The sequence below is a fragment of the Euprymna scolopes genome, chromosome 41 (genome assembly GCF_053919585.1).
Source record: "Euprymna scolopes isolate OS-2025 chromosome 41, ASM5391958v1, whole genome shotgun sequence".
In the NCBI taxonomy this organism is placed as follows: Eukaryota; Metazoa; Mollusca; class Cephalopoda; order Sepiida; family Sepiolidae; genus Euprymna; species Euprymna scolopes.
In genome coordinates, this window is record NC_136522.1 from 7,521,201 (window position 1) to 7,665,379 (window position 144,179).

Sequence of the window (144,179 nt, forward strand, 5' to 3'; positions counted from 1 at the left end):
TTCCCCAATTTAATTGTTTATTCTTCTAATCATAACTGATCCAGCAACCATCCATCGCTGAAATTAATTAATAATAATACAATAACAATAATGTTTTGACCCTTGACTCCGCTTGCCACAGTTAACAGATACTACGCTATGATCACAGCCAAAAGGGTCATAACATTACATTTATTCTAGTGATGGGACGATTCCAGTATTTTTCCTGATTCTGATACAATTACCGATTCTTTATAAATCTTTAATTATTTAACTATAAGATAGTCATTTCCCTGAGTTTCGTAAAAACACGTTTATTTAACTTGCAGAATACACTTGTGGAGGATGATCTATCGATTTTAGCTTCACTGGTTGATTAAATAAATATTTATTACTTTATCACTATTACCAGCAATGGTAGATTTTGCTTTGAACAAAATCAAATAAGAAAAGACAAAAGAATCGTTTTGGCATCGCAAGATAGGCATCAATTTTTCCAATTCCGATACAGATTTCAACATCACTAAATCTTGGTTGTTTTACAGAGAGAAAAAAAAAACAAAAAAAACTGTCTTTGCAAAACATGATTGAATTTTGCGCCACAAAAAATAGCATCCATGTTTGGTGCATGTTAGGTCACAAAGCCAATATCTTCAGACGGCCTAATTTGGCAGCACCCATATTATAAAGATAAGAACAAACATTAGCGACAGGAAGATGACGGTGGTCAAGTGATTAACCACATGAACTGACAATCTGGGTTAGGGTTAGGGTTAGGGTTAAGTCTGACAATCTGGGTTAGGGTTAAGTTTGAGTCTACTCTTGTTACTTAAGCGAAGAGGGATGGTTGATCACAATCATGCTTCACATAACCAGCTGGTGTAATCAGGCTGTCTCCAATCTATAAATCCAGGGGCTAACCCCTGTCTGTATGGCTACACATTTAACTTCATCTAGTGAGGGACTCTTCAAAATATAACCATGCATGACCCTAAGTCTGTGTAGCAATACTTTTAACTTGTGAGTTGGCCGTTTATCGTCAGGTGCTGTGATTTGAGTTCTTGTAAGTGCTCTGGTGAATGGCTGGTATATCGCTTCTCTCAGCTAGTTTTGTGTCGGGTAAATTTGCAATCAACTGCATTTCAATTTGACAGGCAATCAACAATTCTGAGATTGTTTTCTTGTAAATGAGAATATTTCATGAGATATTTCAAGACACACTTCGTATAAAGAAAAGTAAAACCATTCGGGTTCTTAACAGTTTCAAGATGCAGGAGTTTTTCAACTTGGATTTCTTAACATGGTTTCTCAGTCAGAGGAGGAGGAGGAGCTTTCCACCTTTTGTGCTAAAGCCCAAAAGCCGCTATGTACTCTTCAATGGTTTTTATGGAATCTTAATTCCGACCACCATTTCTTTGAGATTAGCATTTCCTCCTCTATCGTTTAGAGATCATTCTTTCTCTCTCTTTAATTATCCTTCCATTCTTCTCTCTCTCCCTCTTGGAGCCTTTCTATTTCTTTCTTTCTCTCAACAAGCAATTCAACTGTCCACCTCCATGGGTAGGCCCTTGCTTGATACAAGCCACATTGTTTACTGCAATCTTTCCATATATATCAAGCTAGAGCCCATGGTGCCAAATGTCTACTTTACCTCGTTGAAAAATTACTTTTTTCTACAATAAAAACATATTCTATCATTTCCCCTGAATCTGGGCCCTCTTAAACCTTGTGTCAAACACGTCGCTCTTAGCCCATAAGCAAGGTAATTCTAGGGTTTAGGGTTTATGGATATATACAAACGTGATAGAGAACACAGTAAAAATTTTCCTTGGACTAAAACAGGATAATAATTTGTGAAAAAAAAACAGAAATCCTTAAAAGTTTATATGTATATATATAGTAATTTATAAAATATATATGGCGATTAAGCTACACTGAATATTCGGCGTTTCATCCACTATAGGATTCGTCAGGCTTATGCGCAAATTCTGTGGTTGTTTCTCGTTTTTATATATGTTGAGGATTTTAGTTAGCCAATCAGCTTTCTAGTATCCACTGGTTTAAAAAAAAAAACAAAAAAAACAAAACTAACAAAAACAAACAAATAAATTAAATAAACATGAATATACATAAACGACCACACACGCATATATATATATATGTATGTATGTGTGCATGTATGTGTGTACACATGTATACTTATATAAAAAAAAAAAAAAAGCAGAAATGAGGAAAATCGTCTGCCTTAAACCACTAACCTAGTTCTAAAACAGATCCTTTGTTCGATAAAATGCATGCCCATTGGCTGATAGGAAGGGGCGCGGTGGATACTAGGAAGCTGATTGGCTAACTAAAATCCTCAACATATATAAAAACGAGAAACAACCACAGAATTCGCGCATAAGCCTGACGAATCCTATAGTGGATGAAACGCCGAATATTCAATGTAGCTTAATCGCCATATATATTTTATAAATTACTAACTAGCTCTACCTACGTATTGAGCACTTTTGAAGTAAATACTTCAAGTTTACGCATAAATCTATACTTTTGTATATTAATTTTATGTGAGTAAATGTAGTTATATATATATATATATATATATATATATATATATATGAGAGAGATAAACATGCATGTGTATAGTAGTTTTTTGTTTTTTTTTAATTTATTTTTTTTTTATTACATTTTCACCCCAAACAAGGCAAATTGCCACTTTGGTGTAGGGGGCTACTACCAGGGGCAACAACTACTGGGGTACTATGTAGGGATTAGGGCAGCAAGGTGTCGGTTCACGTTACACTTGAACTTCTGCACGTCAGTACTGTTGGGGAAGCAGGGACCTGGAATAGAATTCCAGAGTCTTGCGGTTCTGGGGAAGAAACTATTGGAGTAAAAAGATCTTTTACATCTAGGGATCTCTACAGTGTGGGGGTGGGATTTAGTAGCCTGTCGGGTTTGTCGAGGGTGCTCACGTCGTGGGGGCACAAGTGATTGCAGTTCGTCAGAGCATTCACCACTAAAATACTTGTAGAAAAGGCAGAGGGATGCAACATTTCGTCGATGGGACAGAGGCTGAAGCTTAGATGCCAGTTCAGGGCCTATCAGGTTTGCGACTCTCTTTTGAACCTTGTCAAGGAGCGAGAGACTAGTAGCAGATGCACCAGCCCAGATGTGGCAGCAATACTCCATACATGGGCGAATGGTGGCCTTATAGAGGTACAGGATACTTTCGGGTGTTAGTAGTTTTCTAGCACGGTAGAGAGAGCCCACCTTTCTTGCAGCGGCCCTGGCAATGCCTTCAATGTAATTGTTCCAACTCATGTTTCCTGTGAACGTTAAGCCAAGGAGTTTGAAAGATGGACTCTCAGATAAAGTCGTTGGCCATTGCTATGGGTGGTAGAGAGGGTTTCTTGTAATTATTGAATGAAACTAGTTTAGTCTTGGCAGCATTGAACGCGACCAACCACTTTTGTCCCCATTCCATTACAGATTGGAGGTCTTCCTCTAGTGTTTCTGCCATTTCTTTAGAAATGTGTTCATTCGTCTTCCTGTCGTGTCTGCCATAGAGTGTAGTGTCATCAGCATATATACCCATCTCAGAGGCAATTTTGTCGGGGAGGTCATTTATGAATATCAGGAACAATAGAGGTCCAAGGATAGAACCCTGGGGCACTCCCGCATTTATATCATATTGTTTAGATGTGCGACCGTCGAGGACTACCTGGATTTTTCTCTTATCTAAGAAGGATTTAATTATGTTAAGTATTCTACCAGTGATACCGTATGATCTGATTTTACTGAGGAGACCCTCATGCCATACCCTGTCAAAAGCCTTAGATATATCTAGAGCTACCGCTCTGCCTTCCCCCGCTTTGTCCAGTGAATGGTATATACGTTCAGAGATCACAGTGAGGATGTCTGCTGTGGAACGGGCTTGTCTAAATCCATATTGTTTGTCAGTCAGTAGTTTAGCATCTGTAAGATGATGGACTAGAGCATGGTTAATTATGGTCTCAAATATTTTGGCAAAAAGTGGGAGGAGGCTAATGGGGCGATAATTTGATGGGTCTGTCCTTTCGCCAGAATTCTTGAATACTGGTACAACAGAAGCAGTTTTCCAACAGCCCGGAAAGCAAGCTTCATTAAGGCATTTGTTGTAGAGTTTGGAGAGAACTGGAGCTACTTCGGCTGAGCACTTTTTTAATAGCACAGCTGGGATAAGATCGGGTCCACATGCTTTTGAGGTGTCAAGGTTTTTTATGATAGCATGCACCTGAGCAGGGGTGGTTTTCAGATCGTCTAGTGTGGCGTCTGTCCGCATAGGAAAGTCAGGTAGGGGGGTGGTTGGAAGGGTCCAGTGTGGAGTTTGAGGCAAACCGACTGGCAAGCATGTTAGCCTTGTCGGTTGCTGAGGAGACAACCTAGTAACAGGTTTAGTTGACTTACACCTACCAAGTTCCATTTTTTCAATTTTGATCCCTTAAGTTATTTTTACTGGCTATACACCAAATCAAATTTGTTCCACGGGTCCTAATCTCCTATATATCAAGTTTGCAGTCTGTAGAACAAAAATTGACATTTAATAGAGACCATTCATTCCACAAATAAACAAGGTCATTTATATAGCTAATATGTTTATATGTAATTTAACTACTTGGGGCAGTGATTTCATAAGAATGAATAACTAAGTGTTTAGTTATATAGCTCAATAGTGCAATAGGTATAATTATTTTTTTTTTTAACTATATTAATTGGAAACATCCTAAAATAACTTTTGAAATACTGATTTTTTTTTTTTTAGCACGCTGATGAAGCCTAATGTTGTGCAAATTATGATTTGATGAACAGTTATAATCACACATGTCAACAATGGAGGCTGAGAGAATTGTACGCTATGTTGCGGCCAAGAAAAGAGAAACTTTCCAAAAATGAGTAAATACTTGCGGTATCTATCTCTATTAAGGTGGTATCTTGAAAGAAGAAATGTATACATATATTAGAGATGACACGATCCCAATATTTTTCACACCCTCGATTCAATACAATTAAAGATTTCGATGTTTTAGAAATTTCTAAATATTTAACTATAAAGTTGTTATCCCGCCGCCTCGATTACCATAAAAACGTGCGTTAAATATGCCAATATTTTCCTAAACATAAAAATTCATGTGTGGGGAGGGGGGGGGTCTGTTTTATTTTTGCTAGTAGTTCAAAATCAGTAAATATTGATTATTTCATTACCACCACCAGCAATGGAAAATTTTGTTAAAAAAAAAAAAAAAAAGGAAAGACAAATTGTTTTAGCATCGGAAAATAAGCACACATTTTTTCTGAATCTGATAACCCCCCCCCCCCATGCTTTTTCTAATCACTGGTTTCAATTAATCGTCCCAAAACTTACGTGTGTACACACACACACACACACACACATATATAACATATATTTTGGCGTATAAGACGACCCTTAAAGTAAAAAAAAAAAAAAAAAAAAAAAAATGTATTTCTAAGATACCGGGTATTGCAATTTCTCTAAGGCCTCGGCTAAACAAACATAGTTTTGTGATTTAGAAATCGTCTTATACAACCGATATATGATAAACTTATTAAAATTTGCTCCAATTCTGTACCTCATCTTATCTGATGGTCGCCTTATACGCCGAAATATACAGTGTAAGAGAGATGTATATGTATGCATACACACACACACACACACACGTGTGTGTGTATATATATATATATATATACATAAACATGTTATAAACATAAAAAAATTGAAAACAAAATTCTTCCCCTCAAAATGACAAAACCAATTTATTAGTTCTTTGTATCACAGTTTTAATTTTTTTTGTTTTTGTTTTTCACTCATCAAAATATAAAACCTTTTTTTTTTTTTTTATTTATAATTTTTAAACATTTTCTGTTTTTTATTTTTTCTTATGCTAACCACAAATCAGCTTTGTCTTTATTTACACACGACCATTAAAAGCAACAATATTCAATAAAAACAGCAACGTAGAAAATTTTCCCTTGTGAAAAAAAAAAAAAAAAATTTTTTTTTGTTTGTTTTAAATGTTTGTATAACCTGCGATCAGCCCAAGATGGAGATAAAAAAAATTAAAAAAAAAAAAAAAAAAAAAAAAAAAAAAAAAAAAAAAAAAAAAAAAAAAGAAAGAAAGTCTGTTCAGAATTCCACCCCTATTGGTGACAAAAACGAAAATATATTCCAAACAAATTTTTAGTGAAACTTTATTTTTCTTTAAAGAAGAAAATCAAATTTTATGAGTAACCAAGAGGTGACTGTCTCGTGACACTGTTTTGAAAGCAATCTTCAGAAACAAAGGGAAATAACTCAACAATAATTAAAACTTGTGAGATCTTTTGTTGTAATGTCTATGAGTTCCCATTAATTGCTAAAGAATGATTTTCTTTATAAAAAAAAAAAAAAAAAAAAAAAAATTGATCAATTTACGTAATTTTTGGAATATGATATTTTTTTTTTTCGTCACAATTACAGATTTTTTTTCTTTAGTTTGTATTTTTAATATGGGAGGAATTCCGGATGTAAAAAAAACTTTTAAACTGAATTTATGTTTGGTGAGGGAAAAACGGCATAATTCCATCCACACACCGGTTCTCGTTAGATTACTCAAGTTAAGCAACATAGAGCCTGGCCACTCTTGGATGGGTGGCCATTTGTATGTATGGTGACCTGAAGAAGGACGGGTGCTGCCAGGTTTCGGTAGCAAAAGACATGTTACATAATGAATGTCTACTAAGCAACGCCTTATGACTCCTCACGCCAGGGAAAGGGTGTTATGGGACTGTTGTCTTTGTCGAATGAAAAGTAACAACCAAAGATTTATTTACACATGTAGTATAGAAATTTTTGACAATCGTGCAGTATACTTAACAGAAGAAAAAAAAATTGGATGAAAATAAATAACTGTTACCAAACGCAAGAAAATTAGGCTACAACATTTTCATCCACGTTTACTATTTGGATTTATCATTTTGTGCATTTGTTAGCGTTACTTTTACTTAGCCAACAATTTTGTCGAGACTTGATTTGGTATAGTGCAAAGTATTTTGAAACAACAAGCTTAAAAACAGTTCCTGTAAGTGTTAAGAAAATTGTAAATAAGAACAGCTTAAACTTTAGCACTTTTTTTGAACACCTTTGTAAGAAAAAGGAACTCTTAGCCAAGTCAAATTATTACACACACACACACACACACAATTGTTTCCACAGCCCAAAGAAACGCCGCAGCCCACAAGAGCCACGCCAGCCAATGAACCAGAAGTCTAAGACTCAAGTTTTGCTTTCATTTGGGCTCATCAGTCAGACATATCTGCACCCGGGATTTGAAACCCGAACACCCTGCATGCGAGGCAAGCACTCTACCAACTGAGCAAACGCCCCACACACAAGAAATTCTATTAGCCAACACAGATCAAGCAGACCGCAGCGAAATCAAGCTGTGGAATAGATCTACTTCATCATCTCGACAAGGACGTGGTCATCCAACCAGCTGCCCCGAAGCCGATGTCTCACAAGTAGGGATTTTGAACTACGAAAGGATGATGCCATCCAGCAAAGCTAACAAGCCATTTTTGTTATAGAATTTTCAAAATGTGAGATAGATATAATCTCTATTTCAGAATATATGCAAATTCAAAGGAGAAACGAAAGAAAAATGTTTACATGGGAATGTTACCTGGTGCCTCGGAAATATTGTTTGATCTTTTTTGCTTCCCCACTACCAAGAACTTCCATCTAGCATGCGTTTTGGATTTGAAGTTCAATATATCCTTTTTTTCTGCCTTGTTATCAAACTTCCTTTATTCTATGTAGCTAAAAATGATTTAAAAACTTAACTTTTCTATGTTTATTGGCTTTAGCAAATAAGGAGCAAACCTTTTATAACATTTGCTAATATTTTTCCTCTGAGGAGATAAGCATCAAAAACTATTGGCTAAAGGAAATAGATTTATTCAATTGTATTTTTTGTTTTCAAACAATAAAAAATTCTGTATTTGAAGATTAACTTTTTAAAATCATAAAATTTGAATACCTAAATTTGATTCATTTGCTCTATCTTGTATATTGAGCAATTTTATGAAATAGATTTTTAAACTGTATTCTTTGTTTGCAAACAATAAAAGTTCTACATTTAAAAATTAACCTTTTCAAATCATAAAATTTTTTATATATATATATATATATATATATATATATATATAAACACACAGATACTGAAATAAACAGCAATTGAATAAACACTTAGTTTTAGTTTTCTCTGATGTTTTCTTTCGAAAGATTTTTTTTTTCAAAGTTAATTCTTCATTTTTCAAAACGTTGATAATAATGCACTTTTTTTAAAGTACTATCTTTCCTTTAGAAAAAACTTGTTGAAATAGTTTTTTAGGCTAAAAGAACTTCTGCAAAAGCGCAAATGACAGCTTTTAATTTTAACCAATAAAAAAACATCATTTGAATTATTCATAAAATTTAACATAAGCAACAAATTATTTTATTTATATTTTATTATACTTTGCAAGTTCTATTGAAGGGATATATATATATATATATATATATATATATATATATATTAAAAATCGTATATTTTACCAAGTAATGACAGTTATTAGTTGTGTTTCTGAATTTAAAATTTTTCAGTTTTTGTCCAGAATTTACCCCATAAATAATTTTTTTTGTACCTACCCATGACAGATCGAAAATATCATATTCCAAAAATTATGTAAATTGATCAAGTATTAGGTTGGTGTAAACATAATGTCGTTTTTATCAGATATATATATATATATATATATATATATGTGTCAAAAAACATTTTTGCACCAACCTAAGTTTTATTTTCAATTAAGAAAATCAAATTTTATGAGTAAGCAGAAAAAAAGGAGACTGCCTTGTCTTTCTTTAAGAAACAAGGGTAGATAACTCCAAAATAATTGTAATGCCTTCGATTTCCCATTGATCTATTAAACACGTTTAAAAATGATTTTCCTTTGGAAAAAAAAAAACAAAAAAAAAATAAATAAACATTCTTGATCAATTTATGTGACTTTTGGAATATATTTTTTGTTCCATTGCAGGTAGATACATAATAAAGAGTGTTTTTTTTTTTTTTTTTTTTTTTTTTTTAATATTGGGTGAATTTTGGATACGCATAAATTTTTCAGTTAAAGAAAAATCTTCAATCTCCATTTATTTATTTTTACAAACTTTCTAGGAAGTGATAAAAACTGCTAAAACAAAACGGTTCCAAAACTGAAAACCAATGCAAGTAGAAGATAAAGTTGTTTTTTTTTTTAATTTATTATTTACTTGGCAATCACCATTTATCAAGACTCGAAGGCCACTCGAGGATAAGGGTTAATGAATGTAAGGTGGTAGTGTAGTAATCATTACTTCGGATTATTTAAGGGGACAACTCAACAAAAGCTTGTTTACATTGGACTTGAAGGCTACCATATTATAATTGGCCGGGAAGCAGGCTAGTAGAAGCGTGGTCTATGGGCAGGCAGTTCTAGGAAAGAAGCTTTGTTCATGGAATCTACATTTAGATTTAGGCACAGATAGGGAGTACGGGAATTTGTTGATAGTGGTTGTAGTTAATCGAGCGTTTTTGCACTTGGTAAAAGTTATAAATTTGTTTTGTTTTTTTCTTTTCCACATATTTATTTCTGGTTAGCTACACTGCACGATTGATAATTTTTTTTTACTTTTTTTTTTTATTTGAAAACTTTGTTAAAGCAAAATAAATTTTAAATGAAAATAACCACATGAAGTTTGATTGTAGTCAAAGGCGACCCAAAAGCTCCCTTTTCATTGGCCACGGCACAGAGATATAGGAGGGAGGGCACGACTTTTTTCGTTGAAAAAAAAAAAAAAAAACTGACATGTTAATATATTTAATATGAAAGGTTTGAAGAAAAATCTTTAAAAGGAACATGAACGTCATGATGGAAGTTTTTTTTTAGCTTTGCGTAGATGTTAAAGATACAATATTTTAAATTGACTTAAATTTTCTAATGGAGACTTCATTCAGCCCAGCTTGGTTGCAGAAGTTATGGTTTGATCGACATAATTGTGAGAGTGAGAAATGTCTTACGAATTGGAATTTGAACATTTGATGAAAATTTTGAAGGTAGGGGTTATTTGGGATTTTATATTTTTTCAAAATTTGATATCAAATATATATTAATAACTCTAGTTATTCAAAATTTATTTTAGATTTTAAACAATTTCTACATATATACAAGGCTTCAGGCAAACTATATATTAGAATTTTCAGACAGTGAGAGATAATATAATTACTTCTACAGTCAAGCAACGTCGCAGGTCACACAAGCCATGAAAACCAACAAACCGGAAGTCCAAGACTAGAGATTCCCTCTCGGCTTAGATTCTCAGTAATTGGATGACCCTTGACCCTTGACACCCTTTGTTAGAGACGAAGAAGGTTCATTCCATGATTTTGCTGCGGTTTGCTTGATCTGTTTTAGTTAACAGACTTTCTTGCGTGTGGCATGGTAAATCAAATGGAAGAGTACTCACGTCAGATGAAAGGGATTTAGGTTTCGAATCCGAAGTTCAAATGTGTTCAACTCAGGAGCCCAAATGAGGGCAAAACAAGAGATTTGGACTTCTGGTTTGTCGGTTTTCATGGCTCGTGTAAGCTGTGAGGTTGCTTGACTGTAGAAATAATTATATTATCTGTCATTGTCTGAAAATTTTAATATATATTCCTATGGAAATAATATATATATATATATATATATATACACACACAAATGTAGAATTCATACCAAATTTAATTATCATTGAAATTAACGAAGATCGATGTAAATAAATATATTTCCACAGTAAAGCAATGTCGCAGCTCACACAAACCATGAAAGCCAACAAACCAGAAGTCCAAGACTCAAGTTTCACCCTTATTTGGAATCATTAGTTGAACACATTTAAACTGGAGATCCCAAATTATCTCCTCATATGTATTTCCATAACTGCATTATGATAACCCTCAAACACAATCCTTTATTTATATATATATATATATATATATACACACACACACACACTGAAAATAATTACATATATAAATAGATACCTTCCGAAAACTAAAAACAGTGCATTTTTTTTTTAATTATTTTTCTTAAACTCTTAAGCTTCCACCCACAAGAACATCTTACAGGGCTGCTAGAGCCTTTTTCAATATAGTCTTCGAATCAGCCGTAAATGATTTCGATTCCTGTGGCCCCAGTTGGAGGGGGCATGTTAAGTCTGGGCTTGTTGACGTTGGGAACCGAATGTAGACCCCTATAAGGCAGCTGTCCCGTCCATCCTCCGACCACCCAAGTGCACCTCATGATTTCAGGCGGCCGTGACCCACTCTCACCACAAGGAGGTGGTGCAGGCGAAAGGGGGCTGCCCTTAAGAGAGTAAATGTGTTATTTTTAGCCTTCAAAATGTATTCATTTATATTTGTAATTATTTTCAATTAACACACAACGCTTCAAGTGCAGGTAAAGAAAAAAAAGATTTTCCTTCATTAATATATATATATATATACACACATCTTTTGTTTTTGTTTTTTTACATGGAGATCACCACTTATCAAGGCCCGGAGGCCACTCGGGGATAAGGGTTATTGCATGTACAGTAATCAATGAGATAGTATCGTAGTAATCATTAGTAATATATATGTGTATATAGGGGGAGATAATTTATAATGAATTTAATTATCGTTGAAATTAAAATCAATGTAACTTTAAAGTGATAAAAATACCACATAACTTCAACTGAGGCTCTGTTGTTTAATGAGTTAGCTCGTGTCGAATGAATGCGCTTATGTTGAATTTCAAACAAAAGTCCATACGTTATATTTTCTTCACACATTCATTAATTGTATCAATTATATTTCAAAATAAATTCTATGTATTTCAAAATAGGGAGTTACTTTTCAATCACCCCGTATGTTTTTTTTTGTTTATTTTTTTTTACTGATGATGGGACAGCATTCATTTTAATATAAGTTTATCTTATTGTTTAAATTTTAAAATGCTTTTGTTTGATTTTATAAAGTAAGGTGGGCCACCTACAACAGAACAATACATCACAGTCAGACTGATTGTCAAAGACATATCTGTGACCGGTATGAACACCAACCCAGTGCAACAGAGTGCGGATGCACATATGCAACTGCATATGTCACTATAACAAACCGAGCATGCGGGGTTCCCTTCCACAAGTGAAAAACGTACTCACACTATGGCTAATGTTTGTGCAAAATTTTTAAAAAATTTAAAAAAAAAGAAAAAAAAAAAAATCAAGGCGTGGTTATTGTGAAAAATGCAAACAAATGACTGGATGATAGATTTGAGGGCAATTTTACCTATATAATGCCCCCTATCGGGTAATCAGAGTTATCCTGGAAAAATCCGTTCTAGCAACAAAAAAAAAACAAAAAAAAAAAAAAAATTAAAAATATAAATTAAAAAAAATAAAAAATAATTAAAAATATCAAAAAGTTAAAAAAAAAAATAAAGAGTGGTTATTGAGGAAAGTGCAAACGGACGAACCGGAGTGAATTACTAGGTCCAGTCCCTCCTCCGTCGGGGGGGGGGGGGCTGAAAAGGAGAGAGAGTACGTCAGAAAAGAGGATCACATGAGCGACATTATAGTTGTAATAAGAAAATAGATGATGATACAAAAAAAAAAGAAAAAAAGCTGAGTTATTACTTGCGACGTACTCTACTACAATGTGTGCACCCTAGGTGTGTAAGTATTACAATAGTGGGGCAGGTTATCTCAATATTCCATAAGAATCTTTCACTTCGTGATACAAGCACCAAAATTGGCACAAATGATGTTCAGAACACACATTTTAAGAAAGGAACGCTAGCCATCAGAAAATTTAAGATGGCTGCCTGACAAATTTCAATTTTGGTGCTTGTATCACAAAGTGAAAGTGTTTCAGCAATCTGTCTCAATACAACAGTTGTATCATAGTTTGTATGTGAAGAGTATCCTAAGATAATTGATTTTTTTTTTTTTTTTTTTTTTTTTTTTGTTGATTTACCTCAAACAAGGCACATTGCCACTGACACGCAAGGGGCTACTGTGAATTAAGGGGTCATATCTACATGGGCATTCTAAGTAGGTAGTTGAGTAGCAAGATTCTTGTTCTCACTACATTTAAATTTCTGTATAGTGATACAGTCAGGGAAACAGGCAGCAGGAAGAGAATTACAAAGGCCAGCAGCTCAAAGAAATAAGCTATTAGAATAGAAAACTTTCCAGCATACAGGGCCATCGACAGTGAAGGGGTGTGATTTTGCTAATTGTTGATAGGTCAGGGGTATTCATGTTAAAGAGCACAAGTGAAGAAGGTTCCTGGATTCCCTGGAGGTATTTGAAAAACAAGCACAGGGATGCTACATTGCGATGATGGGACAGGGGCTGGAATGTGGTAGACAATGTGGAGAGGACTTATTAGGTTAGTGGTTCTTTATTGAACCCTGTCTTAGAGAGAGGTTAGTGGTAGGTGTACTAGCCCAGATAAGGCAACAATACTCCTTGCATCAGCGAATGATAGCTTTGTAAAGACATAGAATGCTGCCAGGTGCAAGATATTTTCTAGCACGATAGAGGAAGCTCATTTTCCTTGCAGCAGCCTTGGCAAGGTCTTCTATGTATTTGTTTCAATTCATGTTTCTTATAGGAAGGAGGAGGGGGAGGTATGTGTCAGTGTATTATTGTTACCACATACGTCAACAAAACTATGAAAAACACAAGATCCCACAAATATACAAACCATGGGGCTCAGAAGAAAGATACGAGCGTCATGATCAGCGTAAATTCCTTCGAGAGCCAACATGGAGGATCCAGTTGCTATACTGCGAATGATAGCTCTTATTATTTCAGGTAAGACAACAGTGAATGTTAGAGCAAGGAGTCAATTGGCATTGCTGTAGCATTTGCCCTCCTCATTTATTTTCGGTGGGGAGAAACATGTTAACACTAAATATCTTGCAGGTCTATTTCTTATATATTGGAATGCGCATTTCATGTCAGACATATTACACAGAATTTTTCAAACATATTTTATTTATACCACCACCTGGGCAACATCAGGTAGCCCTACTTGTAGTTGAATAAAATTGGAAATGAAAAATAGTACTAAATTATTTTATTAATCCATGCTTGAATGAGTTGTTCAAGAAGTAAAACTTGCTTTACTCAATAGCAAAATTTTTCGTGTTATGCACATTTTCAAAACGTTTCGGTTGATGTAACCGAAAACCTTCTTCAGGTGTATCTTATCAAACTCGAGAATCTTTCCGTCAAACTCTTGAATTTGTACATAATTTCAAAGGGAACACTTATTTAATCCACGGGGTAATATACTCGTTCTAACCGAGCGGGAGTTCTCAATAATTCACAAATTCAGAGTATCGTCATGACAAAATGAGAGCATGGATTAAATAAAGAGTTTTTCAGAGTTTTAGGAGAAAGATTCCAGAGTTCGAAAAGATAACCTCTGATGTTTTTCAGGTGTCTTTTGTCAAACTTGGGGGGGGGGGGGAAATCTTTTCGTCGAATTCAAGGAATCTGCACATAATTTCAAATGGAATACTTTTATTTAATCCACGGAGGGGGGGAAGCATACTCTTATTTCATCAACTGTAACTAAGCAGGAATTCAAAGTAATTCACAAATTCATAGTATCACACCTGGACATGGCTGACAAAATGAGAGCATAATAACACCGTGGATTAAATAAAGTGTTCCATTCAAAAAACCATGTAGATCCTGCGAGTTCGATAAAATACACTTGAAGAATGTCAACGGTTATGTCGAAACGTTGTGCAAATAACACTCAAGATGTGAACGGTAATCCGAAAAATACAAAGTATTATGCCTCATCTAAAAATTTCAGAAACAAAAATTTAAAAAAAATTTTCATTCCCCCCCCTCCCCCATTCCTCCTCCACTTGATGGAAACATTGAAGGCTTTTGTTACAGTACGACTAAACTTGGGCCAAGTTAAGTGACTAGGCTTGACTTAACTGCCATTATCTGAAGTGTTCGTCAGTGAACATCAGAAATGAAACATGCAAGAAGTTTTTTTTTTTTTTTTTTTAAATCAATCAACAGAAAATTATTTAAATTCTTCAAATTACTGTTCTCACCTTTAGTATTATTTCCACAAGATTTTGGTTGATGTAACCTCTAACCTTAGAGAACCCATGACGTAGTGGTTTAAGTAATTGAAAAATTTCAATTGTAAAAGTGATATTCTCATGAGGGTTTAAGGTTCAATTCTCGGTGTAGGCAACTGAAAAATGCAATTGTGAATCACTTAGGACCTTTATCCAGTCATGGCTGATAGGAGAAGAGCATGTTACCCCCCTCCACCCCCGTGAAGTAAATAAAGGGTTGCATTTGAAATTCCGTCCAAATTCCCAACATTTTCGAGTTTGACAGAAACACCCAAAGAAGGTCAGAGGTTACATCAACCGAAACGTTGTGAAAATAACACTCAAGATGAAAACAGTTGTCCAGAAGATCCAAATAATACGAACGATCAAGCCTCATTTCAAATATTTCAAAAAAACATACCATTTCCATATAAGGAAATTAGCTTTCACGCAGAAAACCAGTAAAGTGACAAATAACAAATAATAATTCTATAAGAGTTAGTCGTGAGGAAATCAGGGGATGAAGAAGACGTTGTCAATAGTTATGATACTATTTCTTCTAATTCTCTGTTGATTATTATATTGTACCCAATATATAGTAGTGCTTTCCAAAGTTTGAAAAAAAAAAAAAAACAACTTTAACATAAATGTATATTTGAGCATGCATAGAAATAACAGGTTTACTCGGCTTATGCCTGTTAAGTTCAATTTTTTTTTTTTTTTTTTTTCAATTTTCACTCCTTAGCAACTATTTTTATTGGATAAAAACCAAATCAAATTTTTTCCACAGGTTCAAATCTCCTATGTATCAAGTTTCAAGTCTGTAGACCAAACATTAACAGAATAGTTTGGTAAAGGCTATTCTACACACACACAGAAAGACAAGGTTGCTTTTATATAATGTGTATATAAGATGTATGATAAAGATTGATATGTATAGTTGTACAACCGTCTTTGGGTTTAATGACTCACGATAACGTATGGCCACAAAAGAAGCTACTGTTGTTATTGAGAGATACGCACACTAAATATGGCATTTCAGAATTTTTGAAGTGAAGATTCCTTAATTGTATCATTTGGATTCACTAAACAACTGTTCTCATCTTGAGTGTATTTTCACAACGTTTCGGTTTATGTAATTTCCGACCTTCTTCAGGTGTATCTTGTCAAACTCAGGAACTTGGACAGAATTTTAAACAGAACCCTTTATTTATTGTGGGTGGCATGCTCTTGTTCTGTCAGCAATGATAGGATTTGAGGTGTGGTGGTTAGAGTACTTGGAGAAAAAAAAAAAAAAATTGTAAAAGTGATATTTTGCTGAAGGTTCAATTCTCAGTGTCAGCAACTGAAAAATACAATTGTGAATTACTTAGAACCTCTATCCAGTCATGGCTGATGGAACGAGACCATGCTACCCTCGTGAAGTAAATAAAGGGTTCCCTTCAAAATTCCATCCAAATTTCCAAATTTTACAAACACTTCAGAGTTCAGCAAGATACACCTGAAGAAGGTCGGAGGTTACATCCATTGAAACGTGACGAGAACAGTAGTCTGATGAATCCAAATAATAAAATTAAATATGACAGTTCAAAATAAATTTACAGTGAAAGTCTTCTTTTCTTTTTTTTGTTCATTGCCATCGGTCAGGGGTACAATGATATTGAGGTTCGAGCCAACAGTGCTCGGCCTGCTTTTAATTGCCTATAACTCCATCTGCAGTTCCGACCCAAGATCACAATTGGCACGATAGTCTAGATCTATCGTGCACTTGCTCAGATGATCATTCTCTATGACTGCAAAAACCAGCCGATGAGAGTCACGGATCTCAAAAGGCTAGAAGTGTTCAACCTATACTGCCTCCGCAGAATTCTACAAGTCCGCTGGCACCATTGCATCTCCAATATTGAAATCAAAACACAACTGAACATCATCTCTTTCAACCAATCTTGTTTAAAAGAGAAGACTTTGCTGGTTAAGCAACGCTGTGCTTCATAATCCAGGAGCGAGATGGTTGGTGAAGGCACCCAGCTGAAGACGTGGTTACACAGCATCAAACCTGATGTTGACTCTAACTGATCCACAGTGTTCATCACTAATGCCAGAATTAGCTACCCATCCCCTTTGACTGCCGCAAACCGTGATGCATAGTTTGTTCTACAGGAAGAACTGGTTCAACCCATCCTGGTTGAAAGTTGCCTCAAGTCGAGCAAAAATATCAGAACCAAAAATTACAGAAAATTATCAAATTAAATTTTAATTAAAATTTTTTTTTGTATATTTTATGGATTATCAAAACTATTCTACGTCTTTAATTTTTAAGAGTTATGTAAAAGAGAAACTGGTCACCCATCTGTTACTAGCCAGGCTCAACATTGCTTAACTTCGGTGATCTGGCGGTGTGTCAATGTGATTGTGTGAGGCCCTGTATGTACCTCGAGGTAAAATACCAGGTTGAGAAACTGGCGCAGTCCATTCTTCTCACAAGGGTAGCTGGAACTCTCTTAAGCCGTGGTAGGCATACCATCTAGTTATGGTGTCATGAGAAAAGATACCCTTCATAACCCTGGCGGAAGCATCAAGTATTCAGCTACTGACAAGATATAAATTACACTACAAACTTGTGTAGTGAGTTCGATCTCTGCTACGGCCGCGCTGGATGAATAGAAAAGAGAAAAGAGAGATAAGTCTGTCTCTCGGTTCAGTCCAAGCTAGAATCGGAAATATTTGGGGGGGGGGGAGAAAAAAAAATGTTAATTCTTTTTGCATCATTTTTTTTTGTAGACATAATTTTTGTCTGATACGTATATGAAAGAGTTTTCCTGTTACATTTATTTTTATGGTCATATTTCACTTGTCTATTTCTAGAGCCTACCCATGTCGAGAAAGTTCCAACAAATAGAAACAGTAAGTCGTCCCTCAAAGAAGCAATATTTGTCATAATCATATATTTTGGAGGAGAAAAGTTAACAGAAGGTCAAAGCAAATGAATACGGTATGTTTTTCAATGGATCCCATTCTTTTTCGGAACGGACAAAAAGGCACTAAGTTTGTATCCAGCAGTTCGGATCGATTTTGAATAAAACCATGTTAAAAGTGTTCATCTATAATATAAAGGGCAGTTGTCTGTGTGTGTGTGTGTGTGTGTGTGTGTGTGTGTGTGTGTGTGTGTGAGTGCATGCTTGTATGTTTTTGGTGCATGTGTGATAAAAAAAACAACAACAAAACAAATATCCACAAAGTTGATATTTTCTGGATTGGCATTAAAATAACCGATTGTTTTTTTTTTTACTCAAAGATTTACTTCCCTTATGCCGATTCATTTCTCAACGAATCTCTCTAAAGAGGAGTTGTCTGTGTTTATACCTAGAGAGAGGAATGGGTTGGACAAGGAAAAAAAGAGTGGGTGGGGAGAGGAAAACCGGGGGAAGGGAAAAGAGATAGAAGTTTTGATAAAAATATGGGCGTTTCTGTATTACACAGACAAAAAAATTATTAAATTTCAAATCGAACAAATGGTGCATACATAATTGTTACGTCTTAAATAGTAACATATCCAAAAATTACAAAAAACAATTAGGTAGAAAAAATAGTTATTCATGTAAAAAGACATTTATAAAATCTAGTGATTTGAATTAGAGAGTTAACAAGGGGAGATAATTAAGTTTCAATTGCGCAAAAAATCTTGTGCCAATTTTGGAAAAGTAATTTCCAAAAGTTTTGAAATGTACTTCAAGAAATTGAATCAACGCAATACCTTTCTTTTTTTTAAGTGCTAAATGCAGACTTATCGACTTCCTTCCTGTCTGTATTTTGACAGAGTGACTTCCCTCTTTTGCTTACGTCACATGACCCAATATGTCCAACCCAGCACGTAACCTTATCGGAACTGTTTTTCATGAATAATTATTTTTCTACTTCATCGTTTTTCGCAATTTTTGGATATGTTACTATTTGAGACCGGACAATTATGTAGGTACCATTTATTTTTACTTGAAATCTTTTTTTTTTTTTTTTTCGTTTGCATAATATAGAAGCCTGAAATAGGTTACACTTTTGCCCCGGGCAATGCCGGGTAGCCCTGCTAATCTTCTTTGTAACCAGAATGGTGTCACTCTTCCAGCGTGGAAAACGACACGATTACTAGCACACTAGCAAACTCCTTTGCAAACGCCACAGTTGTTTTTCATCATTGAAATTACATTTTTTTTTCAAGGAAAAGTCAAAAAATGGTGGTCACACAATTTTTATGACTACACAAATCCGAATGTTTGAATTATAAACTCCCATGATCTTAAGCTGATAGATTATTATGTATAGGGCTCTGTCGAGAAAGATACCGATTGCCGTGCCAGTATTACAAGAGACAAGTTCAACGACAGATCAAAAGCACAATCCACAGAATAACAAACGCCTTGCATACAATCGTAAAGACACTTCGCGAGTCATGCAGACTAAATTTCCCAAAACTATCTTTTTTTTTAACACGTTTTTTTTTGTGATGCCTCTGCAGTTTTTTCAAACAGGGTCTCAGGTTGAATTCAGATCCCATACATGGAGTTGCTAACCATTGCACTTAAGCTGTGAATAATAAGGGTAGCTAATAGGCCGTATGTATGGCAGCAGGACTCCGTCCCTTCCCCCCCCCCCTCATTTTTGGATATGTTCATTACTGTGGCATAACAATTCAGTAGATACAATGTTTTTTTTTGTTTTTTTAAATTTTTTTAATTTTGATCTAATAACAATGAAGCACTAAAAATTGACGGACGTAGTTAAAAGATAGCTGATCAGTTGAACCACGAGACGTGAAGAGTGGGCTTGCGTAATATCAGAAAATGCCCAAACTCTGAACAAGAGGCGAAAAGTGGCGTCAATCGAATCGAAAGAAGGAATTTTTTTTTTTTTTTCCAATGACTAAGATTTCCATCCATAATTGGTGAAGAGTAAAAGGGGAAAGATATTCAGAAAGAGTGGTTTTAACGGTGCTTGGAAAGGGTGGGATTGGGGGGGGGGTGAAACTAGGAAATGACCAGGGCCATTTATTTTATTCGGTGTTGTGTCTGGGAAGAAAATATGAGACAAAATGTCGACAATAATTTCAAGGAATACAAAACCCCCTCACCTTCTTATAATCCCCCCTTCCATAACTATTTCATCCATATACAGGGTGCCATAAAAAAAAAAAAAAGTGCGATGACCTGTTTTGTGACATTTGTGAGCCACTTGGTGCGTGCAATCAGTGTTGTCATCAATTTGAACATTTAACTCTCCTCATATATATATATATATATATATATATATATATATATATATATATATATAAATAAAGGAATCTAAAATGTACTCACACTTCAACTATTATCAGCATTGTCTGGACAATAACTCATCATTTTGAACATGATTCTTCAATTACATTTGTTTTCTGTCCTCAAAGCTATTCCGTTTCACTATGTTCATAGATAAAAAAATTTATGGTCATTCGAAGTGCGAGTATATTTTTGAGACACCCTGTAGTTTTGGTCAGTAAAGTCTCAACTATTAATCTAAAACTAAGTCGATCAATTTTTTTAACCTCCCACCCCACAAAGTCCTTTTCCTATATACTTCAATCACACAAAATAACTGCTAATATTTAATAATCTAATAACGCTTAGTCCTGGGATTGGGTTATGTGTTTTGTTTTTAAAAACGTCTATTTTAATAGTTCTAATTGGTAGTGGTTCGTAATTAATTGGACAAACTGCTCTTCTCTCTCTTAGCTATCCACATATTTCCCTTGCCTACTCCCCCCTTTACATGGATTCAACCACTTGACAATGTCCCCGTTAGCATTTTCAGAAAGATTCTTTCAGTGTTGCCATCTAATTTACATATGTGTGTCTGCACACGCACGGCAAACGCGCATATCAGACAGCAAAATGAGCCTCTTTACTTTTGATAACAGCAACAAGAATTTTGAATAAAATCAACGTCGGAAAAATAGTAGCGCTTGCAATGAGCAACAGGTCACTGGTGTGGCTAGTTACAGAAAATTGCTGGAGTCATTTTCTAAAACCACAAGACTTTCAGGGTAAAATATACTTACAGTGGTTTTTCTGAATAATTAGCAGGGATCAAGATGGTTGAATATTTACCAAAGTTCAAGTGCATGTATGGCGGCAAATCAAAGTAAAAAAAAAAAAAAAAAAAAAAAAAAAAATACACAAAGCCTGTGTAACCAGTCACAAAACGAAGATGCAATATTAAAAAAAAATAAATAAATAAAATCACATAATTTGATTTTCATTCAATTAAGTTTTACTACTGAGCAAGTCGTAGTGTTTTTGTCAGCAATGATGAAATAAATAAGGGGGAGACAACTCAATTTGAAGTGTTAAGGTGAAAATCAGCCTTATGTTCAATACAGTTTAATAGTAAAAGTCTTAAATTTAGATTTTCTTAGTTTTTGAATAAAAAACAACAAAAAAAATCTACTATTTGATCAAATTATGTGACTTTTGGAATATGACATTTTTGTTCTGTGTCAAGTATGTGTATCATATAAACATTTGTATATTTTTTTAATTTTTTTTTTTTTTTTTTTTTTTAAATAAGTGTAATTCTGAATAAGCACCAAAGTTTTCTTAAAGATGCGTTAGGGTTTTTTTTTTTTCTTTTAGAATAGAACCAATACCAAGAATCGATGCTGTCGTGAGTTGCAAGGTGGGTCAAAATAAACGTTTTTTTTTTTCTTCTTTAAGGCATAAAATGAAATTTCCCTAGTACTGATGTGCTTGAGCAATCAAAAAATGTATCTCTTGGGATAATTTCGTAGACGATGTAATTTCAAGATAAAAAAATAAAACGTAACCTCGTCTGAAATTTCCAAACATTTGGTAATTTCAGACAAGGTTACATTTTTTTTTTACATCTACAAAAATATCACACGAGCTACATTTTTGAAGTCAGGAATTTGTGACTGCTCGAATACCATTTCCATATTGAAACATTTTCCTACCATTACAAAAAATTCCTCGGAAAAAAAAGGGGGGGGTATATTTTACAATGCACAGAAATTCGAAAAGTGGTCAAAACTTCAAATGTATAACAAATAAATGTTATGAAAGGCAAGGTGAGTTATTCTTCTACCTGCCTGGGAAAAGATTTTAGTGATTTTACTATCTCTAAAACCACTAATTGGTTCAAAAAACATATAGCATCAAGCATTATGTGCGAACAAGAAAAATGGCAGCGAACTGACATCTAAATATTTGAATTCTTGAAAATGACTTAAAAATAAAACATACAAAATACAGTTAAAAACTCACCTAGTAAAAGTCATATAAACATATTGAGTAGGTTTCTAACAGTATTTTGTATAATTTTTTTATTTTTAAGTCATTTTTAAAACTTTATATATATGTAAGCGTCAATTTGTGGTAATTTTTCTTGTTCTGTTCCGTCCAAATTCCTTAGTTGAACAGAAACATTCCCGAGTTCGACAAGATACACCTGAAGAAGATCGGAGGTTATATCGACTGAAACGTTGCGAAAATAACACTCAAGATTAGAACAGTAGTCTGATGAATAATAATACAAGTTTTTCTTGTTTTTCAAACCAAACAAACGTTTAGAGTGAATATAACCACTAAAATCTTTTCCAGGTAGGTAGAAGAGTAACTTATCTTACCTTTAATAACATTTGTTATATATTTGAAGTTTTGACCACTTTTTCATACCTCTGTGGATTGTAAAACATATCCCCTTCCAAAAAAAAAAGAAAAAATACAAAAATTTTGTTCCATGAGAGAAATATTTGAATGAAAGCAAAATTCTCCGTGTCAGTAAATGTAGTTTTGTGAAGATGTCGATTTATCGAGCGAATGCATAACGTCGTCAACCTGGGTTTGTAGCTTTCGATACTCTCCGGAATTTGGACGACGACCTCGTTTCCGGTGGCGCCCTTCAATGATGAATGCAATGATCTGAAAAAAAAAAAAAAAAAAAAAAAAAAAAATTTCATTAGCATCAATATCATGCTCAAATTTAAAAAAAAAAAAAAAAAATAAAATAAAAAAAACAATTTAATAAAACATTCATTTCAATGACTTTGAAGGACGTTCAAAAAGTAATGGGTCCTATTTTTTTAGCCCGAAAAGGGTTGATATACCGTAAAACAAAACAACCTAATGAAACTCCATAAATAAACATTCAAAAAGTACTGCATCCCATTTTTTTTTTCTTCCTCCCAAATGGATCAGACGGGATTTTTTTTTCTTTTTTGGTCCCCGACAAAAGGGTGGACCTGTAAATTCATTTTTGTCTGTTCGTCTGCCCACACTTTTCTCGATAACTACGCCTTGGAATTTTCTGAAATTTGCACAAACATTAAACATGATATGAGTAAAAAAAATAACAGAATGGATTTTCCGGGAAAACTCTAGTTGCCTCTCTAGAAGTGCCTTTTGGGTTAAAACGGCTAAAATTAACATTTTTGTGCTTATTAAGAAAAAATTGATGCCTTGGATTTTTATAAAACTTTCTGAAAAGTTGTAACTAACTGATTTCTATATAATTTTGTTTGTCTATACTTCACGATAACTCTTGCGTGTGCCCCAGGGGCTCTTTTAGGGCTAAGAAAAACACTCCATTCTTGGGACTATTTTACCATATTTGTCCAAAATTTTCTGTGATGTAGCAGTTTTGCATGGTGCTGAACTCAAATTTACACATGTTAAGGCCTTGGAGACTTTTGGGGTTAAATGGGGGAGGGGGGTGTCAAATGATGGACTCAGTCATTTTTTTTTTTGTGCATGGTGCAGAAATCAAATTTACATATATCAAGGCCTAAAATTGCACCATTTTTTTCATTTCCACCAGAATTTGACGTCCCCTAGGGACTTTGGGGGCTAAATGCGGGGGGGGGGGGAATGCTAAACTTAGTCTTTTTTTAAGTCTCGTTCACTGTGCACTCACGGGGAGGACCACGCATGTTTCACTTTTTTAACTTGTGGTCAGCGCCAACAAGGTACATCGCCATTTGGACGTAAACGGGCTACTATTTAGGGCCATGCCTAGGAAAGATTAACAAGATATTTGTTTACGTTACATTTAAACTTCTGTATATTAGTACAGTCAGGGAAGTAGGTAGCAGGAAGGGAATTCCAAATTTAGCTGTTTGAGGTAAGATGCTATTAGAGTAGAAAGCTTTCTGGCATTTGGGGACCTTGACAGTGAAGAGGTGTGATTACAAATTGCATTGTTATGAAGACTGAACTTATGCATTCATGATCTGAAAGTTTCATCTCTCTGTTGCAGATATTGACGGTATGAGACGAAGAAATCTACACATGTCAGCGACATACATCACAAGCAGAGATACACCATTGTATCACTGGTAATAGTGCATTGAGAATAATGGTGAATGTAAAAAAATAAATTATTTTGCCCGAATAAATCAGGAGATTGCAAATTACATTGTTATGATGACTGAACTTATGCATTCATGATCTGAAATTTTCACCCCTCTCTTGCAGATACTAACGGTGTGAGACTAAGAAAGCAACCCCCCTGTGATGGATGTGCGTCAGGAGATGTGACATTGAATTCCTCCATGCAGAAAAAAAATTGAACCAATCAACATTCACCGGCGCCTGTTGAATGTTTACAAAGCCAATATAGTTAAGGTCAACATAGTTAGGAGATGGGTTTGTCAATTTCATTGTGGTGGCAGAGAGACGAGTGACAAAGTGCCCTCCAGACTTTCACGACCGAGGCATCAAATGAAGCTGGTAAAAAGTGCACTGAGAATGCTGGCGACTATGTAGAAAAAGAAATTTTGGAGCACAAAAAGACGCTTGTTTTAATGATACAACTATCATGTTCGTAGCTCTTCAATGGTTTAGTTTTGGAATGACCTTCATATTAAGCATTTAATGATAGCCATGTACTGACATATATTTATCGAAACATGTCGGGAATATGGAGAGACTAGCAGCATAAAAAAATTCATATTTGGATCATTGAGACTACTAGTATGATTAAAAGATTTTGCCTATCAAACTCCTGTCAGTTTTTGGTCTACAGACATGAAACTTAATATATAGGGTATTCGAACACATGCAAAACTTTATATTTGGGTTTTAGCCAGGGAAAATCTGTGCAAAAGTGTGAAAATTAAAAAAAAATGGAATTTGCCAAATGAAGGTCGAACAACAGCATTACCAATATGTATGCATAACACAATAGCTTTTGGTTCAGGTTTTAATTTTTAGCTTTGCAGTAAACTTGTCTTCATAGTACAGTCATTAACATCAATGGAAAAAGTATATCTAAGCTAACCGTTTTGGTTTCGATTCTTGGTGGTAGCGCCAGAGTTTTTTTTTTTTTTTTTTTTTTTTTTTTTACTTTTTAAATCATTACTTCAATCGCTTTTGCAGTCTTTTTTTTTCATTACGTTTCTCCTGTACACATCAATGCGTTCCTTTCTGCCTCTTTGATTAAGTTCTCTCTTCATTACATAATATTTTGCTTCCAGTCCCCTGATATATCTCCCGTCTCCTTTAATTCCCTTCACTCCAACTTTCTTTCCTTTCATCCTTCCTTTTATTTCCTTCTTTCTTTTTTTCCTTCTCTTCCTCTAATTATTGTCTTTTCTTCTTTTGTTTTTTCCTTCTTTTCTCCGTTATGTAATGGATGGCTGGGACCATCCGATACATAACTGAAAAGAAAAACTTCTTTAAAAAAAGATAAAAGATTTGAAAGGTGGCCATCGAATATCGATTGTCCACCAGTCGAAGCGGCAAAAATAATTACGTAGTAAACAGAGAAATCGGGCGACAATGTTTTTGTTTACAAAAGTGAAGGTTGTGGGGAGACGCATTTTTGGCTAAAACGTGACATTCCTTGTAAGAACGGAATGTCATATGAAGCTAGCACGAGTTTGGCAACGCACGTGTATAAATAAATTCAATAGTCGGTCAGCTGAAGAGAAGTGGGTTACGATGTCTCTGGGTCAGATGCAGAAATGCATGTGTACAACGAAAACCAAGAAACGTGACCAGGAAATGCGTGATCCATTATCGATAACAGAGTGATCGACCGGTGGCGTGAAAAATTACCGAGCAAAAACACATGCTAATATAAAGAGGTGATTTTTGGAGTCTAGGAAGAAGAAAAAAAGGAGAGAGAGAGACGCCGATAGATGAGACGTGCGTTGTCGAGAGCATAATGTTCCCCCCCTCTCCATCACTGAAACAGAACAGTAAGCCACACCGTTAAATTGTGAACTGTTAAAAATCTATGTACAGAACGAGAAAAATAATTCTAACACAAAATATATTTTTATATAAAAAGCCAGCGTGTCTTACGTCTTGATTGGTATGCTGAGTTACGTCTGATCTTTGTGTGCATGTTAATTTTCTTTCAGCCGGCAACATTGTTATGACAAGCGATTGACAGCTGACGGCAAGTAAGAGAGAAAAATGCACGGTCAAGGGGGAAATAACTCTGCGGTCTTGGCCGTTACCATAACAACCAGAAAACTAAACAAAACAGAGGATCAATAAAAGACGGCTGCTTGGTTTTGTTGCAGCGGGGAACTTACTAACTACGACCGTTCCCAACCTGGGGTCCTTGCGCAACGTAACATCTCCACCCCCCTCCCACCATCTCATATTGTTTATTTTTTAAAATTATATCTTTTTTTTACATCGAACTAAAACAACCCGACAGATATAAATAAAACCCATTTTTCTCTCAAAACCACACCTGCAATACCATCAGAACCACTGCATACTCTATGCATCTATCCAAAGCCCCACCTGTTTAAATCAAGCAGATGTTGCAACCCCACACATCACTGAAAAAGCAGCAATACACACAAAAGCAGACTACAATAAACTTTACTCGTAGAATTCCGCTAGAAGCAGCAGCAGTTCAATCCACATCGCTTCAACATTAAACAGAGACTTCTTCAGATAAAGACAGATCAACATAATAATTCCATTGTAAACACCTAGGTAGCAATAATAATATCACATGTTCAAATGGAGCTAATTTATAACAATACTAGCCGAAGCACCCATCTGCTATGGGTATCGGAAATTATCCTATTTTACACGTTAAACGTTAATTTTAATTATTTTGAACGTCTTCCCGACTTGAATTATTTGGATTCTTCGGACTACTGTTCTCATCTTGAGTCTTATTTTCACAATATTTCAGCCGATGTAACCTCACATCTTCAGGAATCTTGTAAAACTCAAAGTAAATTAGAACCTTTAAGAAATTCAGCTTACGTCTTGTCTTTTCAGCAATGAAAAAAAGTGCATCTGCTACAAGTCTCTCACTCCTGAACAGGGTTCAAAAGAGAGTCGCCAACTTAATAGGTCCTGAACTGTCAGTTGGGCTTCAACCTCTGTTGCATCCTTCTGCCTAATGGTAGATGCTCTGATGAACTACAAGCCCTTGTATCGCCTCGACGTAAATATCCTGACAAACCCAACACAACAAAATCTCACCCCTTCACAGTAGAGATCCCTAAATATAAGAAAGCCTTCTACTCTAATAGTTTTTTCCCCCCAGAACTGTTACACTTTGGAATTCCCTCCCAGGTCCCTGCTTCCCTAACTGTACTGACATGCAGAAGTTCAAGTGTAATTTAAACAGACATCTTGCTGCTCAACTCCCTATATAGAATCCCTACAATTTATGTCCCAGATAGTAGCTCCCTACATCATAGTGGCACTGTGCCTTGTTTGGGATGAAAATGCAATTAAAAATAAAAGTGAACATTAACATAATAAAAAAAAAAAAAACAGTAAAAGAAATGAGAAGAAAAGAAACCCGCATATAAATACTGTGTAAAAACATTACATTTCAGAATTTTTGAGATGATGGTTGAGAAGTGAGAGAGTGACCCTTTTTTCTTTTTTAAACTCAGTCAGCATATTCAGTATTCGACATTGTACTTCAAACTGCGCTTAGCAAATTTATGTATGGCATGTTCAAGTTCAGCATAGTGCAATGGGGTTGGCCGTTTCAATCTAGGGTGACTGGTGAGATTTGGGCATTGAGGGATTCATAGGCATCATCCTTGTTGTCTGTGGAATCCCTACTGGACAGCAGAAATGCACTTTTTTTTTTGGGGGGGGGATATATATATATATATATATACACACACACACACAATTATTTCCACAGCCAGACAACGTCGCAGCTCACAAGAGCCATGAAAGCCAATACACTGGAAGTTCAAGACTCGAGTTTCGCCCTCATCAGTTAGACATCAGAATTTAGAACCTAAGCCTCTACCAACTAAGCAAATGCGCCGCATACAAGATAGTTAATAAGACTATCACAGATCAAGTAAACGCAATGAAATCCAACAGTTGGAATGAACCTACTTTCGTTTCAAACAAGGGATGTGGTCATCGTGACCAGCTATAACCCAAGCCAATGTCTCACTAGTAAGAATTTTTATATTCGTTAAGGATGTCATCACGACAAGCTTACCTAACGAGCAATAAGCAATAGAAATTTCAGAATGTGAGAGAATATATATAATTATTTCCACAGCCAGATATATATGTATCATATATATATATATATATATATAACTACTTCATTTAATCAATAATATACGAAAGTATAAATTTGTGCGTGAACTTTAAGTATTTACTTCAACAGTGCTTAATACGTAGGTAGAGCCAAGTAGTAAGTTATAAAATAAGCTACAAAGAATATTCCGTGTTTCATCCACGCTAGGATTCATCAGGCTTATTTATATATATATATATATATATATTGGACGCTTAATTTTAACACATGTGATCCTTACAACTTTGTCAATTTAACCCTGTATGTGCGTTGCAGATGGCATTTCAGCCAATGATCTACGAAGTTCACAAATAGTGCAAGAATTTGGATTGTTTGAATTTGTTTTGATGGCATTTGGGAAAGTGGTTATCGTGCAGCAAGTACAAATGTAGACTTGTATAGATATGAGTGTGCTCGTTAAGAATCAAAATATATAAACGAATATATATATATATATATATATATATATATATTATAGAAATAAAAGATTCCTACCTTCTGTTTGTTGTGGAAGAGAACATATCCTGTGATACAAAGGATAATAGCTGTGAGGAAATAACCCATGAAGTGTGCTGATGAAGGAGCCTCGGTAAATTCCCTTTGTTTAGAATTCAAATTTTTTGTATCTGAAATGTAAGAAAAAAAAAACAAACAAACTAATAAATATAAATATTCACATTCCTTAAAATATGATGTTTCTTCCCTTCCGGCTGAGATAAACCACGTCACACACACACACACACACACACACACACAGTAAATCAAATTTACTAAAGGAGATAATAACTTTCGGTGAATACCAGAAAAATAAAATGTTATTTAGTAAATTGTTATTTTATTTGCATTTCCATACACCAAACATGGATATAAATATCACTAAAACATCCGCTGAGTCATAAACTTCATTTCGATACCTTACTTGCCTGGGTGGGTTGCCTGTAGGCTGAGATAAACCGCGTCACACACACAGACAGACAGACATTAGGAAAATTTATAAGATAAATGTATAATAGTTGAGTGTCAAACAATGCAAACGTCTGATTTTCTAAGTTCGTTATCATGGTTGGTTGGTTGTTTTTGTTTTACAGCATATCAAACCTTTTCAGGTTATTTAATGCCAAATCCAGTGATTTTGAAGAAAAATTTTTTTAAATAGAATATGTTTTTTTTTTTTAAGTTGGTTTCTATTTAACCCATAGTTGGGACCCTAACAGGTACTACCACTCCGGGTCAGAGTGGACCTGGGAGCAATGGCAATTAAGGGGTGGCTCCACACTCCCCAAAGCTCACAAGCTGGGGCCCTCACCACTGGATATAGTTTAAGGTCATATCCAGGACCAGTTGTGGTAGGTTGGTTGTTTTTGTTTTACGGCATATCAATCCTTTTCAGGTTATTTAATGCCGAATTCAAAGATTTTGAAGAAAATTTTTTTTAATAGAATATATTTGTTGTTTTCAAGTCGGTTTCTATTTAACCCATAGTTGGGACCCTAACAGGTACTACCACTCTAGATCAGAGTGGACCTGGGAGCAATGGTAATTAAAGGGTGGCTCCACACTCTCCAAAGCCCACAAGCTGAGGCCTCACCACTGGATATAGTTTAAGGTCATATCCAGGACCCCCATTGAGGGACTTTTACCCTCTGCAGGGGAGGCAGTCGGCGTATTCTAATGCCCCACTGACAGGGACAGTTGTGGTAGGAGCTGAGCGCAGATATGAGACTCGACACGTTCGACCTCCAGAAACTTATCTACTGCTTTACGTGACATCAGTCATCTTGCAACTGGCAGTCTGTCAGCTTGACGTTTTTACCTCAGCCAACAGAAAGGGAACATCACACGACTTCGCAACTTGCCGTGTTTATATACCAATTTGCCAGCGCCGGTTAGAGATCGATTTTCGATTCATACGTATCAAATGTTTGAACTGATCAATTATCGGTGTCGCTCATTCAACTTTTTTTAAAATTTTTGTTTCCTCCATCCTATTTTTAGCGATGAGTTTCTATTTAAAACATTTTTTTTTTTTACAAAGGCATCACCACATTATCAAGGCCCAGAGGCCACTCAAGGATAAGGGTTAAAGAGTGTACAGTAGAAATTGGTCAATATAGTAATCATTAGTAATGAAAATTTGGTAAATTTGATAACTTATATGGAACGGCTCATCAAGAACTTATTTACTTTAGACTTGAACACAACCATATTGTAGTCAGCCGGAAAGCAGGAAAACGGAAGACAATTCCAAAGGCGTGCAGTTCTAAGAAAGAAGCTTTGTTCATGGAATCTACGTTTAGGTTTAGGCACAGATAAAGAGTGGGGGAAATTATTGATAGTGTTTACAGCTAGACGAGTGTTTCTTGTGAAAGTTTGGTGAGGGGGGACCATAGATTGAAGCTCAGTTGAACACTTTCCATGAAAATAACGATACATCAGAGACAAACTCGCAACATCTCTTCTGTGAGATAGAGGTTGCAAGGAGGAGAAAAGGACATCTCCTAGGAGGCTACGAAGTCTATTTTGAACTCTATCAAGGCAGAACAATGACCTTTTCTTTTTCTGCGTATACCTTACTTTAAAAAAAAAAAATGTAATGTAAAGCTCTCTTATTTATTTTATGAATTAAGTATCAGTAATTCTAAAACCCACCGGCTAGGTTTGATTACTCACGCTGAACTCCCCAAATATTCAACATCAGACGCTTCAGTGTTACAAAAAAAAAAAAAAAGAAAGCCAAACAATAAAATTTTTTTTTTCTTTAAAAGAAATGTTTACCTTTCGCTAAGACGTTCTTTGTTTTTTTTTATTACAAAGGAGTCACCACTTATAAAGGCCCATAAGCCACTCGAGGATAAAGGTTAAGTATACAGCAGTTAGATAATATAGTAGCATCGTTAATAGTAGAAATCTGGTAAATTGGATGAAAGGGACGGCTCATCAAGAACTCGTTCATGTCGGACTTAAACGATTATATCATAGTCAGTTGGAAAGCGAGGAAACGGAAGAGAATTTCATATGTATGCAGTTCTAGGAAAGAAACTGTTCATGGAATCTACGTTTAGGTTTAGGCAAAAAGTGGGAGAAATTACTGATAGTAGTTTCAGCTAGACAAATGTTTTTCGTGAAAGTTTGGTGAGGGGGGGGGGGTCATAGATTGGAGCTCAGATGAGCACTTGCTATGAAAACAACGATAAAACAATGACAGGCTCTCAACGTTTCTTCTGTGGGAAAGAATTTGCAAAGAGAAGAGAAAAGAGAATCCCCTACTAGGCTACAAAGTCTATTTTGAACTGTCAAGTCAGGGCAACTTAATTCGAGTAGCTCCTGCCCAAATGGGGCAACGGAGTACTGTTGCCACATTTGGGCATAGTGGACTCTTATACAGGTACAAAATTGCATCAGCAGCGAGATATCTACTGGAGCAGTAAAATGATTCCATCTTATTTCCAGCAATCTTGGATACAGATTTGATGCATGTATTCCATTTCAGAATTTCAGATCAGGAGTAAAGGTCAGACCTAGAACCTTGTCAAAACATGGAGCTTCCTAAAGATGAGAGCCATTCATTTCAATTTTTTTATTACATTTTCACCCCAAACAAGGCACATTGCCACTTTGATGTAGGGGGCTACTATCAGGGACATAAGAATCAGGGGTACTATGTAGGGAGTTGGGCAGCAAGATGTCAGTTCACATTACACTTGAACTTCTGCATGTCAGTACAGTATGGGAAGCAGGGACCCAGAAGGTAATTCCAAAGTCTAGTGGTTCTGGGGAAGAAACTACTGGAGTAGAAGGCTCTTACATCTAGGGATCTCTACGTCGGGTTTGTCGGGGGTATTTACATCAAGGGAGTACAAGTGCTTGCAGTTCATCAGAGCATTCACCATTAAAGTACTTGTAGAACAGGCAGAGAGATGTAACATTTCGTTCGTGGGACAGAGGCTGAAGTTTAGATGACAGTTCAGGACCTATCAGATTGGCAACTCTCTTTTGAACCTTGTCTAGGAGCGAGAGACTAGTGGCAGATGCACCAGCCCAAATATGACAATACTCCATACATAAGCGAATGGTGACCTTATAGAGGTACAGGATACTTTCGGGCGTTAGTAGATTTCTAGCACGGTAGAGAGAACCTACCTTTTTCGCAGTGGTCCTAGGCAATGCTCTCAATATAATTGTTCCAACTCATGTTTCCTGTGAACATTAGGCCAAGTAGTTTAAAAGAAGTACTTTCAGATAAAGAGTCATTGGCCATTTCTATTTGATGGTAGAGAAGGTTTCTTGTAATTATTGAAGGAAACACGTTTAGTCTTGGCAGCATTGAATGTGACCATCCATTTTTGTCCCCATTCCACTACAGATCGGAGGTCATCTTCTAGTATTTCTGCCATTTCTTTACATATGTGTTCATTTGTTTTCCTGTCGTGTCTGTTATAGAGTGTGGTGTCATCAGCATATATACCCATCTCACAGACAATTTTGTCAGGGAGGTAATTTATGAATATTTGGAATAATAGAGGTCCAAGGATAGACCCTGGAGGCACTCCTGCATTTATATCATTGTTTAGATGTACGACCGTCAAGGACAACCTTGAGTTTTCTCTTATCTACGAAGGATTTAATTATGTTATGTATTCTTCCAGTGATACCGTATGATCTGATTTTCCTGAGAAGACCTTAATGCTATACCTTGTCAAAAGCCTTAGATATATCTAGAGCTACTGCTCTACCCTCCCCCACTTTGTCCAGTGAATGGTAAATACATTCTGAGATTACAGTTAGGATGTCTGCTGTAGAACGGACTTGCCTAAATCTATATTGTTGGTCAGTCAGAAGTTTAACATCTGTAAGGTGATGGACTAGAGCTTGGTTAATTATGGTCTCAAATATTTTGGCGAAAAGTGAGAGGAGGCTAATGGGGCGATAATTTACTGGGTCAGTTCTTTCGCCAGAATTTTTGAAAACTCATACTACAGAAGCTGTTTTCCAGTAGGCAGGAAAGCAAGATTCATTAAGGCATTTGTTGTAAAGTTTGGAGAGAACTGGAGCTACTTCAGTGGAGCATTTTTTTAATAACATAATTGATGCTAGACAGGGATCAGATGTTGATGTAAAGATAACAGCTTGGTTTTAAATGCATTAAAATTAATCAGCCACCTCTTTCCCCATTACACCACATGCTCAAAATCAAAAGAGAGAGAACTTGCTATAAATCATTTTTTTCTCTTTTTTTAGAGATATAAAAATCTGGATAGTTCTAAACTTTTTTCAAAACTGTCCATTTAACACCTAGGCAACTTATAACAGAGAAATTTCTACATCTTCAAGAAAAGTTTATTTTTAAAGCTTTCTGGTTCATCCGTCAATAGTGATGACTACATTTTAAAAAGAAATATAACTTAGGTGCTATCAGCTAGAATCAAAATCAAAACAGTTAGCTATCAGATAAGTACTATATTTACATACATATATTTGTCAATTTTCAGTGTACAGACTTGAAATTTGATTTACCGGGTACTGAGATTTGGGAAAATCTTTGTAATCCATTTTCGGCCAGAAATTTGGCTGTTAAGGGGTCAAAGTTCAATGATTTGACCTTTGAGAACTCTACCAAACTCCGACAATTTTCGATATAGGTTCCTTGGACATGGATCTAACTTAATAACTTTATTTGAACCCAAAACAATAAATGTTAAGGGGTCATAATAGGGGTAAAAGTTTTTTTAAAAATTGATCTCTGCGGTCTCTACCAAATTACTCATACAATTTCTGGTCTAAACATTTGAAATTTTACATAAAACGTATTCAGAGATAGAGCAAGCTTTTTAATCAGTTTGGGTTGGAAATTTTTAGTTAGCAATATGTAAATCTATGTATATATGTATGTTTGCATGTCTGCTTAAAACTTTTGACAGAGGCGATGGATTTTACCAAGATCAGTATCGTTTCGAAGCTCGACCTTTCAGACAACAAATATCGAAAAATTGGCTAGACACATTAATATCTTCACTTTCAACTGGGCACTTTTTTTTTACAGGGGAGGGGGGAGGCGCTTTTTCACTGATATTTTTGAAAGTCATCCTCTCCTTTCGATTGTCTAGCCTTAATTTAAACATAAGCCACTTCCGGTTTGGCGGTGGTCATAACAGCAAAAACGTCAGGGTTTTTTCCCTCCCCCTGTTTTCCTCCTTCACGGTAAGGGTTCAAGCCTGCCTTCCTACTACCACTTTTTTTTTTTTTTCTTTTTTTCTCAACATTCACATCCAAACACCCAGGCAACAACGGACTGAAATACTAGTATAATCATAAAACTTAAATGACCTGGTAACGGGTGTTGTAACCACACATCCAGTTTACGACTGCAGGTTGCGCATGCATACATAAACACAAGCCCATAACAGCATAAACAAAAAAACATTTTGCGTTTAAAATAAACAATTGTTAATACTTTCTGCTTTTTTTTTTTTACATCATTCATTTCCGTATTACGTTTAAGTTATTTTTACACAATTTTCTTACAAATAAATCCACTTTAACCCTTGACAACTACAGACCCCCCCCCTAAAAAAAAAAAAAAAAATGGGCCCAACTCTAATTAGGCCCCGTTTCTTAGTGTTTTGTCCGAATGAAATGAAACTTTAGTCATAACTTGTTTATTATATTCAAAACATCACATCAAAACACAAGGGTCTTTGGCCTTTTTTTCTCCATTCTACAGTTCTATGTTCTAGTTGGTTGGTTGTTTTTGTTTTACGGCATATCAACCCTTTTCAGGTTATTTAAGGCCGAATCCAAAGATTTTGAAGAAATCTTTTTTTAATAGAATATATTTGTTGTTTTCAAGTCGGTTTCTATTCAACCCATAATTGGGACCCTAACAGGTACTACCACTCCGGGTCAGAGTGGACTTGAGAGCAATGGCAATTAAAGGGTGGCTCCACATTCCCCAAAGCCCACAAGCTGGGGGCCTCACCACTGGATATAGTTTAAGGTCATATCCAGGACCATATGTTCTAGATGGCCTCCATTTAGCTTTTGCTTTTTTGGAGTCACCCGCGCGACAACGGCAATTTACCCGCCTTTTTATCTACACTCTTTACATAAATAAACCCGAAAACTTTTTTTTTTTTTTTTTAAGTCACATTTTATTTTCATTTTCTATTTAAAAAGCCATTCTTAACATGGAGAGAGTGTTTTTACTATTCTGTACAGTCAACTAGCAATTTCATTTGAAAAAGATATCAAAATTTGAATTTAACATTAAGTATTATGGTATCTGTTCAGTGCACATTTACCTATAAGTATGGCAAACCACTTATAATTCAATGGCTGTAAGTTTTTTGTTTTTTTTTTAAAATAAACAATTATAAACAGAAATCTATATTCTTTTTTCATTTTAATATACTTTCATAGAAATGTTTCTTTTATGTCACAAAACTATTTTCTTTACGTCACAAGTGTCACGTTCATGCATTAATTCCATAGCTACTATAACATACTGACCCAATGAGTCACGGGTAGTCTAGTATAATCTATATATATAAAAGTGAAAATGTGTGTATGTATGTATGTTCCCTTTTTGTGTATATCTTCAAAAGGCTTTTTTCTGGCGGATTCTTGAGGCCATCGCTCATTTTTCAAACTTTTTATATCACGTCTAAATGATAATATCTACGACTTAACAAGGGGGGGGGGTCGGCTCTCTATTTAATTTGCCCGACTTTGAAACGTTAAATATTCAACATTTTTCGGATCGGCATATGTTGCTTTCATTTTTCAGTATAAAAAAAGCGAAACTCGATTCGAATCACTGGCCTACGGCCAGTGGTCTATAGAAAGCGATGTAACGTTTGGTCAATGGCAGCTACATCATATCAGACGGTTGCTTTCATTTCGAGACGAGACACTCCCCCTAATAAACAGGGAGCTGGTTTTCCCAAAATTAGGTAAAAACAAACAAACCGGGCTACTGACCTCATTAAAAACTGTCCCGCAGAAAATCTTAACTGCTGAATAGCTATTGCTTACGATCGCCGCATGTGCATTAAGCTTTTTCATATATAAAAAAAAAAAAAAAAGAAACCAACAGACTCGCGGTAAATAAAACACTGTTCCTCACTCAAAGTTTACGTCATTAACACGTCAAAAATGGGCACCTGCCAGGTCGCAAGGTTTTTTTTTCACATTTTACTATTTTTCAACTGCACCTCAAGGCTTCATATTTTTTTTTAAAACGACCAACGATTTTTCTTTTCATTTACCCAAAAACACACACACCTACAAACACCTGGGCAACGCCGGTTACCCCCCCCCCACTAGTATAATAATAAATACGAAATCTGATTTAATCAAAATATCATATTTAAGCATATTTTACAACTAGGCAATGTCGGGCGGCCTGCTAGGAAAAAAAAAAAAAATTGTGATTTTATAGTGATGATTCATTTAAGATTAGGATAGACATTTTCTAGACATAGTGATAAATGATGCCAGACACCCATTTTTACACTTTTGAATGACCTTGTACCTAATTTGTCGTAAATATAAATTTTTCTATCATTTTCTACAAATAAAAATTTCAAAGTGCAGTATCTGGTCTCCACAACATCAACATTTATGTCCCTTGAAAAAAAAAAAAAAAAAAAAAAAAAAAATACAAGCAAACGGAAAAAGTGTTGTTTATGAGTGGATTCCCAATTTTTCTTTCGACCTTCAAACAGAAAATATGAGGACAGTTCCAAAAGTAAAACCTATTTTTAACTCTCAAAGTTGAAGAGCTACAAAGACAGGAGTGGTATTATTAAAACGAGCAACCGTTTGTGTTCCAGAATTTAATTTTTTTTATACGGACACCAGCATTCTCGATGCACTTTTGCCAGCAATGAATGATGGTCATTATAGGAATCTAGATCACGCTTTGTCATATAAAAAGTTTAAGAGCAACAAAGACAGGAGTTGTACCATTAAAACAACATTTTGTGGTCTGGAATTTATTTATCTACATAGTCACCACCACCATTCTTAATGCACTTTTGCACGGAATTCAATGATGCACCTCTGCTTTTGACACATACATGACAGAGGTTGCTTTCATCTTTTACACACTATTAATATCCGCAACAAACAGATGAAACATCCATGTCATGAATGCATAAGTTCAGCCATCAGAACAATGTAATTTGCAATCTCTGATCCATTCAGGTGTAATAAAAAATAGGAGGCATTACTTATGGAACACCCTTTGTAACTTGTGATGTGACTAATAACTACTATTATCTACAAAAAAAATTTCCTGTATTCATACCTAAAAAAAAAAAAAAAAAAAAAAAAAAAAAAAATCACCAATGACCATTCTTGTTACATAAATAATCTATAAATATAAAAGCAAAAATGTATGTATGTGTGTTCGCTTTTTCTGTGTGTCTACAAAAAACTTCTTTCAGAGAAGCGGTCGGTCGGTTCACAACTTTTTAAGACTTTTTATATCACATATAAATCGTAATATCTCACAGTTAACAACGAAGCTCGCCTGTCTATTTAATTTGCTCGATTTCGGGAAGATAAATATTCAACATTTGTCGCTCGCCGCGTGTGGGTTAGTCTTTTTCCTATAACATCTTGGGAAAATAAAAAATTTAAGAAAAAGCGTTCCACAGTAAATGAATACTATCCCGTAGTCAAACTTGACCTCATTAACTCATTAAAACGGGCACCTGCCAAATCCAAGTAATTAAATAAATTCAAACGTGTTTCCGTTAGCATCTCGCGGTGGGGCAATGGTTAACGTCGCACGTTTTTTAAATTTTTTTCACACTTTAATTTACAACTTTGCCTCAACGGTTCGGGTTCGATCCTCATACTTTTTTTTTTTTTAACCCCTCACCCCCACCCCCGGAGTTTCCACACACACCTCCAAACACCTGGGCAACGCCGGGTACCCCTCGCTAGTGATTCAATAAAAGATAAGCTATCTTCTATTGAATCTTTCATGATTTAGTTGATGAAAGAATGTCGTTCGTCAACCACAACGTTAATCACACAATCTATATTAGTAATCAAAAATTTGATCGTTAAGTTAAACAAATGAAAATAGAATACTTTGTTTTATCAAATCGTTATCGTAGGCCATAAATCAAGTAGTTTTCACATCAGGTGATTTTTTTTTTATCTTTCACATTTGTAAACAAACTATTGTCATCAACAATTGTGCTGATGCAAGACCATGTGGGTGTCCTGCTCATCGACATTGTCAACTCCAATGTTGCATAGCTGAAGTCTGTATATGTGTCTTTATGTGATTGTCTAGTTCCTTGAACGTGCGTATAACATTGATTGATAGTATCTAGTGTTTCTATTTACTTGCCTCTGCACGAGGGCAGAGTTAGACACAAGGTCGGTTTTTCACGTGGGGGAAAATCCAGTTCCCAAAAAGGAGCACTCTGGATAGAAACAAAAATAAAAATTGTCTCAATCTAAAAGGATTTCTCCACTGATCGAGGTCAGAAAAGGTAAGTGTAGTATCAAAACAGATACTACACTTTGCTCTTAGAGTCTCTAGTGTTCATGTGTGTAGAACAACTATTGATATTGACAACTTACAGAGTCTTTCGCAAACGAACAGATAACATGGTCAGTGGTATCACGAGCAAAAGACACATGCTGTCACAAAGTTTCTTTTGTGCTTCCTGAAATTAAGGATGCTTTTAATTTGAAAAGGTAAACACCACGATTTGAATTATACAGGGTGATTCACAGAAAAAGGATGTTTTTAGAACGCTCCTTGCTTTCTTTGAGTAAGGGATAGGGAGTGAGACAGGTACGCTTTAAACCTGCTTAAGATGTCGTTTAGTTTGTTGTTAATTACAATGATAACAAAAAACTAAACGGCATCTTAAGCAGGTTTAAAGAGTACCTTTCTCACTCCCTATCCCTTACTTAAAGAAAGCAAGGAGCGTTCTAAAAACATCCTTTTTCCGTGAATTTTTTTTTTTTTTACTCAACACACCTCCAAACACCCGGGCAACGCCAGGCACCCAGGCTAGTCTTTTATATAAAGGGTAAGAGGAGTGCAAGCATTTGCGAAACGCTTTTCAGATTGAGTCAAATTCCAGGAGAAGTTTTCCTATACTTCTGAGATCATAATATTTGAGATTTGCAAACAAATTTTTGATGGTTAAAAAAGAATTCCTACCGTGCCATCGTCTCAAGTGTTTGTTTGTCTTTTTCGTATAATAAAGTGAAACTATTTGAACGCAAACAGAAAGCGGGAAGCTTTAAAAGCAACATTCATTTTTGTGCATGCGTGGCGACTCCAATGATTCTTAAGTTAATTACGAACTCATTGAATTCACAATCCTTTTTGGCCTAATGGTTAGCAAGGAAGACTAATTACCCTACGTTTTCGAGTTAGATCCCACCTCTATCTTTTTTTATTTTTATTTTATTTTGTCCTTGTGCCAATATCCTCCACCCAGCCAAAAGTTAATTACCAACTCATTGAATTCACTATCCTCTTCGGCCTAATGGTTAGCGTGGAAAACTAATTACCCACCTTTCTATCCTTTTTTTTTTTTTTTTTTTTTAACCAGGTGCAAGCCATTCTTAAGATCGCTTCGTCCTTGCGCCAATATCCTCTACCCGGGCAATGCTGGGCACTCCTCGCTAGTCTATTATATAAAGGGCAAATGTCTGTTTGTGCGTGTTTGTATGTTTACTAAAAACTTGCTGTCCGCATCATACAGGCAGCATCATTAGAAAGAGGGATCTCTCGGACAAAAAATATTGAAAATTGGAAAAAAATAGTTGATTATTTTATGTAGAAATGGTGGGAAAGGGAGGGGGCAAGATAAAAAAAAACCCTTTATTCTAACAGTTATGTTCTTCCGTTTTAAATATTTGTGACATAACGTGTCCTTGTGAGCCCATTGATAAAAGCATTTGTTTACTAACTTTTCTCTTTTTTTTTTTTTCTTTTTGCTTACAAAATTTTGCATTCGGTTTTGCTTCTGGCTAATGCCACCCAAGCCCCCCCACCTTTTTTTTTTTTAATTTTTTAAAGACCAGACAATGCCAGGCGCTCTTAGTCTATTATATTTTCTTCCCTCTGGTTTAGTACTGTCAACAAAAACCTAAGAGCCGAGACAACTAACTAAAAAAAATTTTACATAAAAGCCTTTCGTGGACATACACAAACGCTCGCACTCATCTTACCTTTTATATAAAAGACTAGCCTGGGTGCCTGGCGTTGCCCGGGTGTTTGGAGGTGTGTGTTGAGAAAAAAAAAAAAAAAAAAAACATTTTTTTTTATAGTGCTAGTATGCAAGTAGGCTCAAACCCGTACCACAAAGGAGGAAAAGTACAGAGGGGGGGGGGAACCATGATGTCTTTGCTGTTGCATCCATCGTCAAACCATAAGTGACGTAGGTTTGAATTAAGGCTAGTCAATCGAAAAGAGGGGATGACTTTCAAAAATATTAGCGAAAAAAAGCGACCCCTCCCTGTAGAAAAGTTAAGGGTGAAGGAAATAATGTTTTTAGCCAATTTTTCGATATTATTCATCCGAAGGGTCGAGCTTCAAAACGATACCAATCTCGTGAAAATCCGTCACCTCTGTCGAAAGTTTTAGGCAAACATACATAAATACGTTTAAACAGACAGGTGAGATTTATATAATAGAAGGCTCTTACAGTAAAGGTGTAGGATTGTCTCACCTCAGCAAGTATGAGCTAATCCTTAAACGATAAAGGAATTCTGGATACACTTTAAGATAATGCTTTCTTCCAATATCGCAAATTCCAGCGATTCTGGAAGCATGATACCATCAACGTTAATCCCCACCCTACCCCCACCAAGTGTTGGGAAGTAAGAAAGAGGAAATGTGTTTATCAGTAGTTTATCTTGCCTTGATAACGTTCAAAACTGGTTTCGAAATCCAGCAGGTGATGCCTTTTTCTCTTCTCTGCAACCTCTTTTTCATAAAAAATGTTTCGAGCCCGTCTCTGCTCTATTCTTATTTTCATGGCAAGTGCTCATCTGAGCTCCAATCTCTGCCCCCAACCCTGTCAAACTTTCACAAAAACTCGACTAGCTGCAACTACTATCAATTTACTCCTATGCTTTATCTGTGCCTAAATCTAAACAGTTTCCATGAACAAAGCGTCTTTCCTAGAACTGCCTGCCTGTGGAACACAGATCCACTGGCTGGCTCCTTGCTCAGCTTATCATATGTAAACAAGTTCTTGTTGAGCCGTCCCCTTAAACAATCAAATTGTACTCAACTTTTTGATTTTTCCCTCCATGTACAAAGTCGAACGTTTCAAAGTGTACGACTGTACATAGGGGGGAAAAAAATGGTCAGCATCTTAAAGGTATATGGCATTCCAAACAAGACAATTCTTTGACAGTCGCGCTAGGAGTCCTTCAAGCGGAAAATGTGTAAAAGACAAACGTATAAATAAATTTTCATGAATGAAAATGTTTAATCTTTTTTTTTTTTTTTTTTTACTATATAGGCATCACCACTTATCAAGGCCCAGAGGCCACTCGATAAGGGTTAGTGTACAGTAGTCAATTGGACAATATAGTAATCGTTAGTAATGGAAATTCGATACATTTGTTAACTTATATGGAACGACTCATCAAGAACTTGTTTATGTTAGACTTGAAGATAACCATATTGTATGCAGCTGGAAAGCAGGCAAACAGAAGACAGTTCCACAGGTGTGCAGTTCTAAGAAAGAAACTTTGTTCATGGAATCTACGTTTAGGTTTAGGCACAGATAAAACGTGGGGGAAATTATTGATAGTGTTTTCAGCTAGACAAATTTTTCTCGCAAAAGTTTGGCAAGGGGGACCATAGAATGGAGCTCAGATGAGCAGTTGGCATAAAATAATGAGAAATCAGAGAGACTTGCAACATCTCTTCTGTGAGAAAGAGGTTGCAAGAAGAGAGAAAGGTATACCCTACTAGGCTACGAAGTCTATTTTGAACTATCAAGACAAGATAAATCCCTTCTAGCAGCTCCTGTCCAGATGTTGCAAAAGTACTCCATCCTTGGATGTACCTGGCTCTTATGTGTAAGAAGTTTTGCCCGTCTATTTTGTAATTTAAAAAAGTATAGTTCTCAACGATTGTACTGCTTTTTATGATCCAACCTACTCAGTTCGGTTTCAAGAACTCGATTCCAGTTGTTTCTTACCTTTTGGGGTACGAAGCGTTATTGATATGCAAATCAATGCATATCAAATAACATCCAAGATATTCAAAGATCAAGGAGTAACCCCTGTGCCAAAATCGGCACTACATCAACTTCAAACACCGCTAGCGTATCTGAAGAATGTTAGACGTGTAGGAGCTTCTGTCCGTTCATTCCATTGTCTTGACAGTGTACTTTGCGCCTTTGTTGATATACACACCACGCTGGGTTTTACCTTAAATGAATCCAGAAGCAGACGCTATCCATCAGTGGAACATGGAGACCAACACACCGTGGGATATGCAAGTCAACACCAACACCTCGTAAATTAAAAGACGACGTTCTTATGAGAACTCAGGTTTTATATCGCTTCAATCTGCTGAGCCCACATTTTCGATACGAGAATTACCTGGTTTGCATCATTCATCAACCCAGCTCTGTTCATGTAAAATGACAGTAAAATTATTGGAAATGTTGCGTTATAAAATGGACTTTTCTTTTACTTCTAACAGATTTAAAACCTAGCAGAACACGGAAACTAACATCTCACAAATTAATTTTGATATGAAAAGTGTAAGAGACGAAGATGTTCTTACCTTGAGATGAATCCCCAGTTTTTGAATTTGACGCACCGGAGTTTGGCACGGCAGAGTTTGGCGCAACCGTACTTGATGCGCCCGTACTTGACGCAAAAGTACTTGACGTGCCCGTACTTGACGCACCAGTACTTGACGTGCCCATACTTGACGCACCAGTACTTGACGCACCAGTACTTGACGTGCCCGTACTTGACGCACCAGTACTTGACGTGCCCGTACTTGACGCACCAGTACTTGACGTGCCCGTACTTGACGCACCAGTACTTGACGTGCCCGTACTTGACGCACCAGTACTTGACGCACTTGAATTACTTGGTTTGGACTTCATCACATTGACTCTATTCGATGCTGTGTAAAACAAAAGTAAAATGTAAATGTATTGACTCTTCTTTGGCATTAATTACAGTTACTTTCCAAGAAACCACCACCCAATGGGGCACCATTTTCACTCACACACACACACACACATATATATATATATATAGATAAAAACAAAGAAAAGGGAAAACAAGTTAAACAAAGGAAAAAAATTGTTGAAACAGATTTACTAGTTTTAGTCTTTATTGGTCCCCCAAACAAAAATAGGGTGCACCTGTAAATTCACCCTTGTCCGTTTGTCTGTCTGCACTTTTCTCAATAACTTGGAATTTTTTTAAATCTTGCACAAACATTAAACATGATACGAATAAAAAAAAAAACAAAAAAAAAAAAAACAGAACGGATTTTCCGAGAAAACTCCGGCTGCCTCTCTAGTGTTGCTTTTCGAGTTAAAATGGCTAAAATTGACACTTTTGTGCTTATAAAAAAAAAAAAAAAAAAAAAAAAATTGATGCCTTTGATTTTTATAAAACTTTCTGAAAAGTTGTGACTAACTGATTTCTATACAATTTTCTTTATCTATACTTTGTCTATTAAGGATGAATTACTGCACCGTTTGTTCATTTTCATCAGGATTTGATGTTCCCTGGGAACTTTGGGGGCTAAATAGGGGCGGGAGGGGGATGCTGAACTTAGTCATTTTTGTTTTTATGCCGCGTTCACTGTGCACTCACAGGGGACCATGCATGCTTCACTGGTTTCAAAATAAAACTGAATCATATATTAAATGTTCCCCTAAATTTAAATCTACCAACATGCATATTTGTTTTTCCTTAATATAATTGCCGATAATAATTATTATAATTGCACATTTGGGATAATTTTAATCAAAATATCGTAAGTGAATTTGTGTTTGAACTTTTATTTTTATCGGAAAAAGTCCAATATTTCATTTTATTTTTTTTTTACTGCAAAACAAACAATTTTTATATAATATTTTTCAGTCCGTTCTTTTAATAATAAATAAAATTTTCACTGAGTATTTCCAAATATTTTAAAGTTAGCATTTTTTAAGGAAGTTTTTTTTTTTTTTTTTACGATCAGTGAATTTTCAGTATTTTAGCACCGGGCATAATTTATTTCTTTGAAATATAGTCAAAACTTAAATTTTTTGTTTTTTTTTACAACATTTTAATTGTAAATAATTTACATGACGATTCGAAAAAGTTGTTAAAAAACAAATATATAAGAAATAAATGTATTCAAAGGCAAGATAAGTGACTTTTCTACCAAACATGCCGACATTTTTCTTTTTAAAATATATCGATAAACATTGTACGATTTTTTAAGCGATTACACGTTTTAAAGTGAGTAAAACCACTAAAAACCTTTCCAGATAGGTAGAAGAGTAACTTATTTTGCCTTTGATAACATTTATTTGTTATATATATATATATATATATATATATATACTTTTTCGAATCTATGTGTACGGTAATACAAACCCAAAATTTAACTTTAAAATATTTAAAATACACGCGCGTACACTGCACAAGCACCATTATTAGTAATAATTATTATAGTAATAATAATAAAAAACTGGTGTAGATGACGTCAACTGGCGCCACACCACACCAACTAGTTGTGAAGGGTCAGGGAAGATGGAAAGATCGAGGTGAGAGAGTACTGCTCAAATCTCCACTGGAAGTGTGCAGTTCAAATCTGGTACCTTGGAGAGGCATTTTATCACCCAAACCCCAGGAAACACCAATGGCCGATGCCAACGAGAAATCAGTGACAATGGCTGTTGCGATAACATGTAATCATCTGCACAAGTGGTCAAGAAGTGGAGAACACTGGAAATCTGGGGAGACTTGTTGTCACTTGGTCTCCAGGGAACACCACAGGTTACTGCCAGTGAGCAATTACTGATGATGGCCTATGAAACAACTAATATGCTACACATTTTGATGAAAAACATGGGGAAAAAATGGACATAAAAGGACAGAAAACCAAAACTTTAAATATAATTTCTGTATTTAAAGTAATAGTTATTTAAATATTTCAACATATAATCTTGTGGGGAAAATCCATTTTCCCAATATGGGGCACTCTGGATAGGAACAAAAATAATCTCAGTCATGAAAGATTTCTCCACCAACCGAGGACAGAAAAGGTAAAGTGTAGCAGCAAAACAGATACTACACTGATCTTGTTCCGAAGGCCAAAAAATATTTGTTTAATTGTTCCTTAAATTCATAATTCAGTTTTATCAGTATTAAATTGTATATTGGTTTAAAATTACTTAATTTTACATAGATAATATTTATATTTTATATTGAATAAAGTTCAGTTTAAGTAGTAATCGAACTGTGTTCCTTTTTCTTTTTAAAAATGTTTTATTGTTCTTTTTCAAATGGCCCTCATATAGTACTGACAGTCTGACAAATCTTACCTACATTGCCTGCAGACATTTTTCGGTTAACAGGCCTTCTTACTCTCGGTGGCCGTGGCTTGACATGACTAGCTGATTGATCGGATCACGCCTCTCTGACCTCCCATCTAATAGAGGTAAGGGCCCAAGTGGTGCATTCTACAGCTGCAACCATTTTGCATCCAGGTCATGGACTGCTCAACCACCAGGATCCCATCCCAAGGCATTACGGGTTGCTACCTATGGCCAATAGGTAACCCCATTAAGGGACTTTTACTCTCTGCAGGGAGGCAGTCACCATATTCTGATGCCCCACCGACAGGGTCTAGTAAAATCTGGTCAATTGGAAAAACTTGAAGTATAAAGTTGTTTATTTCTTTAAATGTTTATTCATGGGTTTTAGTTTAGTCATTTTTATAACTTTCTTCATTAATCATGGTTTTGTGTTCTTGAGGTGGATTTTGTTATTTTCATTCTTGGCCCTGCAGAACATGATTGAGTTTTGAAGAGGTAAAGGGTTATAGTATTATTGGTTGGTGTGTTTTAAATTAGGAGGCCAATAGGGAAGTGGGGGGGGGAAGGGGACTCGTTTTTTGTTTCGGCCTTTGCAAAATATGATTTAGTTGTGCAAATAATCAAAAAAAAAAACAAAAACAGAAAGGTGTTAATGTAGGTGCATTTGTGTCGATGCATTTAAGATGTTTATTGCTTTTAAGCATTTTTGTTTTTAGTTGTTAATGTGCTGCTTGAAGTTCAGTTTATTATCAAAAATAAATCCTAAAAACTTGGTATGTTGTACTACTGGTATTAATTGTCCATCCAGTTTGAGCTGTAGGTCAAGGTGGCATTTCGTTTCCTACAAATGGTTTTGCTTTTGGATATTTTAAATCCATCGGTCTATTTTGTTGAGACAATGTTGCATTTGTCTTTCAATAGTTGGCACGTTTGGTGATGAACAAGTTATAGGGAAGTCATCAACAAATAGTGTTTTCTTCAAATCCCATGTTAACGGTTTTAGTTATATCATTGATTTTAATTAGAAATAGGATAACAGATAATACAATACCCTGTAGTATCTCTGTTTCTTGTATGTATTGGTCCAATGTTGTGTTTCCCAAGCATACTTTATATGATATGTAAGATAGGAATTCTTGGATCAACATTGCTAGGTTTCCTCTGATTCCCATATTATGAATATCTTTGAGGATGCTGTACCTCCATGTGATGTCATATGCTTTTTCAAGATCAAAAAAGATTGACACCACATGATGGTTTCTTAATAGACCATTACAGATGAATGTTTCTAGCCAAATAAGTTGGTTATTAATACCTTGATTTTATCGAAATCCACTTTGGTGTCTGGAGATGTTATATTTTTCTAAATGCCACATTCTTTCCATTGTTTTACAGATACAACTTGTTAGAGACAATAATTGGTCAGGTTGGAGTGGTCCTTTCCTGGTTTAGGGATTGGGATGATGTTGGATTCGAGCCAGTGTTTTGGAAGGTTGTTAGACCACCATATATCATTAATTATCTGCAGGACAATGTTGAGGGAGGTATCTGGCAGGCGTTTTAAAAATTGATAATGTATCTCGTCTGATCCAGTGGCTGTATCTTTACTTGTATGTATCGAGTTCTATTATTGTGAATAAAGTGTTATAGTATTCCTTGTTATTGGATGTAAAGTTGAGTTTTTCCTTTTCTGGATTATTTTTATATTTAGGGGAGTAGTGATTGGATGACGAGTTTTGCCTGAATTTATTTGCAATTTGCTATTTCTCCTTTGTCTATATTTCCTCCTCCATCTGGTGTGCATATATGTTCTATAGGTGTTCCAATTTCCCCCCCCCCCAGTTATTTTGTTGCATAAGGGTGTTATTTTATTATTAGAAAGTCTAGAGTGATAGTCTTAGGAGAGATTAGAGTCTTAGGAGTGTTCATGTTGTAAGAGATGGAGACATTAACAAATATATATAAAGAGAGAGACAGTTGTACATTTTTATAAACACAAAGTTCATATTAATACACTTTGAGAGGCGATTTAATATATAGATAGATAGACCGAGCATTTATGCTTTTGACAGTTCTGTATGAAACGGGAGTGTTTATATAACATTTATAGTTCGACACACATACTTTCTAACACATTTTTTTTAGATGAGGATTTTATCAAAGGTTCTTATAACATAAATGGACAATACCTTTTCTGTTGAATTACAACACGAAGACGCATGCTATGAAAACATGATCATTTATTTCTTCCATATGACCGGTCAATAGCTTTGCATCCAAGAATTCAAAGTTTCTTTACATCTTCTTTTAAAACCCTCTCGCTTCCAGACGGTGCCAAGATTCGGTCTGAACCTCTCTGCTTCCCTGGTCGGACTGATCTAACTCCCCTGATTCCTCGACTCCCTCTCTCTAACTTCAAACTCTTTCCTACATTGAGAAATCACATGTATGTCTGGTAAACGTGACTATAATTCACGTTTTATCAACATGTGCGATTTGCACGTTTTTGAAACCATTTCTGATGACCAGGAAATTTCCCATTTTCCTTGTTGTTTTACAAAGGAATTTAACCTACTTATCTAATTCATATAACCCATATTTTATTATTCATTCTACTTAACAATGTGCATAGTTTCCACCCAAATTTGTATTTATTAAACATTTTAACAGAATCAACAATTTAAGTAGACATTCCATTTAAAACCTATTGTTCTTTAAAACTTCTCTACAGGGTTCGATTCCTGTTTTATCTGATATTATTTTCATTTAACTAATTCTCTTTTCTTTTTTTTTTTCATGTAACAATTTTTCTTATTTCCCAGGATTTTTTTTTGATGGCGTATTGTTTAGTTTGAAAATATAATTTTGCCAGGTTTAGCACGCTTTTGCTTGTTGGTATTTTTGGAGGTTGGTTTTTGTAGGATGTTGTTTGAAGGACGTTAGCATTTTTGGTAATCTCCAAAAATACCGTTAGGGCTTACAACATGGCCGCCAGAAGAGTCACGTGATCCGGTTGATCCAAAACATGAATCGTGCAAATGGAAAACGCAGCCTTGAAGGCAAACTTTGACAAACAATCACAATTTGTTTGTATTTAATTTTTTGTTGATATAATGTTGTTATAAAAATAGGCAAACTTTGAGAAACAATCTTAGGTTGTTTTTAGTTAAAACAGTGTTTATAAAAAGTATTTTATTCAGAACAAACAAGTGGTCGACTAGGTGTATCAGAATTTTAGGCGGAATTTTTGACACCCCCAACAAAAAACTGCGAATAAAATATATAAAACTCGTAATTTCTGTTTTTAAACTGTGATTGTTTCTCAACAAAAAATTAAATGACCGTTCTAAATAAATTATTTATTATTATGATATTGAAAAACTGTTTTTGTACTTAATTATTATGCTTGTTTGTCAAAGTTTGCTTTAAATTTGCGTTTTCCGGTTTCGTAATACGGCGATTCATGTTTTGGATCAACCGGATCACGTGACTCTTCTGGCGGCCATGTTGTAAGCCCTAACAGTATTTTTGGAGATTACCGCATTTTTTACCTGTTGGTTATTGCCTCTTTGCAATCTGTTGTGAACCATCTTGATGACACCTTTGCTTGAATTTAGTGTCTTGTGTGGGTAAAGTTTAATGGTTTTGTTATCAAAAAGTTTCCATTTTAGCAGTTTCTGTCTGCTTTTTATTTTCTATTTGTATTAATATTGTGCCATTGTTAAGTGTTTATAGGTTTTATATTTTTGATTTTAAATGGGGAAGTTATAGTTATTGGTTGTTTGCTAGTGGATTCCATTACTAAGTATGTTGGAAAGTTTGTGTTGGTTGACATTGGATCAGTGTCAGAGTTTGAGCTAGAAAGGTTAGAGACTTTGGAGTGATTTATTTTTTTGACACTTGCATGGATACATATTAGGTATATTTATTTCATCTCTCCTGCTCCCCATATGTGGAGCCCTTTGCGGGAGGTGTTGAGGGGAAACCCCTTTCACCTCAACACTACAGGAGGGGGTATACTCCGCTTGTTGGTGAACCCAAGCACCCGTGGTACTTCTATTTTTACTAACAATTCATTTAATAGCCTCCTTTCTAGTAGCAATACACATGAAAAAATTGAAATAGCTTAAAATATTTCAATATTGGTATCTATAGAAAGTGCCTGATGAGCTTAGAAAGAATCTTTTTTAATTTTTTAAATCCAATTAAAATTAAGGAAGTTATGACTATTTTTGTGCCTCACACGTTTGGATATTTTTCCCCTCTTTAAGACCATATGCGTTTTGTCACATTTTTTACACTACTTTTTCAATGAAATTGTTATATCTTTGTTAAAACAGAAGATTAAGCAATGAAATTTACCATGTAAGTGTATTTTTGTGCTAGGAATTAGAATATGCGACTGAAATTCTCCAAAAATTAATAGTTTCCAAATAATCTGCAGTAAATGCATATAAATATGCTGCAATTCCTTAAAAATGCCATCTATCCATTAAAAGAAAAGAAGTTAAAGAACTCAAAGCTGAATTTTAATGCATTATATGTACAAATAACTGAAATCGAAATCTAGGACTGTTTAAAAATGAATATATTGCAATATTTCTTTGGTATTATTGTAGATTAATACCTTTCGTTAACCCCCCCCCCCATCTGACCACCTCTCCAAAATATGTGATTTTTTTACCTTTGTAGGTAATTACATGTGAATACCTTAAAAAACTTTAATGAAAGATAAACAAGTATTATTTTAGAATTTAATGTAAAATGATTCCTTATTTTGAGCCATTCTAGCGTTTTAGGGCAGTTAACCCTAAAATCTTACCGAAAATGGCATTTTATGATGTTAACATTTTTATCACTTTATTTGCTTAAAACTCTTAAAATATATAATGTACATTATTATTTATTAATTTATTTGAAAGTATATTCAATTTCGAACAAAACGATGGTATTATGAGGACATAAGATGCTTTGGTTTTTAAAATATGACGCTTTTAGCAGAACCCCCCTAAAATCCGTAATTATCCAAAGCATTTTTATCGTCTGTGTGTATTGCTATTTTTAGAAGAAATGTTGGTCTCTCAGCCATGTTAAGTCCATTGTCCAACAAGAAGATTGACCCTTGAGCCACCGCTTGCTAAATCCCTCTGTTGAGGGTGTATTTATGGTTGTGTTTGTTAGATTTAGAGTTTGGCGTGACCTGTCGATTGATCGGCGTGGGCCTCTCTGACCGCCAATCTGACCGAGGTAAGGACTAAAGTGATGTGTTAGGAAGAAGAGGAGCTCATTTCCGTCCTCCGCGTCCCTCAACCACCAGGATTCTGTTCCAAGGTGTTACAGGTCGCCACCCACGGCTTACAGGTGGCCCCATTGAGGGACTTTTACTATCTGCAGGGGGGATGGGGGAGAGAAAGGAGAAAAGTTACTAGCTCCGTAGACATTTTTTGTATTCTTTCAAACAACCAACATGCCTGAGGACGGTCGAAAGACAATAAGACCGAAACGTTGCATAAATGAAACTCAAGATGAGAACAATAGTCTAATTAATATAAACAATCAGTCCTCATCTAAAACATTCAGAACTTTAACATACACGTCTGTTTTTTCTTTTGTTATAAGACAAATATACTCTCAGAGATATATATGTACATGCACATATACCCGTAATTTTTTTTTTTTTGTTTTTTTACAGTGATCACCACTTATCAAGGCCCGGAAGCCACTCAGGGATAATGGTTATTACAAGTAGATTACGTTAGTGTGGAGATTTGATGAAGTATTTACTTAAGGGGGCGGTTCATTAGGAATTTGTTAATGTTGGACTTGAAGACATCCAGGTTGTAGTCCGGTGGGAAGCAGACAGACGGAACAGAGTTCCACAGGCGTGCAGTTCTAAGAAAGAAACTTTGTTCATGGAATCCACGTTTTGATTTAGGCACAGATATAGAGTGGGGGAAATTTTTCACAGTGGATTCAGCTAGACGGGTGTTTTTCGTGAAAGATTGGCAAGGGGGGACCAAAGATTGGAGTTCAGACGAGCACCTGCCATGGAAATAACGATAAAACAAGGATAGGCTCGCAAAACGCCCAATAATACACTGGAACAGACGCCTAACGAAAACTAACACCCAATGGGACACGGAAACTAACATCTCACAAATTAATTTGGATATGAAAAGTCTAAGAGATGAAGATGTTCTTACGTGGAAGCGAATCCTCAGGTTTTGAATTTGATGTATTAACATTTGTCACATTCGAATCCTTTAGTTTGCGCTTATCATTCCCATCAGCTTCATTCGGTACTGTGTAAAACAAAAGTAAAAGAATTATAAATGCGTTGCGTGGTATTGTAACATATTTATTCAGCTTAAACACTGTCTATATATTTTAACACTAACATACACATTGTATTAAATACAGTCACAATGGAACAAAAAAAAAAAAAAAAAAAGTAAACTTAACGTAAAGCTTGAACAGTTATATTTTAAAACTAAGGCACATATTGTATCTAAGACAGTTGTAATAGAAAAAAAAAAAAAAAAACTAATTTGAATCATTTTTTTGTTTAGTTTTTACAAATGGCATTTTTTTTTTTTTTTTTTTTTTTACTCAATTTTCACCCCAAACAAGGCACAGTTCCACTTTGAAGCAGGGGGCTACTATTAGGGACTTAATTAGTAGGGGCATTATGAAGGGAGATGAGTAGAAAGATGTTTGTTCACATTACACTTGAACTTCTGCATATCAGTACAGTTGGGAAAGCAGAATCCTGGAAGGGAGTTCCAAAGACCTGCAGTTCTGGGGAAGAAACTATTGGAGTAAAAGTCTTTCTTGCACCTAGGGATCTCTATTGTAAAGGGATGAGACTTACTAGCTTGTCGGGTTTGTCGGGGGTAGTTACATCGAGGAGGTACAAGTGTTTGCAGTTCGTCATAGCATTCCCCATTAAAGTATTTATAGAACAGGCAGAGGGATGCAACATCTCGTCGATGGGACAGAGGCTGAAGCCTAGATGACAGTTCAGGACCTATCATCTGTAGTGATATGCAAATTAAGTATAATTTACATATGAGCAGATAGCTTATATTCATAAACTGATACCAACTAGAACAGTTTGGTTGTTGAACCGTTACTTAGCGTTATACATGACATATCAATGGAGTCGCCGATAGGATACTCCAGTCCTTTAAGACGCAGAATACATAGATATGTGGAGTTGTTGCTTCGCTGCTAATGCGAGATGCAAAAAGTTGAAAGACAACAAAAACAGAAGGGGAAAATGAAACCACCGATTTGTTCATGGCTAACCCGACTGGTGATTGCAGAAAGGACCAAGTTTATGGCAATGAAGCAGGAAGCCGATGAACCGATAGTAAAATATTTACACCGGCAAAGAAGTGAATACTGTGACTTTGAAAAACTAGAAACAGAAGAAGACCTAACACAACTAAGATTAATTGAAGGTATGTATAATTTGGCACATAGATATAAACTAATGGAACAGTTACAACTTACAAACATGCCCTTGAATAGGTGTCCAGAATTTATACAACAGCAGGAATTAATGCATACCTACAACCAAAATAAAAATAATTCCTACGAAAAAAAAAAAAAAAAAAAAAAAAAAAAAAAAATGGATGGAACATATACTGTGGAAAAATTTATGAAATTAAAGAAAAACGCCCAGCGTTTGGAAAAACATGTTCAAAGTGTTTAAAAAGGAATGACTTCAAAGAAGTATGTAAAACGAAAAATGGAAAGAATAGAGGATGAAAATAGACAAATTAAATAAATAGACAAATTTCTAATGTAAAGGATAACATACAAAATACTGGATCTAAGAATGGAGATACAAAAATAAAAATGAAAATCAACAATTGTGTTGTTGAGATGCAAATAGTGAAGTGACTATAATATACAGAAATTTGTGGGAAAAAATGGGAAAAGCATTAAAAAAAAAAAAAAAAAAAAAGCAACGCACAATTACATCAGTTTGATGGCTTCATTATAGCAATTATGGGTTACTTTGAAGGTTCACTAAAACTAAAGGAAAAATATGAAGTAGTACCCATTATAGTTACAAATTGCCGAAAAACGCATGGATGATATATTAAAAATAAATTCAACTAAGTTGATTAAGGAGATAGAAATGAAAAAAAAAATTAGGAAAATTAAAAAAAAAATTATGAAGCTAGCCTGAAATTAAAAGAAAATGTTCCCCCCCTCCTACTACGAAGCGAGAAAAGTACCAGTGCATTTATTACCGTTAGTAGTAACTAAGTTGCGAAAGTTAATAAAAGCAGACTTATTAGAAACTGCCACACCAGGAGGAAGTAAATAAGCATCACCCACTGTGGTATTAAAAAAAGACGGTGACTTGAGAATTTATGGAGATTATAAAATGGGGGTGAACAATGAAGTTTGCGTTGACTCGTACCTTATTCCGAATGTGGAAGTAGCTCTACATAAACTTGCCGGAATGAAAGTATTTCCGGAGATGGACCTAAAATCAGCTTACCAAATTCCCATAGATGAAAATTTTAAAGTGACAACCATAAACACACCTATAGGCCTGTTAAGGTGGAAAAGGATGCCGTTATGGCATAAAAACGGCAAGTGCAATTTTTCAAAAAGCTATTGAAAAAGTAATAAGAAATGTTGAAAATATCATCATTATATTATTATCAAGATGATACATGTGTTGGAGATTTAAATGAAGATGATTTAAAGAAAAAAACTAAAAATATACTGAACCGGCTAAGAGACGCTGGCATGACGGTAAATACAAAAAAGTGTGTAACCAACAGTAATGAAATATCATTTTTGAGTTACTTAATATCAAAGGAAGGGATTTCTCCAGATAAACTACAAATAGAAAAAATTCTAAAAGTGGCTACACCAAAAACTGAGTTGGAGTCCTTAAGTTTGGTAAATTTTTATAGAAAATATGTACCAAAATATAACGAGTTGACAGAACCATTTACGAAGTTAAGGAAAAAAACATGCGGAATTCATTTGGTTAGAACACCAACAGAAAGCCTTTGAAAACTTAAAGATTCCAGCGAAAAAGCCAATAGTACAAATTTTTGACCCTAAGGACATAACTAACTACTGATGAACATTCTGTATCCGGTATTTTGTCAGAAAAGTGTCATTAGTAATGTACTTATCGAGGAGATTAACAACGACTGAACACAATTATTCTAATATAAAAAAGGAGGCACTAGCCATAGTGCGGACAACGGACAAAGCAAAACAGTTTTTGATGGGAAAAAATTGTTGAAAAGTGATCACAGATCACTGAAATTTATTTTCAACCCAAGAAAAGAACTACCGAAAGTTACGTCCAGAATATTACGTTGAGCGATTAGACTGATGGCGTTTGACATTGAGTATGTTAAAGGGAATATGATACCGCACGTTAATACCATATCTAGTTTGAGTGTTTATAGAGAAGATAAGGACAAAAATGATAAGGAATTTGAAGACACATTCCTTCACCTTGTAGAAACCGATGTAATATCTGTAGATAAAATGGCTACTGAAACTACAAATGACTCGGTGTTAAACAGAATAGCGTTGAGGAGAAAAGAATCGCTCAGGAAATTGTTCAATGGCTGAAAGACCATTCAAAGAAAGACATAAAATGACTATAGAAAATTCCACATCTGGGCTGGAGCTTCAAAAAACAGTCTATCCTGCCTTGACAAAGTACAAAATAGACTTCGTGGCTTAGTGGGGGATGCTCTCTTCTCTTCCCTACAACCTCTCTCCCACAGAAGAGACGTTGCGAGCCTGTCTTTGTTTTATCGTTATTTCCATGGCAAGTGCTCGTCCGAACTCCAATCTCTGGTCACCCCCCCCCTCGCCAATCCTTCATGATAAATACCCGTCTAGCTAAAACCACTGTCAGTAATTTTCCCCGCTCTTTATCTGTGCCTAAATCAAAACGTAGATTCCATGAACATAGCTTTTTTTTTCTGAGAAGTGCACGCCTGCGGAATTCTCTTCCGTTTGCCTGTTTCCCACCCGACTACAACTTGGATGTCTTCAAGTCCAACATAAACAAATTCCTGATTAATCGCCCCCTTAAGTAAGACACTTTATCAAATCTCCAATACCAACTATTATGATATTATCCCATTAATTATTGTACACAAAATTAACCTTATCCCTGAATGGCTTTCGGACTCTGATAAGTAATATGTAATGGAGAATTGGTAGTTACCCCAGAAACACAGAGGAGACAGGTCATAAAAAATGTACACAATGACGTACATTGTGGAGTGGCAGCTATAAAAGAAGATAAAACTTGGAAGCATGGTGGCCAGGGTACTCATGAGACGTAGAAGATTATGTAAAAAGATGCAAAAAATGCACAGAACTCAGGAATTTCAAGCAAAAGAAAATACATATGTGGCCCCGAGAAGTAGAACCATGGAGCAGAGTACACATGAATCATGCCTATGTCAATGGGATAGGACTATAATTAATTTTAGTAGACACATATTCAGGGTGGCATGAAGTGGTGAGAGTACCTGATAAAAAAAAAGTACCACCGTAAAACAAATATTAAGAGTAATATTTTCGAGAAATGGATACCGAGAACATTTGTGATTAAACGCACCAGAATTTGCAGATGCTGATTTGCATGAATGGCTAAGAAAATAGGATGCAGATCTTACAAGACCCCTCCCTACCACCCTCAAAGTAACGGGATAGCAGAAAGGGTGGTCCACATGGTAAAGAAGGGCATAAAAGCATGCGTGCAACAGAAGGAGAAAATCAATGCTTTCCTACCAAGATTATTACTAAGTTATAGACCAATTCCGCATGCAGGCAGGCCAGAAAGTCTATCTGCCTTAATGGGCAGACAATAAAGGTCCCCTTTGACTATGTCATATGCCACAAATCAAAAGATGTGGTACAAAAGAAATAGGAATACGCAAGTCGAGACAGCAGAATTTATTATGCAGAAAAGACATAATACTGCAATATTAAATAAAGAAAATGGGAACAGTGTTCTAGCTAATGCTGACCACATAAGATCCCAAGGAGAACAATCGGATGAGGAAATGCCTTCAGAGCTGCCCATTATTGACGTAACAGAAGAGTTAATGCAAAATGAGACTGCAGAGGAAGAAGTAGAGAGGGATGAGTTAGAAGAGAAAGAAATAAAATTGAGACGAGTCAGAAGAAGATCCAAATATGCAGGAGGAACAGTTTGATTATAGGGTCATTCCATGTCAATTCACCAGGCGATTAAACCCACTGACACAGAATTACTTGAAATTTGGCACAAATATTCCCCTTCATAAGTTAGGAAAGTTTGCCAAATTATTTGGTCCAAAACCTTACCGTTCAGATTTTAGGGGGGGGGGTAAAATTTGCATATTTTGCTTCTAAATTTCTAGGACCATGCCAATCCAAACGTTACTATCATACCTGCAACAAAAATATTCTGAAACAACAAATTTCATTAGTTTTTCTTCAACCCCAATAGAGAAGTCATATCAATTCATAGTTTTCATGTCTATTTTATCTGTCGAGTGGAATAAATTGATGAAAACTTCTTGTCCCTGGAACTGTGGATGCATTTTCAAATCTAATAGTGAGACTTCTCCTTGCTTCCTCAACTTCCCCCCTTTTCAATCAAAATGAATTTGATTCCTTCAATTACAGATTTACAGTATTCAAACATGGTTTCTGTTGAAAGGATTGGAATTTGGTCTTCGTAGACTTTCTTTTGCTACCTTTTCACTGTCCCACCTATGCCATCACATGGTTGTTTCCCACGACGAGTTGCAAAGAAGTTCCATTTTGCATCAAGTCCAAAATCTTTTTGATGGTTGCGCAAATTGGCAAAGTTCTTATAATTCTTGTTGGTTGGTTTTGTTTTACGGCATATCAAACCTTTTCGGGTTATTTAATGCCGAATCCAAAGATTTTGAAGAAAAATTTTTTTAATAGAATATATTTGTTGTTTTCACGTTGGTTTCTATTTAACCCATAGTTGGGACCCTAACAGGTACTACCACTCCGGGTCAGAGTGGACCTGGGAGCAATGGTAATTAAAGGGTGACTCCACACTCCCCAAAGCCCACAAGCTGGGGCCTCACCACTGGATATAGTTTAAGGTCATATCCAGGACCCTTGTAATTCTTGTATTATGCTGCACAACCATCTGTAGAATATTCAATACTTTTCTGATTTGGCAAATTAGCCTTGATCACCTCAATGTTTTTCTGTACCATGTAAACAAATGCCACAATCTAGATATTTAAAGCAAAAAAAAAAAAAAAAAAAGATATCAGTGATATCAAAGTTTTATTTCTTGGGTATATTGTCACTCCATATAATACAAAAACATTGACTTTGCATTGTGTTTTCAAGCTTAAAATAGAGTACCACTGGTTGTCAAGTACATTGAGGTACTCCATTGAAAACTCTGGATCTCATCTTGAACAACAAATTTGTAATTTTCAGCAATATACCCAAGAAATAAAACTTCGCTATCATTGATATCTTTTTTTTTTTTTTTGCGTTAAATATGTAGATTGTAATTTAGCCAAGTAAGACTGAGGTGCTAATTCATTTAATTGCAAAATAACTAAATCCACATAAGCTTGACAGGATTCCTTGTGAGTTATTAAAGTTGATCTGTCACTTGTTGTCCATTGGGTTGGTTGGTTAGTTGTTTTACGGCATATCAAACCTTTTCGGGTTATTTAATGCCGAATCCAAAGATTTTGAAGAAAAAATTTTTAATAGAATATTTTTTTTTTCAAGTCGGTTTCTATTTAACCCATAGTTGGAACTCTAACAGGTACTACCACTACGGGTCAGAGTGGGCCTGGGAGCAATGGTAATTAAAGGGTGGCTCCACACTCCCCAAAGCCCACAAGCTGGGGCCTCACCACTGGATATAGTTTAAGGTCATATCCAGGACCTGTCCATTAGGAGAACTCAATAGAGTTTTCATTACCAATACATTCTTCAAGGGTGTCATAAAGAAATTTTTCCAGCTTCTGTAATGATTTAGAACAATTTTGGCACCTATGAATCATACGCTGTCTATTACTTGTATTGCAGACAATATATTTCAAGAGATCTTGATACGGTACATCTAGTGGTTCCAGTAATAGTTTGATGTTTTGGTGGATAGTGCATACACATACAGCATGTGTACCTGCATTACCAGCAAGGACACCTCATTTTGGTCCAAGACTACAAAATTTTGAAAACCCTAAAGATACTGTCGGATTCTGTTCCTTGAATACTCTGAAGAGCTCATTTAGGTTGCACAATATGAGTCTCTTCTGTTGATGTAAATTACGTTTAATACTAACAGTCTTTCCTTCCTGGCATCAATCGAGTGTACTCCTCATGTTGATAAAATGCTTGCAGTAACTGTGCACTATCAACAGGCAAAGACTTGCCTCTTTTTGTTCTAGCACAGCTAAAATACCACTTTTCAAACACAATTTGCAAGCATTGCGTACAATGTGTTCTGAAACACGAAATACATTTTTGTGTGATCAATCGGTAGGGGCAAGTGTCAAGATCTGTATTTTCGTTTTAGTGAATTCCACAGTCTTTACTTTTTCTGCAAGAACCTCTATCATTTTATCAAAGCACTTAGCTTTATCTAAAATCTTATTTTTTAATTTTAAAGGTTCATCACATAACTCAGTCAATGTTTAATGACCTACTGATTGCAGAACAAAGTTTTCTCTTACCTAAACGAGCCTTTCCAGAGTCATGAAGCACTTTTGTTTTCATTGGAGAAATTCTAATAGCAGAGAAACATTCACTGATATTTGTCTTCTGTTTCTGTTGAAGTACTTGCATCCAGCTCTTGCATTTCCTCATACACACTTGTGTTTTTCATCAAGAAGTTTGCTGATTCGTATTCGGCAATTACGACAGAGTTTCTTGCCTGGGATAAGTAACAATTTAGCCTTTGCTTTATCTGCCAACTTCAAAGAAATTGCTTCTAATTGCCTTTAATTTGCTTATGATTTTTAAATGGATTTCAACAACTCTTTTCAAGCCACTCATACTTAGTTAACAAGGTCTGCTTGTGATGGTCAGAGATAGTCTGTATTTTATCCTCATCAAGTCCTGTCCTAAGCTATAGATCCATTGCATCCGAATGATCCACTGAAATTAATCCAACCTGTTTATCATGGAATAAATTAGTAATTGTTTCAACTGTTAGCTCAGTACAAATAAACAATTCATCTTTATCTGAAAAAAAAAAAAAAAAAAAAAAATTACTTCAATTATTCTGTGAGCTAGTAAAAAATCATAGTAGGAAAATGCCACCTTTTTCTTTGAATTCTGAGTGCCACAGACAAGTTCAAGTCTGGGTCAAAAGGAGGGTCATTAAGAGTTCACGGTTGGCCTAATTTAAAATTTATGACAATTATTACCTACCAGAGTTCTAATGTTTAAACAATAGTTTAGAAAAAATTTAGTGTAGCTTCATACTTAATGTTTTAAACTATTGGAAAATACATTTTATTATAATTTTCTTCTAAACAAACAAAAAAAAAGGTTTTAGTTTAATGGAAATAACTTTTTGAAAAGTTGTAAAAAAAAAAAAAAAAAAAAAAAAAAAAAAAAAAATGTTTAATGCTAACTACAAAAACTCTAAAGTGCTGATCCTAATGCAGGAGTCAATGTTTATCACTTGTCAAAGACAATCTATCTGTACCATACAAAATGCAATATCTGCAAAATATATGTAAATTATTTTCTTTTTAAATTAACAAAGACTATCTTATTAAATAGTTTAAGAAATTACTTAGCACAATATGAACATTTGAGGAGTTTAGGAGCATTAGGATGATTATCAATCTTTCACTGAATTACCGTGCGTAGGAAAAAAGATAAACTTCGCAGGGCCATATCTTCTAAAGTAGGCTAGAAACCATCACAAATCTTTTTTTGAGAACTTAAGCAGTTATAGTAGATGCTATAAGAAAAATATGATGAAAATTGAAGAGGACATATTTTCTCTAGACTGACCGTAACCTACATAGGTAAAAGATTGATGGTTTAAGGGACATGCTTTTGGGTGAGCAAAATTTTATTTTCTACCAGATATGGGGTTAAAATAAATATTCGGATTCTACAGTCCTTAAATGCCCATCCTACCAAATTTCAAAAATATTGAATGTGTGGAAGTATTTTTTTTTAAATTTTATAAAACACTGAAACTCTGTGACGTTTTGCGGCATAAATTTATAAGCAAAATATGCAAATTTTACACACACCCTAAAATCCGAACGGTAAGGTGTGGACCAAATAATTTGGCAAATTTTCCTAAGTCATGAAGGGGAATATTTGTGCCAAATTTCAAGTAATTCAGTGTCAGTGGGTGCAGATTTCAGCTTTTTGCTGGTGTTTTGACATGGAATGACCCTATAGAGAAAGACGTGATAGATCCAGATCTCCACAGTAAAGGAGATAAAGGAAGATGTTCAGGACACACGAAAAGAAGTAAAACAAGTACTACCGGCATAAAGCCCTTCTGTTATAGGGAGATGCAGTGATGTTCAAATTAAGTATAATTTACATATGAGCAGATAGCTCATATTTATAAACTGACACCAACTAGAACAGGTTGGTTGTTGAACGTTTATACACGATATATCAGCATCTATTACCGTTACTTTCCGCGCTACTAAAACGCAGCAGGACATCGAAACAAACACCCAGCGATACACCAAAGCTAACACTCAGCGATACACCAAAACTAACACCTCACAAATTAATTTTGAAATTAATAGGTGTAAGAGATGAAGATATTCTTACGTTTAGACGAATTCCCACTAGTATCATTTGATTTGGACTTGTTCCCATCAGTGCCAATCGTATCTGTAAAACATAAGTAAAATGATTGTTAATGCGTCATATAATTTTGTAACATAGTTGTTAAGTGTTATACTGTAACATAGTTGTTAAGTGTTATATACAGTATAACACTTATATTAACACTTGTTATACTGTAACATAAGTGTTAAGCTTCAACAGTGTTACATTTTAACACAATGTTTGGAGGTGTGTGTTGAGCAAAAAAAAAAAAAGAAATGGTAGTAGGCAGACAGGTTCCAACCCGTATCGCGAAGGAGGAAAAGAAAATGTAAAAAAAAAATGATGTCTTTGCCGTTGCGCCCATTGACCGGAAGTGGCATAGGTTTAAATTAAGATTCCGACATCACAACTTCCTCGGAGAGCATGTCGGAAAGTCTGATATTTGATGATGAAACAGACTCAGAAGATGGTCATGTGGCTGGAGTAGAAGACACCTGTGCTCTTGAAGTGCATACTTCTGAAGAGGCTCCACAATTGCGAAGAAGCACCCGACAAAGACAACCACCGCCGTGATGTAGCCTATGTAATCATCAGATATCACAAGGACGGGGGTTAACTGAACAACACTGAGGTCACAAAATAATATGCATAAGAACCACCATCATTTGAACCTGGAATCCACCCAGTACATAGAAAATGAGGGAAGAAGAAAAAAAGGAAAAAAAAAAAAAAGAAAAAGTGACACCTTTGTTTAAGACTAAACAATCAAAAAGAGATTACTTTCGATGACTTTTTTGGCGAAAAAAAAGCAACCCCTCCCTGTAGAAAAGTGCCCAGTGGAGGGTGAAGGAATTAATGTTTTTGGCCAATTTTTTTAAATTTGTCATCCGAAGAGTTGAGCTTAAAAACAATACTGATCTCGTGAAAATCCGTCGCTTCTGTCAAAAGTTTTAGACATGCATACGTACATTTAAAACCTGTAAAACCTGGTCCTAGAAATTAATATGGAAAATAAGGACTTGCTGATTAAGTTCATGCATCCAGCTGTTCCATCACATTCATTTTATTGGAAAGAGGATTTTAAGGATAGATGCTTTGTGCTATTAGCAAATATTCTGTACACTATTGATGTCCCTACAACACCAAATGGTAGAGTTTATCATTTGTCCAAAGTGGATAAATTATCTGTGCAAAGAATTGTATACAAAACAAATTTAATCCGATATACACAACAAAATTTGGTGCATAGCATAGGTTAACATTTGTATATTTTCATCATTTTCTTCTAAATAAAAAAAAAAAAGTTTTAGATTAATGAAAATAACTTTTTGAAAACTTGTAAAAAAAATATAAATAAAGAATTTTTAAATTGATGAAATTGAAAATATTTGTTATGGATAAAAAAATGTTTAGCGCCAATTACAAATATTCTAAGTTTTAAAAATTCACATGCATTTAAAGCAAAAATATCAAAGTTTTTTGTTTCATGAAATTAATGAAAACAATTTTTTTTTTTTTTTTTTTAAATTCAATCAGAAATAATTTCTTTTAAATTAATGTTTAATGCTATCTACAAAAACTATAAAGTGCTGATCCTAATGCATGAGTCAATGTTTATCACTTGTTAAAGACAATCTATCTGTACCATACAAAATGCAATATCTGCAAAATATATGTAAATTATTTTCTTTTTAAATTAACAAAGACTATCTTATTAAATAGTTTAAGAAATTACTTAGCACAATATGAACATTTGAGGAGTTTAGGAGCATTAGGATGATTATCAATCTTTCACTGAATTACCGTGCGTAGGAAAAAAGATAAACTTCGCAGGGCCATATCTTCTAAAGAAGGCTAGAAACCATCACAATTTTTTTTTTGAGAACTTAAGCAGTTATAGTAGATGCTATAAGAAAAATATGATGAAAATTGAAGAGGACATATTTTCTCTAGACTGACCGTAACCTACATAGGTAAAAGATTGATGGTTTAAGGGACATGCTTTTGGGTGAGCAAAATTTTATTTTCTACCAGATATGGGGTTAAAATAAATATTCGGATTCTACAGTTCCTAAATGCCCATCCTACCAAATTTCAGAAATATTGAATGTATGGAAGTATTTTTTTTTTTTAATTTTATAAAACACTGAAATTCCGTGACGTTTTGCGGCATAAATTTATAAACAAAATATGCAAATTTTACACACATACTCCTAAAATCCGAATGGTAAGGTGTGGACCAAATAATTTGGCAAATTTTCCTAAGTCATGAAGGGGAATATTTGTGCCAAATTTCAAATAATTCAGTGTCGGTGGGTGCAGATTTCAGCTTTTTGCTGGTGTTTTGACATGGAATGACCCTATAGAGAAAGACGTGATAGATCCAGATCTCCACAGTAAAGGAGATAAAGGAAGATGTTCAGGACACACGAAAAGAAGTAAAACAAGTACTACCGGCATAAAGCCCCTCTGTTATAGGGAGATGCAGTGATGTTCAAATTAAGTATAATTTACATATGAGCAGATAGCTCATATTTATAAACTGACACCAACTAGAACAGGTTGGTTGTTGAACGTTTATACACGATATATCAGCATCTATTACCGTTACTTTCTGAGCTACTAAAACGCAGCAGGGCATCGAAACAAACACCCAGCGATACACCAAAGCTAACACTCAGCGATACACCAAAACTAACACCTCACAAATTAATTTTGAAATTAATAGGTGTAAGAGATGAAGATATTCTTACGTTTAGACGAATTCCCACTAGTATCATTTGATTTGGACTTGTTCCCATCAGTGCCAATCGTATCTGTAAAACATAAGTAAAATGATTGTTAATGCGTCATATAATTTTGTAACATAGTTGTTAAGTGTTATACTGTAACATAGTTAAGTGTTATATACAGTATAACACTTATATTAACACTTGTTATCCTGTAACATAAGTGTTAAGCTTCAACAGTGTTACATTTTAACACAATGTTTGGAGGTGTGTGTTGAGCAAAAAAAAAAAAAGAAATGGTAGTAGGCAGACAGGTTCCAACCCGTACCGCGAAGGAGGAAAAGAAAATGTAAAAAAAAAAAATGACGTCTTTGCCGTTGCGCCGATTGACCGGAAGTGACATAGGTTTAAATTAAGATTCCGACATCACAACTTCCTCGGAGAGCATGTCGGAAAGTCTGATATTTGATGATGAAATAGACTCAGAAGATGGTCATGTGGCAGGAGTAGAAGACACCTGTGCTCTTGAAGTGCATACTTCTGAAGAGGCTCCACAATTGCGAAGAAGCACCCGACAAAGACAACCACCGCCGTGATGTAGCCTATGTAATCATCAGATATCACAAGGACGGGGGTTAACTGAACAACACTGAGGTCACAAAATAATATGCATAAGAACCACCATCATTTGAACCTGGAATCCACCCAGTACATAGAAAATGAGGGAAGAAGAAAAAAAGGAAAAAAAAAAAAAAGAAAAAGTGACACCTTTGTTTAAGACTAAACAATCAAAAAGAGATTACTTTCGATGACTTTTTTGGCGAAAAAAAAGCAACCCCTCCCTGTAGAAAAGTGCCCAGTGGAGGGTGAAGGAATTAATGTTTTTGGCCAATTTTTTTAAATTTGTCATCCGAAGAGTTGAGCTTAAAAACAATACTGATCTCGTGAAAATCCGTCGCTTCTGTCAAAAGTTTTAGACATGCATACGTACATTTAAAACCTGTAAAACCTGGTCCTAGAAATTAATATGGAAAATAAGGACTTGCTGATTAAGTTCATGCATCCAGCTGTTCCATCACATTCATTTTATTGGAAAGAGGATTTTAAGGATAGATGCTTTGTGCTATTAGCAAATATTCTGTGCACTATTGATGTCCCTACAACACCAAATGGTAGAGTTTATCATTTGTCCAAAGTGGATAAATTATCTGTGCAAAGAATTGTATACAAAACAAATTTAATCCGATATACACAACAAAATTTGGTGCATAGCATAGGTTAACATTTGTATATTTTCATCATTTTCTTCTAAATAAAAAAAAAAAAAGTTTTAGATTAATGAAAATAACTTTTTGAAAACTTGTAAAAAAAATATAAATAAAGAATTTTTAAATTGATGAAATTGAAAATATTTGTTATGGATAAAAAAATGTTTAGCGCCAATTACAAATATTCTAAGTTTTAAAAATTCACATGCATTTAAAGCAAAAATATCAAAGTTTTTTGTTTCATGAAATTAATGAAAACAATTTTTTTTTTTTTTAAATTCAATCAGAAATAATTTCTTTTAAATTAATGTTTAATGCTATCTACAAAAACTCTATAAAGTGCTGATCCTAATGCATGAGTCAATGTTTATCACTTGTTAAAGACAATCTATCTGTACCATACAAAATGCAATATCTGCAAAATATATGTAAATTATTTTCTTTTTAAATTAACAAAGACTATCTTATTAAATAGTTTAAGAAATTACTTAACACAATATGAACATTTGAGGAGTTTGGGAGCATTAGGATGATTATCAATCTTTCACTGAATTACTGTGCGTAGGAAAAAAGATAAACTTCGCAGGGCCATATCTTCTAAAGTAGGCGAGAAACCATCACAATTTTTTTTTTGAGAACTTAAGCAGTTATAGTAGATGCTATAAGAAAAATATGATGAAAATTGAAGAGGACATATTTTCTCTAGACTGACCGTAACCTACATAGGTAAAAAATTGATGGTTTAAGGGACATGCTTTTGGGTGAGCAAAATTTTATTTTCTACCAGATATGGGGTTAAAATAAATATTCGGATTCTACAGTCCTTAAATGCCCATCCTACCAAATTTCAAAAATATTGAATGTGTGGAAGTATTTTTTTTTAAATTTTATAAAACACTGAAACTCTGTGACGTTTTGCGGCATAAATTTATAAGCAAAATATGCAAATTTTACACACACCCTAAAATCCGAACGGTAAGGTGTGGACCAAATAATTTGGCAAATTTTCCTAAGTCATGAAGGGGAATATTTGTGCCAAATTTCAAGTAATTCAGTGTCGGTGGGTGCAGATTTCAGCTTTTTGCTGGTGTTTTGACATGGAATGACCCTATAGAGAAAGACGTGATAGATCCAGATCTCCACAGTAAAGGAGATAAAGGAAGATGTTCAGGACACACGAAAAGAAGTAAAACAAGTACTACCGGCATAAAGCCCCTCTGTTATAGGGAGATGCAGTGATGTTCAAATTAAGTATAATTTACATATGAGCAGATAGCTCATATTTATAAACTGACACCAATTAGAACAGGTTGGTTGTTGAACGTTTATACACAATATATCAGCATCTATTACCGTTACTTTCCGAGCTACTAAAACGCAGCAGGGCATCGAAACAAACACCCAGCGATACACCAAAGCTAACACTCAGCGATACACCAAAACTAACACCTCACAAATTAATTTTGAAATTAATAGGTGTAAGAGATGAAGATATTCTTACGTTTAGACGAATTCCCACTAGTATCATTTGATTCGGACTTGTTCCCATCAGTGCCAATCGTATCTGTAAAACATAAGTAAAATGATTGTTAATGCGTCGTATAATTTTGTAACATAGTTGTTAAGTGTTATACTGTAACATAAGTGTTAAGCTTCAACAGTTACATTTTAACACAATGTTTGGAGGTGTGTGTTGAGCAAAAAAAAAAAAAAAAAAAAAAAAAAAAAAAAAAAAAAAAAAATGGTAGTAGGCAGACAGGTTCCAACCCGTACCGCGAAGGAGGAAAAGAAAATGTAAAAAAAAAAAATGACGTCTTTGCCGTTGCGTCCATTGACTGGAAGTGACATAGGTTTAAATTAAGATTCCGACATCACAACTTCCTCGGAGAGCATGTCGGAAAGTCTGATATTTGATGATGAAACAGACTCAGAAGATGGTCATGTGGCAGGAGTAGAAGACACCTGTGCTCTTGAAGTGCATACTTCTGAAGAGGCTCCACAATTGCGAAGAAGCACCCGACAAAGACAACCACCGCCGTGATGTAGCCTATGTAATCATCAGATATCACAAGGACGGGGGTTAACTGAACAACACTGAGGTCACAAAATAATATGCATAAGAACCACCATCATTTGAACCTGGAATCCACCCAGTACATAGAAAATGAGGGAAGAAGAAAAAAAAGGAAAAAAAAAAAAGAAAAAGTGACACCTTTGTTTAAGACTAAACAATCAAAAAGAGATTACTTTCGATGACTTTTTTGGCGAAAAAAAGCAACCCCTCTCTGTAGAAAAGTGCCCAGTGGAGGGTGAAGGAATTAATGTTTTTGGCCAATTTTTTTAAATTTGTCATCCGAAGAGTTGAGCTTCAAAACAATACTGATCTCGTGAAAATCCGTCGCTTCTGTCAAAAGTTTTAGACAGACATACATGCATACATACATTTAAAAAAAAGCAGCGCAATGTTGGCAGCTGTTTTGGCTGCCCCATACCCAGCGTTACAATCTTCAATGGAAGTAAATAAAAAAATTTTGAAAAGGTTAAACGGACAGGTAATATTTCCATGATAGATTACAAAATAAAAGTACAATCTCCAATTCTTAAAAGAATATAATTAAACAATTAGATAAGAAAAACAAAAAACAAATTACAAACCAACTACAAAGTACAAATTGTAATTCTTTAAGTGAATAACTATAAGCTGAAGTTCTGCACCTGCCGCTGCCCTACTTCCTCCTCTATTCTTGCTGCCTGCCTTTTCTGCTCTTATAGTCTCTTCAGTATTTAAAGTTGAATACTTTGAAGTTGTAATGTAGAAACATTAGTGTTTCTCCATTCTCAGGACACAGCCTGTTCTTCATAGGTTCATACACCTTATCACCTATACTAAAAAGCCTCTCACTCTTCAGAGTGGTGGTGCACTTAAATATTTTGAAACCAGCTTACTCAGCAGTGGTAAGGTCTCCTGTGTCTTCTTCCACCACTGAAATGGATTATCACTTCTTGCAAGTAGTTGTAAAGCTACAAAATGGTCAAGTTCTTTTAGGCATTAAACCATAGGGCCACTCCACGTCACGTGTTACAGTTCTGAAGGGTTTTCAGCGATAACATTTAAAAATGGCCCTTATAATATTTTACTTTTTTCTTTTTGGCTTGTTTAGTCTTAATGCATTACTCTTTCATTTAGTACATAAAAAATCAATAACTGACCATTTTTTTTTTTTTTTTAATAGTCTTGTTTCTAGTGTCACGTGTATTACATTCAGAAAGGATACTTTAAACATTGTTAAACAATGTATAAACTTTGTGAATTGTGCCTTTATCTATATAATTATAAAACTCAAATGACCTGGTAACGATGTATGTAACCCACTTTCCGGTTTACGACATCCGGTTGCGCATGAAATATTAATGTTATTTCAAAATTATTATTTAACATGGGAAGAGTGGGGTTTAAAATAACTTAAACGTAGTACAGAAATGAACGATGTAAAAAAAAAAAAAAAGCAGACAGTATTAACAATTGCTTATTTGGATAATTTAAACGTGAAAAAAAAAACCAAAAGAACAATTGGGACACTGAAATATTAACGTTATTATTTCGAATTTATTATTTAACATGGGAAGAGTGGGGTTTAAAATAACTTAAACTTAATACAGAAATGAACAATGTAAAAAAAAAAATTAAAAAAAAAAAAAAAAAAAAAAAAGCAGATATCAAAATTTGAATTTAACTATAATAAGTATTATGGTATCTGTTCAGTGCACATTTACCTATAAGTATGGCCAATCACTTATAATTCAGTAACAAATTTTTTTTTTTTTTAAATAATCAATTATAATAAACAGAACGACTCAGAAATCTATCTAGATTCTTTTTTCATTTTAATATACTTTCATAGAAATGTTTATGTCAAAATAAAAAAAATACCCTATTTTCTTTACGTCACAAGTGTCATGCTCATACAGGAATTCCATAGCTAATATAACATACTGACCCAACGGATCACGGGTAGTCTAGTTTTTTATAAAAATGTGTTTTCCTAAATTTTTATGGCGTCTAATTATTACAATAGTCTTTTAGTAAATTTTTATTGATTTCCGAAGTTCTGTGAAGTGGGAAAGTACTCAAATTTGGCAACCAATCAGAATAAAGTATTTTCTTAATCTTAGTTTTTGTCCTAAGTGAATTGGTCATTTGGTTTGGACCATACCGTCCCATAAGTTCAGATTTTATAGCATAAACAATTTCCATTGAAAAGATTCCGAACATGCACAGGTTAGTGTAAAAACCTTTATTTTTTTATGTATGTATCATAAAAGTATATCATGTAGTTTTGTTTTTTAAACTCTTTGAACGCACACATAAGAATTTCGGAGTAGAAATGTTTCAGACAGCGTTGGTGACTAAAAAAAAAAAAAAAATATCGATAAGGCCAGTTTAGTTTTCCATACGGTTGATAAAGAAATTTATTTTCTCAACCTTTGAATATTTTAACTTGTCATGAAAAGAAAAATTAAATATTTTAATAATTTATTTTCCTTCGATAATTTATTTTTTAACATTTATACAAGGACTTATTTAAAATAAAAATATTTCATATCAACAAAGCTACAAAGTACTGGTTATCGAATGCTGCTGTTTGAAATTATCGGCAAATAAACCAATTCATTTCTTGGGTTTGTATTACTGTACACACAGATTTGAAAAAGTTGTCAAAAAACAAATATATAACAAATAAATATTATCAAAGGCAAGATAAGTTACTTTTCTACCAAACTGGATACATTTTTTGTGTTTTTATTCAATGTAACATATTTATTCAGCTCGAAAAACATGCAGTGTTTACCGATGTACTGGAAAATTCAAAATGGCGCCCGACTCTCTCTTTAACACGGTACGTTCGGGAAAAGGTGTTATAAATAATAAACTAGACAAAATACTATTTAAAAAACACCGAATATATGTCAACTTATGTCACGGTAACATATATTGAGCGAATTTCTAACGGTATTTTGTCTAGTTTATTATTTATAACATCTTTTCCTGAACTTACCGTGTTAAAGAGAGACTCAGGCGCCATTTTGAATTTTCCAATACATCGGTAAACACTGTATGCTTTTCGAACTGAATAAACATGTTACATTGAATAAAAACATGAAAAATATATCCAGTTTGGTAGAAAAGTAACTTATCTTGCCATTGATAATATTTGTTATATATTTGTTTTTTTGACCACTTTTTCGAATCTATGTGTACAGTAATACAAACCCCATTTCTTTTGTTATAAAATTTGAAACGAATTAAGTACTTTTCACACAAGTGTCGCTCGTGATGTGCGCTACCATCATGTAAATTCATAATAAAATGTCTGTTTACAAAGTGGTTTACAGCAATAAATTGCTCTTTTTTATTTTTATTTTTAATTATTTAGAAAACATTACAAGTGTGTGATTATAAAAAGAAAATGTTATGATGTTCTAGCATTTGAATGAAAAGTTACGCGTTTTGTTCAAATTTCATGGTTTTATATATATATATATATATATATAACAAATTCCACAGCCAAACAACGTCGCAGCCCACAAGAGCCATGACAGTCAACGAACCGGAAGTCCAAGACTCGAGTTACGCCCTTATTTGGACCCATCAGTTAGACACATCCAAACTCAGGATTCAAAACCTGAGCCTCTTGCATTCGAGGCAAGCACTCTACCAACTGAGGTTGTTTGCTCAGTTGATAGAGTGCTTGCCTCGCCTACTAGTACTTTTTTTTTTTAACACCTCTGCCTACTCTTGTTGTGGCTCCTCCCACCCCACTACTATCTTTTTTTTTTTTTTTTTTTTTTTTTTTTTTTTTTTTTACACCCCACCACCCAAGGTTCCTTACTACACCTGACACCTATCCGGACACCCCTGCTACTTTTGTTTAACCCTTCCTCAAGCTCTTTACTACACCACCTAAACACATGGGCAATGCTAGGCACCCCCGCTAGTTATATATAAAAATTAACTTATAAAATCAACAGTAGGTAACCTACAGTGCATTGTGGACTTAGTCACTGCTGGGAGGCATGTGAAGCTTCCTCCTAGTGAAATGTGATGAGTACCCAATAAGAGCAGGCAATCGATTTGTTTGAAAAATGGGCGAGTTCACTAATTTCGATGACAAATATGGTAGGGTGAAACATCTGCTGATCATTATTAAATCCCGGGCAACGCCGGGTCACCCTGCTAGTATCTTAAGAAACTGGACCGTCTGGGCGTCCTATGGGTGTATGTGTGCAAATGCGACTTTGTCATTTGTTTTTTTTTGTTGTTTTTTTTTTTTATTATCACATTTTCACCCCAAACAAGGCACAGTGCCACTTTGATGTAGGGGGCTACTATCAGGGACATAAGTTGCAGGGATTCTATGTAGGGAGTTGAGGAGCAAGATATCCGTTTACACTGCACTTGAACTTCTGCATGTCAGCACAGTTGGGGAAGCAGAATCCCGGATGGGAGTTCCAGAGTCTAACAGTTCTGGGGAAGAAACTATTAGAGTAGAAGGCTTTCTTACATCTAGGGATCTCTACTGTGAAGGGGTGGGACTTTGCTGCCTTTTAGGTTTGACAGGCTGTTTATATCAAGGCGATACAAGGGCTAGTAGTTCGGAGCATCCACCATTAAAATACTTTAAAAACAGGCAGAGGGATGTAACATTTCTTCGGTGGGACAGAGGCTGAAGTTAAGATGACAATTGTGAAGGGGTGGGGTTTTGCTGCTTGTTGGGTTTGTCGGGGGTATTTACATCGAGGGGGTACAAGTGCTTGCAGTTCGTCAAAGCATTCACCGTTAAAGTACTTGTAGATGGGACAATGGTTGAAACTTGGGTGACAGTTTAGAACCTATCAGGTTGGCGACTCTTCTGGGAGAGACTAGTAGCAGATGCAACAACAATACGCCATACGTGGGCGAATGGTGGCCTTGTAGAGGTACACGATACTTTCAGGCATAAGTAACTTTAAAGAGCCCACCTTCTTCACAGCAGCCTTGGCAATGTTCTCAATGTATCTGTTCCAACTCATGTTTCCTGTGAATGTTAAGCCAAGGAGTTTGAAAAAAATATTTCCAGGCAATGTATATTTAGCCATAGCTGTTGGTGGTTGAGAAGGTTTCTTGTAATTATTGGAGGAAACAAGCTTAGTCTTGGCAGTATTGAATGTGACCATTCAAATTTTGTCCCCATTCCGCTGCAGATAGGAGGTCATCCTCTAGTGTTTCTGCCATTGCCTTAGGTATGTGTTCATTTGTTTTCCCCACGTGCCTGTTATAGAGCATGGTGTCATCAGCAAACATACCCATCTCAGTGACAATTTCATCAGGGAGGACATTTAAGAATACTAGGAATAATAAAAGGTCCATGGATTATCTCCTGAAATACATCTTTATTTCATGGTCGATATCTTATTTCACAGTGTCGGAGTCTCTAATTTCACCCTGCCACCAAAGTTTATTAGATTGTCTCTAACTAAACTGGATAAGTAAAAAAAAAAACGGCAGTACTGTGACCAACTTTCTTATGGACAAATGTGCTTGAGAAATGGTAACGTCTTCAAGTCTTCTTTCCCTCGATTTATATTTAAATATTTTCGAAACAAAAAATAATTTGCAGTAATTTCTACATTGTTTTAATTTTTTTTTTTTACGGTTTTAAATCTAGATTTTTTTGATTTTTTTACTTATTTTTACAAATGAGTCACGACTTATTAAAACCCGGAGGCCACTCGAGGATAAAGTTAATGATAAGGGTTAATTAGGGTACAGTAGTCAATGGGACAATATCGCAGTAATCGTTAGTAGTGAAAATTTGGTAAATTAGATTACTTAAGGGAAACAACTCATGAAGAACTTGTTTACATTAGACTTTAAGACGACCATATTGTAGTCAGCTGGAAAGCAGAGAAATGGAAGAGAGTTCTACAGGCGTGCAGTTCTAAGAAAGAAGCTTTGTTCATTGAACCTATGTTTAGGTTTAGGCAAAGATAAAGTGGATGAATTTATTGATAGTGGTTTCAGCTAGACGAGTGTTTTTCGTGAAAGTTTGGCAGGGGGAGGACCATAGATTTGAGCTCAGACGAGCACTTGCCATGAAAATAACAATAAAGCAGAGACAGGCTCACAACATCTCTGTAGAAAAGAGGTTGCAGGGAGGAGAAAAGGGCATCCCCCACTCAGCTACGAAGTCTATTTTAAACTATCAAGGGAGGATAAGCTGCTTCTAGCAGCTCCTGCTCAGATGTGGCAACAGTACTCCATCCTTGGACGTACCTGGCTCTTATACAGGTAGAGAATTGTATCGGTATTGAGATATCTACTGGAACGGTAGAACGATCCTACCATTTTTCCAACAATCTTGGCAACAGATTTGACTTAAGTGTTCATTTCAGATCAGGAGTAAAAATCAGACCCAGAAGCTTGTCAAAACATGAAGCCTCCCCCAAGACAAGAGCCATGCATTTCAATTGCATACCTTTTAAATATATAACATGTATTTGTTATCATCTGGGCTTACCCTAGACCTAAAAATGTATACTAACTCACACAAACACATTATGGTATATATTTTTTTGCATTATACTTTTGGTTGAGTACTAACTAGTTATTTTCTAATTTTTTTTATTACATTTTCACCTACAAACAAGGCACGGTGCCACTTTGATGTAGAGGCTACTATCAGGGACATTACTTGCAGGGATTCTATGTAGGGAGTTGAGAAGCAAGATGTCTGTTCACATTACATTTGAACTTCTGTCAGTACAGTTGGGGGAAGCAGGAACCAGGAAGAAATTCTCAAAGCCTAGCAGTTCTGGAGAAAAAACTATTAGAGTAGAAGGCTTTCTTACACCTAGGGATCTCTGCTGTGTAGGGGTGGAACTTTGCTGCCTGTCGGGTTTGTCGAGTGATAGATCCATATGCCAAAAACTTATTCGTGGTATGGAAACAGTTGCAAACAAATATGAATGCAAAATTTACAAGAAAATTTACTCCCAGTTGCCCACAATTGAAGTAGAATTTTGTAATCAAAAAGTGCTCAATATCTTAAGTAAAGCAGGTGGGTCCCAACACAACCTAGGCAGTGCCGGGTATCCCCGCTAGTATATATATTTAAGATATAGGGCTACTCAATATTTCCTAGGAAAACAAGGTTAACATTTCTATTAAAAAAGATCTCCCTCTTTTCCCTCTCCCCACCCCTCTCTGGACACACACAGCTCGTTTTTATAGATTCAGCCTAAGGAATTTTACTTGGTGGTGATTAAAAGATTTACTTCCATTTTAGTACATCAAATGGCTGGAAAACAGATCCCACCCCACCCTATCGAATAAATGTATGCCAGTTTAGAGTCAAATAACTGATATGTTTTCTAATTTTTCAATATTATTAATCCAGAGCAACGCCAATCAAGAAAATACTAAATTTGTCGGGGTTTAAGATTCTTTCTTTTTTTTAGGTTTAGTCAGCTTCCAGCTTATCCAGTCCTGCCCCAGTCACCTGCAGCACTGTTGTATATAGAGATATATAACGTGTCATATGTTGTATGTGAATATATGTCTGGCTTGTAATAGTCTAGGGTGTATATTTTAACATTTATGCAACAGTTCTAACAGGAACCAATTGACGTGGACGTATCGAAACAGTTGTAGACAAAGAGTTCTTTCAACAGATGTAAAGAGGAGAAATCCTTCACGACTGAGACAATTTTTATTTTTGTTCCTTTTCTCCACGTTAAAAAACGACCCTGGTGTCTAACTCTGTCCCGTGGGGAGGCATTGTAAATAGGAACAGATGTAAATAACACAACACATACCTGAATTATTTACGAACATTTATTCTCATGATCTGGCCAGCATTTTCAGAAATTACATGTTTTTACATCTTGGCTGTCCGAAGTGACACCGCTCCCACGTCATTTGGTCGTCCGCCCTCTCCAGTGTCCGGCTAACGACTCTTTGAATCTCTCCAAAACTAACTACATCACGTGTTCCTTTACGTCACATCATTATGTGTTTCAGACCAACCTAATGTCCCGATCTAGTTATTTGTTTATCCAAACCCAAAAATAGCGTTTACATCTATTTTCACATTCCTCTTGCGATTCACACGTCAATCATCTCTTCCTGATTCAATGGTTTATTCTTCTAAGCATAATAACTGATCCAGCGACCATCTGTTACTCAAATCAATAATGTTTTGACCCTTGGCCCTGCTTGCCACGGTTAACAGATACTACGCTATGATCACAGCCTAAAGGGTCACCATTACAGGATGAATTGAGAAAAATAAATATATAGAAAACAGAAGGGGAGACAAAACAAAACGCTAGAGTGTCACTCGCTGTGTAAATTGTTTTTGGTGATCGTGGCTGCGCGAAAGCTCTATAAAGGATAAAGCAGGCAGCCTCCACAATGCAGGTTGCATCGAGCTGCCGGGTCTTTGATTCACCAAAAACCTGCCTTGCCGCCTGCCCAACAGGCGTTGCCCTCTTCTGCCGGTGATTTTTCTTTTTTATTCCCCCGTTGGGGTCTTATTGGCTTTATTTCGGGGTTTTCCATCTCCTAGCCTTTGCCTACAGAAGCAGGTCCTACATGGCAGCAGGGAGAGTTAAATTATACCGTTTGACCGCTCAGTATATACATATACATGAAAGCTAGTTGGAAAAGGGATTCATCTGCCCTTTGAAAGATTTTGTTTTTAATCCTTCTGGGAGAATAGCCACCCTCCTCACCAGGCAAGGCTGGTGGGGGAACCTGTTTAGTCAGACATAAAAACATACATAAATATAAAAAATATACCTGGTGAATATATCCAAGTGCAAAAGAGATGCATGAATGTATGAGATAGATGGATAGTGGTAGGATGCCCCATCCCCTGCTAGAAAAAAAAAACCTGCCGTTTACATTATAGATGATTTGTGGTTTTGTAGATGTTAATCCAATGAAACTTCAGTGTTTGTAAAAATAGTACCCAATAGCAATTTTCTTTATTAGAAACATTATATAGGCTACATATGTGCATACATGTTTCAGCTGTGATTGTTTTTTTTTGTTTGTTTTTTTTTTGTTTTGTTTTTTTTTAAATCTAGGCCACTAGTCTCAAGATTTCAAATGCAAGAGTTTTTTGCTTTTTTTTTAATAGAGAAAATGAGAGTGGGGGAAAGAAAGAGAAGTCCTATGCTATTTTGGCAAGCGATTCAGTACATTTATTCATGACAATTCATATGTATCATTCTATCTTCTATCCAATTCATTACTATCACACGTGTCATTATAGGAAACTCTTTATACAAATTTATTACCTAGTAATAAATTCGTATAAAATGTGTTTCAAGTTTGTTGAAATCAAATAATTCAAACCAGCTGTTGAGGAATAATTTATACCTACATGCAAATATCCATTCGCACAACATGTGTACCCTGTATTGATTTTTTTTTTTCACACGCCCACATATATAAGGAGTCTACATGGCTGGATCTTTTCTCTTTCTTTCGAACTGGAGTTCTGTTGAAACGTTAATTGATTAGCGTACATCCTTACAATATCTATATATATTGTCAAATGACCTTGTAACAAGTGAACCCACTTTCCGGTTTACAACATCCAGTTGCGCATGCGCGCATAAACATTAACCCATAACAACGTAAACAAATAAATACAAATCGCTTCTTTTGCAGATTTTGACATCCTTACAATATTTATCTTTACATATAAACGGAAAAATGGGTGTGCACATTTTATGTATGTCTCGCAAAGGCGATTTTCGAGGGGCTTACTATGTCTTAAAACTTTATATACCGTCAATCGAGGATTTGCGAACGCACATCTCGTCTAGATTCATTTACATTGACTTTTATAAAAATTGCGCCATTTCGCCAGGTCACGTGTTTGTTCGACTTTTAAGTATAAATAAAGTGAAACTAAATTCAAACGGTGCATGTTCTCGGCTTTCGCGTCGGAACGTCCAGAAAGCAATCAGCTTTTTATCAATGTGGAGTTTCTCCTTATATCAGACAATTGCTATTCAATTTGGACAATCCCCTTTAAATGGGGAGTTGGTCCCCCCCCTCATCATCTTGGGAAAGCGAAATGTGTATTCATATTAAAAACCCTCTATTTATTTAAAAACAATATTATTTTCTTATATATAGTTTGCAGAATTGCATTCGCTAGTAAAAGATCTAGCTAATTTGCATATTCTTTTAAACATTTATTTTAATTAATTCCCTATTAGTTTTTTCGGTTTTCTTATGGGATGATCATCTTTAGTTAACTATTATGCGTAATTATATTCATGCAGATATTCTACATGATTTATACTTGCATAATATTTGCGTAAAAAGTTTATAGTAAACGCAAAATTTTTAACTTTGACCCCAATTTTGATCCCTTAACATTTGTTTTGGGCTCAAATCAAATTAAAAAATTTGATCCATGTCCAAGTAACCTACATCTAAAATTTAAAGTGTTTGGACCCAAAATTGGTGGAGGAGTTTGATAGAGTTTTTAAGGGTCAAATCGTTGAACTTTGACAGCCAAATTTTTGGCCGAAAACTGATTAAAAAGATTTTCCTAAATCTCAATACCCTTATGTCAAATCTAGAGTCTGTAGACTGAAAATTTACAGAGTAGTTTAGTAGAGAAATGTACACACACACAATTTCACTTTAGATATAGATATATATATATATATATATAATATACACACACACACACAGAGTTACCCAGCATTTCATGGTGATAAAATAATCTTAGATATGGAAGTTTTAAAAGCCAAAAGCAATGCAGAAAGGACCAGAATCATGAGAGTAAAGAAAAGAAAAACAAACTATCATTCCTCATCTCATTACATTATTAATTTGCAACCAAGTTGTTGGTATGGAACTTTAATTATTTCGGGAGGAAATACCTCCCCTTTCAAAAAAAAAAAAAATGTATATTCAAAAATTCTCAAAATTAAAGTTCCATACCACCAACGGACTTTATATACACCGGACATACCAACAATTTGGTTACAAATTAATTATGTAATGAGAGGAGGGATGATAGATGAATAAACAGTTAGACATTTCTTTACTCAAACATACCCATCTATTTGTTTTTCTTTACTTTTGTGATTCCAGTCCTTTCTGCATTGCTTTTGGCTTTTAAAATTTCCATATATTCCTTTACCAGCAATACTTCAAGCAAACTACTACTTACTTTTATGTTTAAATATATTTAATTCATGCAGATGTCATATAACTAACTAGCATGGGTACCCGGGTGTTTGGAGGTGTGTGTGGAGCAAAAAGAAAAAAAAAAAGTGGTAGTAGGCAGACAGGCTCGAACCCGTGACGCGAAGGCAGAAAAGAAAGTGAAAGAAAACCTGACGTCTTAGCTGATGTCTCCATGATGTGACCGGAAGTCAAAAGCATTAAAATTAACCAAAGTCAATCCAATGGTGACAATGACTTGCTAAAATGTCGGCGGAAAAAAAAAAAAAAAAAAAAAAAAAAAAAAAAATCGACCCCCTCCTTGTACAAAACGGCCAAGTTTAGTGTGAAGGAATCAACGTTTTTGGCCAATTTTTCGATATTTGTCGGAGATGTTGAGCTTCAAAATGATACCGATCTGGTCAGGATCCGTTGCCTCTGTCGAAAGTTTTTGCAAAACATACAAACATACATACATTTAAACAGACAGGTGAGATTTATATTATAGACTAGCCTGGGTGCCGGTGTTGCCTGGGTGTTTCGAGGTGTGTTGAGCAAAAAAAAAAAAAAAAAAAAAAAAAAAAAAATTTGTAGTAGGCTTGAACCTGTGACGCAAAGGCGGAAAAGAAAGTGGAGATGTGTGTAAGGGTGTTGGTTGAGCAAAAATAAAAATAAAAAATTTTTTTTAATTTTTAAAGTAGGAGTAGTAAGCAGGCTCAAACCCGTAATGTGCCCGAGGATAGGAAAAAAGTGGGGGGGGACCCCTGTTCTACCAATGTGCCTACCATGGTCGTGATGTCATGAACAGTCGAAATAACGCCTTTTATGTGAAGTCGTGGGTGCGAGAGTTGAATGACTTGCAAAAAATGTCAGCGAAAAAACGACCCTCTCTGTAGTAAAGTTTTGATATTTGTTGTCCGAAGGATTGAGCTTCAAAATGATACCGATCTCATGAAAATTTGTCACTTCTGTCGAAAGTTTTTGCGAGACATACATACAGACAGTTGAAATTTATATTATAGACTAGCAGGGGTTCCCATCATTGCCCGGGTGTTTAGAGCAAAACAGAAAAGTGGTAGTAGGCAGGCTCAAACCAGTGACGCGAAAGGAAGTGAAAGGCGTTCAAATTTAGCAATGTCAAAAAGTTGCTAAGTCAAGGAGTTCACGCAGGTGCAGAAATGAATGTCTGGCTGCAGGCCAGTTGAGTTTCTGCCGTTCCCCACGATGTTGGGAAAAAAACCAGCTCTCCACAAAAAGGAGGAGCTCTGGCAGTGTCCAAATGAATAGCAATTGTCTGATATAAAGAGTTTCCCCCCACATTGATCAAAGCTAATTGCTTTCAAGACGTCTCGACAGGAAGGCTGAAAAATCGACTTTGCTTTGATTAGCATCGCTTTATTTATACGAGAATGACAAACACAGGGAACTAGGGTTTTTTTTTTTTTAAATCAATCAATATAAATATACAGACGACGTCCGTTTATAAATCATAGATATCATTATCTAGGAAGTATAAGGAAACTTCTAAATAAATGTAACATACTCAAGACTCCAACCCCACCCCAAAAAAACCCTTTTGTGGACATACAAAAATGTGCGCGGCTGTTTTGCCAGAGAGAGAGATAGAGATATAGATAGATAGATGATTTCAAGTTTTAAAACAAAAATTTAAAAATTAAAATAAAAAAAATGACTAGAATCAGAATCAAAATATGCAGTACTCCAGCCTTGGTCATCATTTAGCACTTTAGCCTTTGTTGTTACTGTTTGGCCTATTGACAGATAGCTAAAAAAAAAAGCTAGAACTGCTCAGAATTTAGATTTACTCCTGCCAAATCAATTGGGTTTTTTTTCAATGTTCAAATTGAAAGTGTTTCAGAGGCCCAAATACACCATATATCAAGTTTCAAGTCTGTAGACAATATATTCAGAGAGGAGTTTGGTAGAGACGTTTCACATACACACTGACAATATCACGTTTTTATATATAGATATATATAAAAACCTGTCTGTTTAGATGTATGTATGTATGTCTGCCTGAAACTTTCGACAGAGGCGACGGATTTTCACAAGATCGTTATGGTTTTGAAGCGCGACTATTCGGACGAGAAATATCGAGAATTGGTTAAAAACATTAATTCCTTCACCCTCAACTGGGCACTTTTCTACAGGGAGAAGTGGGGGGGGGTCGCTTTTTTTGCCAATATTTTTGAAAGTCATCCCCTCTTTCTGATCGACTAGTCTTAAGTTAAACTTTTATCATTTCCGGTTTGGTGATGGATGCAACAGCAAAGATGTCAAATTTTTTTTTTTTTCAGATTCTTTTCCTCGTTCGCAGTATGGGTTTGAGCTTGCCTGCCTAACATTTTTTTTTTTTTTTTTGTGCTCAACACACACCTTCAATTCAAACACCCGGGCAATGCCAGGAACCCAGGCTAGTATGAATATAAAAAAATGATTTTGTATGTTTAATTAGAGCTATTTCATTATCGGAACAACATTAGAGCTATTCGGTTTCCGGAATACATCATAACATTCCCCAACTAGTCTGGCATTATGAACCCATTGCGATTTCTCACATTTCTAGTCAGATTAAAAAAATATTTATAGGATTGAAAAGACAAGATAATAAACAAGATAAGTAGCAAAATCGATATCGTTATTTTATTTTTTACTTATCTAACCTATTAAGCGAAATACAAAGCATCAAATTGTGGGAATCTTTTTTCAAAATTTTGTAATTTAAAATTGTAAAGCAGCTTTTTATTAGATTAAAACTAAATACATCCGCCGACTTATTTACCTGTCAAATACATGTGTGTATATATAAACTTTGTAAGATATTTATTTGAAACTAGCCTAGGTGCCCGGCATTGCCTGGGTGTTTGGAGGTGTGTGTTAAAAAAAAAAAAAAAAAAAAAAAAAAAAAAAAAAAAAAGTGGTAGTAGGCAGGCAGACTCGAACCCATACCGTGAAAGAGGAAAACGTGGAAAAAAAAAACAAAAAAAAAACGTAACGTCTTTGCCATTGCATCCATGGCAAAGCCGGAAGTGGTGAAGGTTTAAATTAAGGCTAGTCAATCAAAAAGAGAGAATGACTTTCGAAAATATCGGCGAAAAAAGTGAACCCTCCCTGTAGAAAAGTGCCCAGTGAAGGAATTAAGGTCTTTAGCTAATTTTTTTTATATTTGTCATCAGAAGGCCCGAGCTTCAAAACGATACTGATCCTGTGAAAATTCATTGCCTCTGTTGAAAGTTTTTGGCAGGCATACAAAAATACATACATTTAAACAGACAGATGAGATGGAAACAGCATTTTGTAGTTAAGACAACAAAACAAAAATGGAGTAAAAAAAAAAAAAAAAAAAAAAAAAAAAATATGCGGCAACTAAATATTACTAAAGGCAAGATAAATTACTCTTCTACATATCTGGAAAAGTCATTTTTGGTTTGTTTTACAATCCACAAAAAGTTGTCAAGAAACAGATATATAACTAATAAATGTTATCGAAGGCAAGTCAAGTTACTTTTCTACCTATCTGGAAAAGTTTGTAGTGTTTTTGGTATAAAATGTTTATTCGGTTTGAAAAACAAGTAATATTGAGCGCTACCGAATAATTAAAAAAATAAAATAAAATGACTGCATCGTCTCTTTACATCTTTGAAGTTTCAAAGATTTCAAAATAAAAAACAAAACACTGTAGAAACCCACCCAATAAATTTTACCATGACATTTATTGGGGGGGGGGGGGTTCTACCATCATATTTTTTTTCAAAAATGTAAAGAGAAATTGCAGCCATATTTTCTTATTCTTGGATAGCACACAACATTACTAATTTTTCAAACCGAATAAACATTTTACATTAGATAAAAAACACTAAAATCTTATTCAGTGAGGTAGAAAAGTAACTTATCTTGCCTTTGGTAATATTTATTTGTTATATATTTGTTTTTTTGACATTTTTTGTACCTCTCTGAATTATAAAATAAACCTGCAAATAGTATCAAGCATTTCATGAGAATAAGAAAAATTTTCACTAAGATTTGAAGTCTTGATAATGACTTAAAAATAAGTAGTATACAAAATACTGTTAGCAACCCGCCCAATAAATGTCACGGTAACATTGGAGGAGTTTCTAACAGTTATTGGTTTTATTTTTATTTTAAAGTCATTTTCGGGTCTCCAAATATTTAGTTGGTAAATTGACCCCATTTTTGTCCTAAAATGTTAGAATGGTCTTGAAATGGTGAATTATTTTACATAAATCTACAATTCTAAAACTGTTTTTGTTAAGTCTTCAGGATGTTCACAATTTCTCTTAGCCCTACAATTAACCCAAAGTCCGAGTAGCACCCCATATTCTCATTGCATAAATACCCTCTTAACACCACACAGTCATCTTAAAAAATTATTTTTAAATATATAGGATTTATCTCCCATACGAGAAAAAAAAACAAAAAAAACAGTTAACTGCCCTAAAACGCTAGAATGACCTAAAATAGGGAATTATTTTACATTAAATTCTAAAATAATTTTTGTTTATCTTTCATTAAAGTTTTTCAGAGAATTTCATAATTGCTTAAAAAGGTAGAATCACATTTTCAAGGGGTGATCAGAAGAAGTGGGGAGGGGGGGTTAACAAAAAGTATAAAATCTAAATTAACACCAAAGAAATATTGCAATATATTCGTTTTAATAAAATGCATTGCAATTTTTTTTGTACATAAAATGCATTGCAATTTTTTTTGTACATAAAATGCATTGCAATTTTTTTTGTACATAAAATGCATTGCAATTTTTTTTGTACATAAAATGCATTGCAATTTTTTTGTACATAAAATGCATTGCAATTTTTTTGTACATAAAATGCATTGCAATTTTTTTTGTACATAAAATGCATTGCAATTTTTTTGTACATAAAATGCATTGCAATTTTTTTGTACATAAAATGCATTGCAATTTTTTTGTACATAAAATGCATTGCAATTTTTTTGTACATAAAATGCATTGCAATTTTTTTGTACATAAAATGCATTGCAATTTTTTTGTACATAAAATGCATTGCAATTTTTTTGTACATAAAATGCATTGCAATTTTTTTGTACATAAAATGCATTGCAATTTTTTTGTACATAAAATGCATTGCAATTTTTTTGTACATAAAATGCATTGCAATTTTTTTGTACATAAAATGCATTGCAATTTTTTTGTACATAAAATGCATTGCAATTTTTTTGTACATTGAGTTCTCTAACTTCTTTTCTTTTAATGAATACATAGCATTTTTAAGAAATTGCAGCTTATTTATGTGCATTTACTGACGATTATTTGGAAACCATTAATTTCTTTAGATTGTCAGTTGCATATTCTGATTGCTTGTACAAAAATACACTTACATGGTAAATTGCATTGCTTAATCTTGTGTTTTAACAAAGATATAACACATTTACTGCAAAAAGTAGTGTAAAAAATGTGTCAAAACATGATTAATTTTATTTATTGCGGACTATTATCCTCATCTTTTAGTAGTTGTTTCACGACGTTTCGGCCAACTATTCCTCTAGCCTTCGTCAGGTGGTAACGTCGACGGATAGGAACTCTGAATCTCCTGACTGCATTCACTGCAATTACCGCCTTCTATAGTTATCGTCTCACCACGTTTAGGCCAAGTATGCCTCTGACCGGCTTTGGGTAGGATTGAAACCGCTATCTTCAGACAATTTTCACCTGGAACTGTAAAGATTCAACGTCTATCAACGAACAAAGGCCAGAGGAATAGTTGGCCGAAATGTCATGAAACAATAAAAGAGGAGGATAATTGTCTGCAATAAAGAAAATTAATAAATAATATTCATCTCAATGAATTCCAATTTAATAATATAAAACTTATATGGTCTTAAAGAAAGAAAAATATTCAAACGTGCAAGGCACAAAAATAGTCGTAACTTAATTTTAATCGGAGTTAAACAAATTTAAAAAGATTATTAGTTCATGAAGCTCCATGTATGCCATTGAGATATTTTAAGCAATTTAAATTTTTTTCATGTGTATTGCTACTAGTACAATTACTGATTCTGTTCTAAATTCGTTTTCCAATTCTCTCAAAAAATGATCACTTATGGAGTTTGTTGGGGGTTTTTTGGGGGGGGGATTTTTTTTTATTTTTTTCACATTACCTTAAAACCCCATGTCATATGTGCATATATTTTCGCAAAGATAAAAAGAAAAATACACATGCAGAGATGGATCTATAGGTATTAGTTTAAAAAAAATCAAGAAATATTTATAATTTCAGCGTCGGTTCCAGCAAAGCTAAATTAAATTTTAAGCAAAAACAATTCAAAGAATTGTTTGGCCATCGGAAAATAACGATATTTTTCAATTCTAATACAGATTTCTCAAAAAGTACCAAGCTTTCTGTTTCCATATTCAGATTTATCATCACAACCCTAATATAGAAGATCGTTTGTGGGTGCCAATTCCATGGGTCAGTGGATAGAGCTGTTGATTATCAACTAAATGCTTGTAGGTTCGATCCATGACTTTGGATGTGTGTTATACTAGCCACAATGAAAAGCTGTGATACAGAAAAACTATCTGAATGGCTACTATATATATATATATATATATATATATATATATACACACACACACACATCACACATTTATGACCAAATAATTATTCTTTATACCTACAGACACTAGTGTTTCATGCTTATGCAATCATCAGTGTAGTAGTGACGATTCTTGCTGGTCATGAGATTCGAACTCAGCCACAAAGTTACATTTAGCTCAATTTGCCAAGCTACTTGGCCTTTTGGCCAAGATCAAAGCGTAGTATCTGTTTTTCAGATGCAGCACTTCCATTTCTCGTTCTTTCAGTGGAGGAGAAATCCTTCACGGCTGAGAATTTTTATTTTTGTGCCTTTTCTCCATGTTAAGAAATGACCCTAGTGTCTAACTGCCCCGTGGGGAGGCATTGTAAATAGGTACCTCAGGGCCATCAAACAATTTCTACGAGGATGAAGGGAATTATAAATTATTAAATGCCAAATTCGGGCGAATACACTTGAAAATGTAGAAAGTTCGCAGGATCAGAAGTCCTGAATATTACATAGACACTTAGGTGACTGTCTTAGTTATAATTCCACAGACAGTGCCCATCCTTAAGTAGGCTTAAAGGGGCTTGATAATTATATTTAAATAATAATTATTCATTTAAACTTACAGTGGTGTTTCATGCTTATGCGATCATCAGTGTAGGGTTGACAATTCCTGCCATTTTATTTATATATATATATATATTTCTATTATATAAAAGAAACTTTGCATTTGAGTTCACTCCCTATATAAATGGTTAGGTCAACATTTTTGAAATTTCACACAAATGTACCTTATGTGACTGGGAGTGTTCTTAGATAGGTCTTGTACCAGAAGGTCTCCGATAATTATCGAAAATAATCAAAAAACATTAATCTAGAGTGTTTGAATGACCGGAAGTCATGAACATTGCATAGATGCTTAGTTGACTGCCTTAGTTATAATATCGTAGACAGTGCCCATTCTTAAGTAGGCTTAAAGGAGCGTGATAATTATATTTAAACTAGCTTGGCTGCCCGGCATTGCCCAAGTGTTTGGAGGTGTGTGTTGAGCATAAAAAAATAAAAAAAAAGTGGTAGTAGGCAGGCAGGCTCGAACCCGTGCTGTGAAGGCCGAAAAGAATGTGAAAGAAGATCTGACATCTTAGCAGATGTCTCCATAACACGACACAGAAGTCAAAAACGTTGAAACCAAAATCAATCCAACGGTGACGATGACTTGCTAAAATGTCAGAAAAAAAAAAAAAAAATCGACCCCCTCCTTGTACAAAACGGCAGAGTTTAGGATGAAGGAATTAAGGTTTTTGGCCAATTTTTCGATATTTTTCATCAGAGACGTCGAGCTTCAAAATGATACCAATCTTGTCAGGATCTGTCGCCTCTGTCAAAAGTTTTTGTGAAACATACATACATTTAAACACACATTATAGAAGATAATTTTTCTTTATACAAACACTGGTGTTTCAGGCTTATGCGATTATCAGTCCAGAGTTGACACTTCTTGCCATTTTATATATATATATATATATATATATATATATATATATATATATATATACTATTATATTGAAAGGAACATTGTGTTTAAGTTCATTCCCTATAGACTCAAAAATGGCTAGACCGATTTTTTTTTAATTTCACACAAATGTACACTATGTGTCTGGGAGTGTTCTGAGATAGATCTTGTACCAGAATGTCTCCGGTAATTATCAAAATTAAGCAAAAAACATTAAAGATGGAACAGTCCGATTTTGACCAAAGTTAGCATTTTTACACAGTCTGACGTCACGAGTGCATTAGGGAAGTTTTATCACCGCACAAACAAACGTGTCCGGCATATAAAATCAACAGTAGGTTCTTTTATATGATAGGGATGCGTTCGAAATGAGTATTTCAATTTAGAGCACAATTGAAGCATGATACTTGACTTTTGGCTTTTTAAACTTTAATGCAAGCCATCATAAAATAAATAAGTTTATAAAATCAACAGTAGGTTCTCTACAGTGCAATGTAGAGTACAATTCTAATGTGAACCAAGTCAATGCGGGGAGGTATGCGAGTTTTCTACCGGTGCACTGCAATGGGTCCCCAACTAGAGCAGGTAATAAATAGATTTGAGAGAAAAATGGGCGATTTCGCTGAGAATAAAAATATAGGAGTGTGAAACATTCATTGATCATCATCCAATCCTGGGCGACATCGGGTCATTCTGCTAGTATATATAAAAATGAAACGGGCGTAAGACAAAAATGGATTAACCGTGCGTCAAAAATGAAATTAACAATGCAAACCGAGTTTTATATTAATTTATTTATTGCGGACTATTATTCTCATCTTTATTAGTTGTTGTTTCACAACGTTTCGGCCAACTATTCCTCTGGCCTTCGTCAGGTGGTAACTGCGACGGATAAGAACTTTGAATCTCCTAACTGTATTCTCAGTAATCACTGCCATCCATAGTTGTTGTCTCACCACGTTTTGGCCAAGGAAACCTCTGGCACGCTTTGGGTAGGATTGAAACCGCTATCTTCAGACAATTCTCATCTGGAACCGTAGAGATTCGATGTCTATCAACTGCGCCACGGGCCCCAAAGGGCGATAGAGGTTGGATTTTTGGATCTTATAAATCTACGTTTATTTATTATCTGATCTTCCATGGTCGGGTCCGTACCGATTGGTATATATATTATTCCTTAATTGGAATTCATTATTGAGAAAAGTACTATTTATATTATAGACGTTGACTCTCTACGGTTTCAGATGAGAATTGTCTGAAGATAGCAGTGATTGCTGAGAATGCAGTTAGGAGACTCAAAGTTCCTATCCGTCGTGGTTACCACCTGACGAAGGCCAGAGGAATAGTTGGCCGAAACGTCGTGAAACAACAACCAATAAAGATGAGAATGATAGTCCGCAATAAAATAAATTAATATAAATAATACTCATCTCAATAATGAATTCCAATTAAAATAATATATAAACCGAGTTTTTTTTTGTTCAATTCAATGAAACTAGCCAGTATATATATATATATATATATATATATATATATATATACACATACATACACACACACGCATACACCTGTTTATCAATAAACATTTCTACGAAAAAGTGATTTTATGTCCTTGAACTGTCATAAAAATAACTTGTATAGTCCAACTGAGACTTCGTGGTGAACGAGGGTGCAGTAAAAACACTATGGCCATTGTTATTATAAAGGCCTTAGCAATCGAGCGTGACGACATACAAAATAGATCTACCAGCAATCACAGTAACAAATAACCATCAAGTTGGCTTTGAAAAATATCAGCTCGGTATACCTGCCACCATCTCGGAATTTCTCAACTGTCATTTTTTTTTTGTTTTCTTTTATGTGTGTTGGTATACAAAAATTAAAGCAGAGTAAAGTGGTACTGATTGTAACCTGACGAGTTACATCAGTCAGAACTCGACTAGCTACAACCACTATATGATTTCCCTGTGCTTATATCTAAATGCAGATTCCATGAACAAAACTTTTTTCCCCAGAACTCCCCACCTATAGGACACTGTTTCCCTGGCCTGTTTCCCCAATTAAAATGACTAATGTTTATGTAAATTTTTTTTTTAAAGTCCAACGTGTGGTTATTGAGAAAAGTAAAAAAAAAAAACAAACGAGTGATTTGCTAGGTACAATCTCTCCTTTGTTGGAAGAGGGGGAGGAGGCATAAATGTGCTAGTGCATTGTACAGCGCAGAAGTAAGTGTGCATATTATGGACCGGATTTCTCATAATTGTCCACTCAGACGTCAATGCCAGAATATAGCGAGCACCATTCAAAACGCTCAGAAACCCGATTAAATCATTGTTTTTTTGTTTGTTTGTTTTGAATAGTGTTTTGAATTCAATGTTTACAATATTTTTGTTTATTTGTTAGGTGAAAGTACAAAATAGTTACAAAACACCCTCCCCATATTAAGAATAGCTTTCTAAATAATATTTCAGCGCGGTAACAGATGCATAATTTACCTGTCATTGTTGGTGTAGCTATACCGGACAACGGACTTGAACGAGAATCCCCCGCTAATTTTTATAGTATGTAGTATAATTTTCGAGGTTGGGGGTGTTTATTCCGAAAGTCGTTCTTAACATGGGGAACTTGGAGGAGGGGGGGGGGTTATACTACACTGGGTTAGGTCGTTAAAAAAAAAAAAAAAAAAGTCAATTTTTACGTGCCCCAGCGTATTATAAACACCCTAACCTTCCCATGTTAAGAACGGCTTTCGCGGTTGGGGGGTTATTCTGAAAGCCGTTCTTACCATGGGGAGGTGGAGGTGCTTATAATGCTGGCGCATCATGTCGTAAAAATTGACCCAAAAAAATACCAACTGCAGAATACCGGTTAAAATTGGAGGGGGGGGCGGATTCTTGTTCAGCTCTGCCTACCGGACATTTACGAGAAATCCAGTTTGAATATGCACAACTTCTGGATCGTAAAATACATAAGTACCGGGGAAAAAAATTTTTAAAAAAATCATTTTTTTTTTATTACAACTCTTAATAAAATATACTTCCCTCCCTTAGAACAAGGACTCGTTATTTAGAATTGCCTTTTAACTGGTAAACTCTAAAATCTCCCTTAAATTATTAAATAACCGGTTATATATAGTCAGCTAACGTACTTCCTAATTTTCTGCGGAGCGTAACCGGAAGCGGTGACAAGGCAAATCAGTTTTCACTTTTATTATATATTGTATAGATATTTTTTTTGTGTTATTGTAATAATTCAATGTTATTTTGATTTCAATCTTATTAATTTTCATATACATATTTATTATATAAATTAAATTAAAATCCTTATTTTTTTAAAATTTCATAAACATTTATAAAAATTTTAAATAAAAAAAAACTCATTTTAAAAAGTTATTAAAAGTGAAAATAAAGATGGTGTTTTTATCTTTTTGTTATTTTTGTTGTATAGTTTTCAATAATGTCCTTTTCTATTTCCATAAATCGCTTCACAATAGAAATACTGAAGAATAATAAAATGAAGGAACTGATTTGCCTTGTCACCGCTTCCGGTAGCAGCCACGCCGGCAGTTAGGAAGTACGTTACTATACCGACTATAACCAAACAACTATTTCCGCATTTACACGAGGTTGTTTTTTTTATTATTATTTATTTTATTTTTGCTGTCAGTGGAAAGGTGAACCCTTTCCTTCGTTAACCAAGACACGTCGGCTACAACAAACCACGTTGAAAAAAAAAAGTTATTTTTTCTTATGATGGGGAGGGGGGGACATTTGTAAGATTCAATTTCGTTTAAAAATGATTTTTGGTAAATGTTACCTTAAGCTAAAACAGAACCACTAATTTGGATTTTTAGGAGTATTCGAGGTCGCTGACAACGAATCTGATAGACCCGTTGCAAATTTACCGTTTGCATGATATGAATCCCTGGCACTTGGACTATTTTACGCCATTTCACCGCATTCAGTAGTGTTTTCTTATGGGATGCGTTCGCGTGCGTAGTGAAGCGACTTATCACATCGGAGAAATCTTTAGCGGACATCTGAAATAAAGTTTTCAAACAAAAAGGTGCTAATGCACTTACTGATCCGCGCTATTTTTTAAATCGTATTTCCAAGTTTAAAGTTTTTTTTTTATTTATTCAATTGTAAGGTTAAAGTATAGAATAGGCACAAAACACCCTCCCCATGTTAAGAATGGCTTTTTAAATAATAACATTATTTCAGCACGGATCAATAAGTGCATTCATTGGCAATGCACTGCACACCACTGCATTTGCATGAGTACCAAAAAATAAAATTAAATAAAATAAAGTTTCCATAAGTTTACAAAAAAGATTTGTTTTTCGTTTTTTTTTTTTTTTTTTTTTTTAGAGAGGGAAGTATTCAATTATAGAACTGGTGTAGTTTAACATGTGCTTCGTTTTTCCGTAAGTAACGCGCCGACATTTACAGAGTTAGAACACCGTATAACATTTCACTGCCTCAATGTAAACACAAACAGAATTTCTGTGAAATGTTAAACGGTATTCGGCGGACGCACACGAGTGAGGCCCCCATGGTGAAATACGCATCGAAATAAATAAAAGGCCTATAATTCCTTTCCATGTTTACAAAATGGGGGATCAATTTAAACGAGTTACTAAAATGTGAGCATCCTTTTCAAATGTCGAAATAATGATTTTAAAAAAATCTGGCAGGATTGGAGTTTAGGTGGCGATTAACCTCGAACCCAAAACAACCCAAACCAAAAGCGAAAGGGACACAAATATCAAGTCACCGGTTTGTATCCCTGGAAACAGTGAACATTTTTATTTACATTGGTAAACATAGAAATAGAACTTTTTATAATTAAAAAAAAAAAAAATTAAATATGAACAAAATTGTTCTGGTACTTTTGCAGAATTGTTTTGCAACTATTCCGTACTTTCACCTAACAATTTTTTTTTTTTACAAAACAATTGAAAAAGAGAAAGTGAAAAATTGATACGCGTGTAGGGTCAATTTTAATATAAATGGTCGATTAATTAATCACGCGATTTCATCTAACAATTTACTAAAACAAAATATCATTTAAATTGAAATTTAAAAATATTGCGGTACAATAAGTGCATTAATATCAAAAAATCTAATTATAAAAAAAAATTCCGTGCCTAACAATTTAATGATAAAAAAAGTCGAATAATTGACCATGTGATTAATTAATCGACCATTTATATTAAAATTAACCCTACACGCGTATCAATTTTTCAGTTTCTTTTTTTTTTCAATTGTTTTCGTAAAAAGAAAAAAAAATGGATTTTGTAAAAAAAAAAAAAATAAAATAAATTGTTAGGTGAAAGTACAGAATAGTTGCAAAACAATTCTGCAAAAGTACCAGAACAATTCTGTTCGTATTATATTTTTTTAATTATAAAATGTTCTATTTCTATGTTTACAATATAAATAAAAATGTTCACTGTTTCCAGGGATACAAACCGGTGACTTGATATTTGTGTCCCTTTCGCTTTTGGTTTGGGTTGTTTTGGGTTCGAGGTTAACCGCCACCTAAACTCCAAGCCGGCCAAAAATCTTTTGGTACTTGTACAGTTTAATCAAGACATTCAAAAATGAAAATATTGAAAAAAGGTTATATTGTACGAATTTGTTATGGACTGAAGATAGAAAGAAAAAAAAAATTCACTTAATCTGAGAGTATTATTTTTTATTTTTTTTTTTTTTATTATTTTTACGGCGGAAAAACAAGTTCAAAAGGAAGCATCTTTGAATTTTTTTAAACACACCACGGGGAGATAACTCCAATTAAAGCGCCGACACTCCCTCCCCATCTTTATTACTAGGTTTTCTTCCTAAAAATCGAATTTTTTGCTCGGTATCACAAATTGTTTTGTTTTTTTTTGTTTTTTTTTTCGCTGTAAAAAAAAACTACTTGATGAAATTAAGTGAATTTTTTTTTTCGGACAACTTCGTTCCATAACGGATACGTACAATATAAACTTTTTTCGATATTTTTATTTTTAATGCCTTGATTAAACTGTAGAAGTATCACTTTTTGGGTTATTCGAAAAAGTTGTCAAAACAAATAAATGTTATCAAAGGCAAGATAAGTTACTTTTCTACCTAACTGGATATATTTTGTGTTTTTATTCAATGTAACATGTTTATACAGCTCGAAAAACATACATTGTTTACCGATGTATTGGAAAATTCAAAATGGCGCCCGACTCTCTTTAACACGGTAAGTTCGGGGAAAGGTGTTATAAATAATGAACTAGACAAAATACTACTAAAACCCCACCGAATATATGTCAACCTGTGTACTGTCACGTGTCACGGTAATATATATTGAGTGAATTTTTAACAGTATTTTGTCTAATTTTATATTTATAGCACCTTTTCCCAAACTTACCGTGTTAAAGAGAAGAGTCGAGCGCCATTTTGAATTCTCCGATACATCGGTAAACACAGTATGTTTTTCGAGCTGAATAAACATGTTATATTAAATAAAATCACTGAAAACATATCCAGTTAGGTAGAAAAGTAACTTGCCTTTGATAACATTTATTTGTTATATATTTGTTTTTTTTGACAACTTTTTCGAATCTATGTGTACAGTAATACAAACCCCACTTTTTTTTTTTTTTTTTTTTTTTTTTTAGATAATCCGATTTATTAGTGTTCAATCAATAATAATCCACTGAAAAAATTGCGGTGCTAATGCAGAGAGTGACGCGTCCGCGCTGTTTTTTTTTTAAATCATATCTCACGTTTAATTAAATTTTTATGAAATGTTTTTTTATTCAATTGTAAGGTTAAAGTACAGATTAGGTACAAAACACCCTCCCCATGTTAAGAATGGCTTTTTAAATAATGACTATTTCAGTACGGATCACAATTGCAAAAAAAGAAAAAAATTAGAGTCAGGGTGACGCTCGTTCAGGTCCACCAAAAATAAAACGTAAAAAGGAATTAATTTTACGACAGGGGGAAAGATCGTTCAGGTCCGCCATTAAACACTACCGGAAAACAAGAAAAAAAAAAAATGGCTTAGAAGTCTCGATAATCATTTCAAAATAATAAAATGGTAGAAACTCACTCAATAAATGTCACGGTGATATTTATTGGGTGGGTTTCTACTATATTTTTATATTTCTTATTTTGAAATCTTTTTCGAACTGAATAAACATTTTACATTAAATAAAAACACTAAAATCTTATTCAGGTAGAAAGGTAACTTATCTTGCCTTTCGTTATATATTTCTTTCTTTGGCAACTTTTTCGTACACTTGTGGATTGTAAATACAGACCGCTTGAATTTAACTTGAAAATACTATTTAAAAAATAGCACGGTAACATAAGTGCATAAGAACCGTAATGTTTTCACCTGAAATGCGTTGGTTCAAAAGATCAACAATGTAAACAATCACACACATTGGGGGGTATGTTTTACAGTCCACAGTCCTTCGAAAAAGTGGTAAAAAAAAAGTCAAATATATAACAAATAAATGTTACCAAAGGCAAGATAAATTACACTTCTACTCAACTGGGTTTGTAGTGTTTCTGATAAATTGTCAAGTGTTTATTTGGCTCGAAAAACAAGTAATGTCGATCCGATCAGTACACGAGCACAAACACAAACGGCTGCAATGTATTTGTTTATGCGCCGCATAACAAATACATTGCAGCCGTGATTTTTTTTTTTTTTCCTTTTTTCTTGTGGTCGCGTACCCTTGGAACTTGCTTGTTTTTCGAGCTGAATAAACATTTTACAATATATTAAGTAAAAACACCGAAAACTTACACAGTTAGGTAGAAGAGTAACTTACTTCGTCTTTGTTAACATTTATTATATATTTGCTTTCGATCACTTTTTCGAAAGACTGTGGACAGTAAAACATACCCATATTTTTTTTTTTTTTTTTTTTTTTTTTTTTTACTTACACAATTTTTTGATGAGGGTTATCCAAGAATTACAAAGTTCCTTTGAACTCGAACAGAACTGAGTACACTCTGTATTGTTCCACACATTCTGGTGTCGATAATCTTTAACAAATTTCCTACTGCTATTGATCTGTTGGCATACATTTTCTTCGGTCAAATATGTGGCATTTGTTTTGTCGGCGAAAGAGAAAGGGGCTCCCGCTTTATAGCAATACTGTCGCACATGATAGTTGAGAAGGGAACACAGATCTTTCTTTAAAGCGTCAGAGGTGGCATTAACACAGGCTGGAATTGTTTGGTTGGAACAAGGGTCTTTAGAAGTTTCTGGTTTGGAGTTTCCATTGTTTGTCGTGGCAGAGAGGCAGCAAGCGAGCAAACACGTAAACCAAATGACAACATAAGTCGCCATTTTTGTTGTTTGTTTGTATTTTAGAAAAAAAAATTTTTTTTTTTTTTTTTTTTTTAGAAGTGAGTAATTTTCACAGGAGTGAAAAAAAAAAAAGAATAGATATTTGAGTGAAAATACGGGGAGGATTATTATAAAAAAATATATATATTTATGATATTATTTTCGTAACTGTTTATTCTCTGTTGAGTTCTCTTCTCCTCTGGTTCCGCCTTTACATGTGGACGAGTGACGACACGTCAATTACGAAACGAGGTTTAAATACCGGAAGTTAGCTTTATACGCAAATGCATGCTGGGATTTATAGGTTTTTATTTTATTTGTTTGTTTTTTTTGTTTTTTTTTTTTTGTAAATTTGTTTTTATTTTATTACTATTTTCATTTTTTTTTCCAGGCATCCTCTATCTTTTTTCAAATGAAATTATGTATATCTACTAGCATGGGTGCCCGGCGTTGCCCAGGTATTTGGAGATGTATGTTGAGCAAAAAAAGAAAAAAGTGGTCAATTTTGTTTAACTTTGACCCCTATTATGACCCCTTTACATTTATTGTTTTAGGCTCAAATTAAGTTATTAAGTTAGATCCATGTCTAATGAACCTATATCTAAAATTTCAAGTGTTTAGACCAAAAATTGTCGGAGGAGTTTGGTAGAGTTATTAAATGTCAAATCGTTGAACTTTGACCCCTTAATCGCCAAATTTCTGGCCGAAAACGGATCACATAGATTTTCCCAAATCTCAGTACCCTGTATATCAAATTTCGAGTCTGTAGACTTAAAATTGGCAGAGTTATTGCGTAGGGAAATGTACACACACAGACACAGAGATACACACACAGACACACACACTTTCACTTTTATAGATATACTAGCATGGATGCCTGGGTGTTTGGAGGTGTATGCTGAGCAAAAAACAAAAAACAAAAACGGTAAATTTTTTTAACTTTGACCAATATTATGACCCCTTAACATTTATTGTTTTGGGCTCAAATCAATTTATTAAGTTAGATCCATGTCCAAGGAACCTATATCTAAAATTTCAAGTGTTTAGACCCCAAATTGTGGGAGGAGTTTGGTAAAGATCTCACAGTTGACAGTTATTGTGTAGGGAAATGTACACACACACACACACACACACACACTTTTATAGATATCTATCTATATATATAAAAGTGAATGTGTCTGTGTACATTTCCCTACACAATAACTCTGTCAATTTTAAGCCTACAGATTCGAAATTTGATATACAGGGTACTGAGATTTGGGAAAATCGAGGTGATTGTTTTTTGGACGGAAATTTCGTGACTAAGGGGTCAAAGTTCAACGATTTGAGCTTTGAGAACTCTACCAAACTCCTCCGACAATTTTGGGTCTAAACACGTGAAATTTTAGATATAGGTTCCTTGGACATGGATCTAACTTAATAACTTAGTTTAAGCCCGAAACAATAAATTTTAAGGGGTCAAAAGAGGGGTCAAAGTTTTAAAAAATTGACCTCTGCGGTCTCTCCCAAATTACTCAGACAATTTCTGGTCTAAATATTTGAAATTTTACATAAAGGGTATTCAGAGATACGGCAAGCTTTTTCATCGGTTTGGGTCGAAAATTTTTAGTTACCAATATATAAATGTATGTATGTATGTATGTTTGCATATTTGCCTAAAACTTTCAATAGAGGCGACGGATTTTACCAAGATCAGTACCATTTTGAAGTTCGACCTTTCATACGAAAAATATCGAAACATTGGCTAAAAACATTAATATCTTCCCCTTCAACTAGGCACTTTTCTACGGGGGGGGGGTCACTTTTTTCGCCGATATTTTTTAAAGTCATCCTCTCCTTTAGATTGTCTAGCCTTAATTTTAAAAAATGTAACTTCCGGTTTGGAGGTGGTCGTAACAGCATAGACATTAGGTTTTTACCTCGTTCTTTTCCTCCTTCGCGGTATGGGTTCAAGCCTGGCTTCCTACTTACACTTTTTTTTTTTGTTCAACAGACACATCCAAACACCCAGGAAACGCCGGGCCGAAATGCTAGTATATATATATAAAAGTGAACGTGTGTGTTTTTGTCTGTGTGTGTCTGTGTACATTTCCCTACATAATAACTCTGTCAATTTTTAGTCTACAGACTCGAAATTTGATATACGGGGTACTGAGATTTGGGAAAATCGATGTGATCCGTTTTTGGCCAGAAATTTGGCGATTAAGGAGTCAAAGTTAACGATTTGACCTTTCAGAACTCTACCAAACTCCTCCGACAATTTTGGGTCTACGCACTTGAAATTTTAGATATAGGTTCCTTGGACATGGATCTAACCATAGTTATTTTTAAATTATGTTTAATGAACATAATTTACAAATAACCTATGGATAGTAACTATAACAAGTTGATTTCTTAGGCATAACTCTAAATCTTAATGATAGCTCTTACGAACCATATTCTTTGATATTTTTCCTCATTTTTTCTGTTATCTTATCACTAGAGTTAACTAGGAATAAAGCATTGTCCCTATATAAACCCCCATTTAAACCCGGTATTTTCTTATTAATATCATCCAATAAAAATAGTCCTACCAGGTCAGTCAACTATGCAGAGTCCAGAAATCCCATTGTTACATCAAAATGGTTCACCCTATCATTCCTTGTCCATAATTCATCCTTATATCTAATTAATAGTTTCCCAGCTAGTTTAATGATCTCGATTTCTAATTTTAAAATTTCCGTTACATTTTCTGCTAATTTTAATGCTTTCTCAAATAATTTAGGAGTTATTGAACGGTAATACGAATCGATATCAAACAAAATAAATTTACTTGTTTTTTATGGGTTTTAAGAACCACTCTATTACCTCCCCAAATTAAATCCATAGTTTATGTTTAATCCTAGATTTTAGTGGTGGGATAATTCTGTCCAGTATTTTCTTACTAATATTGCCTAAATCTGGAATGCATGGTGCTATTAGTCTTATACTGGGTATATTGTTGAAGTCAGGGTTGTGTTCTTTCAATAATATATATATATATATATATATATATATATATATATATATATATATAAAATAAAATGGAGGTAGAAGGACCTGAATACTCAACGTTTCGCCTGATTTATGCGAACTTCTCAAGAGGGATGGTCATTGACGAGAGAGTCGGAGGATTGGAGCTATATATAATGATGGGGGAAAGCAACGTGTTTTCCTTATGTAAATTAGATGTCATATACACATATATATACATTTTATGAGAGAAAATAAATTAGAGTAAACTAGTGTGGTGGATTACGTCTAAAAGTTAAAATAAAAATTTATTTTCTCTCATAAAATGTATATACATGTATATATGACATCTAATTTGCATAAGGAAAACACGCTGCTCTCCCCCATCATTATATATAGCCCCAATCCTCTGACTCTCTCGTCAATGACCATCCTTCTTGAAGAAGCCCGCATAAATCAGGTGAAACATTGAGTATTCAGGTCCTTCCACCTCCATTTTATTTCATATCGTCGGATTTAATCCAGCTTAAAAATCATATATATATAATGAATAAATGACAAATATATATATATATATATATATATATATATATATATATATATGTATATATATATATATATATATATATATATATATATATATAATGAATAAATGACAAAAGTCTATATTCCAAAATTCATGATGTTGACCATCATTCCTTCAATTCAGTTGAAACTTACAATTCTTGACAGTATCTGTTTCGTAGCACAAAATCAATCACTTAATTATTATATCAATCAGTGAATCTATTTTGCCCTTAACTCATCAGAAGAAATAGCAACTATCAATCCACCAAAAGGAAATAAAATGCGTTTGGACATATATTAAAAAATCCGAAAATTGTAAAAGAAGCTGCAAATACAGTATAGTTTGCTTACGTTACGCCATTTTGAATTTCTTTTGATGAATTAAAACTGGAAATCTTAGGCCAATTTAGCAAAATTCAATTTTCATTAATTGTCTTCGAAAATTGTTATCATTAATAGTAAATATTCTGTTTTATCGTTTTTCATAATTTTGGGATATGTTCATTACTGTGACGTGACCATTAGTTGAAATGCATTTTCGAATTTCGCTCTAATAACAAAGAAGCACCAATCTATCTATATCTATAAAAGTGAACGTGTCTGTGTGTCTGTGTACATTTCCCTACGCAATAACTCTGTCAATTTTTAGTCTACAGACTCGAAATTTGATATACAGGGTACTGAGTCTAAAAGTGTAAGCCATTTTGAGTTTCAGAACAGTTTCAGATGGTTCGCTGTTACACACAAATCCTGGGAGGTGACTTGTTTGTAGTAGACAGTTCCACAGAACAAAATATTCTTACCGTGTCGAAACCCGGGAAAAGAACATGTGAAATTGCTCCAGAAAAGGTTTAATATTTATGAAGCAATTCTGGTTTCTGATTGGTTGGTAGCAAAACGTGAATTAATTTGATTCGTCAGTTCTTAGCAGCATCCTTTATAAATAGAATCGTCCGACTGTATGGGATCATACCCCATTAAAACACCATTTTGATAGGATGTCTCCTAGCGGCTTCGGCTGCAGGGAGACAGGGTAGTACAATCCAAGGATTCATCACTTGACACTCAGCCCAACAGGTGAGGGGCCAGGAACCGGCCCAGCACCTGTTGGACTGAGGTACACTGCCTAGGGTAATACCTAGGAAGTCCACCCTCCCAGGCCTTGCCACCGGGCTTTCCGGTGGGGCAAGTTTATTGCTTGCTGCCTGAGGCGCCCCGACCGGGGAATGCCAACGGGGTTACTCAGGCAATTTTTAAAATTGCAAGAGTGCCCCTTCTTTAGGGGAGCCTGCGGGGTTCCCACTTTCCGGCCTTGTGCCACATAATGCTGATGTGGGCAGCATTTAAATATTTACCCCATTAAAAACCAAAATATTGCAACAAATTTTGGGAAAATCTATGTGATCGGTTTTCAGCCAGAAATTTGGCGATTAAGGGGTCAAAGTTCATCGATTTGACCTTTAATAACTCTACCAAACTCCTCCGACAATTTTGGGTCTAAACACTTGGAATTTTAGATATAGGTTCCTTGCACATAGATTTAATTTAATAACTTAATTTGAGCCCAAAACAATAAATTTTAAGGAGTCATAATTGGGGTCAAAGTTTAAAAAATTGACCGTTTTTTTTGTTTTTTTTTTGTTGCTCAACATACACCTCCAAACACCCAGGCAATGCCGGGCCAAAATGCTAGTATGTCTATAAAAGTTAATGTGTGTGTGTGTGTGTGTGTGTGTGTGTGTGTGTGTGTGTGTGTGCGTGTGTGTACATTTCCCTACACAATAACTCTGTCAATTTTAAGTCTACAGACTCGAAATTTGATATACAGGGTACTGAGATTTGGGAAAATCTTTGTGATTGTTTTTCGGCCAGAAATTTGGCTGTTAAGGGGTCAAATTTCAATGATTTGACTTTTGAGAACTCTACCAAACTCCTCTGCCAATTTGGGGTCTTAGCGCTTGAAATTTTACTTATAGGTTCCTTGGACATGGATCTAACTAAATAATGAGCCCAAAACAATAAATTTTAAGGGTGTCATAAGAGGGGTCATAATAGAGGTCAAATTTTAAAAAATTGACCGCTTTTCTGTTTTTTTTTTTTTTTTTTTTTTTTTTTTGGCTCAACATACACCTCCAAACACCCGGGCAACGCCGGGCTGAAATGCTAGTATTTTATAACCTTTTTCCTTCTGTAAAAAAACAAAAAAACAAAAAGCAAAAGAATCAAGGTAGGTAATTAATGTAACATTCTCTATATGAGTTATCTCACCCTGAATGCTTTTTTTTTTTAAACATGACAGTTGTTTCCGTTCTTTGCAAGGCAGCATGAAAGCATAAAAGATATATCGGAAAAAGAAAGTCAATTAATGCATAGACGGAATAAATTAGGTAAATTATAGGTGCTTGTCCATAACCCCCCTCCTCCATAAATAAGGAAAAAATCGCTGCAACTACACTATAAATGGCGAAAATCAAAATGTTCAATATGGCATTTCAAGTCAAACCAATAGTCTAGGTGTATCAGAATTTTTGTAGGAATTTTTGACACCCCTAACACGAAACTGCGAATAAAATATAAAAAGAACTCGTAATTTCTCTTTTAAAAGTGGGTTGTTTATTTTCTTTATGGATTATACTTCCAAAATAAACTATTAAATTGTTTTAAAAGTAATAGAAATATTTTTTTTTAAATTTTTTTAAAGAACCGTAATGAATTTTACGAACTCAATATTTTTCAATTTTTAAACTTTAAAAATCTATCAAAATTTTTCTATTGATTCTATTTTTACGATATTTTCAGGGTCAATGTGAAATTTTATGCTCTTTCCAATAAACCGAATATAATATTTTAGACAAACGTTTGTTTTTAAATTCACGCCCCCCCCCCATTTTCAAGTGTCTATTAAAAAGTAAATAATTAATTTACTCACCAAAGTTTTATATATAACAAATTGAAGATAAAAGATCAATAAATAATATATTAAAATTTAAAACAAAAAAAAGTAGTGCTTTTTAGAAATTTACCTGTAAAGTTCGAAGGTTAAAACCTTTTTTAAAACCACGTTGTTTGTTTTTTCTTTTGTTTTTTTTTGTTTTCTTTTTTTTTTAATAAAACCTTGGTCCTTGCTCCTTTAATTAAAAAAAAAATAGGGCTTCAATTACATTTTTTGAGGAGTTATAAGCTTAGAAAGACGGGGTGGAATTATTCATTATTTTTCACGAAATTTCTGACATCTACCAATAGTTCTACTTAATTGGGTGCTTATTCAGATTGACACTTATGGTGGTATTTTAAATTAAAGAAATTACAGAAATGTCTGTATAATGTACGTTAGGCATCTCCAAGGATATGTGTAAAACGTAACGTTTTACACAATGACGGCAACGTCATCATTTCGTGTGTATATTATTTTCTGTCAATTTCTATGGATGGTCATTGGCGCTTTGATACTTAATGGAAGTAACGTTTCTTTTACTATCGGATTTTCATATTTACATTTATGTTAGATTTAGAAAAATTAATAATTTAATATGTATGTATTTATTAATCCGTTTGGCTTATATTTTTCCCGATACAATAAATAAATGTATTCTGTCATCTGCAAAATGAAACATATTTTCTAATAGTTTTATTAGTTACTAGTGTTATGACGATTAATCGGAATTGGAATCGGAAAAATCGGAACTTTTTGGGGTATCGGAATCGGAAAACTTTGAGACTATTTTCCGATGCCAAAACCGATTCCTTAAATTATCTTTTTTATTTGATTTTAATTTCAGAAACATCTTTCACTGCTTGTAGTAATAATAAAATAATAAATATTTATTGATTTAAGACTAAAACCTCTCGATCACCACTTCACTAGGTGTATCAGAATCGGCCATTAAAAATGCCGTATATGAACTTGAATAAATCAACTTACTATCTTTCGAAGCTTATAACTACTTGAAAAATGTAATTAAAACCCTTTTTTCTTTTTTTTTCAATTAAAGGAGCAAAGACCAAATTAAAACAAAAAATAACAAGCTTAATTGCAAATTATGCAATATTTGTTTTGTTTTTGTTTGTTTTTTTGAATCAGTTTTATTTTAGTCGCAGTTTTCTGTTAAGCGTGTCAAAAATTCCCCCCAAATTCTGATACACCTACCACTTCACAAGTGTGTTTTTACGTTTGAGAAAATATATGCACATTTAAGATGTGTTTTTACAATAATCGGGACAAAATAACATTTTTTTAGTTAAATATTTACAGATTTATAAAGAATCGAAATCGGAATCAGTAATTGTATCGGAATCGGGGAAAATATTGGAATCGTCCCATCCCTACTAATTACTATACTTATATATAATTATACTGTTACTATAACGATACTGTTACTTATAGGCCTCCATACTTAAAAAAAATTTTTTTTTTTTTTTTTGAAAAAGGCGCAAAAAATAAAGTCCATTTTGCATTAATTCAAATAATCAAATCAAAACGAATTTTTTATCGGTTGATGCTGCATTTCCGATTTTAACTTTGCCAAAAGTCATATATTCTATCATATGACTTTATTTTTTTTAATATTGGAAAGCTGTTATAAAACATTCTATGTTTAAGCTTCATATTGCTTCATATTGGAATTTAATATGATTTAAATTTTTTTTAAAATTATTATTTTTAGAACTATGTTTTTTTTTGTTGTAATTCAAATAATTATATTATTGAGAAAAAAATTATTGAGAAAAAAGTGTTGATTTTTTTTAAAAACATAATTATATTGATTTTATGTCCAATTTTATTTTCAACTTTAAGGTAAGTGTATGTAGATGTCTATAATGCTCCCTCTCTTAGGTTGAGCATTTGGAAAGTGATATACAAATTACCATTAGTGTATGAAGCGATGCTCTTTGTGTAAACAAATTGAGCTTAGGTATTTGGACAATGTCAAAACAATGTTAATTTAGTACCCACATAGCAGCAGCCATATAGCACAGTGGTTAGAAGCTCTGACTGTCGTTTGGTCGATAGAGTTTTGGGCCGAAATTTATTTTTAGTTTTTGTAACATGAAATATAGGGAGGGGGGGTAGAACAAAAAACGTATTCTCTCTCATATATTTAACGAAACCTACTTTTAATATGGAAGTTAGGGTTAGGGTTATTATATTTAACGAAACCTACTTTTAATATGGAAGTTAGGGTTAGGGTTATTATATTTAACGAAACCTACTTTTAATATGGAAGTTAGGGTTAGGGTTATTATATTTAACGAAACCTACTTTTAATATGGAAGTTAGGGTTAGGGTTATTATATTTAACGAAACCTACTTTTAATATGGAAGTTAGGGTTAGGGTTATTATATTTAACGAAACCTACTTTTAATATGGAAGTTAGGGTTAGGGTTATTATATTTAACGAAACCTACTTTTAATATGGAAGTTAGGGTTAGGGTTATTATATTTAACGAAACCTACTTTTAATATGGAAGTTAGGGTTAGGGTTATTATATTTAACGAAACCTACTTTTAATATGGAAGTTAGGGTTAGGGTTATTATATTTAACGAAACCTACTTTTAATATGGAAGTTATTTTAAAAATGAATAAATATCGAAAATTTCAGGAAAATATGACTATTATTTGTTTTTTTTTTTTGCTAGATTTTTCAAACATGGGTATGGCCACAGCTACAAAATCATCACTATATAGGAAACGTTGTTTTAAAGCGTTTTAAAGACATCCCGACACAAAACCTATCTAAGAACATTGCCATAAAGTACTTGTCGTTAGTTTGGGTTTGTTGTTATAAGTAATTGATAACCAAGTTGTGGTTTTATTTAATATAGAACTTTATTGACATATTTACATAAGAAGAGAGATTGAATGTACGTGTGTAGAGGTCTACGCCATGTTGTCGAGTACATATGTATTAGGCGGTTGACATCAATATTCATACGCCATGATTTACTTGTTACGCGTATGAAAGTAGTTCGATGATAACACTACAGTACCGTTGTGCGAAATTTAGCAAAATCAGTCCAGACGTTTTCGTGTCCATAGGAAACGAACACACGCGCGCGCACATACACACACGCACACACACATGCATACACGCACACATGCGCTCGCACACACACACATGCGCGCACGCACACATGCGCGGACACACGCACACACACACGCATGCAAACGCACGCACACACGCATACACACACATGCAAACACACGCACGTGCACGCGCACACACACACACACACACACACACACACACAAATTTCCTTTTATATAATGGATTCCAAAATAAATTATATTTAAAATTTGCCAATAAAATGTAACATTCTATATTTAAAAATAATTAATTTTTGAAAGAACTAAATTTTTATAGTGCACAAATTAAGTATAACATTGAGTTTAAAATATACAGGGGCGTGTTGTCAAACTGCCATGCAGCCTAGCTTGCATGCAGTGCACACATTGACACAATTTTATATGAGGTTAGTAGCAGATTAGTTTGATGAACAAGGAACACAGGTGGACACACACCACAAACTATTTATTGAACTCTGAAATATAGTAGTCAACCGACGTCTATTGTCTCTAACGTGGTGGGAGGTTGCGGTTATGAGGAATAGTATAAGTAATCACGGTTAAAGGGAAATAACTCATGTAAATCTTACATCTCTGTTTTTTTACTAAAAAAATAAAACTTTTTCATTTATTAAATGCATTTGCTCACTGCCTATATCTAGGTGGAAGTCTGTTCTTCCTCCCGTTGTGCATTTAATTATTGTTCCATTTTGCGTGTGTGTTGCTGAAGCATTTTATTTTTGACTATTTCCTCCATTAAATATATTTTCATAGTCGGCTTGTGTAGTTGTGATGACACGACAAAAAATTTGTTAATTTTTTGTCTGTTTCACACATTTTCATTATTTTGTTCGACAAAAAATTTAAAAAGGTTTGTCCTAAGAGTTCTTTTCATTAACTGTTGGGCCGATGATGGTGATTTATCTTTTAATGGAGTGGTTCTTAATGCCAACATTGCTAAAAATGAATCTTGGTTGCTTTTGAAAGACTTTTTTAATATCCTTTTTATTGTTTGTATGTTTCTTTCTACCAGTCATTTGTACATATTGTAAATATACCTTTTCTTTAATACACTTATTATTGCGTTATCTTGTTGTTTGCGTCTTCATTGTATTTCCTTACTAATTATTGTTCAACCTTGCAACCACAACAAATATGCTTGAATTCCCATTCCTTAGCAAATTGTTTAAATTCCAAATGATCTGTATTCTGGTCCATTGTCGATGATCATTATTTTTGCACTATACCATACTTGGCAGAAGTGTTTTTTTTATTATTATTATTTTGTTAATCACAGTGCGTGACATCTAGTTGTCTAGTTTTGTGAAATACTTCGGGTTTTTCATTTCTGTATTATTTCTTCAGCAGTAGATAACATAAAATTTTCCCTTTTTATAGCTTTGTTCGGATGTCTGGGGTCTAAACATAGTGTTAGCCTGCCATTCTCTTCCTTCACTATTACGAGAGAATTTCCCCAATCTGTTTGTTCCTAAATGGGTTTTATTATTCCGATTTCTGTCATTTTTTTTTTCTAATTCCTTTTTATATTTTGGTATCATACCAAATGGTATAGTCCTCGGAGGATTGACAACTGGTTTTACATCCAGGTTCACCGTAATATGATAAGTGACTGGTAATTTTCCTGTGTCACCTAAAACAGTCTTTCTATCAGGTCTTTTTATGTCTATTTTGTTGATTTCGTGCATCCTTTCTATTAACCCCAGTCTTTCTGATGTTTCCACATTAATGACTGCATTTGCATTCGTATCCACGACGATAAAGTGCAATTTTATTTTTACATTTTTTTTTTTTTGTAATTGTATGATGCAGCTGCCAGTTACTGGAATTTTCCTACCATTATATGCAATTAGTTTTACTGATGTGTTTTTTTTTAACTTCCGCTTGTGCATTATATTGTTATATATTTTCACAGATAATACATTTATTTCTGCCCAATGTTAATTTTAAAGTCTTTTGATGTCTCGTTTACCTGTAATTTTATTTTATATTTATCTGTCTGTATCACATGTATTTTCTTTTTCAATATGGCGTTCATATTGTATCGTAGTGACTCCACATAGTCTGAATTATTGATGTTTCCGACATTGTACAATTTTTTTTCCTTTTTCATCCTCCACATAGAAGCAAAATTTGTACGTCTTGTAATATGCAGGTCAGTTATTTTTCTGATGTGAGCCAGATCAGTACGTGCCTTGATCTATCCAGTGTTGATTTTTCACGGGGATCTGGCTTGGTCATCATCGATCTCCTGTTTTTCATGAACTTTTTGTGTTGTGAATCATGGATATGGTTTCTGTGTCCAATTTATCCGTTATTTTATTTAATGTCTTTTGGTTTCTCCGGCACTGACACCTGTTTGGTTTGCCTTTTGCAAGTCCAATGTTGGCTCTCTTAGTATCCGTTTTTGCAGTATCCATTCTTGCAGCATCCGTTATCATTAATGCCACATATGAGAATGGTTTTTATAAGTTTGTCTGTGAGTTGTCCGAATTCACTTTTTGCCGCAATTCTATCGCATATTCATCGGACCTTTGGTTTTCATTTTTGTTTGCATATAAAGAATTGATATGCAAGAAAAGTTAGATTTTTTTCTCGGTTGGCCATTTTTTGATTACTTTGTTCAAATTAAATTTTTGTGAATCAAATTTTTTTACTCCTTTGTCCAAATTAAATTTTTGTGCATCAAATTTTTTTACTCCTTTGTCCAAATTAAATTTTTGTGCATCAAATTTTTTTACCCCTTTGTCCAAATTAAATTTTTGTGTATCAAATTTTTTTACTCCTTTGTCCAAAGTAAATTTTTGTGCATCAAATTTTTTTACTCCTTTGTCCAAATTAAATTTTTGTGCATCAAATTTTTTTACTCCTTTGTCCAAATTAAATTTTTGTGCATCAAATTTTTTTACTCCTTTGTCCAAATTAAATTTTTGTGCATCAAATTTTTTTACTACTTTGTCCAAATTAAATTTTTGTGCATCAAATTTTTTTACTACTTTGTCCAAATTAAATTTTTGTGCATCACATTTTTTTACTACTTTGTCCAAATTAAATTTTTGTGCATCAAATTTTTTTACTCCTTTGTCCAAATTAAATTTTTGTGCATCAATTATTTTTACTCCTTTGTCCAAATCAAATTTTTGTGCATCAAATTTTTTTACTACTTTGTCCAAATTAAATTTTTGTGCATCAAATTTTTTTACTCCTTTGTCCAAATTAAATTTTTGTGCATCAAATTTTTTTACTCCTTTGTCCAAAGTAAATTTTTGTGCATCAAATTTTTTTACTACTTTGTCCAAATTAAATTTTTGTGCATCAAATTTTTTTACTCCTTTGTCCAAATTAAATTTTTGTGCATCAAATTTTTTTACTACTTTGTCCAAATTAAATTTTTGTGTATCAAATTTTTTTACTCCTTTGTCCAAATTAAATTTTTGTGCATCAAATTTTTTTACTACTTTGTCCAAATTAAATTTTTGTGCATCAAATGTTTTTACTCCTTTGTCCAAATTAAATTTTTGTGTATCAAATTTTTTTACTCCTTTGTCCAAATTAAATTTTTGTGCATCAAACTTTTTTACTCCTTTGTCCAAATTAAATTTTTGTGCATCAATTATTTTTACTACTTTGTCCAAATTAAATTTTTGTGTATCAAATTGTTTTACTACTTTGTCCAAATTTATATTTTTGTGTATCAAATTTTTTTACTCCTTTGTCCAAATTAAATTTTTGTGCATCAAATTTTTTTACTCCTTTGTCCAAATTAAATTTTTGTGCATTAAATTTTTTTACTACTTTGTCCAAATTAAATTTTTGCTCTTCCTTCTTGAAATCGAAAATGCTGTAGATTGTCCTTCCTTCCTTCCTTCCTTCCTTCCTTCCTTCCTTTCCTATACAGGTCAATAAAATTGATGTTTTTTTTACCTTCTCCAGTTTTTTTATCTGACTATAAATACTAAGAACAACTGAAATTGGTTTTTCTATATCTCTCACTCTTGTCCAAGATTATCTGATGAAAAGCTTAACTCCTTTAGATACGGTCGCAATCTCAGTATTGTTTGTATTTTTTTTTCCAGTTTACTTCTGTGGACATTGAAGATTCATAAGTTTATTCCGACACCATTTTATATACGGTTAGTAGAACCTTATATAAAATGAACAACGGACTAATGTGAACACCACAAACTATTTATTGAACTCTGAAATATAGTAGCCAACCAACGTCTATTGTCGCTTACGTGGTTGGAGATTGCGGTATGAGGAATAGTATGAGTTTTCATGGTTAAAGGGAAATAACTCGTGTATAACACACAACACCTTCAGTTTAGGACATATACAGTTATTGCCCCTGATTTTCAATGGTTGTATGTTTCAGCCCATAGATGACAATATCGACTTCTTGTCTGTCTCTCTCACTCACATCTTGGATGCCAGGCAGAATGAACGTTAAAAACACTCTCGTCCTGACTTTCTTGTAAACATGTCTTGTACCAGGTGCCCGTAATCAATTCACATGGTTACGCAGATAGTGAGACCATTGTTTCTTTATTTGTTGTTCATATACAAATGTTACTTTTTCCATAGATAACATCCAACAACTACAAATATTTACTTGCCACCCCAGAAGGGCAGAGTTAGACTAGGTGTATTAGAATTTTTGTCGGAATTTTTGACACCCCTAACACGAAACTGCAAATAAAATATAAAAAACTCGTAATTTCTCTTTTAAAGGCGGGTTGTTTATTTTCTTTATGGATTATACTTCCAAAATAAACTATTAACGTTGTTTTAAAAGTAATAGAAATATTTTTTTAAAAAATAGTAATGAAATTAATTGAATGTTACGAGTTCAGTATTTTTCAATTTTTAAACTTTAAAAATCTATCAAAATTTTTCTATTGATTCTATTTTTACGATATTTTCAGGGTCAATGTGAAATTTTATGCTCTTTCCAATAAACCGAATATAATATTTTAGACAAACGTTTGTTTTTAAATTCACGCCCCGCCCCATTTTCAAATGTCTATTAAAAAGTAAATAATTAATTTATGTACCAAAGTTTTATATATCACAAATTGAAGATAAAAGATCAATAAATAATATATTCAAATTTAAAACAAAAAAAGTAGTGTTTTTTTAGAAATTTACCTGTAAAGTCTGAAGTTTAAAACCTTTTTTTTTTTTTTTTTTTTAAACCACGTTGTTTATTTTTTTGTTTGTTTTTTTTAATGAAACCTTGGTCTTTGCTCCTTTAATTGAAAAAAGAATTAGGACTTGAATTACATTTTTCGAGGAGTTATAAGCTTCCAAAGATAGCGGGTGGAATTATTCAATAGTTTTCACGAAATTTCTGACACTGCTAGAGTTAGACATGAGGTTGTTTTTTAAATGCAGGGAAAATCCAGCTTCCCAAAAAGGGGCACTCTGGATAGAAACAAAAATAAAAATTGTCTCAGTCATGAAGGATTTCTCCTCCACTGACCGAGGACAGAAAAGGTGAACTGTAGCATCAAAACAGATACTACACTGTGATCTTGGCCACTACAAATATTATGAAATGGATGGAATATGTATTTTATATAACTTATTTTTGAGAAGGAATAAATTTCTATAATTAAATAAAATTAAATTCGATTTTTCGCAATTTAAATGTGATATTTCTTACTTTATTGAACTTGTTTTGAATTAAACAAAAAAGTTTGGATTATCTTCTCTTTCTGCCACTGTTTTTTCCGAAAATGAACAGAAAACAGGTACTTATTCAGATTGGCACTCATAGCAATAAACAAAAATGAAGAAAAACTTTTATAGTATACCTATACTTGTCACGGAATGAAAATTTCACATTCCAAAAATCATAAAAATTTATCAAGTAGTTCGTTTTTTATTCACGAAAAACGAATTTGCCGTTTTCTACCGATAAATGACAGACTAAGCCATGTTTCTCTCTAAGGGGGGGGGGTAATCAGTGATTATTCTGACAGTTTCCACATGAAAATAATTATTTTTAATTATAATGTTATCTTTTATTTTTAATTATAATACCAGGTTGAGAAACTGGCACGGGTCTATCCTTCTCTCAAGGGTAGATGGGACTCTCTTAAACCGTGGTAGGCACCCCGTCTAGTGATGACGTCACAATAAAAATTCCCTTGATAGCCCTGGTGAAGCATCAATTATTCAGCTACCGAGAAGATTCGAATTACACTACAAACTCATGTAGTGAGTTCAATCTCGGCTACGGCCGCGCTGGATGGATGGATAATGTTATATTTTATCAGTAAATTTTAAATGTTAAAATTAAAACTAGAGTTGTTTGCCCTTGTCTACTGATTTGTTGATTTCATTTTTTTCACCCTCATCGAAACAGTAAAATGTTATTTTCTTGAATGATAGAAAAAAAGAAGTACTTTTTTTTTTACAAAGGCATCACCACTTATCAAGGCGAATGGGCCACTCGATGATAAGGGTTAAAGAGTGTACAATAGTCAGTTGGATAATAAAGTAATTGTTAGTAATGGAAATTCAGTAAATTTGTTAACTTATATGGAACGGCTCATCAAAAACTTGTTTACGTTAGACTTGAAGACAACCATATTGTAGTCAGCTGGAAAGCAGGAAAACGGAAGACAATTCCATAGGCGAGCAGTTCTAAGAAAGAAGCTTTGTTCATGGAATCTACGTTTAGGTTTAAGCACAGATAAAAAGTGGGGGAATTAGTGATAGTGTTTTCTGCTAGACGGGTGTTTCTTGTGAAAGTTTGGCGAGGGGGGACCATAGATTGGAGCTCAGTCGAGCACTTGCCATGAAAATAACGATAAAGCAGAAACAAACTTGCAACATCTGTTCTGTAAGATAGAGGTTGCAGGGAAGAGAAAAGGACATCTACGAGGCTACAAAGTCTATTTTGATACTTGATCAAATTACGTGATTTTGGGAATTTTTCATTGTCGTCCCGTGACTAGTACGTACATTATACAGACATTTCTGTATTTTCTTTAATTTAAAATGCCGCCATAAGGTCCAATCTGAATAAGCACAAAATTAAGAAGAAACTATTGGTTTGACTTGAAATGCGATTTTGAAAATTTCGAATTTCGCTAATTATAACGTAGTTGCAGCGATTTTTCTTTATTTATAGATGGGGAGTTATGGACAAGCAACTATAATTTACTTAATTTATTCGTCTACGCCTGAATCGACTTTTTCCAATACATCTTTATGCATTTATACTTCCATGCAAAGAACGGAAACAGTTTTCATAGATCTGGGTGAATCTAGGGTGAGATAACTCACGCAGAAAACGTTTGCATTAATTACCTCCCTTGATTGTTTTTTTTTTTTTTTACCGAAGTAAAATGTACATAAAATATTGGCGCTTCTTCGTTATTAAAGCGAAATTCGAAAGTGGAAATATTGAGTTTCAGTTAAAATAATGGTATCTCCTTAATTGTCATGTCGCAGTAATGAAAATATCCAAAGATTACGACAAATGATTTGGTAGAAAATTAATTAATGATGAAAAGTTTTCGAGGACAACTAGCGAAATTTGAGTTTCGTTTTATTTATTTATTTATTTATTTATTTATTTATTGTTTTTTTTTAAACAAAACTCAATTTTTGCTAACTGTCTTAATGGTATCTACTTAATTGTCATGTCGAATTGAGTAACATATCCAAATATTACGAAAAACGATCAGATGGAAAATTATTTATGAATGAAAATAGTTCCATTTAAATGCTGTCATAAGTGCGAATTGGCATTCTGACATATATCTGGGGACTTTTTATTCTTGCATTATTTCCCCTGTTTTCTAGAGAGTGATAGCTAATTTGGTGTCCCCGATGAAACATCTTCCAACATATTTTAACTGAAGTAATTTATCATATTATTAGACAAGTTGTTATTATTATTATTATTATTAGTAGTAGTAGTAGTAGTAGTAGTAGTAGTATAAGAAGTTTGGCGCAAGAAGGATACTTTTCTGGAAAATAATGTTTATTCTCTTTTAAGAATGTTTCACAGAAAAAAATTAACAGTTACAATGGATTATAAAATAACAAGGGAAGCATGCATGGTTCCCCGTAAGTGCACAGTGAACGAGGCATAAAAAATATGATTAAGTTCGGCACCCCCCCCCCATTTAGCCCCCAAAGTCCCCAACTAAACGGAGACAAATATAGTATAGCTGGAAATGTTTTCTCAATTGTTAAATCATTTCTCTCTGATAGGCTCATAAGATTAGTGGTTGATGGGCAGAAATCAGAGGCCAACGGTATTAATGCTGGAGTCCCTCAGGGTTCCATCCTTGTGCCAACTCTCTTCCTGATCTACATCAATAATCTCCCAAAACATACACTTAGATTATTAAGTGACATTTATGCTGACGACACGACCATCTATGGCAACACATCAAAGACCGTAAATCACAAAGTTCTCTCTGATTCTCTCTTCTCTGATCTTGAGCACGTCGTACAATGGGGGAAAGCGGTGGCTGGTTACTTTTAATGCATCTAAAACCAAGCTTCTATTTTTACATCATCAACGCTTTGATCCCCATCTGGCATCAATTGAAACGGATGGCTCTCGTCTTGGGGAGGCTCCATGTTTTGACAGGCTTCTGGGATTGACCTTTACTCCTGATCTGAAATGGAACACGTACATCAAATCTGTTGCCAAGGTCGCTGGTAAAATGGTGGGATCCTTATATCGATCCAGTAGATATCTCACTGCTGATGCAATTCTCTACTTATATAAAAGCCAAGTACATCCAAGGATGGAGTACTGTTGCTATATCTGGGCAGGAGCTGCTAAAAACACTCTATCCTGCCTTGATAGAGTTCAAAATAAACTTCGTAGCCTAGTGGGGTATGCCCTTTTCTCTTCCCTGCAACCTCTTTCTCACAGAAGATACGCTACCAGCCTGTCTTTGCTTTATTGTTATTTTCATGGCAAGTGCTCGTCTGAGCTCCAATCTATGACCCTCTCCTCACCAAACATTCACAAGAAACATTTATCTAGCTGCAAACACTATGAATAATTCCCCCCACTCTTTATCTGTGCCTAAACCTAAACATAGATTCCATGAACAAAGCTTCTTTCTTAGAACTGCACACCTGTGAGACTCTCTTCCGTTTGCCTGTATTCCAGCGGACTTTAACCCTTATTCTCGAGTGGTCTCTGGGCCTTGATAAGTGGTGATTCCTTTGCTATATATAAACCCTAACCCGGGACTACACAAAGGATCAAGTCTCTCATCCACCACAGCTTCACATACAGTGGCATAAGAACATTTGACTGTATTCCAGTCGCAATAAGAAATATAAGGATAATATCTCGCAGCACTTTCAAGAAAAACTTGAACATCTGGCTGAAAAAGATACCTGCCCAGCCACCAACACCACGCTACCATAGTCCCAACCTTAATCGCCTAGTGGATCAGACCTCTGTAGGAAGTGGACAGCCTGGATGCAGTGGAGCTCCAGCTCAGCTGTATCAATAACCGACAGAATAACACAAACTACAGACTACAACTGCTTAACTACAATGAAAAGCAATTTTGGCCTTTTGGACAAGATCAAGGTGTAGTATCTGTTCTTCAGATGCTGCACTTCCATCTCTTGTTCTCTTTCGGTGAAGGAGAAATCCTTCACGACTGAGACAATTTTTAATTTTTGTACCTTTTCTCCACAGTAAAAAAACGACCCTGGTGTCTAACTCTGTCCTGTGGAGAGGCATTGTAAATAGGTACAATGAAAAGATATTGGATTTTAAGTAAAACAAACGGTACGTACGTAATTCTCTTGTCACAAATAGTAACATATCCAAAAATTGCGAAAAACGATAAGGTAGAAAAAATAATTATTCGTGAAAAACAGTTCCGATAAGAAAAAACAGTTCCGAAAAGAGTTTGATAAGTTTACATGCTAGGTCGGACATATTGAGTCATGTGACGTACGCAAAAGGGGAAGTAACTCAATTGAAAGCAGACAAAATTTATTCAGAAAACCAAAATAGACATAGCTACATAATTTGTGAATTTATTTTAGAATAACTTTTTTTAATGGTTTGAATTTTTATTTTTATTTTTTTAAATAACTGATTGAATTTGTGAGAAATTAAAAGCTTGATTACCTCCCCTGTTTATGCTCCAATTCAAATCGCTAGATTTTAACAAATGTCCTTTTTCATGAATAATTATTTTTCTACCTCATCGTTTTCTGTAATTTTTGGATATGTTACTATTTGCGGCATGAAAATTAAATAGGTACCATTTGTTTTACTTGAAACTCAATATTTTTTCGTCATTATAATATAGAAGCACTAAAAAAGTACCCCAAGTGCGAATTAAAGGGCACTAGTACCAGAATGTCGTCTGTATTTGTGTATTGAATAGCATGAATGTTGTGTCCAATGTTTCTTTTCAAAATTTTAATGGAGAAAAAAATAAATAAATAAAAAGAAGAAATACAAGAAAAGAAATGTTACAATTTTTTATTTGAATTTCCAACAAAATGAAATTTTTTTTTACATAATTATTTTGAAGATCAAATCTTGGTTCAAGTGACATTTCCACAATTCTACATTTTAGCTTTCTTTTGTTGTCATTTTTAAAGGATTTGATTCGGGACAAGTGGGCATAATCGCGAAATTTTCTGTGGATATGGGCGTAATCTTGTTTGTTTTTATATATATATTTTGAAATTTTTATTTATTATGAAAACTGTTTAAAAGAAATATTTATTTATTATGAAAACTGTTTAAATAAATATTTATTTATTATGAAAACTGTTTAAATAAATATTTATTATTATTTATATTATTATGAAAACTGTTTTAATAAATATTTATTTATTATGAAAACTGTTTAAAAAAAATAAATAAATCACAAATTCTTCCATTAATGTATTGTTTTAAATCTTCTATTGCATAAAAGGCAGAATGTGTGTTGGTACGTGAGTGTGCGTCTGTGTGTGTTTGTACATCTACAAAAAAACATTTCGACACACACAACAAACATTGACAAAATTGGTACCATTAGAAAGATCAATCTCTCAGATAACAAATATCTAAAAATTGGCTAAAAACATTAATTCTGTGCGGGGCACTCGGCTGTTTTTTGCAAGGAGGGGTCAGTATTTGCATCGACATTTTTGCAAGTCTAGGTTTAAAAGACATTAATTTGAAGGCCCGTAATGTCACAAGTGCGCCGCAGGTGAGACGACTAATGCATTTGCATTTTTCCGCCTCCTTTTCCTCTTTTGCATTCCAGGTTTGAGCCTGGCTACTGCGGCTTATTTTTTTTGCACTCATACGGATACTCATGGGTATTTATTTTTTTTTAAGGGATTGGTTGCTCAATAGTCTTACTATACTACCTCTCCCCACCCGGACAACACCAGGTAGCTATGCTAGTTTTTTTATAAATCTTTATTTATCTAAAAACTATTATGAAAACTGTTTGTCCCCTCTCCTTCTAAAAAGTATTGTTTAACATAGAGTCAACAAATCGATTTTTAAAAATATATTGCTTTTGCTTAAAAAACGTACGCACTTGATTGTTATGTCGAAAGTAGTAATATATCCCAAAATTAGGTTGGTTGGTTGTTTTTGTTTCACGGCATATCAACCCTTTTCGGGTTATTTAATGCCGAATCCAAAGATTTGGAAGAAAAATTTTTTTAATAGAGTATATTTGTTGTTTTCACGTCGGTTTCTATTTAACCCATAGTTGGGACCCTAACAGGTACTACCACTGCGGGTCAGAGTGGACCTGGGAGCAATGGTAATTAAAGGGTGGCTCCACACTCCCCAAAGCCAACAAGCTGGGCCTCACCACTGGATATAGTTTAAGGTCATATCCAGGACCCCCATTGAGGGACTTTTACCCTCTGCAGGGGGGCAGTCGGCGTATTCTAATGCCCCACCGACAGGGCCCCCAAAATTAGGAAATAAGAGAAAGAGTAGATTAGGAAAGAGAGTAGAACAACTGATATTGTGTTTTTAATAAAAAAAAAAAAAAAAAGAAAAAGTCTATCACTATAGATAACAAATATTACGGCCATGATACAAGCAATTCAAAATATTCGTTTCGGAGTTATGTTCTCTGCATATAGCTTCCTACTTTATAATATCTAAGAAAAATGCAGTTTTACCCAATTTTCTGTAAAATTACTTTTAACTAGAAATAACATTCTATTTGATGATTTTTCATAATTTTTGGATATATTACTATTTTCGGCATGACAATTAAATACATAATATTGTTTTTGCTTAAAACGAAATATTAAAAAAAAAAAAATCGATCTGTCGACTGCATCTAAAGAAGCACCAAAAAAAATTAATTTAATCCAAGAAATGTTCTGGTAATTAATTCCGTTTTGATTGTGTTACTGTATTATTGTATTTGCTTTGCTTTTTCCAAAAGATTTCTCAAAAGTTCCTAAAATTTCGTGATTGTCTCCCCTTACTGCGAATCGAAATCTAACATAACTGAAAAACCAAAGGAAAGCTCAAACTGTAAAACTGCCGAAATGGCAACGAAAAAAACACAGAAAAGAAAAACACAGAAAAGATAAAAGCACGAATAAAAATCTTGATAGAAACCACTTTTCAAAATTCAAAAAATTTTATGGCAAATACATTTAGGAATTAGAATTGGGTGCTTGTGTATATTGGTGATGTTTTAAGCCAACGCATTTCAGGTGAAAACATTATTACGTACTCACGTGCCATGTCGAAATTAGTATAAATTCCCCAAATTACGAAAACTGATCCAGCAGAAAAATAATTACAAGTAAAAACAGAATTTATCGAATTATCAAGTATTTTAATGTAGAAAAGTTGTGCGATCACTTCAGTATGACAGCATGACAAACAGCTTTATCACCTTTGACTTAAATTGACTTAACTTAAAGGTCTGCCATTTTTAAACGGAATGTAATTGTGGGTGACTTTTTGTTTAAAAAATATGTCTAGCACATCTACTGGATCATTTTTCCTTTTTTTTTTTTTTTTTTGAGGGGTGGGGGAGAATTATACTAATTTTGATATGACACATGAGTGCGTAATAATGTTTCCGCCTAAAATGCATTGGTTCAAAAGATCGCCGATCTACACAAACGCCAAGAATTGCATTCAAATGAGCAAAAGTTAAACGGGTTGTGCTTTATTTGTTAAATCTTAAAGAAAACAGAAGAAAAAAGAAGAAAAAATAAACTAATGCCTAAAATGGCTGATACGTTTTTTGGGATTTTTGATTCTGTTCAAACTCCTGAAAGAAAGTTGACGAAGCTTCTAGATACAATTATTAGTAACGGCGTAAGCATCTTCACGGAGTTGGTCCCATCGATTGTTCCTCCTGGAAAAAAAAAAAAAAAAAAAAAAAAAAACAAGCGGGAAAAGAAGTAAAATATTGAGAAGTAACTTTAGATTATTGTAAATAGCAAGGCTACCCGGCGTCACTCGGGACACAAAAAAAGAGTAACATAACTTCTATCTCTCTCCCTGACCCCCACCCCCACCCCCACCAGCCTTCGATATCCCTACTCTTTCTTTCTACTTTGCCCAGCCTATTCCTCTCTCTGGTAGCACACATAACTCATGTCAGTGTAAGGGAAATAATTCTGTGAAAAAAAAATTCATAGTTCCTTCCCTTTATATAATTGCATTAAAAGACAAAACACAGTAAAGAAAATATGATGACATTTGACCTCCTCTGTCTAAGGAATTTTTTGACAAGGAATTAATCATTTATTAATTTTATAAAATAAACACCTTAAGAATACCCATAGAAGAGATGTCGCGAGCCTGTCTTCACTTTATCATTATTTTCATGGCAAGTACTCGACTGAACTCCGATCTATATCCCCGCCCCCCCTCCCCCTTGCAAAACTTTCATAAAAATCACTCAACTAACTACAACTACTAAATAGATTCCCAGCCCCACTCTCTATCTTTGCCTAAATCTAAACGCAGGTTCCATGAACAAAGCTTCTTTCCCAGAACACTGTTCCACAGATGGACAATTCTAGCCTGATCCCGGTTGGACACAACATAGCAGCCTTCAAGTCCAATGCAAACAAATTCTTTCCAATTTCCAGCACTAACAATCATTAAACTGTTGCCTCATTGTCCACCTTAAATTCATTAACCTTTATCCTCGAGTGGCCTTCGGGCCTTGATAAGTGGTGACTCCCGAGTAAAAAAAAAAAAAATTTAACAGTCATTCTAAAATATTTTCGTATGATTTTTTAAAGTTGAGTCTAGTATTTAAAATGTAAAACTAAAATGTAGCATTCATTACACGAGGGGCGTTCCAAAATAATGCCTCCTATGCACAACCCAATATGCTCAACCCAAGATAGGGAGTATTTATAGTCATCCAAATACAGTACTGTTTCGCTGTATCACAGTTTATCAGTGCGGCTAGACCAGCATCTTCCTCAAGACAGGAGTGAAACTCGACCGTCTTTTTTTTTTTTATATTTTCACCCCAAACCAGGCACATCGTCACTTTGATGCAGGGGGCTACTATCAGGGACATAAGCTACAGGGGTACTATGTAGGGAGTTGGGCAGCAAGATATCGGTTCATGTTACACTTGAACTTCTCCATATCAGTACAGTTGGAGAAGCAGGAACTTGGAAGGGAATTCCAAAGTCCAGCCGTTCTAGGGAAGAAACTACTGTAGTAGAAAGCTCTCTTACATCTAGGGATCTCAACCGTGAAGGGGTGGGATTTTGCTGCTTGTCGGGTTTATCGGGGGTATTTACGTCGAGGGGGTACAAGTGCTTGCAGTTTGTCAGAGCATTCACAAACCCAACGTCATCGCTCTGAGGTTCTGTGAACGTGTTGGCTTGCAGATGCATCCAGTCAGAGATCACCCACACACACCTCATCCCCAAAATATAATAAATAGGGACGCACATGCGTTTTCTAGATGGTTCTACAGTCTACAGTTCGACAGTCTACAGTCTAGAGTTAACGGAGAATCGCAGAGATTTTTGGAGTAAGATTAGAATCTTGGTTTAAGATGAGAAAACAAAAAAAAAAAAAGAGAGAAAATAAAAAGATCTGAAGCGATTCAGTGATGGTGTCCAAATAGAGGTTTCTCCAAACAATAAAATCAAGTCGTGTTTTTGGAAAGCGGACATGAATCGTCATGAGGGGGCATCGTCCAAGAACAAGACAAAGCTATGTGTCTTAAGATGTTTTTATATGTGACACACACACACACACGCACGCATGCACACACACACGCACGATTGTTGCACATACAAAAGACAGCCGGTCAAAGCCATGTCACAATCATATAGTGTTACATGATAAGGGCTGTCCCCTTTTCATGTAAGTATAAAAATAGAGAGATTAGTTAAAAGAAAATGAAATAGCAATAGACGAAATTCGAACCTCGTAATTTAGGTTTAGAAATAGATCACGTGTGAGAATTTAAAAATGTAAAACAAACCATTGTTTAGAATATAGATAAAATATTTCAAGAAAAAGAATGTGAACTGTCAAGTTTGTTATGAAATTTTAAATTGAAAGAATGCAGCTTATAAGATAATGTTTTTAACATATTGGAAAAATAGGTTACTGAGTATAGGAAAAGTTTTGGACATGTATGTCCAGAACACGTGAAAGAAGGCACATGTTTTAACATGTGTATGACGTCACGGAAAATAGAAAGTTCTAGTGATAGAGAAAAAACTTTAGTCAGAAAAAAAACTGGGAGAGAGACAGTCAGTCGTCTAGGAAACGAGACGTCACTTCAAGAAAAAAATGTGAAACTTTGAATGAATTCTTGATGATGGAAACAACGGCCAGTTGTGACGAAATAAACCATCATGTGTTTTATAAAAACGTTGTCTTGTCTTATGATTCTTACAAAAAGGTAAAGCGAAATTGTATTATATATTTGTGTTATAAAATGTCTTTTCATACACATCTCGACTTCTCATATCCACAATGAGAATCTACATCATGTCTACACAATGTCTGAACAGTGAACACTATCTCATCACTCAAAGAGCTTTCTTCTTCTACACATCTAAGGAATGAACATTTAATATATAAGAATCATAAAATGAACAATCTCTCTCCGAGTCTTTAAACATTCCTCTTAAATGATCTCTCTAAGATACAACAAGCCATATAATAAGACTCTCTCTCAAGACAAACACTCTAATAAGACTCTAAGACTCTCTTTTAATGAAACCCCTATATGTAACAATAGATTATACAGGCATAAGAATATATACACCTCATTTCATGCCCGCCACAAATGAACAGTAGCACCTAAGCATATAACACAATCAGATACATTCGCGCACGTGTAACTTTGGAGGATTGAGTGCAATCCTCTATGATGGAAGCCTTGTCACCAAAAAGAATGCGCTAATTTTCAATTCGTTTACAATTCTATTCCCTTTTTAGCCTTGTCCCGATGATGACCTGTAAGAAGTCATTTGCTGTTATGACTCGTGTGTCAAAAATCAATTTCGAGGGAGGAAACGAGGAATGGTAAAAAAAAAAGAAGTAAAATAAGAAAAAAAAAAAATAAAATAAAAAATAAAAAAGAGAGCGCACATGCGTTTTATAGACAGTTTGACAGTCTACAGTTTAGAGTTAACAGAGAATTGCAAAGATTTCTTGAATCAAGAGTAGAATCTTTTTTATTTTACATAGGCATCACCATTTATTAAGGCCCAGAGACCACTCGAGGATAAGGGTTAAGAGTGTACAGTAGTCAATTGAACAATATAGTAATTGTTAGTAATGGAAATTTGGTAAATTTGTTAACTTAAGTGGAACGGCTCATCAAGAACTTGTTTACGTTGGACTTGAATACAATCAGATTGTAGTCAATCTTGATTCCAGATAAGAAAACGAAAAAATAAGAAAAAAAAAATCTGAATCACTTCAGCGATGCAGCCTCCCTTTTAATGATGGAATCCAAATAAACAATTCTCTAAACAATAAAATGAAGTCGTGTTTTTGGAGAGCAAGCATGAATCGTCATGAGGGGGCACTGACCAAGAATAAGAGAAAGGTACGTGTCTTAAGATGTTCTTATATGTCACACACACACACACACACACACACGCACGCACACACACACACGCACACACACGCACACACACACGCGCGATTGTAGACACATGTGTGCACACATACAAGACAGACGGTCACGGCCAAGTAACAATTACATAGACACACATACACAAGAATATATATATACACGAGAATATATACACCTCAGCTCTACCCCCCCCCCTTCCCACCACACAACAGTATTTAATAAGAATGTGATGTAGTTACCTCCACTATTAGGCGTTGTCTCGTATCCGACCTTCTTTTTCATCAAAATATTTTTCTGCTCGTCTGTCATTTTTGCCAGCTGTGCCGGTGTCACCACTTGGGCTTGGGATGTCGTCAAGTAACCAATCTGTGTTGGATGCAGACTCTGTTAAAAAGAAGAGAAAGAAAACGGGTTAGGATGAATAGAGAAAAAGAACAACTCAAATCTTTTAAGTGAGATGCATTTTTTGCTACAAAAGATTTGTTATATATTTTTTCGATTTAAGTCAAGGCTTGGCAGATTGAAGCTTAGATATTTTGAGAAAGTCTAGGCTAGGCATATTGAAGTTTATATAATCTGACCAAGTCAAGGCTAGGCAGATTGAAGCTAAGATATTTTGAGAAAGTCTAGGCAAGGCAGATTGAAGTTTATATAATCTGACCAAGTCAAGGCTAGGCAGATTGAAGCTAAGATATTTTGAGAAAGTCTAGGCTAGGCATATTGAAGTTTATATAATCTCACCAAGTCAAGGCTAGGCCGATTGAAGCTTAGATATTCTCACCAAGACAAGGCTTGGCAGATTGAAGCTTAGATATTTTGAGAAAGTCTAGGCTAGGCATATTGAAGTTTATATAATCTGACCAAGTCAAGGCTAGGCAGATTGAAGCTAAGATATTTTGAGAAAGTCTAGGCAAGGCAGATTGAAGTTTATATAATCTGATCAAGTCAAGGCTTGGCAGATTGAAGCTTAGATATTTTGAGAAAGTCTAGGCTAGGCATATTGAAGTTTATATAATCTGACCAAGTCAAGGCTTGGCAGATTGAAGCTTAGATATTCTCACCAAGACAAGGCTTGGCAGATTGAAGCTTAGATATTTTGAGAAAGTCTAGGCTAGGCATATTGAAGTTTATATAATCTGACCAAGTCAAGGCTAGGCAGATTGAAGCTTAGATATTCTCACCAAGACAAGGCTTGGCAGATTGAAGCTTAGATATTTTGATAAAGTCTAGGCTAGGCAGATTGAAGTTTATATAATCTGACCAAGTCAAGGCTAGGCAGATTGAAGCTAAGATATTTTGAGAAAGTCTAGGCAAGGCAGATTGAAGTTTATATAATCTGATCAAGTCAAGGCTTGGCAGATTGAAGCTTAGATATTTTGAGAAAGTCTAGGCTAGGCATATTGAAGTTTATATAATCTGACCAAGTCAAGGCTTGGCAGATTGAAGCTTAGATATTTTGAGAAAGTCTAGGCTAGGCATATTGAAGTTTATATAATCTGACCAAGTCAAGGCTAGGCAGATTGAAGCTTAGATATTTTGAGAAAGTCTAGGCTAGGCATATTGAAGTTTATATAATCTGACCAAGTCAAGGCTAGGCAGATTGAAGCTAAGATATTTTGAGAAAGTCTAGGCAAGGCAGATTGAAGTTTATATAATCTGATCAAGTCAAGGCTTGGCAGATTGAAGCTTAGATATTTTGAGAAAGTCTAGGCTAGGCATATTGAAGTTTATATAATCTGACCAAGTCAAGGCTAGGCAGATTGAAGCTTAGATATTCTCACCAAGACAAGGCTTGGCAGATTGAAGCTTAGATATTTTGAGAAAGTCTAGGCTAGGCATATTGAAGTTTATATAATCTGACCAAGTCAAGGCTAGGCAGATTGAAGCTTAGATATTCTCACCAAGACAAGGCTTGGCAGATTGAAGCTTAGATATTTTGATAAAGTCTAGGCTAGGCAGATTGAAGTTTATATAATCTGACCAAGTCAAGGCTAGGCAGATTGAAGCTTAGATATTCTCACCAAGACAAGACTTGGCAGATTGAAGCTTAGATATTTTGAGAAAGTCTAGGCTAGGCATATTGAAGTTTATATAATCTCACCAAGTCAAGGCTAGGCAGATTGAAGCTTAGATATTCTCACCAAGACAAGGCTTGGCAGATTGAAGCTTAGATATTTTGAGAAAGTCTAGGCTAGGCATATTGAAGTTTATATAATCTCACCAAGTCAAGGCTAGGCAGATTGAAGCTTAGATATTCTCACCAAGACAAGGCTTGGCAGATTGAAGCTTAGATATTTTGAGAAAGTCTAGGCTAGGCAGATTGAAGTTTATATAATCTCACCAAGTCAAGGCTAGGCAGATTGAAGCTTAGATATTCTCACCAAGACAAGGCTTGGCAGATTGAAGCTTAGATATTTTGAGAAAGTCTAGGCTAGGCATATTGAAGTTTATATAATCTCACCAAGTCAAGGCTAGGCAGATTGAAGCTTAGATATTCTCACCAAGACAAGGCTTGGCAGATTGAAGCTTAGATATTTTGAGAAAGTCTAGGCTAGGCATATTGAAGTTTATATAATCTCACCAAGTCAAGGCTAGGCAGATTGAAGCTTAGATATTCTCACCAAGACAAGGCTTGGCAGATTGAAGCTTAGATATTTTGAGAAAGTCTAGGCTAGGCATATTGAAGTTTATATAATCTCACCAAGTCAAGGCTAGGCAGATTGAAGCTTAGATATTCTCACCAAGACAAGGCTTGGCAGATTGAAGCTTAGATATTTTGATAAAGTCTAGGCTAGGCATATTGAAGTTTATATAATCTCACCAAGTCAAGGCTTGGCAGATTGAAGCTTAGATATTCTCACCAAGACAAGGCTTGGCAGATTGAAGCTTAGATATTTTGAGAAAGTCTAGGCTAGGCATATTGAAGTTTATATAATCTCACCAAGTCAAGGCTAGGCAGATTGAAGCTTAGATATTCTCACCAAGACAAGGCTTGGCAGATTGAAGCTTAGATATTTTGAGAAAGTCTAGGCTAGGCATATTGAAGTTTATATAATCTGACCAAGTCAAGGCTAGGCAGATTGAAGCTTAGATATTCTCACCAAGACAAGGCTTGGCAGATTGAAGCTTAGATATTTTGATAAAGTCTAGGCTAGGCAGATTGAAGTTTATATAATCTGACCAAGTCAAGGCTAGGCAGATTGAAGCTTAGATATTCTCACCAAGACAAGACTTGGCAGATTGAAGCTTAGATATTTTGAGAAAGTCTAGGCTAGGCATATTGAAGTTTATATAATCTCACCAAGTCAAGGCTAGGCAGATTGAAGCTTAGATATTCTCACCAAGACAAGGCTTGGCAGATTGAAGCTTAGATATTTTGATAAAGTCTAGGCTAGGCATATTGAAGTTTATATAATCTCACCAAGTCAAGGCTAGGCAGATTGAAGCTTAGATATTCTCACCAAGACAAGGCTTGGCAGATTGAAGCTTAGATATTTTGAGAAAGTCTAGGCTAGGCAGATTGAAGTTTATATAATCTCACCAAGTCAAGGCTAGGCAGATTGAAGCTTAGATATTCTCACCAAGACAAGGCTTGGCAGATTGAAGCTTAGATATTTTGAGAAAGTCTAGGCTAGGCATATTGAAGTTTATATAATCTCACCAAGTCAAGGCTAGGCAGATTGAAGCTTAGATATTCTCACCAAGACAAGGCTTGGCAGATTGAAGCTTAGATATTTTGAGAAAGTCTAGGCTAGGCATATTGAAGTTTATATAATCTCACCAAGTCAAGGCTAGGCAGATTGAAGCTTAGATATTCTCACCAAGACAAGGCTTGGCAGATTGAAGCTTAGATATTTTGAGAAAGTCTAGGCTAGGCATATTGAAGTTTATATAATCTGACCAAGTCAAGGCTAGGCAGATTGAAGCTTAGATATTCTCACCAAGACAAGGCTTGGCAGATTGAAGCTTAGATATTTTGATAAAGTCTAGGCTAGGCATATTGAAGTTTATATAATCTCACCAAGTCAAGGCTTGGCAGATTGAAGCTTAGATATTCTCACCAAGACAAGGCTTGGCAGATTGAAGCTTAGATATTTTGAGAAAGTCTAGGCTAGGCAGATTGAAGTTTATATAATCTCACCAAGTCAAGGCTAGGCAGATTGAAGCTTAGATATTCTCACCAAGACAAGGCTTGGCAGATTGAAGCTTAGATATTTTGAGAAAGTCTAGGCTAGGCATATTGAAGTTTATATAATCTCACCAAGTCAAGGCTAGGCAGATTGAAGCTTAGATATTCTCACCAAGACAAGGCTTGGCAGATTGAAGCTTAGATATTTTGAGAAAGTCTAGGCTAGGCATATTGAAGTTTATATAATCTGACCAAGTCAAGGCTTGGCAGATTGAAGCTTAGATATTCTCACCAAGACAAGGCTTGGCAGATTGAAGCTTAGATATTTTGATAAAGTCTAGGCTAGGCAGATTGAAGTTTATATAATCTGACCAAGTCAAAGCTAGGCAGATTGAAGCTTAGATATTCTCACCAAGACAAGGCTTGGCAGATTGAAGCTTAGATATTTTGAGAAAGTCTAGGCAAGGCAGATTGAAGTTTATATAATCTGATCAAGTCAAGGCTTGGCAGATTGAAGCTTAGATATTCTCACCAAGTCAAGGCTTGGCAGATTGAAGCTTAGATATTTTGAGAAAGTCTAGGCTAGGCATATTGAAGTTTATATAATCTGACCAAGTCAAGGCTAGGCAGATTGAAGCTTAGATATTCTCACCAAGACAAGGCTTGGCAGATTGAAGCTTAGATATTTTGAGAAAGTCTAGGCTAGGCATATTGAAGTTTATATAATCTGACCAAGTCAAGGCTAGGCAGATTGAAGCTAAGATATTTTGAGAAAGTCTAGGCAAGGCAGATTGAAGTTTATATAATCTGATCAAGTCAAGGCTTGGCAGATTGAAGCTTAGATATTCTCACCAAGTCAAGGCTTGGCAGATTGAAGCTTAGATATTTTGAGAAAGTCTAGGCTAGGCATATTGAAGTTTATATAATCTGACCAAGTCAAGGCTAGGCAGATTGAAGCTTAGATATTCTCACCAAGACAAGGCTTGGCAGATTGAAGCTTAGATATTTTGAGAAAGTCTAGGCTAGGCATATTGAAGTTTATATAATCTGACCAAGTCAAGGCTAGGCAGATTGAAGCTTAGATATTCTCACCAAGACAAGGCTTGGCAGATTGAAGCTTAGATATTTTGAGAAAGTCTAGGCTAGGCATATTGAAGTTTATATAATCTGACCAAGTCAAGGCTAGGCAGATTGAAGCTAAGATATTTTGAGAAAGTCTAGGCTAGGCATATTGAAGTTTATATAATCTGACCAAGTCAAGGCTTGGCAGATTGAAGCTTAGATATTCTCACCAAGTCAAGGCTTGGCAGATTGAAGCTTAGATATTTTGAGAAAGTCTAGGCTAGGCATATTGAAGTTTATATAATCTGACCAAGTCAAGGCTAGGCAGATTGAAGCTTAGATATTCTCACCAAGACAAGGCTTGGCAGATTGAAGCTTAGATATTTTGAGAAAGTCTAGGCTAGGCATATTGAAGTTTATATAATCTGACCAAGTCAAGGCTAGGCAGATTGAAGCTTAGATATTCTCACCAAGACAAGGCTTGGCAGATTGAAGCTTAGATATTTTGAGAAAGTCTAGGCTAGGCATATTGAAGTTTATATAATCTGACCAAGTCAAGGCTTGGCAGATTGAAGCTTAGATATTCTCACCAAGACAAGGCTTGGCAGATTGAAGCTTAGATATTTTGAGAAAGTCTAGGCTAGGCAGATTGAAGTTTATATAATCTCACCAAGTCAAGGCTAGGCAGATTGAAGCTTAGATATTCTCACCAAGACAAGGCTTGGCAGATTGAAGCTTAGATATTTTGAGAAAGTCTAGGCTAGGCATATTGAAGTTTATATAATCTGACCAAGTCAAGGCTTGGCAGATTGAAGCTTAGATATTCTCACCAAGTCAAGGCTTGGCAGATTGAAGCTTAGATATTTTGAGAAAGTCTAGGCTAGGCATATTGAAGTTTATATAATCTGACCAAGTCAAGGCTAGGCAGATTGAAGCTTAGATATTCTCACCAAGACAAGGCTTGGCAGATTGAAGCTTAGATATTTTGAGAAAGTCTAGGCTAGGCATATTGAAGTTTATATAATCTCACCAAGTCAAGGCTAGGCAGATTGAAGCTTAGATATTCTCACCAAGACAAGGCTTGGCAGATTGAAGCTTAGATATTTTGAGAAAGTCTAGGCTAGGCATATTGAAGTTTATATAATCTGACCAAGTCAAGGCTTGGCAGATTGAAGCTTAGATATTCTCACCAAGACAAGGCTTGGCAGATTGAAGCTTAGATATTTTGATAAAGTCTAGGCTAGGCAGATTAAAGTTTATATAATCTGACCAAGTCAAGGCTAGGCAGATTGAAGCTTAGATATTCTCACCAAGACAAGGCTTGGCAGATTGAAGCTTAGATATTTTGAGAAAGTCTAGGCTAGGCATATTGAAGTTTATATAATCTGACCAAGTCAAGGCTAGGCAGATTGAAGCTAAGATATTTTGAGAAAGTCTAGGCAAGGCAGATTGAAGTTTATATAATCTGATCAAGTCAAGGCTTGGCAGATTGAAGCTTAGATATTCTCACCAAGTCAAGGCTTGGCAGATTGAAGCTTAGATATTTTGAGAAAGTCTAGGCTAGGCATATTGAAGTTTATATAATCTGACCAAGTCAAGGCTAGGCAGATTGAAGCTTAGATATTCTCACCAAGACAAGGCTTGGCAGATTGAAGCTTAGATATTTTGAGAAAGTCTAGGCTAGGCATATTGAAGTTTATATAATCTGACCAAGTCAAGGCTAGGCAGATTGAAGCTTAGATATTCTCACCAAGACAAGGCTTGGCAGATTGAAGCTTAGATATTTTGAGAAAGTCTAGGCTAGGCATATTGAAGTTTATATAATCTCACCAAGTCAAGGCTAGGCAGATTGAAGCTTAGATATTCTCACCAAGACAAGGCTTGGCAGATTGAAGCTTAGATATTTTGAGAAAGTCTAGGCTAGGCAGATTGAAGTTTATATAATCTCACCAAGTCAAGGCTAGGCAGATTGAAGCTTAGATATTCTCACCAAGACAAGGCTTGGCAGATTGGAGCTTAGATATTTTGAGAAAGTCTAGGCTAGGCATATTGAAGTTTATATAATCTCACCAAGTCAAGGCTAGGCAGATTGAAGCTTAGATATTCTCACCAAGACAAGGCTTGGCAGATTGAAGCTTAGATATTTTGATAAAGTCTAGGCTAGGCATATTGAAGTTTATATAATCTCACCAAGTCAAGGCTTGGCAGATTGAAGCTTAGATATTCTCACCAAGACAAGGCTTGGCAGATTGAAGCTTAGATATTTTGAGAAAGTCTAGGCTAGGCATATTGAAGTTTATATAATCTCACCAAGTCAAGGCTAGGCAGATTGAAGCTTAGATATTCTCACCAAGACAAGGCTTGGCAGATTGAAGCTTAGATATTTTGAGAAAGTCTAGGCTAGGCATATTGAAGTTTATATAATCTCACCAAGTCAAGGCTAGGCAGATTGAAGCTTAGATATTCTCACCAAGACAAGGCTTGGCAGATTGAAGCTTAGATATTTTGAGAAAGTCTAGGCTAGGCATATTGAAGTTTATATAATCTGACCAAGTCAAGGCTTGGCAGATTGAAGCTTAGATATTCTCACCAAGACAAGGCTTGGCAGATTGAAGCTTAGATATTTTGATAAAGTCTAGGCTAGGCAGATTGAAGTTTATATAATCTGACCAAGTCAAGGCTAGGCAGATTGAAGCTTAGATATTCTCACCAAGACAAGGCTTGGCAGATTGAAGCTTAGATATTTTGAGAAAGTCTAGGCTAGGCATATTGAAGTTTATATAATCTGACCAAGTCAAGGCTAGGCAGATTGAAGCTTAGATATTCTCACCAAGACAAGGCTTGGCAGATTGAAGCTTAGATATTTTGAGAAAGTCTAGGCTAGGCATATTGAAGTTTATATAATCTGACCAAGTCAAGGCTAGGCAGATTGAAGCTAAGATATTTTGAGAAAGTCTAGGCAAGGCAGATTGAAGTTTATATAATCTGATCAAGTCAAGGCTTGACAGATTGAAGCTTAGATATTTTGAGAAAGTCTAGGCAAAGCAGATTGAAGTTTATATAATCTGACCAAGTCAAGGCTTGACAGATCGAAGCTTAGATATTTTGAGAAAGTCTAGGCTAGGCAGATTGAAGTTTATATTATCTGACCAAGTCAAGGCTTGACAGATCGAAGCTTAGATATTCTCACCAAGACAAGGCTTGACAGATCGAAGCTTAGATATTTTGAGAAAGTCTAGGCTAGGCATATTGAAGTTTATATAATCTGACCAAGTCAAGGCTAGGCAGATTGAAGCTTAGATATTTTGAGAAAGTCTAGGCAAGGCAGATTGAAGTTTATATAATCTGATCAAGTCAAGGCTTGACAGATTGAAGCTTAGATATTTTGAGAAAGTCTAGGCAAGGCAGATTGAAGTTTATATAATCTGACCAAGTCAAGGCTTGACAGATCGAAGCTTAGATATTTTGAGAAAGTCTAGGCTAGGCAGATTGAAGTTTATATAATCTGATCAAGTCAAGGCTAGGCAGATTGAAGCTTAGATATTTTGAGAAAGTCTAGGCAAGGCAGATTGAAGTTTATATAATCTGACCAAGTCAAGGCTAGGCAGATTGAAGCTTAGATATTTTGAGAAAGTCTAGGCAAGGCAGATTGAAGTTTATATAATCTGATCAAGTCAAGGCTAGGCAGATTGAAGCTTAGATATTTTGAGAAAGTCTAGGCAAGGCAGATTGAAGTTTATATAATCTGACCAAGTCAAGGCTAGGCAGATTGAAGCTTAGATATTTTGAGAAAGTCTAGGCTAGGCAGATTGAAGTTTATATAATCTGATCAAGTCAAGGCTAGGCAGATTGAAGCTTAGATATTTTGAGAAAGTCTAGGCAAGGCAGATTGAAGTTTATATAATCTGACCAAGTCAAGGCTAGGCAGATTGAAGCTTAGATATTTTGAGAAAGTCTAGGCTAGGCAGATTGAAGTTTATATAATCTGATCAAGTCAAGGCTAGGCAGATTGAAGCTTAGATATTTTGAGAAAGTCTAGGCAAGGCAGATTGAAGTTTATATAATCTGACCAAGTCAAGGCTAGGCAGATTGAAGCTTAGATATTTTGAGAAAGTCTAGGCTAGGCAGATTGAAGTTTATATAATCTGATCAAGTCAAGGCTAGGCAGATTGAAGCTTAGATATTTTGAGAAAGTCTAGGCAAGGCAGATTGAAGTTTATATAATCTGACCAAGTCAAGGCTAGGCAGATTGAAGCTTAGATATTTTGAGAAAGTCTAGGCTAGGCAGATTGAAGTTTATATAATCTGATCAAGTCAAGGCTAGGCAGATTGAAGCTTAGATATTTTTAGAAAGGCTAGGCTAGGCAGATTGAAGTTTATATAATCCGACCAAGTCAAGGCTAGGCAGATTGAAGCTTAGATATTTTGAGAAAGTCTAGGCTAGGCATATTGAAGTTTATATAATCTGACCAAGTCAAGGCTAGGCAGATTGAAGCTTAGATATTTTGAGAAAGTCTAGGCAAGGCAGATTGAAGCTTAGATATTCTGACCAAATCAATTCTTAGCAGATTGAAGCTTATATAATCTGACCAAGTCAAGGCTAGGCAGATTGAAGCTTATATAATCTGACCAAGTCAAGGCTTGGCAGATTGAAGCTTTGATATTCTGAGAAATTCTAGGCTTTGCAGATTGAAGCTTAAATATTCTGACCGAATCAAATTTTAGCAGATTGAAGCCTAGCTCCTCTGACCAAGTCAAGGCTTGGCTAATTAAAGTTTAAAGGTTCTGAGCTATGTAACTTTTTTTGACAGATCGTTTTTATTAAAAGATATTTCATAATTTCCAAGTTAAAAATTTGTTAAAAGAAACAATGGTTCAGCTTTATACTCACCGCCATTTTTGTTGGGAGGATTTTCGTTATTGTTGTTTCTGCGATTGCTGAAATTTGTTGCTGATTCAACTTCTGTAGATCTTCAGTCGAGAATCCGTCTAAAAAAAGTTGATCATAAATTTTTTTTTAAAGTATTTATTTATTTTTTTTTTTAACACAGGAATCATCACTTATCAAGGCCAGGAGGCCACTCGAGGATAAGGGTTAATGGGTATACATTAGTCAATGTGATTATAGCGTAGTAAACATAAGTAGTGGGAATTTTGTAAATTGGATTATTTAGAGGGCCGATTCATCAAGAACTTGTTTACATTGGACTTGAAGGCAATCAGATTGTAGTCAGCTGGAAAGCAGGCAATCGGAAGAGAGTTTCACAGATGAGCTTTTTAAATTAGCATCAAATTCGAAAAGTATTTGCTTATATTTGTCATTTAATTACAAAGTAAAAGTGTTCTTTGTATTTCGTGGATTCTTCAGACCCAGGCTTGGCTACATCAGTCGTACAACTTTATACCCTTCTCTCATTAGCCACCCCTTTCTCCCCGACTTGATCCCTATGAACTACTTCATTTGGTCATACGTTGAAAACATCACCAACATAAACTCCATGACCCCAAAGTAAGCATGATTGCCGCCATCAACCGAGTACTCACCAAGCTCATGTCGGCGCTTGTGAAAAAGACATGCGCCCAGTTCTGGACCCATATCGGAACAATGATTGAAGCTGAAGGCGGCTACATAAAACAGATGACAGCTCTACTACATTATCAACTTACCTGAATTGATTTTTTCAATAAAAGTTTAAAAATAAAGTTGTAGTGTTGTTTTATTTAGGGCGACACTTTTATCGTTCCACCTTGTATGGTTGATATAAAACATGTAATTTTGTATAAAATATATAGTTTTTATAAAATATGCTGTCTTTTACAAGTATGTAGGTCATACAAATATGTAGTTTTGTATAAAATATGTAATTTTGTACAAAATATGTATCTTTGAATAAAATATGTAATTTTGTATAAAATATGTAATTTTGTATAAAATGTGTTATTTTGTATAAAATATGTAATTTTGCTTAAAATGTATTATTTTGTATAAAATATGTTATTTTGTATAAACTACTTTATTTTGTATAAAATGTGTAATTTTGTATAAAATATGTAATTTTGTATAAAATATGCAATTTTGTATAAAATGTGTTATTTTGTATAAAATATGTAATTTTGTATAAAATATGTAATTTTGTATAAAATATGTTATTTTGTATAAAATATGTTATTTTGTATAAAATATGTTATTTTGTATGAAATATGTAATTTTGTATAAAATGTATACTTTTGTATAAAATATGTTATTTTGTATAAAATATGTTGGTTTGTATAAAATGTGTTATTTTGTATAAAATATGTAATTTTGTATAAAATATGTTATTTTGTATAAAATATGTAATTTTGTATAACATATATAATTTATATAAAATATGTAATTTTGTATAAAATATATCATTTTATATAAAATATGTAATTTTATATAAAATATGTAATTTTGTATAAAATATGTAATTTTGTATAAAATATGTTATTTGCATAAAATATATAATTTATATAAAATATGTAATTTTGTATAAAATGTATAATTTTGTATAAAATATGTTATTTTGTATAATATATGTTATTTTGTATAAATATGCAATTTTGTATAAAATATGCAGTTTTGTATAAATATGTAGTTTTGTGTATAAATTATGTGGTTTATTTATAATACGTAATTTCTTTATATAAAATATATATTTTTATATGAAATATACAGTTTTGAATAAAATATGAAATTTTGAATAAAATATGTTATAGTGTATAAAATATGCAATTTTGAATAAAATATGAAATTTTGAGTAAAATATATAATTTTGTATAAAATATGCAGTTTTTTATGAAATATGTAATTTTGTATAAAATATGTAATTTTGTATAAAATATGTAGTTTTGTATAAAATATTTTTGTATCAATCATGTTATTTTGTATAAAATATGAAGTTTTCTTTCGTATCAAATATGTAATTTTGTATTTAATATGTTTGTATAAAATATTTAGCTTTGTATACAAATATGTAATTTTGTATTACATACGTAATTTGGTTGAAAATATGTAGTTTTGTATAAAATATTAAATTTTCCATGAAATATGTAATTTTCTATAAAATATATAGAATTTATAAAATACTATCGGGGGTACCCGGCGTTGCCCGAGTGTTTGTTTCCGGGACGGGGGGGGGAGTTTTAAAAAATGTTATGGTAGGTAAGTAGGAAGGATCAAACCCGGAGTCATGAGTAAAAGTAGGAAAATAAAGTGTGAAAAAAAAACAAAAAAAAACATCTGCAACGTTAACAGTTCGGCCACAAAGAAAAGTCCATTCCAGTTGTTTAGGAAAAAAAAAAAAAAAAAAACGACTACGGTAGGTCGGCGTGAACGTGAAAATATAATGTGAATTGTCCAGCACGCTAACCACTACGCCACAGAGCACTGCAGCTTAGTTTAGTGATTTTAAATAACTTCACATGAAAGAACTACGAAGCCAAACCGGTGTTCTCTTCTCAACTGTTCCTTGTGAACGATCCCCAAACGGTGTTAAGTGGTGGCAGGGGGAGGAGGAATTTATTAGAGAGAAAATATTTTACCACTTCCATTGATCTTAACCGATTTTGGCCGTGACTTCTCAGCAGAAAAAGTATAGAAATCTAAGATTATCGAGGAATTTGAGAAATAATAAGCCTATAACAGACCTCAGATATTGTTCTGCCGTTTGTGCATATTATATTTGCATGAAATATCTTGATTTTTAATCCTATTAAGGTCAAAATCCGACGCGAAAAAATGAGTTAATTTTATTTATATAGATAGAATAGAAGAGATATTATTTTGGATAAAATATGTAATTTTGTATAAAAAATATAATTTTGTATGAAATATGTAATTTTGTATAAAATATGCAGGTTTGTATAAAATATGTATTTCTTTTATATAAAATATGTAGTTTTGTTATAAAAAATGTATTTTTGTATAAAATACGCAGTTTTGTACATAATAATGTTGTTAGTATAAAACATGTAATCTCTTATATTTTTGTATAAAAATGTAATTTTGTAGAAAATATGTAGTATTTATGTAGTAATGTAGTTTTATATAAAATGTGTAGTTTTGTATAACATTTGTAGCTTTGTATAAAATATCACATTTTTTTAAAAACCATGTAGTTTTGTATAAAATTTGTAATTTTGTATATAATATATATATATGTAATTTTGTATATAATATATATATATGTTGTTTGTATGAATATGTAATTTTTTAATATAAATTTTTTATATAAAATACGTACTTTTTTATATAAAATATGTAATTTTTTATATAAATATGTAATTTTGTATAACGTATGTGGTTTATATAAAATATGTAGTTTTATATAAAATATGTAGTTTTTATATAAAATAAGTTGTTTATATATAAAATAAGTTGTTTATATAAAATATGTTGGGACTGTAAAGTTTTTAGGATATGTTTTATGTATTTAATAAATTATCAAACTAAATATACTTTAACTAAATTTTTAGGTCGACCGCATCAGATTTCGATTTTGGTACAATTCATTTTTAAATTAAAACCCAAAATACTTACTAATTACTGATCCGATGCTGGAAATCTCTGCCAGGCCCCACTTAGTCACATCGTCACCATATTCTTGTAGAGCTTTTGTGGCCCACGCTGTGAACTGAGCTTCGGAACAAATTGTCAGAGAACCAATTTGACTGGCTGCATTTCTGGAAAGAACAGAAATAATTAAATATTATTAAGTGATTTTATAGCAGAATCTGAAAGTTAATCTAACTAACAGTAAAAAAAAGCAAAGAACTAAAATTGATACACTTTTTCATTTTCTGCTTTGTTGGAATTCGCTTTCAATGACTTAAAAACATTATTACAATGATCCAAACATAATTCTCAATGAAAAACCAAGACACGGAATAATAAAATAATGTTAAAAAATACACATTGTTGGTGACTACTCCCTTATTTAAATATATATATATATATATATATATATATATATATATTTATGTATATATATATATAATTATATATATAATTATATATATATAATAATATATATATAAATTATAATTATATATATAAATATAAATAAATATGAAATCACCTTTTTCTTCCCCCTATTCCTTCTGCTTCACTATTTGTTACCAAGTAAGATCTATGACTTACCTGTAGTTTCATTAAATGCTTTTGCAAGCAAAATCCGATACCGCATTTTGCTAATCCATACCCTCTGATGAGAAGGAAAGTATTTCTTCGAAACTCTGCGGATTAAGGACTATCCACTTATTTTGTGCTTCCTCTTTTAACTCTTTTTCAAAGTGTTTTTTTAACATGTTTTATTAACTACTTGTTCTTAATTATATATATATATATATATATATATATATATATATATATTTTATAACTTACTATATATATATATCTATATATATAGTAAGTTATAAAATATATATGGCGATTAAGCTACACTGAATATTCCGCGTTTCATCCACTCTAGGACTCTTCAGGCTTATGCGCGAATTTTGTGGTTGTTTGTCGTTTTTATATACGCATCTTCTATTGAGATTTTAGTTAGCCAATCAGCTTTCTAGTATCCACCACACCATTCCTATCAGCCAATGAGCATGCACTTATCGGACAAAGGCCTATTTGACCTCTGGTTGACCTGTTCCTTTGTGCGTGCTCTATTTAGCCTGGATATCTAGTTTCTTGACCTGTTTTAAATCTAGGTTAGGTTTTTTTTTTTAGTGTGGAGCTCCCTGAGTAATCGTAGAAAATGAGGTGAGCATTCCAACTTCCTCAGAATAATCTATAGGGCACTTCTGTTCACCGTATCAAAAGCCTTAGTCAAATTAACAAAAACCTGATAAAGTGGAACACGGTATTCAGTACATTTCTCCTGCCGAGCAGAGAAGATCATGTCCATTTGGCTTTCTGGAATGACGGATGGACAAATATACTTTAACAATCTATTAAGTAGAACTCTGGAAAATACTTTGCCAACTGCTTCCAAGAAACTTATCCCACGATAACTTCCACAGTCGGTCCTGGGCCCCTTTCCCTTGTACAGTGATAATTGAATTGCATCAACCCAATCCTGATGGACGGGAACACCCCTCCAGACATCAGTGATAAGATGAAGAATTTCATGAACAAGTTTATCACCCCATGTAAGAGGACTTCTACAGGAATATCATCAAGCCCTGGAGCCCTCCCAACGTTCACTTCCTTGATTGCATCTCTAATTTCATTCTCAGATGGGAACACAGACATTTCATGGATAAGCTTCTGTTGTGATAAAAATTCATTGATGACGTCCTCATCAACATTAGAGGGGTTGTCAAAGAGATCAGAATAATGCTTGGTCCAACAAAGGAGAATCTTGTTAGGATCCTTTATAAGGGCAATTCCATCACTTAAGAGTAGGGGAGATGTAGATAGTGTTTGAGGACCAAAAGCTTTTTTAAGCAAATGGTACATGCGTTTGAGGTCTTTACAATCAAAAGTCATCTGGATTTGGTTGGCGAGTTTAGCCCATCACTGATTCTTCATTTGGCGGAGTCGCTTTTGGAAAATACCCTTGTTTGCTTTAAGTGACTGTTGGAGGTACTCGACCTCCATGAGAAGCAGACATCTTATGGTGCAACTCATTTTTAGCATTTAAGAGTTGAGTAATTTCAGAATCATTATCATCAAACCAATTCTGATGTTTAGATTTGTGGAAGCCAAGAACATCTACACTTATTTCATAGATTGTATTTTTAAAATGCGCCCACGACCCATCAAAGTCAGCAGAATTAACTACGGATCAAAGCTTTTCACGTACACTTGGATCAACCAGCCTGGCCACATCAACCTGCCTGGGAATCCCAACACCACCCAACCTACACTTCCTCATTACTGTTGACCCTACCTACACCGAACCAGCCGAGTGAGTCCCAGGTGTGATGATCCTTGCCAACCCTTGAATTTAGATCACCCATGAGTAAGATTTTCTCAGATAAAGGAATAGAGGAAATGATACGACTGAGATCTCATTAAAACGCTGTGATGGTGTCTTCATCATGACTCATGACAGATAAAATCGTCATATGCCTACTGTGTGCAAGAGCGAAGCGCATCATCATAATTCTGTCACTTACCAAATTAGAACGCACTGCAAAACCAATTCCACCTTCTCATCTTAGCCCCGATGGTTTTCCTTTCCAAAAGAAGGCGTATCCCGAGCCCACTTCTACCAATTGATCCTCACCACTCAATCGTGTTTCAGACAATGCTGCAATGTCTATGCTGTACTTAGCAAGCTCTCTTGCAATAATAGCTGTCCTCATGTCTTTCATTATCCAGGACATCTAGCAAAGTTCTCACATTCCACGTAGCAACAGTTAGGTTATTCCTCTCCTGATAAAATTTTGATTTTCCTTGTTTATTATTTTTCTTCAACTTTATCTTGTTTCTCCTGCAAATATAGAGCAGCGGCCGACCGCAGGAAGCCGACCAGCTAATAAAAGGGTAGACAATTTATAGGTCACCTTTTCTAGACCCTTCCCAAATTCATGGGTGAGCAGTGTATCCCTAGAAAAGGCTGCTCAGCCGCCAAATCATCCACCGGAGTTGCTTCCACCCTATAAGCGATTTAGTCGACGATGTTAGATAAATCACTGGCCGCCTATGTGCAGATTTGCAGCTATGCACTTCCAGCCCGCTAAGCCTGTGCACGTCACCACTCACCTATCGCCATAGGACTTTTACTTTTTTTTTTTTCTTCTCCGAAAGATATCTGCACATAATGATCGCGACACAACATGCTTGTGCTACACATATTGTACCCTCTCGCACCCTACCACTGGTGGCACAGTGACAAACTGAAATAGTGAGATGACTGAGCAGTGGCATAGTGTGCATGTTTTATTATCACGGAGTTTTAACCTCTCCGGCATCTGGACATACACACACACATACGCATAAGCAAGCAAACATGCATATGTATATATACATCCCTAGTTTTCACAATATAGTAACCCTCCAGAGGTTGAGAGGGAGGCTAACAGGTACTACACCTTGCCCAAGGGTGACCTGAAACTATGCAAGGCAGAGGCGTTCATCTCCCTGAGGTAGTAAGTATACCCGCATACCTACATACATACATACATACATACATATGTACATGCATACATACATATGTACATGATGATGATGATTGCAACGTCTTGTCAGACGAGTGCCACTCCCTCAGACATTTAAAATCCATGAGCCCAAATGTCTGAGGGAGAATCTATACAAATATGATGTTACAGAGTCTTAGCTTTGTACGACAGCTAAGTCTCTCTCATACATACATACATACATACATACATACATACGTACATACATACATACATACATACATACATACATGCCTAAGTCTCTCTATACATACATACATACATACATGCTAAGTCTCTCTCATACATACATACATACATATGTACATACATACATACATACATACATGCATACATGCAGACATACATACATACATACATGCATACATACATACATATGTACATACATACATACATACATACATACATACATACATGCAGGCATACATACATACATACATACATATGTACATAAATACATACATACATACATGATGATTGCAACGTCTTATCAGACGAGTGCCACTCCCTCAGATACTGAAAGTTCATGAGCCCGAAAAAAGACATATAGTCCTGCCAGCGAATTCACATGCTCAAGCAGACATGACACTAAAGACGGTCATTGTTATACATACATATATATATATATACACGCACACACATATATACATTCGTACATACACAATACACAATACGCACGCATACATATACATACACACACACATGCAAACATAAACAAGACGGTCATTGGTATACATACATATAAATGTATACATACATACATACATACATACATACATGTCTATAAGCATACGCTCATATATACTCATATACATACACAATGCATAATACACAAACATACATATACATACCCACATTCATACATACACATATACATACATATACATCCACATATACAAATACATACACACATATACTTACACATACATATGCGTACACATATGCACATATATATACATACACTTACCTACATATACATACACATCCATATATATGCATTAATACACATACACACATACATGCACACATACATGCATACATACATACACACCTGCATACATATACATACATGCATATACACACATACATGCATACAAACATTTATAAATGTATATATGTACACACACAAACATATATACATAGACACATATACACACATATACACATAGATATAAATACATATAAACTCACATGTACATATATAAATATATACACACATACATATATAAACACTCACACACACATACATACATATAATGATGGCAGAATAGTTGTTACATGCATCCAGCATTACAGGCGTACACACGTCACGGCTTTTTTTATCGCCACGGGACTTTTTTCTTTTCTTTTTTTTATAATAGACAAATACCTGAGGGAGTATCTATACAAAGATGGTGTTACAGAGTTTTAGCTTTGTACGACAGCTAAATCTCTCTCTCGGTTCAAAATGTTGACATCCAGCAACAAGCAAGAGCAGGATAGCCAGCAACAAGTCAGACTGCAGACCAGCTTAATGCGGGTACTGGTCTCCCGCTTTGTTGTTTTTTTCTTTTTTTTTTAAATAAAAAAAAAATTTGGTTGAGACAAACACTTTTGGAATAGTAACTGACGATGATATAAACAAATTCACACATTTTTTTCACAAATAAACTCAGCGACGAATAGTCAAAATGTAAACAGTCCAACGGACATAAATTAAAGACGCTTATTTTTTTTTTTTTTTAAATAAAAAGTTTGGTTGAGACAAACACTTTTGGAATAGTAACTGACGATGATATAAACAAATTCACACATTTTTTCATTGATAAACTCAGCGACGAATAGTCAAAATGTAAACAGTCCAACGGACATAAATTAAAGACGTTTATTTTTTTTTTTTTAAATAAAAAGTTTGGTTGAGACAAACACTTTTGGAATAGTAACTGACGATGATATAAACAAATTCACACATTTTTTCACAAATAAACTCAGCGACGTATAGTCAAAATGTAAACAGTCCAACGGACATAAATTAAAGACGCTTACTTTTTTTTTTTTTTTTAAATAAAAAGTTTGGTTGAGACAAACACTTTTGGAATAGTAACTGACGATGATATAAACAAATTCACACATTTTTTCACTGATAAACTCAGCGACGAATAGTCAAAATGTAAACAGTCCAACGGACATAAATTAAAGACGCTTACTTTTTTTTTTTTTTTTTTTTAAATAAAAAGTTTGGTTGAGACAAACACTTTTGGAATAGTAACTGATGATGATATAAACAAATTCACACATTTTTTCACAAATAAACTCAGCGACGAATAGTTAAAATGTAAACAGTTCAACGGACATAAATTAAAGACGCTTATTTTTTTTTTTTAAATATACATAAATACATACATACATACATATGTACATACATACATACATATATACATACATACATACATGCATACATGCAGGCATACATGCAGACATACATACGTACATACATGCATACATACATACATACCTACATACATACATACATGCATACATACATGCATACATGCAGGCATACATGCAGACATACATACATACATACATGCATACATACATACATACATGATGATTGCAACGTCTTGTCAGACGAGTGCTACTCCCTCAGACATTTAAAATCCATGAGCCCAAATGCCTGAGGGAGTATCTATACAAAGATGATGTTACAGAGTCTTAACTTTGTACGACAGCTAAGTCTCTCTCTCGGTTCAAAATGTTGAGATCCAGCAACAAGCAAGAGCAAGATAGCCAGCAACAAATTAAACTGCAGACCAGCTTAATTCGGGTACTGGTCTCCCGCTTTATGGTTTTTTAAATCAGAGATTTGCTTCTCCTAGAAAAGTTGCCTTCATCACGGCTTACGGGAGCCCTCTCCACCCCAATACACATATACACACACACAAATATACACGGTGCTAGTTGGCCGTTGACACTGAAAAAGAGTTCATTCGCCCTTTGGAAGGTCTTGTTTTTAATCCTTCACACACACATACATACATATACACACACATGTACATACATACATATATATATATATATATATATATATATATATATATATATATATATATATATATATATATATATACTCGTGATGGTCAAAATAATAGAACATATGTAAATTCATTCCGTTTGGGATAACTTTCGGCTTGTAAATTGTACAGGCGAGATATTTTATATTAAAATAACAATTGCAACTATTGTTTAATCATTTAAGGAGGTGAATATGGCAGACAATGAGTACTTTATTGTCACATTAGAAAAGTCAACGTTTCAATTTAATAGAACATTTTGTTGTTGAGTAATCTTAAACTCAAAAATTTTTGCAAATATTGTTTAAAAAGATTTTGAAAGCGATTTAATAATACTGTACAAGTATGTGTCTCTCTAAAGACATATCTTTGCCTGAGAAGCAGCGTATCTTTGATTTGTGGGCAGAAGGAAAGACGCACATGGAAATTGCAATCAAGGTCGAATGTTCAAGATCAGTGGTGACCAAAGTTCTCCAAAAAGGTGCTGAGGGTGTTTCTAGCAGCAATTGCAAGAAATGTGGACGAAAGAAAAGCACCACCCTAACCACCAAAAGACAAGACTGGACACTGGACAAGGTTGCAAAGAAAAGTCGATTCCAATCAACACGCCACATCACTGAGGCTTCTGGTGCCGATATTTCGAGAAGCATTATCTAACGAAGGCTCTGGCAACTGGGATACCGAAATCATATAGCTGCCACCAAACCACTCCTTAACAAGAAGCAGATATTGAAGAGGCTGCGATGGGCAATTGCTCATCAAACCTGAACTGCAGACGAATGGTAGATGAGTCCCGATTTTGTATCTCCTTTGGCAACCAAGGGCCATGTGTTTGGCAAAGAACCATGGAACGGTATAACCAAGAATGCGTTAAGAAGTCTGTGAAGTTCCCGCAGTCTTGCATGGTTTGGGGCTATATGAGTGCTAAAGGTGTTGGTAATTTATGCTTCATCAAAGAAACTGCAAACGCAAAAGTGTACCAAGATATCCTGGAAGCTAATTTACTGCCAGTATTGGATAACCAGTTTGACAGGGAGGCTACAGACATCATTTTTCAACATAACTTGGCATGTCTTCCTGGCTTTGACAATGATCGATCCTGCTCTTGAATGGCCAGCGAACTCGCCAGATTTGAATGTTATTGAAGCCTTGTGGGACCAGATGAAGAGGAAGCTC

General features: G+C 34.5%; 2 protein-coding genes across 7 annotated transcripts in view; both read right to left on the reverse strand.

Annotated features, from left to right (window-relative positions):
• Positions 1-21,904: 21,904 nt before the first annotated feature.
• On the reverse strand, positions 21,905-96,126 carry LOC145266326 (uncharacterized). 6 transcript variants are annotated; one of them, XM_080121907.1, is made up of 8 exons: positions 95,462-96,126; positions 67,673-67,735; positions 64,928-64,990; positions 62,175-62,237; positions 52,556-52,654; positions 43,583-43,933; positions 29,284-29,414; positions 21,905-23,174 (listed from the first exon to the last, which is right to left on the reverse strand). In XM_080121907.1, exons 1-8 carry the CDS (start codon positions 95,868-95,870, stop codon positions 23,031-23,033), a joined length of 1,323 nt encoding a protein of 440 aa, XP_079978033.1. In that variant the 5' UTR covers positions 95,871-96,126; the 3' UTR covers positions 21,905-23,030. The 6 variants fall into 6 exon arrangements, with proteins under 6 accessions (XP_079978033.1, XP_079978035.1, XP_079978036.1 ...); XM_080121909.1 differs by lacking the exon at positions 62,175-62,237; XM_080121910.1 differs by lacking the exon at positions 67,673-67,735 and having other exon boundaries at positions 95,462-95,987.
• A 22,409-nt stretch (positions 96,127-118,535) lies between these two features.
• LOC145266327 (uncharacterized) overlaps positions 118,536-144,179 on the reverse strand; it is a 231,629-nt gene continuing 205,985 nt past the window's right edge. Inside the window, exons 35-38 of the mRNA XM_080121913.1 lie at positions 136,352-136,494; positions 132,680-132,777; positions 122,837-122,981; positions 118,536-118,874 (exon numbers count right to left, since the gene is read on the reverse strand). Coding sequence (XP_079978039.1) covers positions 118,780-118,874; positions 122,837-122,981; positions 132,680-132,777; positions 136,352-136,494 — 481 coding nt within the window. The 3' untranslated portion in view covers positions 118,536-118,779. The remainder of the gene's footprint in view (positions 118,875-122,836; positions 122,982-132,679; positions 132,778-136,351; positions 136,495-144,179) is intronic.

What these genes read in the sequence shown, in the direction of transcription:
- LOC145266326 (XM_080121907.1), bottom strand. Translation starts at nt 95,870, where the DNA reads ATGGCGACTTATGTTGTCATTTGGTTTACGTGTTTGCTCGCTTGCTGC. An exon ending in TAGTGGGAATTCGTCTAAAC is followed by an intron (nt 52,655 to 62,174) that starts GTAAGAATATCT and finishes TGTTTTACACAG; the next exon opens with TACCGAATGAAGCTGATGGG. An exon ending in TCTTCCACAACAAACAGAAG is followed by an intron (nt 23,175 to 29,283) that starts GTAGGAATCTTT and finishes TTTTTTTTTCAG; the next exon opens with ATCATTGCATTCATCATTGA.